The sequence below is a fragment of the Falco biarmicus genome, chromosome 2 (genome assembly GCF_023638135.1).
Source record: "Falco biarmicus isolate bFalBia1 chromosome 2, bFalBia1.pri, whole genome shotgun sequence".
In the NCBI taxonomy this organism is placed as follows: Eukaryota; Metazoa; Chordata; class Aves; order Falconiformes; family Falconidae; genus Falco; species Falco biarmicus.
In genome coordinates this window covers 117,716,087-117,856,268 of record NC_079289.1, presented here as the reverse complement: position 1 = coordinate 117,856,268, position 140,182 = coordinate 117,716,087, and the positions used below count along the sequence as shown (strand labels likewise).

The following is a 140,182-nucleotide window of genomic DNA, read 5'->3' as shown; positions in this document are numbered from 1 at the left end:
CATTTCACGTGTGGAAATTGACTTCCAGTTTGGTAACTGCTTTGTAATTTTGTTTCTCTCTCTAATTTCTCTCTCAGCTGTTATGCAAGTTAATAAACAGTTTGCATCCAAAGGGAAATGAGCCCATTGCAAAGATCTCTGAATCAAAAATGGCTTTCAAGCAGATGGAGCAAATTTCTCAGTTCTTAAAAGCTGCTGAAATCTACGGAGTACGAACAACAGATATTTTCCAGACAGTGGATTTATGGGAAGGTAAAAGTAATAAACTGGAAGACAGCTTGCAGTCTTCATTTTATTTTGCTTTGACGTATTGCAACAGTGCATTTTGTCTAAGGCATATTCCTTAATGTAATCATCTTTTGTTTCTGTTTGCCTTACCTCATTACCATGTTCTTCCGGTGATGCGTTATCTCCTCTGAGGGATTTATACTACCCTGAGGGCAGCCGGAGCCCTTTCCAGGCTCATGTGTTACCCCAAAGCCCATCATTCTGATAGAAATCCACAGACCTAATAAAACAAATGCTAATGATTTCCAAGTAAATGGCTTCTAATAGCAAATATAGAAACCCTTTATTTTCTGATGAGGAGATTTTATTGCTGTTTTCAAATTATAAGCAAAGCTTAAATTAGAGCTATAAAATGCATTCCCAGGAGCATCTATGCCTCTGTGAAGCTTATGAGGACTCATTTATGACTAGCAAGAAGCAAAACTCACTGCTAACACCATGTTAGCTGAGCATCTCTCTCTAAGGATACAGTCTTTTAGGAAAGGTCACTATGGCAACAGCAAAAAAATCCAGAGTACCCCTGGGGTTTTGCACTAAAGCCGGGTGAAGGCCATCTCCATCCCGTGCTCAAAATGGAAACTGAGCGTTCTAGTTCCTGAAGAGCTGAGTCATTTGTGCATTTGAGTGGCTGGTTTTGCCCACTTCTGTGGTGCTGCATCCCTTCCCGGTGCTCTAACCAAAGGCACTGTATACCCTGCGTCTCTCCGGGCAAGGTGATGCAGAATGCTTTGTGTGGAGGCTCAGAGCGGGGACAGCTGGAGGGTGGTGAAAGGGTCAGGATCTGCCGTGAGCATGAAACAGTGGAGAGAAGAGAACAAGCCACTGGGAAAACTGGTCAGCGTAGTTTGTGTGGGACCACACACGGAGCAAAAATAGTGGCGTCTATTCGTCAGGATACGTGGAAGAGCTTACTGCTTTGGAGGACAGCTCGAGGAGGGGGAGACTGGGGAGCTCTTCATGCGTGGGTTAGAAGGGAAGGGTACGCTGACTGCCAGAGTTGCTGGGATCTGTAATGTTCTGAGGGTTTTCAGGATTTGCTTGACAAGTCCTGCCTTTGGGCACAAGGGCAGGATTTTTTCTTCCCATCCAGTCTTTAGTGTTTCATCCGCTCTCCCTTTAAATGTCTTAAATTTAAGGGATTTTTGCTTCCCTGGAGTAACACCCTCCCGCCGGCAGCCTAGCAGATTGTTGAAAGAGAAGCTCCATCTATCTTGTAAGGGATGATAATAGCTCGTTGCAGATGCTGTTCTTTGCAGTCTTTTGCATTTCATAACGGCTTCACACCATGCAAATGCAAGTATGGTACAACGATCCTTACAATGAAAAGGCCTTGCTTTGAAGACAAAAAGCTCCTAATGATGGTGGCTCTCTCCTCATTTCCTTTCACTCATCACCTTCTTTCAACAGATGTAAGGAAAAAAAGCTGGTAACTTCCAGAAGACGGGAACCTAGGAAGGAGACATACAAGACTCTTCTCCGCTGTTATTTTAGGACTTCCCGAAACTAATCTGTGTCTCCTCACTTTCCCACTCCCTTTTCATCCGTCCTGCTGCTCATTTCAGTGCTGAGATGAAACAGTATGTCTCTCCAGCAGTGAGTCACTGCAAGCTTTTTATGTCTAACCATAGCTCTGACCTCTGGCATCCGTGCTGCTTCAGGGCTGAATTGTCTGAACCTGGATGCATTAGCTGGACAGAAAGGACAGTCTCTTTTTCACAGTTTCCTAATTACAGCACTCCTATACCTCACACCGTAACCTCTTTAGAAAGAGATGTCAACGTATGTTTATAGGGAAAGAAAAGTATGTGTGACTGAAAAACAGCTTTTCTCTGGCACTAATTGTTTTCCGAGAGCTTTTGCTTTGTAATTCTTAGTAATGATTAATGAAAATGTTTTAGGATGCAATCTGCTGTTGGCTGTTTCAAACTCACTCAGTCCATCTGGTGCATTTTTCTGCATCTCTGTGACTTCTTGGTCCAGGAGAAGTATCACCTCTCTTTTGGTCCTTTCTTACATAAATGCTGAGCAGCTTTCCCTAATCCATGCCTAAGATACTGTGTTCACTGTGGTTTTTACAAATCTCTCCCCTGTATATTTCCAGGCAGGCAAGACGCAGCTGTACCTCTGGGTACTTGTTCAACCTTTACAGAAAGGCATTTCAGGAATACGACGCAGATCAATTCTCCATCTTTGGGTTTGAACCTTCCCCTTTCTTGACCTGGAGAAGGCAGCCTTCCAGCCAGGTTTCCCCCAAAGAGAAAGGCTTAGCACAAGGAGCGAGCAGAGGTCCCTTCCTCCTTGGTCAGGCAGTGCCAAGATCCTCTACGAGGCTGTGCTATTCAAAGCACGCTGCAGAGGATACTGAAGATGCAGGAGAAGCGCTGTCGGCGTGGGTCCCTGCAGCGTGATTCAGGGAGGCTGAGGCTGGGGGCCGGGCAGGCAGCCCACGTAGCTGTCAATGAAGGAGCTGAGGAGAGGCACTGACCGCAATTTTCTGCAATGCCAGAGTCAAGCCTGGCTTCGGGGAGTGTGTATGATCCCTTCTGTCACCTGGCTGCAGCGTTAGGTGACTTTCTCCCTGGAAATGTAAAATTTTTCCGCTGACCATCGAGCCCCTCGCACCCTTCTCTGGGAGGGGGCAGATGTCATAAGACCACATGGCTTTGGGGTCTTCTCCCACCCGCAGCACCCCTCATACGCAGCGAGGAGGCTGTGTGACACAGGGCCGTAGCCGTGGCTTTGTTTTGTCACGTGGCACTTGGCTCCCACTCGGTCTGTTTTTCCCCTCCAGCGTCTCCCACTCACCACTGACAAATAAAGCAGAGCCGAGTGCAGAGCGGGGGGAGCTGCCAGATGGCTCCGCGAGGCTGATCGTCATAGTTTGCTACCCGTCCTTTGTTTCGTTTTTCTTTTTTTTTTTTTTTTTCTGTGCTTGCCATCATTATTCAGCTCATTCGCTTTTAAATCCTTCTTCACATCCCTCTTCATCCCAGGCAGTCACCGCGCTCCTCGTTATATGGGAGGCATCCCAAGGACGTTGTATGTGGCATCTGTTACAGCATATGGTACATCTGCTGCTTTGGGGAGCTCGGAGTGCTGCTGCCTCGCGCTCTTCCATGTGCCCCTGTGTACGTGCACGTGTGGGATGTCGGGTCTTCAGCTGCCCTCTTAAGCGAGGACCCCATCTAATGCAGTTTGTGTTACCAAATACAGGAAAACGAGGATTCCGGATGGCTGACAATTGGTTTTCGGAGCAAACGGTCCCCTGCAGATAGGGTTGCTAGAAGCTTTAATAGGCTGTATGACAGCTACAGTTGGAAGCTGCTAAATGTTTTCAGTTTTAGGGTGTCTTCCTCACCTCAGCCGGTGCGTTACACGTTTAGGTTTGTATGAACCAAAAGTCCTGAACTGCATCTGCCTGTAATCAGGGTGATGCATAAACATAAACACCGAATGTGCAGTGCTCGCTCCCCTCGACACTCAGCTGGCCTACAGCGATTTTCATTAGTATTGGTCCACTGGAGGTATTTTTGAAATCTGTTATCATCATCATCATGTCTCTAGTATCTCATGTTTTTATGAATTACTTATTTTCCCATGTGAAAAACTTACAGTCGAAATCAGATCTGTTAACTAGAGAAATTATTTTAGGAAAGAGGAGGAACTGGAAGAGAATGAAAAGGAGGGGAGTCATAGAAACACGGAAGGATTTCAGACAAAGGGAGAGGCAAAAAGAGATTTCCAGCAACTTACCACCTTACACAATTGGAAATACGTGCTGCAACTCATTTTTGCTAGAAAGTTTTCCGAAAATTGATATGTCTGGATTGGGTAATGAGTTAGTCTGTCTGACTGTGATGTCTTTATGTTCCCTGCCCTTTTTACACCAGGTGACAAAATGCCAAGGGAAGAACCAAGAAAAAAAGGAGCTACCTTAATTTTTTTAAAATCTCCATGTCTTCCTTGTTTGTTTTTTTGATGGGGTTTTCTTTGTTGGTTTTTTTTGGGGGGTGTGTGTTGCTTGGTTCTTTCTATTTTTTTTTAATTCACTGAAGGAAGCAGCAAAAGATGTTGTCCAAAAAGGAAAATTTATTTATTGTCCTCCTTTCGGAAGGAGGGGATGCCATTTTTTAAATGCAAAGCTGTATAGAAAATGAGCCTTATATTTCGAAGGTGTAAGGTGCGCTCTTGCAAACCTGGTGAGGTTTCAGCGGTGTGGAAGGCGTGTCTCTGAGCAAGTGACAGGCGACCTCACCGAGTGCAGGTGGGATAAATCATCCCCTCAGAAGCTTTTCTCTCACAGTTGTTTATGGAGGGAACCTAAACAATTAGTGATGGCCGAACATGTAACTTTGACTTAGCCAAAGATGAGGTGAGCCCTAACTTTTTGAAACGCGAGATGAAGCGAGGTAGCATAGGGGAGAAGTGGAAGAACATTGGCCTGGATGGCAGGAACCGAAGGTACAAAGCTGCAGAGCATCCATTTTTGGCAGCCTGAGAAAGGAAGCTGGTAGGAAGGATCTGGGAGGTGGTTTGATGGTTAAACTGGGAAGGACTGATACGAGTTACCTGCACAGGAGCTCTCCAGGACTGCTGTGAGCTCTGTTAGCACACGGACTGTCTGGAATTGCCAGGAGTTAAATGATGGGATCATTTTTACCAGTTTACAGCTGAAGAAACTAGAGACACAGCACTGTTATTTAACACACAGTTCTCCTCCAGCCACGTTTTACTGAGTATATTACCCTTCTTTGTACACAAAAATCGTCTCTTCTTAGGAGAGGATTTTGCCAAAAGGATTATCTAGAAGGATTTAAAATAGTACGGGGGAAGGCACTAAAATAGCCAGAGGCCTGGAAACCTGGAAATGTCTGAATTGTTAAGTTTTGATTTGAAGCTGTCCCTTTGATGACTTTTAATAAGATCTTGCATGTCAGTTAACTCCATTTCAGCAACAGTAAAATAGTGTTTATAATGTTATTAATGCACTTTTGCAGAGCAGCTGAGGGAGTTTATTAATACGTTGGATAAGACTGTTTATCAATGTGCCAAGCAATTTGTTGTGCAAGGATTTCTTATATTAATTTCTCTGTCTGGCTTTCTAGGGAAGGACATGGCAGCAGTGCAGAGAACCTTAATGGCTCTAGGCAGTTTGGCAGTCACCAAGGATGACGGCTGCTACAAAGGGGACCCATCCTGGTTTCACAGGTAAAGTCCAAAGCACAGCTGCTCAGAGCTGTCTTCCCGGGAAACTGGTAATATCGTCTGCCTTTTATGCTTTAAGGAAATTTATTGGAAAAGGAAGGGAAGAGTCTTTCCAAAGTTTCCTTGTAATGGAGGGGGTTTCTCTACAGAGTCTAGAGGAGGGAAGCAAAGACCTAATCAGGCAGCAACATTTTCTACCCTTCGCTGGTTCCCAGTTACCAGCATTACTGCTAGGCGCACGTCTTATGATATCTTGTCAGCCTAAAGTTACAGCCCCCGGGCTGCTGGGGAGGAGCCCCGTGGGAGCTGCGCAGCGCAGCCTTTCCTTATGTAGCCCCATCACACCACCCTTACGTGTCCTGCCTGCCCCAGCGCCAGGACGGCACTGCTGGTACCAGGACGAAGGAGCACGTTGCCCCTGGCTCCAGCCCTGACTGCCTCCTGGAGGCATCCCTTTTGAACAAGGCTCTTAGAGGTTCTGTTGGTGTGGACGTCTGTGTGGGGGCACCCTGCTGGGTGGGTGGCTTTCAGCAGAGCACCCAGGGAGGAGTGCAGCGTCCTGCTCCAGGCACCTTTGTGGTATATCCGTCTTGCTGTGTGAGGGGCCCACGCTGATCACTGAAGAAAAGGCGTGATTTTCTTGCCCACTGATGTTATCCCTGACTTTTATTCACTAGAAGGAGAGCAACAATACTTAGGAAATTCAGTTCTGATGACAGTAATCTGTTTAGCAGCTTCGGCTAATCCTCTATATCCATTTACGAAGAAAAGGGAACGAAAATGGCAGCAGCCATGCAGATTTGTGTGTCCTAAGAGTGGCTGGCAGGAGAAGTGTACTTTTGCCTCACGTCAGATAACAGAGAGAAAGACTAATGAAGACAAGCCCGTCGCGGGTGTCTGCAAAACCCCGTACAGTGACCCCTTTACTGAGCAAAGAGGAGGCATGAGCCTCTTTCCATTGTTCATCAAACAAAAAATGATTTCATTTCCTAGTCACCTTTTTTCTTGGGGAGTACCAGTTATCTGTGAAGAATTTTCTGTCTTGGCAAAGCTGTTTATGTGCTCTAAAACTCCATTTATTTTGGCTAGGGAGGCTGAGAAGCAGGGACAGGAAGAAAAGGAAATCCTCCTAAGTTAGCCCTCCTGCCCCTCAGGCATATTATTGACATGAGATTCTGCCATCCATCTGACATGGATTCTGCCATCCATCTGCCAAAATGTCTGAGGCACGTTAACGAAGAGAGTGCTGCTGCTTGTCTTTGCTTTCCTTGAATTGTCTGAGCTCTAGGTGGGGCTCAGCAGAAGTAAAGCCGACTTTGCTTGGTTTGTCTTAAACCTTGAGCTGGTTTAAGCGAGGCTAAGGGAGACTTGAATTTTAGGTGAATAAGTGCAAACTCCTATGCATTCTTTATACAGAATTAGTTTAAATTAACTTAGTATAGTGCACAAATAGATTTGTATTTGCAGAATACAATTGGGTTTAAAGTTGGGTTCAAATCTAGTTACATGCTTTAATCTAAACCAGACATGAAGTCACTATGACCCAGACAGGCTTATTTGTTTTATGTAATGAAAACAAAGGCCTACATGGAAAAATTAATTTTCATCTGGACCCTTAATTGTGGTGGGAACAGTTTTTGTTGGCATAAATGAAGATGTGATCACCTCCTTTCTCGCTGTTTGTCCTGCCCGTACTGCTTGGATAGCCAGTCCATACTATTGCAGCCCCTGAAATACCATTTTATAGCCAACGCCTTAAGGAAAACTGAGGTTATTTCTATAAGGAAATACCATCTTGTGTACCAGGAGCTGTTTTCTCAGTAGCTTACCCATCCCCCTAGGCAGACCAAGCCCTCTCATTGCCACCCAGTGTTAATGAGTCAGGGCTTTCAGGCTGATTCCTGAAAGAAGGCAAAGTTAAAGGGAACAGGGATGTCCATGGAGGGACCTACAGTGCTTGAGATACCCCCACACTCGAGCCAAAATGTTTAACTTTCCATTGCCAGTGTCTCCCATACCCGGTCCCACCAGGCCCGACCCCCTGCTCCTTGCACACCCTGGTGAGGTTCCTGGGGCCACGGCTGTTACCTTGCGGGCTGGCAACCGTGAGCACTGCTGTAAAGTCGGCACAAAAAATTAACAGCTCTGGTGGGCTCGATTTGTGGGCAGGGGGATACCAGGTGGTGGCGGACAGGCCAGACAGAACCTGATGTAGTGAGAATACTGAGAACAGACTTGCCCTCACCTCTTTTTCTGCAGTCTCAGTTAAGGCCATTTCCATCTGTCTAAAAGCAAAACGTAAGTGCGTGCTGCCTGTCTGACCATCATGTACTAAATGTCGTCCTTAGAATGATAAAAATTACACCATGTGATCCAAACTGTATATGTAATCAACTTGTATTAGCATATCCAGGCTTTCCTTTAGTCTCTCTTTTTATTTCTTCTTTGCAGTTCTCTTTTTTCTTTCTTTTTTTTTTTTTCTTTTCCTTTGTTCAGTTACTTTTCAACTTTCTGTGGAATTACTCCACAACGCAGCTGAAAATTCTAGCAGGAAACAGAACAAAATAATAGACCGTGTTCCTGGGATTTTAATTAAAATAAAGGCAGACAGTGAACCTGAGATTCAATTAGGTAATAGGAGTAGTTCTGAAAACATCCTCTGATGGAGATCCTGGCAGTAGTTGGGTGCCTGTGTATGTGTTCTGGAGAAGAAATTAAGCAGCGGTGTGAGGGGGCTGCTGTCTGAGCCCCCGCCGGTTCTGCGTGCCCCCTCCCAACCTCGTGCTTTCTGGCAAGCACTGGGGCACCTCAGAGGCTGCCACGGGCTCCTGTAAGCCCCCGGCTCGTCTATACACTAACCCTGGAGACCCGTCCAGAAAAATGACAGGTCGGTACTGGTTTCCTGCGGATTTTTCTCACTTTTCTGCTTTTCTGGGCTTTCATACCAACATGGGTTCTTCTGTGATGTCCTGGACACCCTGAGCCTAGCGAAGAGTTGAAGTGCTCTTTTGGACTTGAGCCAGGATGCTCAGCACAGTACAGGATCGGACCCTCACCGAGAGGATCGTGTTGATGGTTTTCAATCACAGCAGGCGCCTAATCTAGCATTCTCATCTAGCGGTGGGGTGGGGAGGAAAAGGGGAACTGAAACTGATGCCATATCGCAGGGAAACCTGATCCCAGGACAAACAGATGCAGCAGGGAGAAAGATGGGCACTGGGTGGGAGCTGAGTCCGGTGGACTGAAAGCCTCCCCCAGTAAGGGGCTCCGCCAGCTCTTACAGCTTATTTGGTAGCCACAGGCTGATCCTTCTCCCTTGTAAATTACTTGGGTTTCCCACCTTGTGTAACTGAAGATTAATCCAGGGTGAACAGTTTCTCGCAAGGCAGCAGGGTACAAACTTTTGTGCTGCTTCTTAACCGCCGCTTTGGCCCTCAGTGCTGTTCTCAGGGAAAAGAGGCTCCTTTTAAACTCCAACAAAGGTTCATTGATTCAAAGGGCTTTTGAGACCAGGGACACCGAACAAAAGTGGTCAGTATGTTTTGACAGAAGATAAAGGACTGTCCGACAGTTAAGACACAGGTGCAAAGGGAAAGTCTATTGCTTAGAGGAGAGACATCTAGAAGTGGCAACAGAGCAATTGTTTGCTGCGGGCAACCATCATTCGCCCTGGGAAAATGAGCAAGTCACTTCTCTGACCCGTTGTTCCTCTGGGTACCTTCAGCTCTTATTTACTCCACTGAGTTAAATTATACCAATTTGTACTGTTGCTCTAGATGGGCATCAACTTGCATTACAGCACAGGTAAGCGTCTCATTGATAAGATCCCATGAACTACAGCTATTAAGAGATACAGGGCTTAACACAAATTAACCCTATCATGTGTGTCATATGCAGCACTACATAAATATTTTACCTGTTAGGGCTGCTGGGGAGGTCCCCTGGGGTTCTGGAAGAAGCGGTACGGTGAAAACCTGAAGTGTTGTAGGTTTGACTAGAGCGTGACTTCTAACTAACTGCAGGAAAGAATTACCCCAGCCAGTATTGTCCAGCCCGTGGGATGGTGCAAATGAAATATTCCATTACAGGGGGCACGTCTGTTAACATAAGCCAGTTTCAGATTGCTTTTCATGATCTTCTGGGCGTACGCAGAATGATGGGATGTGTGTACATTGCTTTTTTTGTGTGCATCTGGACAGGAAAGCACAGCAGAATCGACGAGGATTTTCAGAAGAGCAGCTTCGTCAGGGACAGAACGTAATAGGCCTTCAGATGGGCAGCAACAAAGGAGCATCACAGTCGGGTATGACAGGCTATGGGATGCCAAGGCAGATTATCTAAAAGCATCTCTGTCTGTAGAGAAAGCACTCCTTCTGCAGCATGGTCTGTTAAAAAAAGAAAAAATAAGAAAAAGAAAAAAAAAAGCTCATTAGTTCCCTTTCTGCCTGGTTTTTAATAGTTAGCGCTCTCTAAGGTTTTGGGGTATTTTTGGTTTGGTTTGTTTTATTTGCAGCTGCCAGAGTTCATCTAGGAACTTGGGTTTTCGTGGTGGTGTGTGTCAGTTCACAGCACGTGCGCACTGCTGCCTCCTACTTTTCACTTCTGAACTATGCAAAGACAATTATTCTGTATTAATTTATTTGCAGAGTGTTATCTTCTGTATTTGTCTCACGCCGCACTTGTATTTCAACCAGTAACCTCGTTCTTCGATTCAGTGATGATATCGTTTGACCTAAGAATAAAGAGAAATAAAAGACGCCTCTTAGACTCGTTATTTAAAAGAGGTAAAAGCAATTAAAACCAGCGACCACGTGGTACAGTGCCAAGGAGTTAAATGTTTTGAAAGGTCGATCTGTCTCTAGCCCAGAGCCCTCTCCGAGTGGCTCCTTGCTGTGGTGTTTACAGTCTGTGTTACGTGTTCAGTTTAGTGTTTGTCTAAAGGCACGCCCGGTGTATTTTCCCAACAAGAAAAGATACATTATCCGCTGACTGATCCATGGAGTCCCACCCGATTTAGCTCAGATTTCCCTTGGCCTGGTGTGCTGGCTTGATTGCAGCCAGCAAACTTTTGGATCGAGCTAAAATCAGTTTAATAGGGAAAGCAGAACCTGTGTGTGAAAAACAAAGGAAAATAAGGAATTAATTCCCTATTTCCCAGTGGCAGGCAGCCGTTTAGCCACTTCCTAGAAAGCGGGGGCCTCAGCACTGTGGTGGTTACTTGTTGCCCCAGGCATATCCCCTTCCTCCTCCTTTTCTCTGAGCTTTTGTTGTCGCCCGTGACGCCATATGGTCTGGGATATCCTTGGGGTCAGCTGTCCCAGCTGTGGGGGCAGAAGGAGGAAAGGGGAAGAGCCTGACGCTGTGCAGGCACTGTTTGGCAACTGTCAGTCACAAATCCCAAACTCAAGTCTCCGGACCCGGGGAGTGTCTCACCGCAAAAGGACAATCTGTCAGACAGACCTGAGAACAGGCTTTACCTTGTGAGCGTTGATGCTGTATCAAACAAAATGCCAACCAAGGTGTGTTTTAAATGCAAAAGAAGAACTAGAGAAGGGCCAGAATGCTGCTTCTGACCTGAGAAACGCCCACAGTTCAGGTTCAAATAGCGTTATGCTCACCTGTGACGGGCTGTAAATGCGGCTGGTAGTTTTGGGATGCTTCGCTGGAGGGTCGGTGGAAGAGCCGAGCGCAGGTTGCCTTGCAGCTGCATGGCATGTACGCTCGAGGGATTTGTGCCGTTTTCTTTGCAGGGTTTTCATGCCGTTAAGTATCTCTGCCGGCTTCACCCCCAAAGCCCAATCGCTTCTTCCCCACGGGCAAGTGGGAAGAGAAACGCAGCGATTGATCTCGGGGTGGGGGGGTGTCTTCAACTCAGGCCAGGCTCCAGAGAAGACCTGAAAATGTAATATCTGGGCAGGTAAGGGTGACTTCTATCTAGATTGGAGCCCGGTGACACATGGTGGCAGCTAGTTGTCCACTAAGTAGCCCTGGAGACAGCAAAACACTGATGTGGCTTCAGAAGTTTCTAAGTTCCACTAAATAAATGGAAGGAGGGCTGGTTCCCCCAGCTCGGATGAAGCTCCATCCTCCCTGTCAGGGGAAGGATGGGAAGAACACCTCCCTGCCTCTGCTGAAGCACCGTGGAGCACAGCAAGCAAGGAGTGACATCAAGGTCACTTCACATGGTTGGGGCTGAGGGGATCTATAGCAGCTGCCACTGCAAAGGTCCTTCCCCCACTTGTACCTCCTCCTCTACCTGCCAGGGCATCTTGGCTCCTCCACTGGGCTCTTGTCAAGCACTTGTTTTGGTGTTTACTACCTGTTCAGGCCTATTTTTCTATTACTTAGGTGAATTAGCAAAGGATCAGACGACCACCCAGGTGGCGCACGGGGGTAGGAGCTCACCTTTCAGCCGTGGTGGGGTGTTAGCTCAGCGCAAAGTAATGTAACTTCCCCCTAGATATTACACGAGGTGCAATGTGAAGAGAACAGCAGTTTTTCTTACCAAAAGCAAAGAAGCTGATGAAGACAATTAGGGCTGATGAGAAGACAGATGACTGCCAGCAGAAATTTCACCGTGGTGAGTGTGAACAGCAGACGCCTTCCCCAACAGAAATTAGACAGCTCCAGCCCCAGCAGATAGCACGGTGGGCTGAGCGGAGCTGGAGGCGCTGCCTTGCAGGTAAGAGGTCTGAGAGGTCACCCCACACCCCCTGCACGGGGACACAGTCTGCAGGAGCCAGACCTCAGCCTGGCCACCTGGGTCTCCCCATCCTTTTGGCTGCAGAATTCCCATTCTGTATGTCCTTCTCGCTGGAAACACCATTTTGAAGAGCCATCTGCCAATTTTGTTCCCAGGGTATGTTACTTTCTGTATCCCTGATGCCACGTGGTGGCATCACCTGCCCCCCTTCTCTGCCAAATTTTCTCCCTGACCTTGCAGCCAGTGGTGGGGACCAGGGCAAATTCAGGTCCCAGCCATTCGCACGGCGGACGCGGGAGAGCAGGCAGAGCTGCCGGTTGGAGCAGGGCTCCATCCAGCCCAGCACTCAGCCTCCAGCAGCGGCAGAAGAGGCCACTTTACTGAGACCCCTTGAGCCCAGCCGCTTTCTGCAGCCCCTGCCCTTCCTTCTCCATCAGCATCTGTGACTGTGGCAATAGGGTATGTCCCAGCAGAAGAAAGCCCATGCCCCAATGAAGTGTTCTTTCATCGAAGCTACATTCCCTAATTAAATGTGCTTTCATTAGGTTTGGCATTCTCGCAGCCTCACTGAAGTTCTAGAAAACATTGTGTGCTTGCACAGAAAAAAACCCAAACAACCAAAAAAGAAAATAAATGATAATTTTAACAAACTGGATTCACAACAGCTAAGTGCTCCAGGAAAGAAAAATCTATGCCCTGTGGCTGCAGACACAGGACCTGGTTCCACACAGCGTGGGAACAACAGCAAAACAGACCGATTCCCCAGGATCTTGTTCTGGGTAACCTCTTCCAAGCTCACAACATGTTCTTTCATTACCTTAAACCATCAAACTAATCTAACTGTTCATATCTGGCAGTAGATGCTGCAAAGTATGCTTTATTCTGTGGGTTAACCTTACCCTTCCCTGTTCCCGTAGGATTGGTATAGAAATATTAATGTTATTTTTAATTAAACATTAACACTCTGGCCTATTAATGTTCTCTTACAAAAACATCCTTACTACTGAGTTTACAAACATCTTAAGCTAAGAAGTAAATTAATACAGTGCCAGGCTAGTTTAGTAACCAAGTTAGCAGGAAACATTCTTGCTTTCCTTATACTAACCATAAACCATTGTGTTGCTTCCAGTGCATCAAAACCCCTTAGGCGGGTCTCCCAGAAGCCTGATTAATTTATCTGACAACCTTCTGCATTGTTACTGCTAACCCCCTTGATATACATTAGAGTAGAGGCACACAGGAGCCATGAACACGTATAGCTGTGTGCTTGGGAGGGGGTTGTGCGTGTGTTCCCTCTCCTAGCTGTTGGGTCTCTAATGCTGGGGGGGGGGGGGGTCCCTCCGCACATGATGAACAACATCTCACTTCATGCTGTGGGATCGGTTTGACAGCAAGAATGAGCTAAGGTAAGATTCCTCACACGCTGCCTATAATCCTTTTCGAAGCCTGGCTGCAACCTAGTCAGCTATCCCAGCTTAAAAATAAAATATCTTTTGTGAGAAAGCGCTTGAAGTATCCTCCCCCTCAACAGCTGGCCCAGAGGGAGCCCCACCATAGCAGGCTGGACCAGGAACACCTTAAACATTGCCAGCCTTGTGCTTCAGTCTGCGGTACTTGTAGGAATGCAAATGACATCTGCCTTCATGAAGGTTTTGAGACCATGACCTCGTTATGGACAATTGCTTCGTAACTTCTTTTAAACAGTAAGGTGACACCTGATGGGCCCCTGAAAGGATGCTCGATGGGTGTGTGAGCAGGGAAGAACCACACACAGAAGTGCAGGAGCCAAATTTGTTTCCATTTATAATGAGAGCAGAAAGAAAATACAATGAACAGAAAGTCGGTATCAAGTTCATCTAGTTCTATCAAGCTGGAGCTTGAGAACTAGTAGGCTGGCATAACATGATGTGTTTTAAATAAAAACTAATGAGGGTGAAAGGCATGAAGAGGCTTCGCTCTTCAGTAAATCTGCCCACAGCATCACCTGGCAGCCCGCCGCTGCCCAGCAGCATCCCTGGCACTCAGCAGCATCACCTGGCATCCCTGGTTGCCCAGCAGCATCCCTGGTGCTCAGCAGCATCCCTGGCTGCCCAGCAGCATCTCTGGCACTCAGCAGCATCCCTGGCATCCCACTGCTGCCCAGCAGCATCACTGGCACTCAGCAGCATCACCTGGCAGCCCGCTGCTGCCCAGTAGCACCCTGGCATCCCACCGCTGCCCAGCAGCATCCCTGGTGCTCAGCAGCATCCCTGGTGCTCAGCAGCATCACCTGGCATCCCTGGTGCTCAGCAGCATCCCTGGTGCTCAGCAGCACCCCTGGCACTTGCTCAGCAGCAGTGCAGGGAGAAGGTGGCGCTGGCAGCATGGGGCACCGGCAGCCCTTTCCCTGCCACCTGCTGCTGCCGGCGTGGGCTGGTGGCACTCCAGCCTCAAGGCGTTCAGGCCAAGTTGACCTGTTTTACTGGCTGCTTTAGGCCACATTGGAGCCACCGAGGAGGCAGGATAAGGGGTTGGGAGGTCACAGTTTGGTTTCTGTGTCCATAACCAGTTGCTTTTGGCTCTGGCTGCGTTGTTTGGATTCGCAGCCTCCAGTGCTCTCATATGAAAGCAGAGCTAATGCTTAATAGCGGTGATCTGAACAGCTGGGTTATTAACAGGATCAGTGGTGTGGTAATTTCTCCTAAGTAGAAATATGCTTTAAATATGTTAAGAAGGGAAGTGGGCACCTTTAGGGGAAAGAAATTCAGCCATTTAAGCCCATTCTGTGACTGCCACGGTAGCTCCTGAGCCACGGAGCCAGGGACCACCAAGGCTGCAGATGAGCCTGCGCACAGACCTCCCTCCTGCTGTTTTGCCTTCTATAAACTTAAAAAGAAATGTAAAAGCTGATTTATTTATTTTTTTTTTAATGTGTGCATAAACTGCCAAGGCAAACAATCTGCAACACCCTAAATTTAAGGTGATCACGCAACAGAGGGCTAGAGGAACAGACAATTTTGTCAGCCCGTGTTTGGTGCACGGCGTGTTCTTGACTGGAAACATACGCTGTCCCCCTCCGTGGGCTTGCTGTCCTGCAGGGAGGGCGAGTGACGGGGGCAGCAAGGCAGCATGAGCAACTGCAAGGAAAACATGCCCAGGACCTGGCCCTGCTCTGACAAAGTGATGTCCCTATTTTAACTTCACTGAGCTTGTTCTTCTCATCTGCATCTCCAAAATAAAACCACTGTGGTTCTGTGGCTCACCTCGAACAGTAGAAAACCATGAGATAAAATGTCAGAGAGGAGGGGGAGAAAAATATGGTATTAACTATTACTGTAGGAGGAACATCACAGCCTTGGCTGGAAGGAAATTTTCCTGCTCTCTTCTTGCAGTGTTTGTGCGACAGCACAGTGCACGATGCTATGACATTCAAATGAAGCTATGACACCATTTCTCAGACGCAGAAATAAATTTGCCTGTGGTCCTATTAGATTTATGGGGGAAATTAGAGAGGTGACCTTTCTCCCTAATGACATTTCTGTGAAATGGCTCATTTTGGTAGGAATGTTCCTATGTTATTGGGCAGGAGTAAATCCTGTGTTCTGGTGAGTCAGTGCTCTGGAAGGTTGAATGCTGGTGTCCAGGTTTGGAAGAAGCGATGTCCAGAAATGGAGGCGCAGGCAGTGCCCTGCCCTGAGGGGCTGCGGGGCCAGGCTTGCCCGGTGAGGGGGGAGGCAGTGCCGGAGGGCAGGAGCAGGCACCCCCCAGCTCATGGCTTGCGGGGGCTCGAAGCAGCATGCCCCGTCTGAGACAGATTTCTCAGTTTTCCAGATTTTTGCTGCTGATTTCTGCTGCAGATTTCCAAACAGGGTTTTTAGAAAGGGCATGCATTGTCATCTTGTCAATAAGGGTGTGAGGCAGATGACAGCTTTCGTGTTTGCACAGAAAGCAGCTAAATGCTCCGTTTCTCTCATTTCTAGTTACGGCACTGAAAAAGAGAAGGACTCAAATGAGCAGGGATTGTTTTTTGGAGCAGGTTTTGCATCGGTGCCATTGTGAGTCAACACTTCATTCAAAGTTTCTTTGTATTAGCTCCTGCACACGATGCCGATGGAAGGGTAGCTCTGCTGCTTCCAGCTCCTTCCCACACACAACCCAAGAGATGTTGTTTTCATCAGGTTCTTAAGGATGCCAGAGCATCTCCCCCCAGGGATGTGCCTGAACACCCCTGAGCTGCTGAGCACAGAGCTGGTCTTGGTGGGTTTGGTGCTTGGTAAAGGGGACAAAACCGCTTCCTCATCTGCAGGAAAACAGTCACGTAAGGGCAGGTCTGTCTTGAAAGCGGTTGGGTACTGTGGTGACACTGGTTTTCCAAGTGACTAGAGCAGCTTTTCATGAAAGGAGGAAATATCAATACTTGGAACAGTTCGGAAGGTGCAAGGGGGATATCAAGGGAATCTGTGCCTGTGCCAGGAGCGACCATCATCTCCTAACATCCTTCAAAGAGACCTTTCCCCCTCATCTGCCGCAACAGCTCAGACGAATCAAGCACTGTGCCGCAGCTGTGGCAGCGGTGTTAAACCAGAGCAGTGTCTCTTGGATTTGCCCTGCCTCAGAAGGGTATCTTGGAATGTGGGTGATGGTTGAACTTGGTGATCTGAAGAGTCCTTTCCAACCTCAATGATTCTTCGATTCCATGAATATGGGCTGCAGCTGGGTCCCCACACGAGCAGCAGCTGGAGGAGGTTTTGCTACTGAAAAGCAAGAGCCTGAGCTGTGGCCAGGTGGATTTGGTTGCTAGATTGCATGAAGGAACTGCAGAGAAAGGTTGGGGCTTGCCTGAGGAAGGACAAGGTGAGGGAAGCAAAACTCAGGCTCACGTGCACAAGCCAAAGGATGCTCGTTCTGCTTTTCTGCTGTGGGCGCTTTCGCTCCGAGGCAGCATCCCTGAACCAGAACATCAGCAGGAGCTGTGGGAAGGCAGCAAAGCAGCTATTAATCCTTCTTGGCTGTTTGGTACGAAGCGTGTTTTATTGCTGGCTGTTGATGGAGCCGTTATTAAGCAGGGGCAGTGTGGCCGCAGCTGGAAGTGAGCCTGGTGGGAGTGGGGCTGCGCGAAGGCTGCGGGGGGCAGAAGGCAGCTGCCTCCCTCGGGAGCGGCTCCCAGCCAGGATGTCAGATGTTCAGATACCAGAAGGTCAGTGTGGTTTTAAGGAACAGACCTGCAGTTCCTAAATCCTGGGAATTATTTTTCAGGCTCCTATGCATTCAGTTTCATTCTCTACCATTTGTATTAGAGCGCTACTCTTTAAGATTCCTTCATGTAATTAAAAATGTGTTTCTGCTCACTTGTTGAAAAGAGACCCACAGAAATCATAGCTTGTGCTTTATAAGAGATTTCCTTAGCCCTGGAGATCTTGCTTAAAAACAAAAATTACTTTCTTTTCCTGCTGTGAAACATTTAATTATGTCAGTTCTTCCCCCAGAAGCATTACCATAACATGTGCTGGTTTATGAGGTGCCAAATACAATGGCTGGAACAGAGATGATATGTATTTTTTTTTTTCCTTTGGCATGTGTTAGTAAGTCAAGCTATTGCCATAACCTTGCAAGACAGGATACAAAGGGAAGTATTATGCGAAGGTGACTGCTGTGGTAGGTTTCTGTGTTTTCTGGATGTGAAACACCTGTAAGTAGTTGAGTCAAAGGAGAAAAAAAGAGTAGTGCATCTGTAGTAATAGGCTATTTTTCTTTTTTCCTGTTACTTTTTTTTTTCTCTTTCTTTTTTTCTTATATACTTGGTGTAGGACGAGGATCAAAAGCAAAATTATTGTTTACAGCCAGATTCAGCAGTCTCTGTATTCTGTAAAATGAATCCATGAATGATTAAACAGTTTTTATGCTGTTTGCTTTTTGAGTGGGAGTTGTGAAATAAAAGCAAGCCGTGGTACTGCTGTGTCACCGAAGCAGGCTGCGATGGTGAACCTTGCTTTGCCAGAAGATGTTCAGGATTTAAAATGCCTGTCTCGCTGTAATATGAGCAGTCCCTTAAGAACTACCTTCCGCAGTCGCTGCGTGACTTGCGCTCCCACCGGAGTGAAGCACGTCCAGGCAAATTGGATTATTAGCTAGAGATAAATGGGCCCAGGGAGCACTTAACTGAAGGAGCAATGATGCTCGTGCCCTTCAACTAAGTACGAATGCCGCCTCCTACGAAAGCGGGGGGTATGGAGGAAGGGGGGCTCAGTCCTGAACGCCGGCTGCTGTCTCTGAGAGGCTGCGTGCTGGCTGTAATGGGATGAGTCACACACCTTGGCATTCATCTGGAAGGAATATTTGGTCTTAAAGACAATGAATTTCAGAAACCGTTCCCTCCTTCATGGTAATTTTGAAATAAAAGGAGCGATTTAGCTTTGTGTTTAGGACAATCTTCCAACGATACCCTTGGTTTAATCCGTGCTGTGGGTATGACACGCGTGATCGGGGCTAGCTGGGGACGGTTAGCGGGCTGTAAAGGCCAAAACCTTTCCTTGCAGCGATGGTTTTAGGGTATCAGAAAATGGAGGATGGGAACAGCTGGATTTCTTTGTTCACTTGTAGTGCTGGTGGTGAGATGCGAGCCCCCAGCAGAGCACGGTGTGGTCAGCAAAGCCTGCCAGGGACTGAACCGCAGTGGTCGTGGCTGGTGTCACGGGGGGGATGATGCACCCAGCGCCCTGTAGTGGGCAGGTAAAGCAAATTTTTGATTCCTAGACTCCTTATTTAAACCTGAAAAGGTGGTGGTGGTGAATACAGTCTGATAGAAAAGAAAAACTGAAAGCAAACATTTCCTACCTGCTACTGACTTGCCTGCTTTATCCATGTAGTAGGTCTTTGTGGGGGGACATAGCAAATTAGAAAGTAAATGACTTAGAAGAAGAGATCAATTTAAAGTTGTCTTTCCAGTGACCAGGCTTGAAATAACCCACAGAATACGGGGAAAGAGGGACAAAATAAAAGATGTTCTCAGAAAATAAAAACCCAACTAGAGTGGAGGGGATCCCTAGGAGGTGACCCAGCTGCTCTATGAGAAAAAGGAGGATCCTCGCTCATTTAGAAGATGAATGACCTCTACAGATGGAAACATAAACCAGTCAGACTTAATGTCGTCAATACCACTTCTGTCACTGCAGGTCACGAAGGGTCTCAAATTTTAGCTGTCCTACTGGTCAACGCTTGTATATTCTCAGTTAATATTCCTAATTTAAACATGTCTGTAGCCAGTGAGGGTGAAAGTCCTGGCGTCTTGGCTGGGAATGAGAGAAGGCGGATCTTTATTCGCATTAGTGGGAAGTTGTTTGTAGCGGGGACCGGTAATGTACGCTGTTTGAAGAGAACTGGCATCTGCTTGTTTACTTGGCTGTCTAAAAATAAGACCGAACGCCCAGCAAAATGCACACGCTCTCCAGAGCCTCACGTCTGGGCAGGCAAAGCTGCTGTGCTGGGATAAGCTGTTCCCGTGTCCGGTGGGAGCTGCTGAAAGGACGAAGAAACAAAAGACAGTGCTCCTGCTGAAGTGTTTTATTCTGAGATGGATAAGCGTCTGTCCATCAAAGGGAAACCAAGGCCTCCAAAACAATAGGAATTGTTAGTTATTTAAAAAAAAAAACCTGTTTGCTTCTCAGAGTGAGGAAAATTAACTCCAAAAATAGCTCTTTATTAAACATGACTTTTGAGCTGGGCACTTGTAACTACATCTTGTCCTTTGAGCTAAAGGTTGCGGCTATTGCCGTTTGCTTGGTGTTTTACAGAATGAATCATGTTTCCTCCCTTGGGATTCATTACAAATGCAAAGCACCTCTGAGACGTACCGTGGTGTCTGGGAGTCCTTAAAACCCTCAGGAGGAGGGCTGCACTGAAAATGCAACGTGCTATGATTCTGTAACCAATTTAAACCATAGGAATGATGTTGTACCTCCAGTTTTCCCCTCCCCACCCCTTCGAGAAACAGGGAAATTGGAGTCTAAATCTACTCTTAAAAATGTTGCTAGAGAAAAGTCTGAGAAAGGATCAGGTGGAGTCAAGTTCAGAAATCTGATCTCTTGAACAGGATCCCAGTGGTGTGATGGGTTCAGCACAGGGGTGGCAGGGCCCTTGCGGGTGCCTCCCAGTAACGGTTCTGGGGGATGATTTGTCCCTGATGTAGCCCTGCAAGACTGAGAGCCAAGACACTGTGAGGCTGCGCAAGATCCTAAGCCACGGGGGGCGGGGGGGGGGGGGGGGGGTGTCCAGGCTGTCTGTGTAGGCATTTTTCGTCTTGTTTTTACTGCCATGGCCACATAGAAGTACAAGCTCTTAGGAGGGTGGCTCTGCCAGCATCTCAGAGGATCCTAAATTAGCTCTCCCCTCCTTTTGACTTAGCAAAATGCCACAAAGAATCCATCTCATCTGTTAAAATAAATCCACTACAAGTCTGGACAAGCTAAAGGTGGGAAGATGACTGGCCAACGTGGAGGTGGATCTAGGGAGCTCCGTGCGTCTGGAGGTCGAGGCACACAGAGGCTGAGCTCTGCTCTGTTAGGCAGAAGCAGCGTGGGGGCCGGGCAGGTTCTGGCACGGCTGTACGTGAGGGATGTAGTGTGGGGATCTAAGCCCGTGCTTTCCAGACAACAAAGGATACTGAAATTTCGCTGCAGTATGTGACCAGCTGCCTTCACTAGGCACCGTAATGGGACACGTCATCAGCTCCTGTTTGCTGTGGTACCCTCCTGATCCTCAAGCAGTGATCCTGAAATCTCGGGTGGCTTCCCCAGTTTGTCAAACTGCTGATCAGACCAATTTCTCCAATGGTCTTGATCAGCTTTATTATATAGTTTTTTGGGGGTTTTTTTGTAGAGTTTTTGCTTTAACACTGGGAGAGTCGAACTTGCTTGAAAGAATACGGAGTATTTAAATCCCAGATAAAGCTTTTGTCCGCAGAGCTGGTTCAAGCGGTGTTGCTGTGAGATGTTGACTGATGGGGCTGGATAACACAGTGGTGCTGGAGGAAGGCTAACAAGCTCTTTGCGTTGAGGCTGTATGGAGACCCAAGGGCTGGAAAGGGTGCTTCTCTCTGCTGAATGTCCACACAGCAGACACAAAAGGTAAAAAAAACCAAAACAAAACCACAACCAAAAAACCCCACCAAAAATGAAAAAAACAACCAGGGGAAAAAAAAAAAACCAACCCGAAACCTTTTCAGCTGTAGTTCAAACTATGGTAACATTTATGAAACGTTCAAACTATGGTAAGTCAGGGCCTTGTGATGACATTGTAAATGGAGAGGACAGAGCTGTGGCTTCCTCCTGTTAATACTTCTTCAGTTCTTGCAATTTCCTCGCGTGGCGGTGAACGCATGAGGATGCTGCTGGATGCAGATCAGGACCATGTTCAACCCTTTGAAGTCCTGCTGCTCTAACCAACGTACACACGGCAATCTCTGTAATGCAGAACCTAGAAGCAGGCAGGAGAAACAAACACAGCTTATGTGGATCACAGTAACAAGGTCTCTATTTAGACTTTCAATTTGGTTTCCATCAGTCCAGCTGCTCTTATCTCCTGCCTGCTATTGCACTGCACTCAGCCCAAGGGCAAGAGCAGATACTCAAGTGGGTGATCATCCCCTAATGAAGATTAGTGTCCCTGCAGCTGAGACTGAGTACTTGCAGGCAGCTGCTCTGAGATGGCAAGGTCAGAGGGACTGCAATGACCTAGCTACAACATCAGGAGCATCTCTGAAAAAAAAAAAAAAAAAAAGTTTGAACAGAAGACCGTGCAATTTGGTGAAGAGGAGTCAGGGTAATTCTTGGTTGGTTGTGTTCACGGCTAACAGCCCTCACTAGTGGGTCATTTCGACTGGTTTGTCTGCACTTGTGCAGGTTTTTATTCTGAACACCAGATTTTCTTTGTAAGGTGTCTAGCTGCACTGCCCTGCCTCTGCTGGCACTCACAGTTTTGTCTTGGTGTCAATAACGGAGCTATGTATTTCAAACACTAAAAGTAACTTTGTTTAAACTTTTCCTTGTCAAATTAACTGGACTAACTTCCTAGTGGACCCCCCCCCCGTCAAGCATGTTTTTTTCAGTTCTTGAATTAACCTCTGTAGGTGTTTTGGGTACTCTACGTATCAAAATTTTTGGTGGGTGAGGGATGATAACAGCCACTTGGAATGTCAAGCTGCCCCGTAACCCCTACACGAAGAAACTGAAAGCCCCAAATTCACCAGACCAAGGGAAGCAGCTTGTTTAACACTTGGAGGTGCAAATAATCTAACTGTTTAATAGTAGGTTAATTCAAGTGACTTGCTCTGAAACAAAAAAATTTAAAAAGTCTGTTCTTCGCCTTAACAAAGTTGTATGTGCTTGCTGTAGTCCGTCACTGTCTGGATGGTAACATCACAGGACTCCGAGACCTGATGGAGTAGGGATAAAAGTGGCCCAGGTGGCCTGAATGCCCTGCTGAAGTCTTATAAGTGGAAATAATGAAGCCAGAAAAAGCTTCAGATTTGGTTTGCTTTGGTGGTGGTGGTTTTTGTTGTGGGTTTTGTTGTGGTTTTTTTTCCATCCAGGCTTTTTTGTTCTGTTCTCCTACTTAGAAAATGATCAGAGAAGTAGAAATGAGCTGAACAGTCAAGACTGAAAAGAAGGGACATATGGAGGTTTTTGAAACAGGAGGGAAGACAGGGAGTTAAACTTCCAGCACTGGTTTTCTTATAGGGTGTCAAAGATACTCTCTGTTTAACTGCAAGGAAAATGCAACTGTGGAAAGGCAGGACAAGTAGGTTACTTTAAGTGTTTTATCAGGAAACGGATCTGTGGCAAACACTGGGGCTAGGCTGGCAGGAGGCTTGTGGAGGCCTTGGGCGCACTGTTTGTGGGGGAAGAGGCTGCAGTCCCGCGGACACGGGTGACATGTCTTCCCTTCACTTGCACCAAACAGCAGCCTTGTCTCAGCTGGGCACCCGTTAGGGCAACTGACGGCTATGACAGTGTGGGACGAGAGATGCTTTCCTGTTGGCCCTCTCGTGGCACGTAGGGTTTGATGATGCAGAACGAGGTATCCATTAATCATAACAGCTTCTGGGGGTTTTAGCCTCACAGATCAATGTTTTTAGACAGTACTGCTTATAAGCTGAAGCCTTGAGCTTATAAATTTCATCTTTGTTCACTTTGACCAGGGCACCAACTGAATTGTGATCTGCACAGAGACATTCACTGGTAAAAGTGCTTTGGCTTGGCTTGTCAAACTCTGCTCAGGCTTGACCTACATGTGACTGAGCACTCTGGTAGATGGGAGTTCGCACATCAGCACATCTCATCACCTGAAAAGCTACAGACGTCACTTTTGCTTGGCTGAAGTGCTGCCATAACCTGACTTCTGTACACGGTGGTATCGTCAGCTTCAGCACTAGCTCAACTGTGTAAACTTCATTATTGTAGAAACATTATATATATATATTATTTATTATTACATTTTAAAATATATTTTTTATTTGAAATGCAGCAGGTCCCCTAGCACTGTGATTCTCCTAACAAGCCATATTTAAGCTAGTAGTACGATTCATATATGCTATGTGTCAATATTACTTGTCTTGCTCCCTGCCACACATTGCTGTCCAGTTTCATATAACCAAGAGGGAAATTGAGAGTAAAAATTAGCTAGTGGCTCCTAGGCGAGTGGTGCGAGACCATTAACTGATGGAATAGCAGGGCTTGTTTGTCCTTAAAATGCCACAGACTGATAAATGGATGCCATGCCCAAAAGATGTGCTCGCTTAGCCTTTTTGGTTTTGATTTAAATTGATGGGGATACAGATAACTAAGCTGTTCGCAGCCTGCATAGGCGAGGCAGAATAGCTCTATTAGCGCTCAGGGGAGCTGCTATGCAAGGCAGGCAGCTCCTTCATTTCAGATGATATGCTCTGTCAATGGCAGTCATGTGTCGCGTCTGGATCTTTGAAGACAGCTCTATTGCCTGTAATTTCCAAGATGATTTGGTCTGTTGGGAACTGTTTCGTTACGTCACAGGCCTCTAGTGCATAGGCAAGCGTTGTCAGGAATCAGAAATTAAGTAAGAGCTCAAAGTGAAGAAAACCAAGTATGAGCGCTGTGGTTCAAAGCTACATCTCCAGATGACAAAGATCTCAAAAGCAAGCAGTGTGGTATTTGTTCAGTGGAGGAGAAGAAAGAGGTTCAAAGTTGATACTGAAGCATATGTTAGTAGACAGTTAATAATTTAGTAATCAATTGCCACCCACTTCCATACTCTGGTAAAAGCCTTGTTTCAACTTACTCAGAATTTCAGCTGAATTTCAGCTTCCAAATAATTGAAGAAACAGCAGTTGTGTGCTGGTTCTGTCTCCCATGATGGAAGAGATGTATCCAAGATCTTAATGACTGTGTGTATGCACACCTTTGCAGTCTATTAATACCATACCAGTCGTTATCAGTACATACTTATCAGAAGGATAGGTATTTGACCTTCTCTAGGTTCAAAATGAAGCTGAACTAAAATTCAGCTGGGTTATTGGGCAGGACAGCCCAACCCCCTTCTTCTGTTAGGAGTAATCTTGGCTGTAACTTGAAGAAATAATTCAAGGGGCAAAGCATGCAACCATACAGCCTTAGTAGTCTGTGTCAGCCCTGATGAAAATGGATTGATTGTAAGAATCTTTATGAAAGCCTTCTCAAACGTTACTGTAAAGCATCACTTAAACCTTCGCTTCGTTTTTACAGGCATGTAAGGCCTGTGCTTTACCTGAGTTTAGATTAAAGCAAAACAGATACAAGCAATATGCAAGAGAATTCATATAGGTACTAAAATCAGGCTTTAGCAGAATGAACCTTGCATTGTGTACGGACTCTTCTTCCTCCCATGTTTTTGTGCAGCGTGTTAGGTGCTGCTGCTTAGCAAAGGGAGATCCTGAAATACGAGCAAACGCTGTCAGTTTTGATGTTCGGTTTGGAAAAGAAGTCGTGTTGAGGTGAGTAGCTCTCTAGGGTACCCTGGTGTGTTAGCGGGCTGAGGCTGGCCAGCTGGCTCTAGGCTCCTAAGGGAGCAGGTACGACTGCCTCCGGACTGATCATCGAGGCAGCCTGGGTCAGAAGGGAAAGGTGTCTGTTACATGGAAAGGACTTTGTAGATGATAGGTTTGATCAAATAATTGCCTCTTTCTGTCTGTACGCAGCAGTGGCAGTGTGATTCATCTCTGGTTGGAATGTTCCTCTGTTGACACTGTGTATGGACTGAGTCTAGAGCGCACGCCTGGGTTGATGTGCCTAACTTCTAGACAGTCTGAGACGGGTGAGATGACCCCCACCTCTCTCCTAGCGTAGCACTAGGTCTGTGCAGCACGAGACAGACTTTTTCTCCTGAGTCACTGGTATCCTGGTTTCCTCTGTGGTATCTATGTAATATAGGTGGGCATCTCAGCTGTGGCTGGAGGCTGTCACATAGATCTGCTGCAGCCTTTCCTCAGGGACTCAGTGGGCTGGAGGCGGGGGGTGTCACAGATTAGACTAACAAGCTGCCTCTGGTTCTGTGAGGGTCTTGGAGACATGGGAGACAGAAAGTCAGGCTGCCAAATAGGTGTGTATGAGGACGCTATGGCCCTAAGAGAGAATGATGTGAGTAAAACCAAGTGTCACTGTCGTTGTGTGGATAAATTGAGAAGTCCATGATTTGTGACAGTGGGTTTTGTAGTAGTAGGAAGGCATGAGGAGGTGGAACTGGTCCAGAAGCTGTTAAAATGGCAGGAAAATAGGATGTTTCTGAAACAAATCACAGACCGGTTAGGGTTGGAAAGGACCCCTGGAGACCACCCAGTCCAACCCCCAGCTCAAGCAGGGTCTCCCAGAGCAGGTTGCACAGGATCGCGTCCAGGTGGGTTGAATGTCTCCAGAGAAGGAGACCCCACAGCCTCCCCGGGCAGCCTGTCCCAGGGCTCCATCACCCTCAAGGTAAAGAAGTTCTTCCCTCTTCTCGTGTTGCAGTTTGTGCCCGTCGCCCCATGTCCTGTCCCTGGGCACCGCAGAAAGGAGCCCGGCCCCGTCCTCTTGGCACCCGCCCTTAAGGTGTCTGTAGACACTGGAAAGGTCCCCTCCCAGCCTTCTCCTCTCCAGGCTGAGCAGCCCCAGCTCCCTCATCCTGTCCCCGTCAGGGAGATGCTCCAGCCCCTTGTCATCTTCACAGCCTCTGCTGGACCCTCCCCAGTAGTTCCCCATCTCTCTCAAACTGGGGAGCCCAGCACTGGTCTCAGCACTGCAGGGAGGATCCCCTCCCTCGCCCTGCCGGCCACACTCCTCCTCGTGCCCCCCAGGGTCCCACGGGCCCCTTGGCCCCCAGGACACACTGCTGGCCCGCGGGCAGCTGGCACCCCCCCGGCACCCCTTGGGCCACCGGCCGCTCCCCCCAGCCTGTGCCACCAGCCCACGTGCTGGGGGCCCCGTCCCCTCCCCCAGGCCAGCGGTGGATCAGCCGAGCAGGACGGGACCCAGCCGTGCCCCTGGGAACCCCGCGAGCTCCAGCCCCCAGCCAGGCCCTGCGCCGCTGGTGGCAGCCCCTGAGCTCTGCCTGCAGCCAGGCCCCAGCCCCCCGCGCTGTCCCCTCGCCTCGCCCAGCCCCTGCGCTCACTGCCAGCGTGGGACGGGGCAGCGACAGGAGCCTCGCTGGGGTCAGGGCAGGCAGCGTCCGCCGCTCTCCCCTCTACCCAGCCATCGTTCCCTCACAGAAGGCTGTTAGCTGGGTCAGGCGTGGTTTCCCCTTGGTGGATCCATGTTGGCTACTCCTGATGACCTTCTCTTCCTCCACATGCTTCAAGATGATCTCCAGGATGAGCTGTTCCATCACCTTTCCAGGGATGGAGGTGAAGCTGACACCTAATCGACGTAGGTGTTATGTTGATTTGGGTCAGAAGGAGGTAAGAGTCACGTTTTGATATGCGTTACTTGCAGGAGATAAAATCAAGCTGCGTAATACCAGTTCAGGCAGACCGAGAAATGGCTCAAAGCCAATAGCCCTTTCAGGTGGACCTGTGTGAAAGCACATTTCTCCACAGAACTCAGAAATGGAACAATTGGCTCGAATTAACTTTTGACGCTCTTTTGAAGCTGACCTGGAGTCAATGGTGCCTATCAGAGGAACCTGAGAGAGTGAGCCTATGGTTTGCATTGACTTTGAATTTTTTTTAATCTTCAGACTTTTTTTAATATCATGAACATGCAATTAATGAAACAGAAGGAAACAGCAGTGTTTGCTTTCATAAGATGAATTTATTTCAAATGTTTTTCATGTTTTATTAGTTTGCCAACCTCCTTATTTTTAGCTTTACTTGGAAACAGAATGCACTTCTCTTGAAAAAAAACCTAAAAACCCAACAAACCAACAACTCAAACCCTAATTTTGCTTTTTAGAAGGAGGAGAGGGGGAAGTAAGTACCAGGTACTGCAGCTGTTGCAGGTTAGCGGTGGCTATGGGCCAAACTCCCACCCAGCCGCTCAGTCCTTCCCTCCCCTGCTCAGCAGGATTGGGGGAGAAAATGGGAAGAACAGGAAGGAGAGAAAAATGATGTTTTGAGATAAAGACAGGGATATCACTTGCCAGTTACTGTCAAAGGCAAACCAGGCTCACCATGGGGAAAATTGACTTTATTGCCAATTAAAATAAAAATGTAACTACTAATTTGGGTGGTGGGAAACAAAAAGGCGAAAATTGAAAGAACACTGTTCCTCCCCCCTTTCCCAGGCCCAACTTAATTTCCTCACTTGTGACTCCTCTACGTGCCCTCCTCCCTTCACCCTCCCGAGCCCTGAGCAGCGCAGTGGGGATGGGGGGGGTTATGGTCAGTATACAATGGTTTCTCTCTGCTGCTCCTTCTTTCTCACTCTTTTCCTTTGCTCCAGCATGGGCTTTCCATGGACCGCTATCCTTCAGGAATAGCCATCTGCTCCAGCAGGATTTCCTCCACAGGCTGCAGCGTGGGTCTTTGCTCTGGCACCTGGAGAACGTCTTCCTCCTCCTCCATTTTATTTTTTGCTTCATTTATTTTTTTTTATACAAGCAGCTTTATACACGCTGGTATATGAAAGATGCATGATAATGTTATTTATCTCACTGAAGGAATGGAAATAACTTCCACCTCAACCTTTCTGTGTAATCTAGAGAAAATGGCACATAATTTTCTTACCAGGTTTAAAGAACCCATTAAGACTATACCTTTTGATTAACTCTTGTTGCAACTTCAATAACGGGCACCACGGTTATTTTTATCTTATCAGGAGAAAACATGCGAAGGTAAACAGCTGAAGAAAGTGAAATCTGGAGATGATAACTGTGCTTCCTCAGAGTATAAAGAACTCACTGAATAAACATGCAAAAGACTTTGATACTGACAAAGGGAAAGTATTTTTTATGTACAATGCTCTTTCGATCTATGGACCAGCTCGTGAAATACCATTTCTATCACAGTAACTCCCTGTGCGCAGGATAGTGGAAGGCTTTTGGGAATTACACAGACACTTTACAAGATCATGGTAGTCCTCCAAAAAATTAGGTGTAATTAAAAAAAAAAAGTAGGAGTTAGAAACAATTAATACATAGAAATATGAATAAATTAATAGATTTCCTTATGCTGCTAGAGCATTAATAAGTCTCAGAGCTTATGGTGTCCCTTCTTATGGTTAAAATACATTGCAGTTCTACAACAAATAACAAACAATGACTAAGGATATAAATATTGTGCTTCAGGGCATAAGCCAAAGACTGACACACAGAACAGAAATATTTTAGTTTACAAGTACGTTATCTAACTGTAGGATTTTTTTGCCTTGTAGTTGAAGTAATCTGTTGCTGGTTACACAGATGGAGCATAGAATGCGCCTGGAGCTCACTTATTGTGAGGTCTGATACATCTTTTCTATTCTGTACCTTTACACTACTGTGCTGCTAAAATTTTTTATGATTGTTAGTCTAGGTTTTATATCTTCAAAGGTAAAGTAATAGAAGGGTTATTATTTCTTTTTATTTTTAAGTAAAGTTTGGCATTTCTCCAGTGCCAGTTCTGAAGTTGACCCAAGGAAGGCATTGAGATTGATAATCACCTAAAAGTAAAGACAGCTCTATAGTTAGCATCCATTGAGGAAAGTACTGTTTTACATCCTCTATAAATATTTAATCACCAAAGAAAATAGGATGGAACTGTTATGGTACAAGTGACTTCCTGCGTCTGATTACAGAAAGGATTCTCAGTCTGAAGCCTGATCTATTGTAACAATACAAAATATGTTGCCTGGAGTAGTTTATTTCTCAGTTACAATTAAATAACCAAATTTGAGTGTTAAAAGGTACGTTACAAAATTCTAGAAAAAAGTCAAAATGCTCTTCTTGGTTTACAGTTATCTGCTATTTGCAGCACTCTTACTCAAGGTGCTTACATTTATTTTCCTTCTTTTAGTTACATGATTTTGCTCACGTATTTACATTTTATTTGCTACTTTTCTTGTTTGTGGCAGATAATGTTGTGATGTTTTAATGATATATAGATTTTAGCACTGTGATTTTCTGTTTTAACAAGTTGGAGCTTAAAAAGACTGAAAAACCGATTTTATTCAGTCTGATGTCTAAAGTTACATGATAGCATCGTTCCAATATTCACAAAGGAGCAATAGGGCAGATGAGATTACAACTGGAAACTCATCAAAGTAAATTGATGCCTGCTTTGGTCCTGGACACTGCTGTTAGCTGTCTTCAGCTTCAGAGGTAGAAGTAGTGCCTGAGAAAACGTGCAAAGCTCTTTTTCAGCTTGGACAAGCAATAAAATTAATTCTGCTGGAATGGATGAAAAAAATGATCACCCAGCAGCTAAACCTGAAGATGAACTAAGTGTAAGTAGGTGACTTAAGCATTCTTGATTTCATACACCTCTTGATGCTGTTAGATCTCTTCTGATCTAGTTTTCCAAGTATTAAACTTAAAATCACAGTTAGATTTGGTAGAATTTTCTGTTTTATAACTCAATCTGAAAATGCCAACATATGTATATTTGTTTTCAGATTGCTAGTAACATGTATTTTTAGACAAGTGAAGTAATGAGCATGCCAGTGTGACAATATGAAAAGCTTATATTGGTGTCATGGCAGCATGTTTTTCCAAAACCAAATCCGTTTCTAGGCAGGAAAGGCACCATTAAAGTAGGTAAAGTGTTTTGGTTTACCCTGAGAAGATACAGAAGGGGATTACTGCATGAACATTAACTCATGACAAAGAAGTAATTAAATAATTTAGCGTATGGTGATAGTCAAATTGCAGCTTTAGCTGGAAACCAATTCTAGACTACAAGAACTAGGTTGCAGCAGAGAGGAAAGCTGAGTGAAGAACTGTCATCCTTATTGAGGGAACAGCTTAACTTTGGTTTTCTTACTATAAAGTTTTTATGGTAAACTAGTATGGCCTTGGGAAATCTTTAAAATGTAGCACATAGCTTTCAGTATTCTTTTGAATCCCGAGTAACAGAGAACTCTGCCATGCAAGCCATGATATATGAAGTGTGTTTTCTTTAAACAAGGTTATAATTGCAGTAGATGCAATGGAGACGTTGGCTGTTTCAAGTGCATACTTATGGACCTAGTGGTGTCAATCTTGAGCAGTCTTTAATGATCCTTGACGGGATCTAATTTTCAAGAATAAATCTTTCTGCTACAAAAAGGAACAGCATGGGAAATTTTAAATATAAAATATTATTGGGGGAATGTTTGATCAAAGTGGTCCAAATTTCAGATGTCAGGACCGAGCATTCATTGGGCTGTGCCAAGGTGTCCTATTGAACACCTGAGTGTGTAAGGGAACTTCACATGACAGAGCAGAGCTTTAAACAAACAAAGAGGCAATTTGGCTTTCATCCTTAAACAGAAATGTACTCAATAAGGTTTTGAAAAAATACAGAAGATGAGAAAACTGAGTCCTGGGCAAAATGAGAACATGCAAAACAAGTGCAGTTAATTGCCCAGGTAGAAGGTATGAGTCTGAAATCTTCCAGTTCCCACATTTTGTTTGAGGAAATTGTAAAGTGTGCTACTGGGTCTTATTGTTCATTATTACTTATTACTAATTTTCATTCTCATCTTTGAACATTCTCAACTTTGAAGTGAAGGGTTGCTAGCCATTGTATTTGACTACGGGACTGGCAGGATATTTGTGGTGATGTTGCTTGTGCTCCTCTGTGAGGATACAGAGAGCTCTTTTTTTGAAACCATTACCAGGGCACAGTATCAGAGAGTCAGAAACATTTACACTGGTGGGGACTTTTGAAGATTTTCAAATTTAGGAAAAAAACCCCTGGGCTAACAACAAAGTCAGAACAGAATTCTTGGGGCGTTATCCCACTGAGTTTTTAATACCTCCAGGGATGGAGGTTCCCTGGCCGCTGTGGCTGAGGTGCATGGCCATCATGGTGAAATACATTCCCACCCTCTGAGCTGTCTGGCTGGAGTTTCCCCTGCTGCCGTGTGTTACTGTTGTGGCTGTGTCCTCACTGCACGTTGGTGAGAAAAGTGTGGCTGTCTTCTCCCTGACCTACTTTAGACAGGGAAATCTATAATTAGATTTACCCTGCCTTCTTGTCTCCAGATAAACAACCTCAGGGCTCTCAGCTTTTTGCTGTACATCATCTCCTCCAGCACCTTGCCTCTTGGTGGCCCTTCCCCGGAATCACTCCGGTTTACCAACATCTCTGTTATACCAGTGGGCCCCAAACTGGACACAATACTTCAGATGTGGCTCTACTAGTACTGGGCAGAAGGAAACAACCACTTAGTGTAGATCATTTCCCAGCACCACTTTTGCAAATGTCTAGTAGTTATGCTTGTCATTTTCTGGCTGTCAAGCTCCATCAGCACATAGTTTTTGTAGCCACTGTATCCAGCTTAGCATCCTACATGGATAACTTGGAGTGCAGTTCTTAGCTGGGTACTTACCGACTTTCATAGCCTTCTCTTTCCTCAAGTGAAATACAGTTAATAGTGTTGAAAAACGAGCTTTGTGTGCACACTTTTTAGTCTATAACAGGCCACATGTCCTTGCAGTGTACCTTCTGAGAGGCTTCAAAGAATGTGATGATGGTAAATAGCCTGGCAGCTTGTTGCAGCCTTTCTCCTGGCTGCCTACCTCAGCAGAGTGAGGGTGATGTGCTCCAGGTACAGATACAGACCAGTTAGCCTTGGTCTTTGTGAGAGGTTCTTGGCTTGCATTGATGAGGAATGATGTACCTCTGAGCAGTCCTAGCCCACCAATGGCATAAAATCAGCTGTGAGGTGGAGAGACCCACTTTGAAGATGCCCTTAAAATGAATCAAGCTATTCCAAAGACAAGGGAAAAGGTCTTTTTTCACTTTGGTCTTCAACTTTAAAATGATGTAGTTCAGTATCATCTTTGCATATATGAGCTCCTGAGCCAGGTCTTTTCGTCTCAAAGCCTGTTTTGTGCTTCATAGAAGACTTCCCACTGAAACTCTTGCTGCTGATTGCTGCCGTGTGTGTGTGTGTGTTCACACCGTCAGTCACGGAGAGCTCACAGCTTTCTAAGGCAGCCTCTTGACAGCTTCCCTCTCACTAGCATCAACATGTGTTTGGAAATTTTGTTCTGAGTGTTCTTTATTGTTGAGGCAATATTATGGAACTTCTGTTATAGTTGTGATGTAAGGAGGACATTAAAGGGCGTTTTTTTATGGTTCTAATTCTGGTGCAGCTGGGTATCACAGCTGTGTCTGTGTTTGCAGCCAGTGCACTTGGTCATAGTGCCCTGAGTGGTCCAGGAACTCACCAGGTAACTTCTGCATAGATGAGATGATGCGCTGACTTGAGAGAAGGTGACTGAACCTCTCGCTGACCTTGCAACTGAGCGTTTGACTGTCACAAGAGCTCTTAAAGTGGGGATTTTATGAAGTCCCAGGGGTTCCCAGGCAGCTCTTGCCATGCCTGCAGCAACTGATAGACATTATTTGTGTGCTTAAATGTGTTGATTATCTCCTGCAGAGGAAAATGCCTGGGGGAGTGTCTGGTATAAACAGATTTACCAGACCAGACTGTAGACAGATAAGATACTTACAGAATGTAGAAACTGCTCCTTGTAAACGCAAAAATGGTCACGTAGTAACCTTTTGTACCTAGATAAGATGGTCAGGAGATATTTTGATTCTAGTTTTAAAAAATCTGAGACAGTAGTTTAAAATAAACTGGCAAGGGTCTGGATATCCAGGTGATGACTTTGTCCAGGTCCCATCCCAGCAAGATCCATGCTGTGTCCTCTGGTTCACTGGAGGGAGCTTCCCGGGGGAGCTGGACATGTAGGACAAGGACTTCTGTACCACTGCTCCTCATCCTGAAAGGAAGTGCAGAGTTTTTCTGAGAAATGAATGGGTTGAGCCAGCTTGTTTTGGGGTAGTTCTGGTCTGAGAAAAAAAGTAGCTTTTTGTTTTTTGAACAGCAGTGAATTTTTGAACATAGGCTGGGAGGAAAGAATGGCGGTGTGGCATATGCCTGTGTCTTGGTTCTTTAGGAGGGAAATGACAAGCCATAGTATTGGAAAAAGGACTGACTATTTGAACATCACTCCCGCTTCCCACAAAGGGCATGAATGGCTGAAGGTGTATCTGCTTCCACACCAAACCTGCGTAAGCATAGCAATTATTTGGGTCATGAGTCGCTTTGCTAGGTTATGTTACCAAGCTGCTGGTGCTGTTCTGCAGTGCTCATCTGTGTATACATCTCAGATGCAGACAGCACAAGGTAATTCAGCGTTGTCTACCCTTTGGACTAAAGAGGGGTAATTTACACTAATGAAAGGTGCACAAGGATATTAGCATTCATTTGGATGGCTAATGCTGGGTAGCTGTGTCATAGCGAGCTGTCACCCTAGGGTACATTGTGGTTTTACATCCTTATACAATAGGGACTGACTCTGTGTTATATCAGCAAGTGTCTGGAAGAAAAGGACCTTACTTTCTGACCAGGGTTTTAAACTGCTACTAAGTTAACTATAGTTGTGTATATGCAGTAACAAATACGTGTAGGAAACTGTTCTAGTTATTGGCCAGCCAATTGCTGTAGAAATGTTCCACGTTTTTTGTTGTCTTTCACCTTCTTTTAGGTAGCCAACATCTCAGTCCAAATGGTGGCTGCAGAAGATAAGTTGGCAAAAAGGATTCTGGCAATGAAAAAACACGGCAGATTGAAATTGAAGAAAAAAGATAAGTTGCTGTGGAATTTTCAAAACAAAATAATTCTTTTTACCCTCATTCTATTCATTTTAGGAGTTGTAACCTGGACGTTATTGTGGCTCTTCATTGGTGAGTTGCTGACAGCTGATGCCAATTTCATACATCACTGTCCCCAATAACACTTTCAGCTGGGTTTAGGATCTCACTTGTCCTGAAGGCTGTTTCTAAAATAAACATGGAACACTTCTGGGTATCTTTGTCAAAACTTAACAAGTAATTACAAGAGCAGGCATAGCTGCTGCCTTTAGGAAGTGTGACTTTTTCTCAAGTGTTATGCAAAACCTATTTTATGTGCTAGCTAATTGCACAGATCTGAGAGTTCTGATGAGCTTGATTCCTCGGAAATTTTTACTTTGTGGTTTTTTGGCCTTCTGCTTACCTGACAAAGGTCAAGCAAGTCCTTTGTCTCTCATGCAGAACAGACTTAGAGAAATTCAAGGGGAGTAAAATGCAGTTGTATCTAACTGGGCGGTAGAAGCTATGTTCTCCTCTTTAGACCTCTGATGCTAATACTGCTTCAGATTCCATTGGGATGCTCCAGAATCTGGATGTTGCTGGTTCAGCAGGCTGCCAGCTTCATCGTGCTGGTTCATTTATATGGTGGCATCTTGCCTTGTGTGTAGGAAACGGGTGCTCAATTAACTGCATTGTGGTACTCTAGAATGGTTTGGCTGTGAAAACAGAGTTCTTTTGGTAGTCATTTCCACTGTAAGGCTGCATAGGTTCATTTGGTTTAGAATTTAATAAAAAAAAAATCATTGTTATTAAAAAGGTAAAGAAAAAAAAAGGAGGCTAACTGTCTTCTTTTTTTTCTTGCAGTTCAGGCAGCAAACAAAGATGCATTGTATTTTGTTGGACTGTTTCGTGTTGCCAACATAGAATTTCTCCCAGAATATAGGCAGAAGGAGTCAAAAGAATTCCTCTCTGTGGCACAGAACGTGCAGCATGTGGTAAGATGAGTGGGCTGCTTGGCTAACAAAAAGATCAGAGCTGTGAACGAGAGGTGCAACTTTCAGGTGCCATTGAGTCTACCGTGGCGTTCTCTTTTGGTTTTTTTTTTCCTCTTTTTTTTTCTCCTCCCCCCCCCCCCCCCCCCCCCCCCCCCCCCCCCCGCCTCTGGAAGACTATGTACAAAGGGTGGCTATCTGGGGATAGGGGGAGCTGACTGCTTTCAGCTTGTTAACCACAAACTGAGTTTTGCAAAGTTCTGTTTGACTTTTTAGTAAAAGTTGATGCGTTTGCCCCCACGAATCGGGGTCTATGAATAGAACTTTACAAAAGCCCTTCAAAACTTGATTGCCCTTTTTGAGACATTAAACTGGTGAAGTCTTTTGCATTTAAATTGGTATCTTCTGCCAGTCTTGTGTCTTAAAGCATCTGTAATTACCCTAGAGCTCTCAAACGTATTTACATATACATTTCCTTCTGATGCTAGGTATTCTAAAGACCATTATTCTTCCCAAACACCTTGCATCAGTCAGAGCAGAAATAACACTGTTGTAGGCAGTTCAGGCTGCTCCGCAGTGGGAAGAGGGGGTGGGAAGCTTGGTTAAAAGGGAATTTGACTTTCAAGGCATTTGGCGTAGGGAGGAGGACATCAATGCCAGGAAATGCAGCTCTGTCCACATAAGGATTCAAAAGTAGTATGAAAACTGCTAAAAAAAAACAAACAAAAAATTCATGTCAGATGTAACCAAAAGGTATTTTTTTAATATTGGGCAAGTTTTTGTCATCTTATAATATGAACTTATGCTCCTGTTTTCCAGCTTTATCTCCCCCACATACCCCATCCCTCCCAAAGCTGGCTCACAAAAGACTTGAAAGCAGACAGTCTACTTTTCCTAGTCCTGCGTGTTAACGACTTCAGGTGCTTTCATGCAGGGGTAACAGACAACCAGTGCAGGACATGTCCTTCCCCTGCTCTCCATGGAGAACCTCCAACCTGCTGTAAGCCCTGTGTCTTGCTCTTGTCCCAGAGCATCCTGCCTTTGTCACACAGTGAAGCTGACAGACAGCAAGTGTCACTGCCAGTGTTGCCACCTCCTACTTGAACGTAACTTGGAATTTACTTTTTGACTGTAAACCCTGACTGACCTCACCAACAGATTTTGTGCTGCTGCAGCTGTGCTTTATGGTGATGAGACTGTTGACTAGCAAGGATGTGGGGAATTTGGGATTTTGTTTGTTCTTTCTCCTTGAAACTCTGTTGTCAGTGGTTGTTGGCCCAGAAACCCACAGAGTGGTAGTGGAAGAAGCTCTCAGGATAGGCTCCTTTCCCCTTTGGTAGTAACAGTAATATATAAAATCTCTTGTAACCTAATCTGGAAAAAAAGATTGAGCTCCACCCATTTTATTTAGGTCCTTAAAATAATTGTTCAAACTTCCCATGTCTAACACTGAAAATTAGGGACCAATATTCATATGATTTTTACAGCCTTTCCTTCAAAATAGTCCGCTGTAGTCCATTGGGCATTAATTTTAACCATTAAGCAGCAGGATGAGGTCTGAACAGCTTGAAGTACATGCCACCTTGTGGCTTTAGAAGTGTGCCTCCGTGAACAGGAGGAAGAAAGGTTATTGTCACACTGATATTACCCCATACATCCAAAGAACTGGTTGAATGAGGAGCTTCCTTTCTCCAAAGGCAGATCTACAGCATGAAATGGTCAGAATTTTCCCATATCTATGTATTTTAGACTGTGTGTATTGGAAAAAAATACATTATCACTAAGCTGTTAGTGAAGAAAATAGACACAAAGTGAATCAAAATGCAAGAAATTCCACACAAACATTAGGAAAAAACTGTTTAACTGTGAAGGTGATCAAACACTGGAGCGGTTGTCCAGAGAGGCTGTGGAGTCTCCATTCTTGCAGATATCCAACGGGACACAGTCCTGAGGAGCCTGGTGTTTGCTTTGAGCAGAGGGGTTGGGCTAGATGCTCTCCAGAGGGTCCTTCCGATCTCAGTTTTTCTGTGATTCTGTGGATAAAGCTCTGATGTATGCTGTTAACTGCACTTTAGTAGCAACACACAAAATGTTATGGGCACATGCTCTTTTCCTGAAGACTGGCCCTAAGTTTCAGCATCAGGATAGAGAAGCCTTCTGTGTCTGGGATTTGCTGGGCAAAGAATGCACACCCTTTTCAAAACTCATTTGTTTGGAAAAAGCATTGCTGTACACATGAGCTGGCCATGGGCAGAAGATTTGATGTTTCCTGGGAATATTGGACTTGTTACGGGTCTGTTCATGTCTGCTGCTCTGCCTAGCTTGGCTGAGGTATGTCTCAAAGTGTGTGCGTTTTCACAGTCCTGGTGGAAAAGAGGGCGTTCCTAGGAAAGCCTAGGCGTATAACATCTCTAGGTGTGGCTGATTTTCGGAAATGCTAAATCTTAACAATTTCTCTTTCAGATGAACTTGGTCTACACAACCTCCTCTTTCTCCAAATTTTATAAGCAGTCAACAGTTTCAGAAGTCAGGTAAAACTGTGGTTAATGTAATTGCATTTCTGCTGGGTAGTATCTAATGTAATGAGCCCACAAGAGCAGCCTATTTTTGGTGGTTATGACTTAATCTCTTTGCTATCTACTTGTACTATAGCAAAATACATTTAAAACCTATACCAATTAATTTCACAAAAGTAAGGGCAAACTAAACTCATATAAGCAGTTTCTTGTCCTGCCAGTATTATAATCTATGGTAAACAGAAATCATGTCCCTAAAGAGGTTTGGTGGGACTTTGGATAAGAAGGTCATACAGAAGTTTAACCACTTAAACATGCTGCTAGAGCGCAACTCTATTATTGACTAAGTCACACACATTTTGTAAGTAATATTATTGGTCTAAAACTGTTTTCTCCTGACAGAAGAAGGAGAAAATATACTGCAATAAAGTACATGTACTCTAGTATTATGTACGCAATTTATGTTAGAGATTGGCTATTCCAATCCTGTTGAACAAAATACAGTTTTGATTCAGGAACAGGAGTTTCTGGGGTACTTTTGATTTAAAGGTCTTTCTTCCCACTGGGAGGTGTTGGGGTGACCACATACAGCTTCTAATGTAGTATCTAAATAGTTTAGAAATTGTTTCTTACATACTGCAGTGCACAGTTCAAGGTGAGATGCATAGTGATGCAGAGTTCTGCACTTCTGGAGGTGATAATTCTGTTTCTGTTTTGACCTTCAGGAGATAATCCAGCTCTAATTCGAGTATATATTATGATTTCCATAGGTCTCAAAAGTCAGGAGCCCTCAGGAAATCAGCCCAGTGAAGGTCCCTAACTGGGTGTGAAGAGAGCATGTTTTGGGCTGCTTTATTTTTTTATGCTATTCTTTATTTAAAGAAAAAACCACGCCTTGTTACTTTGACACACTAAATGCAAGGTGGAAATGAGTCATACACTTTTAAATTTGTACTTCAGAAGCTTGTGTTAAGAGTCTGGTCTTCAGAAATCTTTCAACGTGATAATAATCTATAGGACCTTTTATTATTATTTTATTACTGTTTATTTCAGTAACAACAACAATGGAGGCCTTCTTATTCATTTCTGGATCGTATTTGTGGTACCCGCAGGCCAAGGGCCAAGTGCTGTGCGAGGACTGTGTGGCTGCCATTTTAAAGGATTCCATTCAGACAAGCATCATTAACCGGACCTCGGTGGGAAGTCTGCAGGGCCTTGCGGTTGACATGGACTCTATTGTACTAAGTGGTTGGTACTAGTACATACCCATATTCTTGACGAAACACTTGGTTAAGCAAACATTTTTATCTTGGAGTAGCAAATTCTATAAATATACCAAAATCTTTAGCTTCTAAATACTGAAATTATTATAAGGAAGGAAAAAAAAACGGGGGGAAAAGGAAAATCAAAACCAGATTTGAGGTCAAATCAAGGTACAAAATGTCCTTGTGAACACTGATTGCAAAACTTCCAGTACTTGGAGTGCTTATGTTCATGTTCAGAAGCTAAGCCTGACACCTTGTAGGCAGCTCAGGTTTGGGTTAGTCTGTGACTTCAAAAGTATAAAAGGTTAAGAAGGGTTAAGAATATTTCCACATGGATCAAACTTTAGCCCCTCCATTGAAAATGAGATTCTTGTTACCCCTTTCTTGAAGAATAAAAAATGGATTCTAAAGCTGCCCATTCATTAAAAAGCTCCTCTGTCATTCCTGTTCGGGGAAGAAATTAGCAATGTAGGATTCAAGTATCTGTTTGATGTAGTTAGCTACAAAATGTATGATTTTCAGCTCTATGAACAAAGGACAGAACAAGCTTCATTTGACCAGCTATGCCCAACTGAAAGCTGAGAAAGACTTTGTGGCCAAGGGTGAGAAAATGACCTCCCGGGTACCTCTGTCTCAGTCTGTCAATTGAATGTGGCTGCTTAATTGACATGCAGTCTCTTGTCTCGGGCGCTGAGATGTCTGGGGACATGATACCTCCAGAGCTGCTTGCAGAATTTGCAGAAATGAAAGGCACTGGGGCAGCCTCCCCCACTGAGATAACTGTTTTGTCCTGTGTGTTCAGTGTTAAGATTAAAGTGTGATTGAATTAAACCCTGCATTCTGGATTTTAGGCAAATGAGAAGACTCACAACAACTCTTTTTCTATGCAGCAGGTCTTCGGTCAGATTATTGGTCAACAACAGGAACAGGTAATTCACCATTTTGGCAGCTTCCTGACAGATGAGGTGGAGAGCAAAGCTTTTTGTTCATGTCTTGGACTCAAAGATATTGTTTAGTGTTAATTTAAGAGAGTTAAATTCAGCCTTGACATTTATGTCCTGACTTGCTAGAAGCGTGACCAAGAGTCTTGCATGTGACACATGCAGAAATGATCTGACTTCCACCTGGTTGGTGAATTTTTTAGATGTACCTGGTGGCATGGTAGAAAATACACTCAGTCAATTGTTTGCTATTTGTTGTGTTGAAGAGAAAATTAACCTTTTCTAAACTGGGCAGTATTGAATTTAAGTCTATCAGCTTTAAGGCTGAACAATAGCAATGTTTTTATCTATCCTTTATCCCCCTTTATTCCCTCTTCTCCAAGGTCAATGATGAGTTTTTCTTGTGCATGAATTCCCTAACAGAAATTAGTTTAAGCAGTTCAATTTTGCCAGCATTATAAGAGACACTACTTATATACCTGCTTGGTTTTATATTGTAAACCTCCCAGCAGGGTTCTTTGGCAGTGTGCAGAGACTTTATAAGCAGTTTAAAAGTACAGTGCATCTATGTTCACTAGTATGTGGAGTAGGTACCTAGAAAAAATGTGCTACGTAGGCTAAGCAATGGTATGCTCATCAACTTTGATGCAGATACCCGCTAAGTCTCTGGGCCAGTAGTAGTCAATCAGCTGGGGATGTGTTGGCCTCCCTCACTCCTTGACACAGGCTTACTCTTCATCTTGTGAAGTTGTACTCTTTCAGGTTTTTTAAGGGCTTTATACCTTTCCATGTCTGCATTTTGCTTTACTAAGATGTAAACATGTTACGCTTCTATCTGTGATTTCCCCTTCTGTTATCTTGCAAGGCTTTAGCTTGTATGCTTTCTCAGAATTCAGTAACTACTTTTGGCAGAGCAGCCAAGTCAAGATCCCCTAGCTCTGTGGGCCACAGGTGGACTTTGGGTCACACACCCTGGGCCATACTTAGCAATGCTGAGATTGATATCAGCCCATAATTTCTCAAAATTCAAGTCAAGTTTGCTACAGCATTCATTTGCTCAAAACTTCTGACTTAAATTGCAAAGCATACCAATATTGGCCTTTGTCACATCTCCTTGCATGTATTTTAATTGTGTAAAAGATTTTTGTGCATTGTGGCTTACTTGCTTAGCAATTTCATCTCCCATTTCAGTGTTCCAGGGCAGAGGAATTAGTACAGTCAGATCTCGCGTTTCAATGTATTCCAGAGAGCAGTCCCTAAAAGAGGAGATAGAAAGGAGAACAGTGCAGCACAAATATTGATGCTAAGGCTTTTTTAGAACTTATATGGTATCTTTCACGCAAAGGGAGAAGAATAACCTGCCATATTCTAGATGTCCAGAGACTTGCCATGTAGTCAGGCACAGGTGGCAACTGATATCTATAAGAAGCATAGTGCTGGTATGCAACGAAGTTGCAGGGGAGAAACAACAACATGGATTGCCACAAAAAGCTTAGAAAGCCTTATACTGGCGCAGTTTCGTTTGTTGGGGTCCTTGGAGTGTGTCTGCTTAAGGACTACAGCATGTGCTGCAGAGGTTAAAGTGTTAATGCAGCAGTATACAAGGAAGGTGCATCACCTGGTTGTATATTGAGGGCAATGGAGTTACTCTGGTGTGAAGGTGCACCTAGTTATTAGTTCAGGCACGGCACTGGCATGCAGATTTATCAAAGAATAGGTTGGAGACAGGACTTAGGGAGGTTCAGCTGATGTGACTTGCATTGCCTTGGTATCTGGCTATCAAGGGTTTGTTTGGGTAAGGCCAGGTTGAATGAAGCTTGGAGCAACCTGGGCTATTGGAAGGTGTCCCTGCCCACGGCAGGGGGTGGAAACTAGATGATCTTTCAGGTCCCTTCCAACCCAAACCATTCTATGATTCTATAAAGACTGTTTCCAGCTTTGGGTTCAGGCTGGTATGCCTGCATTACTTCTGTTTCCAGACTAGTTCTGAGTTTGCCTGCGCTGTGCTCCATACGAGCAGTGAGCTTGTCACATTATGAACTACTTTGTAGAAATAATGGTGGTCACATAACTCTAAAGATTAAGGTCAAAGCTGGCTTTGTTAAGGGTGAGTAAATAAGCACAAATAAGAATGTTATTGGGGAGAGATAAGAAAAGGAAGAAGGAAGAACAATGGCCCAACCAAAGCTTTAAATAGCTATAACTGTAACTCAGCTGAGCAGTGTGTGACCCTTACAGATTGCTCGTAAATATTCATAGTGTTAGTTTCAAGATTGTTAGTTTAGAAGTGGAAGTCAGGCAAAACCTGCCACTTCCTGTCTTGATTAACTACAGCTTATAAAGCCAACATTTAATTTGACTCAGCAGTTGGTAACAAACTTTCACAATGCTCTAATTGGTGTTCCACGATAGTAACTATTTCAGAAACTTGTTTTTTTAAAAGGCAGAAATTAATGCAAATATTTACTTTGGAACTTAATCTCCCTAATTTACATTTTTACCCTTCTCATCTTTCAAAGAGCTATGTTAAGAGTTTTAGATATGACCAAACAAAAAAATCCCTAAGCTTTTTGCTGTGAGCTGCAATATTGAATTAAAATAAAGACCTCAATATTTTTAACTTGAAAGTCACAATTGTTTCAGCTTAATTGGAAAATTGGATGCAAGTAGGGTAATTTTCTGGTTATTTTTTCTCTAAATTCTGACATAACCTTTTTGTTTTTTACTTTAGAGATATATATATAAAGTATTGTGTAGGCTGGGCTTTGTCATTTGTATTTCACAGTACTTCCATTTCTAACTGACTTCTAATGCTGCAAAAGTTTTCCAAACATAACAGGACAATGTCCTGGTCTGAATTCATTTTAGTCCTGCTTTGAGCAGGATGTTGAACAAGGAAAGTCCTAATATCCCTTCCAATCTAAAGGAATTGGTGAATCTGAAATTAGTGTTTTATTAACACTAATGTAATAGTGTATTAGTTAATCTGAATTTAGAATTTTATTTCACAATAAAACATCGAGAACCCTGACATTTGAATAACAATTTTAAAAACCCAAAGTAACACAGATATCTAGCTGGACTTTTTTTTGTTTTTATTTATTATAAATATCCTAATATCTGTAGGGGTGAGCAGCAATTATTTATGCCTTGACAGCAGGTGAACATTTTCCAGCAATTATTTAAGTAATTTATCCTCTGGGGACCACACAGAGCTTTGTTAACTGCAAATACCTCTTGTACAAACTGGCGGTGCCTTAGTGCCAATGCGCTGCAAGGACTTGTTTACAGCATTATTTTCCATGCTCTGTATATTTATGAATAGACTTTTCCTTGACCACCGACTTGTAACTAAGATGAAAACCATGAGTGGCACAGGTTACTTTTTTGTTTTCAGATTTAGATATGCTTTCATCTGTTGCTTTAGTTTAACATAACTTTTAGAATTTTTTATATATATATTTTTTTAATGCTACATGGATTTAACGGTTTTGGAGAGAGTGTCCACTGTTGAAAATGTGATATTTCCCCAGGAACAAATTGTATGTATGATCTGTATGCTGATCGCCTGCATGAGCACTTTCCTCTGGATATCCACGCTACTTCGGGGGGAACGATCTGCTATTTTAAGCTGATTGCATCAGTGGGTCATCTTCTTCGTCTTTCGATAGTATCCCTCCAGATTGAAGCAGATAACTGCATCACTGACTCGCTAACCATTTATGACTCTCTGATGCCAATCAAACATAAGATACTGTACCGGTGAGTATAAATTTTCATTGAGAAGTCATTTATAATAATCTAGTTGTTTCTTTTCTGAAGACTTGTCATCTGCATGTTTGGTGGGTTTTGTTTTCTTAAAAATACTTTGATTTTCATGTATTATGCACAAGTTAACACCTGGCCTTGCTTTTTTTTTTTTCTTACAAAAGTGGAAACGTTGATCTTGCTGATAAAAGAAACAGTAAAATATTCTTCAAACTATTCTTTATTCTTTGACTGGAGTGCATCTTCACTTAGCTACCGAACTATAATAAGTTCACACATTACTGGGCAGAATTGTCAGTTTCTTCTAAGGAAACAGATGCTAACTAAAAGAAAATGTCAAAATTTTGTCCCCTAAGCAAACTCTTCATCCACATGAAGATTAGTGGTCTTCATATGAAGACTGATGTTCTAAAACAAAGCCTTGTGATTCTTTGGATACTTAATGCCGCTCACCAGTTCAACTCTCTTTTTCTGCTCGATTTGAGTAGCTTAGAGGGTTATTAAAATCTAGAGTTGAAACTGTGATGGGTTGAGGGGTGTGGACCATTATTACTCCCCCTGCCCTATTAATAATGATCCAGTATGCTTGTTTGGGGATTTTTTTTGTTTGAAATTCCTGGTAACTAATTCCATCGGGCTCTGTCAGACTGAAAGGTGAAGATGGCATGTCCATCAAGTAGATGAAGAGCTCAGTGGTTTGACCCCTGAAACCCTTTTCTCTGGCCTGCCAGTCTGTGTATAAGCCTCAAGAAAGAGCATTGGCTTTTCAGCCCTCTTCAAGATCGGTCCTCTACTAATCTGAATCACTCGCTGACTTGACTATAAAACAACAGATGGTGTTCGCTTACTTGTTAGTATCTGTAGAGGACTGAGGATGTCTGTTAGGTGTAATGCATATGGAAAGTATTTTTTTTTTTTAATTAAGACTAGTTGATTGGCTCAGGTTCTTCATTTCTGTCTTGAAGATTAACTTGCTTGTCTTTCCCGCTCCCCAAATCCAAGCTAAATCTGTTGGTCTAATAAAATATATTTTTTTTTCTACAAGCCTTTCTTTACTATTGGCTTCATTCATTTTTATTTCGAGCGAAGGCTGAAAGTCAGTATTATCTCCTAGAGCTAAAACATTCCATCTTTGTTTTCATGTTCATAATTTCTTTCTTTTTTGCAAGAAGTAACTTTTCAATATTGGGTTTCTAACTGGCCTTGTAACAGGTACTTTTGTGTTCAAGAGCATGGAGTTTTTACTAAGCTTTAAGTAGGTAAGCTCTGCACCAGTGGAAAATTTAAGCACAGAATGAGAGCAGCGTGTTTTATTTTTGGTTTTGGTTTGGTTGCTTTTTACCTATTGCTTATGTATGTACTCTCTTCCCCCTCAGAGCCTGTGAACCAGCCGATTCATTGGTGTCACTTGTGTCCACAAACAATCTCATGCTGGTAATGTTTAAGGCAGCACAAATAAAGGAACAGAAGGAATTCCATGGCTATTTTGAGGTCATTACGCAAGAAAGTAGGTTTGTTCTGTGTTTGGAAATGTGTTTACTGTATTGCTCTTAAGATCCCAAAGAGGCTGTCATGTTCCTGACTATGGATAAACGACGCCTGTATCTCAGGGTTTTTTTCTACATGCCAGTCTCCCTCCTTCATCTCTGCGTTACTCAGTGTCTGCTTTCCTCTTGAGTAATTCAATCCATGCAGATTAGCTGTTCTTCAGTGAAACATGAAGGTAGAAGGCTGAAACCAGCCGGTTGCATTCAGTTGGTCAGGACTGTGATGTGCCAGTAGATGGAGTTGTTATTCCAGGTGTAGCACAGCTCTGGCCTCTGCTGGTTTGGGACTCGGGGATGATGCTCAGAACTAAAAACCACTTTCAGAAAAAAAAACTTCAGTAGCTTCCTCTGCACTTCCCAGCGGTGCCTGTCTCCTCATTAACGCAAAGGAGTCAGTCCTGTTTGTGTGTCAAGCCCTTCATCTGCTTTATATTGCTTCTTTAGGAAGTGGTTAGATCATAATCACAAATAGTACAACGAACATCAGGCTAATAGCACAAGGAGAAAAATCTAACACAATCTGATGCAAGGAAATTCCAGTTGCTCAAAAAGATGCTGCATACGTTCCATGTTGACAGTAATAAAGCATTAAAATACCATCACAAAAGCATGTGATAAATTCTCTATCATGCATAATTTTAAATTTAGGCCTGTTATTGTTGGTTGGTTGGTTGGTTTAAATTCAGGGCTGGGTTTTCTTTGTTGGTTTCTGTATGTGTGGGTTTTGTGAATTTTCTAAATTTTTTGTGAATTCTCTAAATCCATCGAGTGGCCATAAAAAGAAGTTTTGGCTTCCAGGACGCTGGTTAGATTAGCACAATAACCATTTTTTTTTTTAAGTGGCTGCATTTTAAAACTAGGGATCATCACATACTACTGCAGAGTGGATGCATTGATGTGCAACACCGTTCAGTAAGACTTGTTTGCAGAACTGCCTTCAGTGAAATAAAAGACATAAAACTGCACAATGTTTTATCCTGGCCCTTCAGAGCCCAGCAAGCATTCCTAGATTTTGACACCTTTTGTCTGTCTGTGTGCATCATTGGGAAGAGTATCTTTTTACAGCTTGAACCCAGATAACTATAATTCCTAAGCTGCCCTGTTTAGCAGTGGAAGATTTCTGATAAATTTGGATGCTTAGCCCACTGAAAAGCTTTTCTGGAAGTATGTTAAAGTTTGCCAACCTTTGCATCCTTTTTTTCCCTAGGGTGTGGAAAAGCAATTGTGACAAAAGAGAAAACTGGCTACGAAGGGAGAATCACAAGTCCCTATTACCCAAGCTATTACGCTCCAAAATGTCTTTGTGCATGGAACTTCCAGGTATCATGAATCTCTTTCTCTCTTAGGCACTGTTGCGTGTTTTGGGCACACAGAGCCTGTAAGTACAGCAGAAACAATTATGTAGGGAATAACTGGCATCCTTACAGATGTGGTAGTTTATAGAAATGGTATAACAGAATAGATGGCTGTGCTCAGGTTTTTTTGTTGGGATGTGGGGGTTTTTGTTGGTTGTTTTTTTTTTTTCTGTGCACTTATTCTTAATAAAGTGAAAATAGTTCCTAAGCGGTCCTTTTATAAATGTGAAAAACTGAGACTAGTTTTGATGTTTAGCTTGCAGAATTACTTCATGGCTGAGATTGTAATACTTCACTGTTTTTAATTCCCCTCTTCCCACCCGCAAAAATTTGGAAAAAAAGGATGTACAAAAGAACCATCTAACCTTGTTATTACTGCTGCTTCTCTGATATCTCTTTGCAGTCCATTTTGTCATGCTTGATAAATTCAATTTGTCTTCTAAGGTGGTCTGTCCTATCAGCACAATCCCACAGACTGTTTTTTTTGGGGGGGTTGTACTTTTTTTTTTCTTGGTATTCTTTTTCTGCATATTCTCAGGCACTTCCCTGAAAGCAAATGACTGATAGTTTACATCATTTAAAAGTAGTTTTGTCATGCCTTTTCTGATGTCATCACATTAGTGTTTCCCTATTGATGCTGCAAAATATGATCTCTGACTTATGGTTTGCCCTTCTGTGCTTTCCTCTCTAAAGAATACAGCAATGGATATGATGCAGTCCACTCTTTACCCCTCTTTTTGCTTATCTACTGCTCATGTCTGGTTAAAGTCAGTGGTTGCCCAGGTTGAATCACACCAGTACGAATGGAGTACAGCTAACCGTGACCTACAGCCTCTCCCTCTTCTGGGAAGCTTACGGCAATTACTCTTTTGCTAAACTTCAGGTCTTTACTCACCCTGGATTTCTGAGGGAAAAGTTTCTGAACACTTAAGATGGGCAGACCCCAAGACTTATTTCTAAAAACAGTTTAATTTCCAGTAATTCAATGCTGAAACTTCCCTTATTTCTAAATCATGTTTTCTGTAAGAGAGAAGGAGAAAAATCTCCATTTCTGTCGTCTTGTCCTGAATCAGCCCTTGCTTTTAAAGGAACATTGCAAAAAGCTACTGTTCATTTTAATAAAGGAAATAAATAATTATGAACCCTCATGATGCTGGTGGGCTTAAAAATCTTTGGTAAAATGCTAAAGAGTGCTTGGCTGAGCAGGTGCTCGTAGAAGACTACAATATTTTGGTAGAAATAACTCCTAGCATTGCAGAGGTGACACAGGTATTCAGTGCAGTGTCTTAGGTAACAATCCGCTGCGGCTGTGTCCCCCTACACAAGTAAATTTGGATGTATTTGAGCACTTTGATCTTGATACAAAAGCTGCTTTCTATGGCCAGTGGCTTTTTGAAGATGAAAGGACTGTTGGCTAGAGGGGGAGAAAGCCCGCAGCTGTGGTGGGGCTTTGCCAACCTTTGCTTTTACCCAAGACTGAATAGCTGGCAGGCGTCTCGAGTGCTGGCTGTTGAGCTGGCGATATCAGCACAGCTCCCAGAGCATGACATTGCCAAGCACCGTCATTGCTGAGATAACTCTAAAGACCTTCATGGGCTACGTTCACGAAAGGAAAAAGACAACTGCTTGTACTATCTTTCTTGCCCACCACAGACTCCTCAGAAGAGCCTCGGTATAGCTCTGAAGTTTCATAACTATACCATCAGTGAGAAGAATATTAAAGGCTGTGAGCGAGGATGGTGGAAAATCAATGAACACATGTAAGTACTTCTGCATGGGTTTATTAAAGTAACATTGCCAAAATAAACATTCATATCACTAGCGCAGCTCACTTGGAGAGTTTCCACAGAGCTACCTCACTGGTGTCTCTTACTACTCTTTTGCTGATGATGTAACTGAATATACCTACATATATAAAAAAAAATGTATTGAAAAGTACCAGAAAGATGAAACAAAAGCCTTTGGTACTCTCTGGAGAGAAAGAAATGGGAACAGGTGGGTGAAGACAGATGTCCTGTGAACCCTAAAATAATCCTGAGTTTTATGGGATCATTGAACAAGGTCTGTTAAAACCCTTTTAAGTGTAACTTAATTCTGTGATTGCTTATGAGGACACTGAACCTAATTAACTTCTCAGTGAAAGCTATTACAATGAGATTATTGGGAATAGAAGAGTAACTGCTTCCTCATTCCAACCACTGGCTCTTGAAAGAGAAACCTCACAGACTGGCTGCCAAGGTACCACTGTATTTCTTAAGTGGTTTTTTTTATTAAATTTTTTATGTTAACTTTTTTTTAAATTAATTAAAATACTGCTGCTTTTCCGTGCACATTGTCCACACATTTTTTCCTCGTTTTTTTAAGTTATCTTTCAATCACTGGATGATGAGGTAAGATTAGATTCAGGATGTTGGATTTAATTTTTTAACTTTGTTCAAATGGAAACACCAGTAAGATCAGACTTGAAACAGAATCTCTGAACTCACTACTGAAACAAAACAAAATCAGTTAAGCCCCTAAGAGTGTAATTGAAAGAATTACTGAGAGGAGTAAAAACTTTCTCTAATCTTTGATATCTTTGATAACATATTGTACTTGGAGAAAATTCACTTTCTCTGAAGCTCCTAATATTGTGCCTTGATGGGAATTGGTTGCTGGACTAGATAGGCACATAAAAACACCAGTCAAAACAGACGTTTGGTGGGGGTTTTGGTGTTCTTTTTATGACACAATTGGAAAGATTTGACATAGTAGGGATAGCTGAACTATGAATCAAATAAAGGCAAAATCTGGAGGGAAAAACCTGATCAGTTCATATTGTAAGGATTTTCTGTTTGAAAGAGCAGCTCTTAAATAAGCCTACCAATTATACATTCCACGGAATCAAATGTCAGACTGTGACCCTTAGAAATGTACTGAGGGTTACTTTTGAAGTACTGCACAGGAGCATGTGCTTCTGATTTCCATTGCAAGCTGCTGATGGTAGACCAAATAGACCAACACAAGTTCTCCTTTTGAAAGTGTTTTTTTGACTGAAAGTAAGGCTTTTGAACCTCCCTGATTTTTCTGTTCTATGTCTACTCTTTATGGAAAAAAAATGATTTACAGCATGAAACATTTTTATATTTTGTTCCACCTCCAAATTTTGATGGTTAATGAAAAGAGGGGGACACCCCACTTTTTCAGCTTCCTGCAGTTGCAGCTTATAGCATGCACATTCTGCTGTCCTAGGTAAAAAAGATTAAGAAGCTTCAGGAGGCTCTTCTCGGTAAATAAAGATTGCTACGGTGAAGGTGGTGCAGATAAGGCTCTTTTAAACCTCTAGGGACAACTTTACCTAAACAGAGACGCCCAACACAGCCACGAAGTTCTTCCTCGTAGTCCCTCCAGTGGGCACAAAAGTTCCTCTACCTAGTCAGAAGAGCTACAGCTGATGAACTGCTTTTGCTGAAATTCTCATAGGCAGAAATATCAATGAGCCTCTGTGAGCAGACTTACAGGTTTATGTGAACAAAAAGGCTGCCAGTGTTTCGTTTTTCTTAAAGCTGTTGGTGCAACATCCCATTGTTTCTGCTACAGGATGCCCGTATTTACTCATCCCCTGAAAAGTTAACCCCGGATTCCTGCTTCAACATACAGGACAGGATCCCCTTGATTAGTTTCTCTCTGTAGCAATGGGACAGAGTTACAGATGATGCCTTGCAGCCTCCCTTTGCCCTGGACCCGGAGAAATGGCTAGTGAAACACCAGCAGAAGGCTCCCAAGGATCTGTAGCACTGTCTTACAAATCCCAGAAGCATATGGCATTTCTCACTGTGTGCAGGAGGTAGCTTCCTTAATGTAGCTGTCTCGGCATTTCCACAGATGGGCAGGAGCTTCCTGTACTTTGGGTGAGATGAAGTTGTTTTATATGGCTGACAAGTGGTCAGTGCAGCCTGTGTTGTGTTTTTTGGTTGGTTTTGGTTTGGTTTGTTGTTTGGTTGTTTGTTTGTTTGTTTGTTTTTAAAATGGTGCTAAGGTTTGTGGGAGGGAAGTTGTCAAGTCATTGACAGAAGGAGAAATGCGTAAAATGTCTGTGGGCTAATTGAGGGGACTCAGATGGCTAGGTGGCATTTTGCTGTCCACTTTAGCAGTCTGTTTTAGGTTGGGAACATTGATGACAGACACACTAAAATGAGTGAGAATAAAAGTTCCTGTAGCAGGAAGTCTTCACTCAGCCCTGACAGATCTTTTTTTAAACTTTATTCTAGTAGAAAGCTGTAAAATTAATTAATTAATTGTTTTTTTAAAAAAAGATCTGTTTTCAGGGTGTCTAAGAAAAGTCTATTTTTGAATTGTTTTCTTCATTTATTTTTCACTTTGCTGGAATAGAGTCTCCTAGATCTGTTAAAAGGATGTTTCATTTTCATCGGGCACATATGGAAACGTATGAATGAGCACGGCCATTCCCTATGGCAAGCTTCAGTGGGGTGCACAGGACACCCAGGCAACATCTATCCACATGGAAATCACTGATTAATTCTTCATTGATATGAAGAGTTGTCCTGGCGCAATGCCTGGTGTTGCCAATTAAAAAAGGGAAATATTTACCTCTGGATAATAGTCCATTAGTCCATTTAACAATACAATAATCCATTTTCATGTTCTGTGGGTACATTTTAACTGTAGCCTGTGACCTTGCACTGCTGTCAAGTAAGTGTGTGTGCCAAGTGTGCTAAGAATCAATACAGCTGCTCCTGCTTTTAAATCTGTGTAGACTGACAAGTATTTTTCTTGACAGGAAAACATCTTAAAACAGGTGTTTTTCTTAGAAGTGCTGCATTTCTTGGGTGTTTTACTGGAACAGAGGAGAGAGTCCTTACTTCTGCTTCTAGAACAACCTGTACTGTTAGTGTTCACGGGTTTACTACAGTTAAAACTGTCTTCAATTTTTAAAGCATGATCTAGCAGCTTTTCCCTGTTAAAGAAATATCTTATGTTTTGGGGGTTTTGTTGTTGTTGTTTTTTGGTTTTTTTTTTTGAGGGGGGGAGGGGGCGTGCCAGCTAAAGTAACATCTAAATACCAGCCTCAATATCTTTGGCACCTTTAATGGAAGGGGCAATAGAAAACCATTAGCAATGGTTGGATTAAATGTTAACTGGCATCAGGGAGCGTTTACGTTTTTCTGAGTTATGTGGTGCCTAGGCAGAAGTCCAAGGAAGCTCTTTGCCAAAATGGCAGCTTAAAGTAGATGCACACCCAAGGGATTTTTTTTTTTTTTTAATCTAGACTAGTTATTTACAGATGTGACTTTCAAAGGTAAAATTCCGCGATGTTAATAGTGCATGAAGGCTGTGTGACTAGAAATATTTTCAGTTTCCCTAGATCTGTTCCCCTCTGTCTCCAAAGTAGTTGGACCAATTTTACCCAGTGCCTTTGTGCATTCTTTAGGGGCAATCCTCAAAGTCAGAGCAACCAAATTTGCTCTCCACTGTGCTGACGTCGCCCCTCCCAGCAAACTTAAGTTTTCCCCAAAATCAAAGTCTTTTGAAAACAGATATCAGAAATAGTGACAAATGTACCAATGTTTGTCTTGATAAAAGTCTTCATATCTCCATTCATCTAGACTTTCTGGCAAAACATTCTGCTTCCATGTGTGTGGTCATGAAGGATTATGACCGGTGTTTTGGGGTACGGTTTCAGATTTTGGTTCTTAATTGAAGTATGGCAGCTGACTGTATTGCTGGATTTCAGTGATGTTGACATTTAAATTGCATGTAAGGTAATTTTGATGTGAAGGCTGCTCTAGAACTCCACTGAACCCTTTTAGGTACTGCGGTTACTATGTTGATCACCAAACAGTCTTCCACATTGCGAGTTCTACTGTCAACATTGAGCTTCAGTGCAGTTCGAAGGTCTCAGAGAAGCCACTTCTGGTGGAGTACGGCAGCTATAACATCAGCCAGCGTAAGATGGATTTTATCTTTTTCAACCCATCTTTGCATTTCAGACCTGTGAAGCAACGTTTTTCAGATCTAGTAGCACTTAATTAGGTTTATGCAGGAAATTGTCTGTTGGGTTTTAATTTTTTTCTCTAATCTTACTACATCAGGTGACTAGCAAACAAAAAGCCTTTTGTAGCTCATCAAGGCGATGCAGCTAAGGTCTGTGGGGGTGTGCAGCATGCTTCGGTTTCTTCTACACACAAAGTCTGCTCTCTTCTGCACAGTCCTTAAAGCTTCCTGTGTGGCTATGGCTATGGTCAATTGAAGTCTGCCGTTCCTGTTTGTTTTAGTCTCCAAGGTTTTGTTTGCAATCTTTCTGTTGCTACAAAGACTTCTAGGTAATGAACAGAGGACCAAATAAACAACTGTTTATTCCAGTGTTTTCATCCATTTAAATACTTTGTGTGCAAGTAGAAATCTGAGCTGAAGAAAATCTCAAAAAGTTGTTAAAAACCTGCCAACTGAGTTTTTTCAAGTCCTGAAACAGACAACTGTTTACTGATACTTTTCAATATACCTGTGTTATTCATATATATTCATGTTGTTAAAGTAGCAGAGAGGCAATGATTTCTAGGCTTAGTTAACTTGTCACATTAGAGCAATTTTATGCATTGCATATATGTGGAGTATGTAAAAAGATGGTAACTTCGTTATTTTATTTTAGAAGGCAAACATTTATCCAATTCATAAGTCACCTCAATACAGGCTACTAACTGAAGTTGCAAAGTGCTGCAAATTTTGGTTATTGAAAGTGAGACTGTCCTTTTAAAAGAAGATGGCATTCTAAGGTCTCTTGTGTTCCACCATAAAACACTGGTTGATTTGGTTCAGTCCTAACGTAGACCATGCAGCACCTATTGCACTAACAGCTGCACCGAAACTTTAGGGATCTTTTCACTTTTTTTTTTTTTTTTAATCCCAGTTTTCAACATCTGAACTCAATTTAAGTGCTGGCAATGTATACAGACTATTAAGTTTAGATCAACTGTATAATTCCTTAGAACAGCTTAGTGACTACAAATTTTAATGAGCTGGTAATATTTGGGAAAAGAAAACTGAAGTTAGTGTATTTGGTTGGTTTTTTTTGCTTTGTTTTCCTCCAGCATGTCCACCTGGACATTTCAAGTGTTCTACTGGCTTATGCATCCAGCCGATGCAGCGCTGTGATGGGATCAACAACTGCTTTGATGAAAGCGATGAACTCTTTTGTGGTTTGTATTCACTAACTGGAAATCTTGGCTGGGAAACCCAATGAATGTTTTGTCTAGCCTTAGAAGACAGTTGAAATGAAGTGGGGTTTTTTGTGGGGTTTTTTTGAGTGGAGGGGAACAGATGTTTCCAGCTTCCTTTGTATATCCAGGTACTCGGTGAGTCTCTTGAGTGCTTAATTCATAATTAGCAAGGGACAAAATTAAGAATTAAAAAGTTGTGGTGCTGGAAACACAAAGAAGAAAGTTAGACGTGCAAAAATAGCTGTAATAGGCTATATTTTCATTTTTTCTCATGTGTTAAATGCTGGTAATTATAACGTTCTGTTCTATTTTGAGTGATTTATTTTCACAGGAGAATGACAAATCGGGGTGCAGAGAATAGATGAGAGTGATAATAAATAGCTGTGGTAAAAAATAGTTAGAACTTGGGCCACTCTGCCACTCCACTTGGGGCAATGGGTGAACTGGGATAGGCCGCTGAACTCCGTTGTGCTTTATTTTCTCCTTGCACAATGTGGCACTCATCCTCATCCTCATACAATGCAGTGAAGGTATGAAAGTGGCCCCCAGGCACAGTCAGAAGAGGGTAGTGTTAGCATTACAGCCACTGTTTCAAAGAACGTCTTCAGAATTTCTTAGTGATTAAGTATTCTTTATTGTCGGCGCCGGGTGTATGGGGGATCCTTCCACCAATCGTACACACCCAGAGGGGCAGTTTATCTTATATTTATATAATGAAACAATGAATATTCCATTAATGCCTATACATATTCATTACCTGAACCCGCCTACCCTCGCTTTGTATGCTAATTAGCTTATCAGTCTTTCACGCTTGCGCAGATTCTTCCAAAAATTGTGGGCCGGGGTCTTTAGAATGTGGGCAGTGGTCTATGGGAGGAAGGCCGTAGGTCTTCCTCATGGTGTGCTTTTCACCTTAGGTCTCAAAAGTGATGAGTTGGCAGACTTGTAGAAATCTTTCCCGGGGTTTTTACAATACTCCTTGTTAATTTGACTCAAGGCCATCCTGCTGTCCCGTTATCTCCTTGGTAGGGCAGCTTGCTTTGCAGATAGGGAGGACAGCTCCCCTTTCAGAGATCTGCAACTTTCTTGCCAGAACAGTCTATATGATCTTTCAGACATTTTAACCCCTTTGTTGCTATACAATTACAAGCTTATTTATGCATTAAAATGAATATTGGTTTATGAGTACAAACTTGACCATATTATTTACAACTTATTCACATCACCACGCTTCTGTACCTGATTTGACTTCTGTTTTTAAAGTTGTCCCTGAGTGGAACTGTAACTCCAGCTTCGCAATACAGGATAACCTGCTTGCCTGCAACGGAGTAAGTGATTGTGAGGATGGAAAAGATGAGCAGAACTGCACCCACAGTAAGGCTAATATCTTGATTTTTATTTTTTTTTTTCTGTCTTCTGCCATCTATCTAATTCTGGCTGTAATACCAGATGCTATATTAGAAGAGTTAGGAGGCACTATCAAGTCTAACTCAGGCTATGTAATTCTGTTCACTTTTCCGATATACTTATAAACAATTCTTTATTGATTTTAAACTGTTTCTTTTTAATGAGCTCATGAACATCTGTTTCAGCAAAATACTGGCAGAAGAATTAAGTACTCTGGATGCAGGATAGGGATCTAGGGATTTAAAGCCTGAATCCCAGATTTTATCTCTTTAAAGCATGATCTGTGCAAATTATTTCCTGGATCTGATTTACCATCTGTAAAAGAACTATAAAAATGATAGTTTCTCTGGAGCAATTTTCAGGGTTGTAAGGTTAATGTGTTTAAAATGCTATGGAAGCTATAAATTTAGCATTAGGCACATGAAAGTTTTCAGTCAGCCATTTCTTTAACTTTGTAGAATAAATGGTCACCATTACATATGAAAGCGAGCACAACTGGGAAGTGCTGCAAGTAACTTCTTTAAAAAGAAGTAATGGTTTCTGACCTGTTTGACTAGGTAGTGTGTGTGTAAATGGGATGTAAAGGGGAAAAAAATAGATTGGGTCTGAGTGGCCTCATTTATTACAGGCTATAGGGAAACAGGAAAATACCAGGGTTGGGAGTTGCAGTTTAACTGAATACAATTAGTAAGACTGCTTTTGCTATGATCTTTCATTTCATATTTAATACTGAAATATAAAAGAGGGCTTCTTTCCAACGTACTGCATGTTTTCCTCTTCTAGCCCAACACTTGCTCTACAGCTAAGTTTTTCGCTACTATATCCATGCTCATTAGTGCTATGGGAAAGGATGGGAGGAAATCTCTGTTCAGACTCAGCCAGCTTGATGCAATCCTTAGTACAGGTGCAGTTCTACTTGAATAGTTTATTCTACTTAGAGATTTAAGTCATCCCAGCTGAAGTGCTCCCTTGCTATGTTCCCTCCTATATGTTGATATATGTATGAATCTTTTATCTGCGCAGACATGTCTCCACATGTTAAGCTGAGCCAACAGTCTTTTATTTTTTTTCCCCCACAACTATTTCAGGTATTCCTTGCACCAACCACACTTTTAAGTGCAGGAATAACATTTGTATTAGGAAAAAAACCGCAAAGTGTGATGGGACTGTGGACTGTATTGATGGAAGTGATGAAAGCAGCTGCAGTAAGTTCCTCTCAGATGTTCATCTTTTTGAACTTTGAACTTTTTACACAATAAGGACCTTTATTTCTTCCTGGTTTGGAGGGGATACAACTCATGCAGCAGGTATTGAGTTTTTACTGCACACTCTCAGTGACAGTGGGGTAATGAACAGCCATGGGTTTAATTTAGGTCTGGTTGCAGAATTGCCTAAGTTCTTGTGGGAGGGTGAGCTCACTGTTAGGGGAGTCTTAGTCAGCTGTAATGCTTATTGTAGCTATGTTAAGGAGCAGGGAAGCACGGTTAATTGCAGAGTGAGCTTGGCTAGCTGGTAAGGCAGCATTTTTGTTGCCTCCAGCAGTGTTGGGTACTTCTGTTGGAGTCAGACTGTATTTGGTCTTCAGAGTGACATAGATGCAATGAGATCAAAAACACAAGCTTTTCACTTCTGTGTCTCTTCTGGGTGGTGAAGACCTCGATATTTCATAGTATCAAGCTAAGTTCTAGCCTCAAATCTTCCTGAGGTAGCCTCTGTAAAGCTTTTCAGTTTGTTTTGCTGTAAAGTGAACAGGTGGTTGTGACTGCAGTAGCAATAAAAGTGGGGTTAGGATTAGCTGCCTAAACTGAATATTCTCTAAATATTCAGGTATTTTGTCTGGCTCTCAGCCGTTTCTGGCATGCTACCTGTATGTCAAATCTGCCAGCACCTGCCTGGCATCCAGTAGGGTATCTTAAAAGACTAGCTATATGCCTACTTTGTTTGGAAACATTATACAGCTTTTGACTATGTGGCTGAATGCCGGAAAGTGCCCAGAAGCATGAACACCTGTGTGTGGAACTGAAACTCCTGAGCAGAGGCTTTATGTGCATGCACTGGGGATGGGCACAAGGCCCTCCAGAGGGGTCTTTCTTCCTTGCTCTTCAAAATACAGTGTGCAGCTTTTTGTGCTGAGACATTCTTCATCTGTGAGTTAGTAATATACAAAGCGTTCAGACTTTCAATTGCTTCCATGCAAATTAATGATTGGACCACCTGGTTTCTGAAAAAACAAATGACCAAGCTCCATGTATGTGGCTGCTACTATAAACATTTTTCTTGTATCGTTCACACTATTTTGGCAAGAAATAACTGTCCTGACGATGCTGGGCTTCCTTCCTGATGGATTCCTTTCAGTTCAGGACTGACTATTAAAAAAGAGATGAGGGATTGTCTGTTTTTATATATTCATTTTTACGCTGATTAAATCAATTGATCTTTTGACAATTCTGTAACTGAGCTAAAAAACAAACATTAAATTTCCTAGGCCAGTGCCTTTTTTTAATAGTCATGTCTTGTTTCAGGGATCGAGTAGCCAAATAGAAAAGTTTTCTGATTAGAGCAGGGCAAAGAAATGGATTTCAAAGCATTTCAAAGTGCAAGATTGTTTCGTGCCCTATGTGGGAAGCACTCTCGTTAAAGGAAAGCACTGGGGATGGGGATTATAACCTGAAATATCCTTCGCAGGTTGTGGCAGCAGCAAGAGCAGCAATCTCATCTCTCGGATTGTAGGTGGTACAAACACTGAGGAAGGTGAATGGCCCTGGCAGGTCAGCCTCCATTTTGTGGGAGCTGCTTACTGTGGGGCATCAGTGATATCAAAGGAATGGCTTGTGTCTGCAGCTCACTGTTTCCAAGGGAGCAAGTAAGCAGTCTTCTCCATAACTCTGTCCCAAACATCACCAGCATCCCCAAATGCCTTTAGCTACCAGAGTTTGAACTGTACTGAGGTGGGCTGTGCCCTCCTCTTCTACCTGGCTCACTATTAGCTGGTGTTTTGGGGTATTTTTTTAAGAAACGGGTTGCTTGTTTGCTCCCATCCAGGCTGGCTGACCCCAGAGCGTGGAGCGCTCACCTGGGGATGCAAATGCAAGGCCACGCGAAGTTTGTATCTGCAGTGAGACGGATTGTAGTCCATGAATACTACAACAGTAGGAACTATGACTACGACATTGCGCTGCTGCAGCTGAGCAAGCCATGGCCAGACACGATGAGCCATGTCATCCAGCCGATCTGCGTGCCTCCCTTTTCACACAAAGTCCGCAGCGGTGACAAGTGCTGGATAACAGGCTGGGGCCAAAAGCAGGAAGCAGGTGAGTTTTTAACTAATTTTGTTCCTAGGTGAGCGGCAGCCTTCACAGCTGTGGGGGTGTGTGCAGGACACCCGCTTTTGTTGCATGGCTGAGGCGTGCAGAAAAACATAATGTTTTGAATTTACTGTCCTATGGAAGTAGGTTCCTGTGTGAACATGACTTCGTATGCTCAGGAAAATTGGCTGCTGATCGTGTGGATCTGGAAGTCCTGCGTGCTCGTGTTGTTAGCTAAGACTTACAGGGAGCTACACTTACTGCAAAATTAACGGTATTGTTTTTTCCCTTTGTAACTCTTGGAAGTGTGTTAACACACCTAAATGGACTTTTTGCTGCTTGCCACAGGGTGATGAAACTGTCCACTTACCCATGCCTTCAGCCTCTGCAGCCGAGCAGCCCTGTAGCGCTGACGCTGGCTGCCGGCCCCCCTCAGAGTGCAGCTGGACAAAATGGCCGCACCCATAATGGCGGGTAGGCCCAGCCTTCCCACCAGCTTGTCCTGAGCCGCCTCTCCCTTGGTACCTTCTGCCCCTCTTGTGGCAGCTTTCCTAGAGCCCTTCCAGTGTAACCAGAGGCTTCCCTTGGTGTAAATGGTGTAACCGCCACCGTGCCAAGGCCTGGGCTGCCCAGGGCCTCACTGGCCCTCTCAGGGCTGCCGCCTTGTAGGGGGGGTAAATGCATGGTGCAAGGCAGCAGCAGGTCAAGTTAACTCCAGCATTTTGACTTGGTGTTCACAGCCAGAATTACCACCTGCTAAATTAGGTTCTTTATAAATAGCTGTGAGAGGATATGTGGTGATGAAACAAGCCTTGCCAGGCAAGGGCAGTGGCACAGACGTGTGGTGCGCTGGCTTTCATTGGCCTACTGGTTAGTCATCGGTGGAATTTAAAAGCTGATGATTTGAAAGATAAATGTGATGCCTCAAAAACAAATATGGGGTTTCACTTTTCCTGTTGCCCTCTTTTCCCCTTCATCAGCTTATACACTTCAATTACCAAATCAATCTTTTAAGTATTTTTTTGCAGTATATTTTGTTACGTACCAGCTGTATCAAATCCTGAAACAAAGTTTCATGATCTGAATCAGCACTTGCCTATCTCAATATGTCAGTGAGGTTTCTTTGGTTATATCCAGATTTTGGAAGGATCACCCAGTGATGTTATTAGAGCTGTTGTATTGAAAGAAGGGGAAAATTCACCTTAATTCTGATTCTTTGGAAGTATCTACCTTATAGAAAAGAGGTGTTCTGCCAAAATTTTCAGACAGAGAGGACCAAATTTCGAGATATGCTGCCAAAAAATCAAATTCCATTCTGTAGCTCTGACTCATAATCTTACTCTGAGGGTAGAGCTACTGCCCTCATTGCAAATCTGTCTTGTGATGATCCAAATAGTTTTGTAAAATCCTATTTTCTTTTAAAAATAAAAAAAGAACAAATTAAGAAGTCTTGAGACACTTTGCAGAAGGAATTAGCAAAAAGCTTTTTGGCCAGCCCTAGTGACTATGTCATTGTATCTGGTGCGGCCAAAGGATCAAGACCACATTGCACAAATGCCTGATACTTAGAAGATACTTTCTGCACTATTGCAGTTAGTTGTTTGGAATCTAGAACAACTTGGATGTCAAAAGTATCTGTGGATATTTTCTGAAGACTTCTTGTTTTTGTGTTTCAATAGATGAGTAAAATACTAAGCTTTATTGAATTATTCTTTCAATTTGTTTTCCAGATGATGAAGGTTCAGCAATTCTTCAGAAAGCAGAGGTAGAAATTATTGACCAAACATTATGTTATTCCACATATGGGATTATCACAGCTAGGATGTTTTGTGCTGGACTAATGTCTGGGAAAACAGATGGGTGCAAAGTATGTATCTTAGCACACTTTGCATAGAGTTTATCTTGTCTTTCTTTGATGAGGTGTAAGAATTGACAGAAGACCACAAAGTGGTCTGTACTTTTCAGTTCTGAAAAGCAGCAATGTAAGAGTTCTACCAGCAAATCCGTCATCTGGGTGTTTTCAGAGTTTTGCTACTTTGTGTGCCTGAGTAGCATCACTAAATCTCAGTTGTGGGCCAAGGGCCAGTCAATTTGAAAGTCCCAATAGCAAGTGGAAGTCTGGCAATTTTTGGCACGAGTCTTTCAGCTGAAGAAAAAACTGAGAAAGTAGCTTGTCTCTTTTCAGGATCCCTCCCTCCTGACTTGGAACTACAGGGCTATTTGATGAGATGCAGACAGCTGGGCATAAAGTTTCAAATGTATGATGTTTCTGATCTGGAAATGCTGGAAGATAATAAACATGAAGTTCTGAATTTATTTCTAGTGATCAGTAGTAGGGCTACATATATACATACACTAAATATACACATCTATGTAATAGATCCTATTTTATATATTATATGTCATATAATATATTATAATATAGATAACTTGTATAAACCGTATCTGTTTACTACTAAAATAGTAGTAAACTTACTGCAAAAATAATAGTAGTTTCACTAAAATTTTTTTACATATTTTTTTTTTTTTGTGATAGAGGTCTGGAATCTTCAAGATGTCCTAACTTTCACTGGCCTGCGTAAAAGTTAGAGAGATCAGAATAACTTTCAGGGCAAGCAATGTCTGGGGGCTTTCTGATGGAGTATAATTCAACAGCTGCTTTTTAGAGGTTAGCAAGACCATTGATATTAAGCATAATTTTCACTAACTGGAGAATTTGTTTCTGCAGTTATCTGTATGGCCGCTCAAGACATAGCCAAGGAAAGGACAATTTATGAGTCTTTTAGCTGCATTTCTGTGAGGGTAAATGAATTGTGACTGTGCCAGTTGTTAGAGCTGATCAAAGTTTGGGATTTCTGTTTTGTGAAAAATGCTGATGTTCCACTTTTGTCCCCAAAATTAAAGAAAAAACTTGAAAATTTCACTCTGTACATGCAAAATCTTAATTGTCAAGGAAGGAAAAAAGTATCTTCTAAGTTAAATCCTTAACAATTTTGTAAATCAATTCCAGATAATCCTACTCTGAGCAGCAGGGGCTTTACGAGATTATCTCCTGATGTCCCTTCCAACCTGCATATCCTAAGATCCTATAAAATTAAAGCAAAATAGTTTGCTAGCTCTAACAAAACATATGTCTAGAAGGAAGGTGCTTCTCTTGCAAAAATTTTACCAAGTCACCTTTCGCTTTGGAAGTCCTTTATTGCATCCAATGTTTTGGTCAACTTTAATTTGCTGCTAGCTATCTTTTTCAGAGATACTGTGTGTACAGCAGTGTCTTACAGGAAAGTATCCAAGAAATTTTCCCAACAAGTGGCACATTTTTTTTGCCTGAGCCTCTGCTAATGTGTTTCTACAAGAATACCCTATAAAGAAAGAGTACTCTTTGCTTTGTCCTGTGTTATGGAATTATGCCATCCTGTATAAAAATGAAATCTATAACAGACTTAATTTTAGTTGCTTTATTTACAAAGACATGATGTGCCCCTAAACATTACATGCTGGCTTGTATCTACTAGAGGACAACACAGGGTTGTTTTTTTTCCCCCTTCTTTAAAAAAACAAACAAACCACCAAATCAATTGAGGGATTCAATCTGTTTCTATTTTAATTTGAAAGAAATTATATAATTGTTAAATATTTAATTTTAATTTATTTATTGTCATTCTTTTATTCTTTATTTTTTTAAAAAAAAAGCTTTTTGGACTCTTTAGTGTCTAACCTATAAATGAACATACATGTTAAGTAGCAGATGTTTAGCTGTAAATTTGAAGCCAGGAAACAAAATGTGAATTTCAAATCCAGCCCATGAAAAGTAATAACTTCATTAGTTTCTTTAAAGAGTGAGAACTAGCCCTCTCTCCTGTGAAAAAGCAAACTTTGGTACCACTGTGCAATTCCATCTACTTCAAGAAAAAAAAAAACCCTGTTGACTATCTGATGGTTTGAACCATGTGAGTGGGAAATTATAATCACTGTTGGAATTACTCAGGCAAAATAACTCCTGTGGAATTTTGTCTCAGTTTTAATAATCCATATTGCAAACATTTATAACTTGATATATTCTTTTTAGGGTGATTCTGGTGGACCATTGTCATGTCAAAGCAGTGGAGATGGAAAATGGTTTTTGACTGGCATTGTTAGCTGGGGTTATGGATGTGGAAGACCAAATTTCCCAGGTGTCTATACAAGAGTGTCAAATTTTGCACCATGGATTCACAAATATGTGCCTTCAGTCTTGTAACTTGAAAACTGTTATCCTGGAATAAAACATGTCCTGCATATGCTAATTAAAAATTATATTTGGTAAAACTGTTCAGTGGTGGAATTTCTTTTCATGTCTCCCTGCTGGTTCTGGAGTAGCCATGTGGAAGTGACAGATACCCTTTGTTCAAACCTTGGTGAAAGAGGAGACTTCCTTGTGATGGTTGTTCTATGCAGGTGTCTGCAGACACAGGGGGTGCAGTAACAAACTTCTGGCACCTTGTGTTCGTTTTCCAGGCACTGACTAAGTGCATGGGCAATCATCTATGAGGAACTGAAGATACAACTGATCGCCTAGAGACAGAGCTTAAACCTTAGTCATTTCTCTGAGATATGTATGGCCCAACACAGCAGTAGTAACTGTGAAGTAGCAATCACTGTTAGCACTCTTGCAAATACTACTTCTCCTACCTCCTCCATCAAGAACAGCTGACAGACAGAGGGAGAGGAAGGATTGCAGAAAGTGAACTCAATCCTCTCAAATCCATTGGGACCTTCATTTTTGGAGATCAGAAGTTCTGCTGTTAAGCACGGGACAAAGAATTAGGCTTATTCCTTCTCCAATTTTCATTTTAATTAACTGCATGATTTAGAGCTACTAACTATTTTCTTTCCTGACTGCATTTCCTCACGTACAAGCCCATCCGCCCGAGAATTTGAATTCTTTATCTTCAGGCAACTTTAACAAGAAGAGTAAACATGGTTGTGTGTGTTATTGCAATGATCTTGTCCTTGCCCAAATAAAAGGGATGCTTCTACCCTCTGAGAGGCATTGCTATGGGATTGGGTTCTCTGGATATATATTTAACTTTTAAAAGGTCCTGGTACAATTTTTAGAGATGATGCAAGAGAGGTTTTGGTTTCTTCTAGGCTTTTTCTGTGGGTTTCTTTTCCAGGAAGGAAGGGGCAAAGTATCAGTCCGTCAGCAGGCTGTGTGGGTAGCAGAGAGAGGTTGTTGAAAAAAAATAGAACAAAGCAGCCTGTCTACAGTTGTAGTCTGCATTCCTGAGCTGTGAGGATTGCCTTCCAGTTAATCCCTTTTGTATTCTCAGTGAGGTCTGTGTTGGGGTTGGGTTGTTCCCTTTTTATTTTCTGGGGCTGAGGTTTCTTGGGCCTGTTTTGTTTTTCTAGGTTTTGTTTTTGTGCTTTCTCTTTCCCTCAACATGTATAAAAGATGTTATTTTCCCACACACATCCTTGATTTTCCTCTTTTACGTGCAGAATACCCTGAACTTGTTGGTTTGCTCACTTAGAACTGTTTCTGATTTCAAATAGGAAACGTCAACATGACTTGCTTTGCAATTACATTTATTCTGTGGTACCAGGGCTTGAAGCTGGAAAACTCAGGTGGTCTGTGGAGCTGCACATTTTTCTCAGAAATATTTCTGTGGATTCCACCAGGTGTTCATTAGAAGTTGCCTCATTTACCTTGCTCTGAGACTTTTTACCTGTAAATTGCTTGCACGTCCTTTGCATTGTATTGTAAATTATTTCCTACTCTTGTATTTCTGAAAGAAGTAACTGATCTGTTCTCAAATGATGAGATCCATATCCTACTTAGCCAGTTAGGAAAACAAAGAGTTACAGTGATGGTAACTTTTCCTCCCCACCTTCTTTGATTGCAGATCAGCTGGCTCCAGCTTCAAGCAGTATGGCAAAGGCGACAGGAGAGAAGCCTGGTGTGCATGGCAGGGAGAGCAGCACGCTCTTCTGGGTTATGTTTAAAAAAATAAGTGAATTTAGGAATTTGTTATTAGGTTTGTCAAAAGGCATTTGTCAAGGCGTCATGAAACAGGCTTTCCCCTCCAGCCGGGTTTCTGTGTACAGCATACCAGCTCCGTACGACTCTGAGCAGACTGCAGGGCAGGTAAGAGACGCCAGCTAAGCTTTACAGTAGGAACACAGTAAATGATCTCTCTGCCCACTTTGGTGTGTATTGACCTCTGTTCTTTGTAAACAAACTGCTCTTAACCAAAGCGATAACAATTTTTCCCCCCACTTACACAGTTTGAAATTCAGGCCACAAACAGGCAGACAAGAAACGTGGGGTTTGTGTGTGACACAATTGGTAGCACGGAAGATATTATCTCCGTTTAAACCTCTTTAAAAACTGAAAGGCTAAAAATACTAAAGTACAGTACAATAGTTCTTCTCTTGTTGTTTTACTAATTGATGCTTTCTCATGTCTTTCTCTAGGAAAGTCCAAATATTGACTACTGCCCATCCTACCAAGAAGGCTTGTGTCAGAAGTACTGTTTCTTCAAATGGATGAGGTTGTGTTTCTGGAGAAGATGGCTTCTAGGAGTATTACCTATAGTTTCTTTAGCAGTTACAGTAACCGTGCTAGTCCTGCACTATTCATTCTGTAAGTGTTCCTCCCCAGTATGGTCTGGGTGGGATGGGTATTTTGCACTGTGAATGTTTAGTACAAAAAGCTCTGCACTAGGCAGCTAAGCACGTAATGCGTGTCTAAACTACTGACCTTCCCTTCTCCTTAATGTCTTCGTTAAAGCAACAAAGTGCACAATAATTAGCAGTTGGTAGTTGCACAAGAATAATGAAGGCATATATTTTATCTCTAAATTTTTTTGTCTCTGCTTGTGAATATCATCATCGTTATAACTGTCATCTCTACCAAGAGCGTATAGGATTTAGCTGTCTATATTCTGTTCGCTTTTTCAAAACAGAATGTGTATCCAACCTATGCATGCATCTACCCAGACCTCAACACATAGCTGTTAAAACCGTACCTCTTCAGGAGGATAGCGCTACAAAAAAAGGGAAGTTTAACAATTAAAGCTTCCTAGTAGAAATGCCTGTCTGAACCGGTAGCTCAGTCCTTCCCTTCTGGGCATTGCTCTGTCAATGGGACTGACTCAGCGCGCTGTCGCTTCCTGCATGTTTCTTTTAACAACTAATACCTATAGATGCCAAGAACAATACATGCTTCTGCAAGCTTCTCGTTCCAGAAGCTTTTCTGTAATGTTATTAGGTGTGCTAATTTTTTTTTTATCCTTCCCCCTCCCCCAGCTCCAGCTTTCTGTTTTATTTATATTGGAGGAAGTGTAGAAATTCCTAATTTGACTTATACAAATGACTTCAATGATCCCAGGTCACAGAAATTCCTCCTGCAAGCAGAAGCAATCGAAAATTACGTAAGTACCCACCTAAGTATAGCAATAATTTAAGAATTGTTACATAGTCAGACTCAGAATGAGGAGAAGATTCCAGTTAGTTACAATCTTTTTTTCCTTCAAAACAGTAAGTTTAAAGCTAGCAGGTGCCTTGGCAGTGTACAGCTTTAGGAATATAGCTAGACAGGTGGGGCTGTGTGTCTCATAGTAAGGTCAGCATTTTCTAGGTAATGAATCTGGGGGTTTCAAGGTTATGGACAAATTATTTTTCTTAAAGGAATTTGAAGTGTGTTTTGTTTCATTTTACTCAAACACTCTTCCTTGCTACATCTTTCTCTTTGATTTTTTTTTTAATTATAGTTCCAATTCAATGCTTAACTTTTTGTTTTGACTTGTTTTCCCTTATCCCCCACAACAATGCTTGCTTTCTTGCACTTCTTATGTGAATTCTCATTTGTGAGATCAGTACTGTTTCCTGGGTGCATGTGAACAGCACTCTTAAACACAAAGCAGTTCTCTGTTAGCCTGTATTTCCCAAAAGAGCTAATCTGGTGTCTCAAAGCTGCTTTGTGCACAGCCAACACAAGTTGCTCATGTCCTGATTATATGCCAGAAATATAAAGATTGGAACAAAAATATAACAGTATTCATAAAGGCTTCTGTTTCATGGCTAATTACCGAGAGTTATCTCAATGGTCTTGAAATGTGATGTGACTTAGAAGTAATTTTGTGTGTGCGTGTGAGTGGAAATGAATGCACATTTATGATCCCTATTTGATGTATTTTGTGAAAATATGGATGGATAGTGCTTGTAATATGAGTGGGTGGTGAAGAAGAAAGGAAGAAAAAGGTAAATACTTCATAGTATAAGAGATGGTATTGATGCTAAAATGTAACACTTTATATTTTCTTTTATCATTATTTCACTGTCAGTTTGCAGAAACATATCAGTCTTCGTCCTTGGGAAAGTACTACCTGAAGTCTGTAGTGGCTGCTTTCAGGTAGGTACTGTTCCGGCATATAATACAAATTTGAGATATTCAGTTGTATTTGTCTTACCTTTTTTAGTTAATTTTATGTTAGCCACCTGGAAGAACATGCAGCTCTCTATAACAGAGCATGAAGAACACAGAAATGCACTTAAGTATGTAAGCTAATAGTGTATCATCTGTCTTGCCCTGTAGAACCAGTGAGAGAAATGAAGTCTGATTAATTGTTCCTTGGTTCATGGATTGTTTTGTAGTCTATTCATCTACTTTTGATTTTTGAAATCACAGTTCAGCACGTTTTACCTCTACCGCTTGCAGAATCTTATTTTGGTTTTGTCTATATAAGTGAAGTTCCTTTTTAACGGCTCAAAACAAAAATTAAAGGTATAATTTTGGGCAGGGCACTCTACTTGAGCTCCTGGTGAGAAATATAAATACATTGAGCAGATGGCTACTACTGTCCTGGTAGTCTCTGAAAACTTCTGAAAGGTCACTCCTTAGGCCATTTTGAACAGAGGAGCGTGATAGGCGGTCTCTTTGAATCACTTAATAGTTTGTAAATGTGCATATACATATTGCTTGTTTCAACAAGAATTCTGTGAAACGTCATATCAAATTGTGGGCATAAAATTATATTGTCATATGGCCCTAGTCTCAGTTAAAAACTATTGAGGAAAATGTGTCTGGAGCTGTAATATGATCTTAAAAGTGTATAATTATACAGCAGGGATGGAAACATCCAATTCCCTAAAAATTATGGCAAGGATTTTCTGAGAGGTATAATTTTTAGTCTCAATGTGTAACTGTTTAAGGAAGGTATTTTCAAGGTTTTTCTACTGTATAGAGAAAACAATCATTAAACAGGAGAGCTTTTTGCCACCACGTTCAGCTGCAACTCTTCATGCAGCCGTTCAACTGGCTATGAAAGTGTGCAAGCCGAAACTGCAGACCAGTGGAAATTCTGTCCAAAATACTAATTCAGGTGTATTTATGATGTATATTTTTTTTCCCTTCACAGTGAAGGAGAGTCTGGACTTCGAGCTTACTACTGGAATACATTCTGGGCACCACAAGATATGGTTGCTTCTCTTAAAAAATTAACCTCAGTGGAACAGAAAGGAATCAGTAGTAAACAAGCAGCTCATATGTTCAGTTCTTCTGGGGAGGAAAATTTTGATCTTGTTGCAATAGAGCTTTTTGGTAACGATGTACCTGTCATTTAATAGCTATTCTGTCTATTTTTCTGTCTCCAGTTTGTGTCTTTAGCTTGTGTGGCTGACATTATTAAATTTCAGTTTCAGATTCAACAGAATATGATGTGATGCTAAAATCAGGTGATTATGCTTCAATCTCAATATCACTTTTTTGGGGGGAGGGGAAATCATGTAACAGGAAAAGGGCAGTTTCCCTGTTGTTCTTACATCTGTAGGGCCTAGGAACCAAACCAGACTAGGGATTTCCCTGGCCTGTGTTCCAAATAAAGTCTGGAATGAAAATACTTCACAGCTTTTATTTTGATGTTCTAACTAGAACGGTTGAAATCTAATAGTTCCCACTGAATTGCAATGTGGGTCCTTTTCTTGGCATCCTTTAAAAAGCTACTATACAAAATTATACACAATTTATTTGCCTTGTGACTAGATAATCTTGGTTATTCATAGTTGGTGATCAAAGACTGCAGAGCTTTAATTTGCTTTGCTTTGTTTCTTCATATCAAGGACGCCTTGAGACTGACTTCATGTACTTAGTGTTGTAACTGTGTGGAGAGGGGGGAAGAGAAAAAGGCAAAGGAAGCAGTGGGTTTCAAGCAGAGATGGTAGCAGTTGCAGCCGAGTTCCCCACTGCTTGCTGAGCGTGCCATGAGCTGGTGGTAGTGAGGCATTGTCCTTCCTTGGCCAGAGAAGAAGGTGATGCAGCCTGGTAGGGAAAAGGGTTGTAAAGGTAAGGGGGGAAAAAGTGAGTAGAGTAGTCAAGAAGTGCAGGTAGGCAATTGTTACCACCTCTTTGGAAATTTTACCCAACAATTTATCTTTCAGCTTAACAGTCTTTCAGTCACTGATCTAGCTTCTTTTGTATAGCGGTATCCTTTGACCTGTATGCCAAGCCAGGTGACAACAGGACTTTAACTCTGATGAATCCCAAAAAGACTTTTTATCAATGGAGGCTGCGAGTTCCTTCTAACTATGTGGTGAGACTGGTAGTTATCACTGTGCATGGTGTCACCCCAGAAAGCTGTGCATCACACCACCTGTCAGCATATGATTTCCTTCTTCCTCTGCAGAACAAGATCATTACAAGGTATGACAGTACAGAGCAAAGATGTTTTGTTGAGCTGGAAACTCTCTGAAACTGTAGCAATATCAAATTGATATTAAACAGGTTCCAAAAATACAAGACTCCAAATTAAACTTAATTAAAAATCTTGTGTAAGGCAATAAAAGGATCTTCCATATTATCTGCCTCTGCAATGAATTAGAGTCATAGAATATCTGGAGTTGGAAGGGACCCATAAGGATCATTGAGTCCAGCTCGCTGCTCCTCACAGGCTACCTAAAACTAAACCGTGTGACTAAGAGCATTGTCCAGATGGTTCTTGAATTCTGACAGGCTTGGTGCCACTTGGTGGACCACTTCCCTGGGAAGCCCGTTATAAATTCCTGTGGGTTTTGCTCTACATCATGACTATTTTTTAATGGTTTTGATTTCATACAATTACTGTCACAACTCAAAAAGATACAGACTTAATTATTTTTTTAGAGTATTGTATTCTATTATTTTTAGAAAAAAACCATGTTTTAGAGCAGGGGTTCTCTCTCCTGAATATGTTCATAACAGGGGTGTTGTGTTTATGGAAGGCTCTGTCCTCAGAGCCCCTGTGTAGTCCGTTTGCATAAGTGAGATCAGATGATATTTAACCTTCAGTGGCCACACTGCTCCCACGCTCCAGAGTCAAATTTCACGTTTGGACATGTTATCTACCATGAACCTGTCTTCATTAACAAAATAAACAAACAGGTTTTAGAATCTGAGGATGGATTATTTCAAGGGGGGATTTTTATTTTATTATTTTTTATTTTAAAGAAATTTCAGGAGTAAGCTAGCTTGAGCATGCAGATTCAGTAGGGGTTTAACCTGTGAAGGGGTGGTCCTCTTCAGCTCTATTAACAGACTTATTTCTCTCCTTATGCAACACGACACAAAAGAATTTGCCATTGTGAGACTGTCAGAAGGCCAGGCACGGAGCGAACGCAGGGTTTTTGTAAGGAATTAGTCTCAGACTGTAGCATAGCATGAAGAATCCCCTTCATGCATCTGCTCTGCTGTTGATTATGGGTTATTGCTGGGCCTGTTACTCCACTGTGTATTTTTAGCAATGGTTCAGATTTTTAGGAACCAGAAATGTAGAGTAGGCATGAAAGCACCTGGAAGCTAGTAAAACCAACACAGGTGTATGATATAACAGATTCAGAGAACACTGATGCAATAAGCTGTAAGACGGAAACTTCAAAAATATGCATTGATGTCTATCTGTCGAAGAGCCAGAACAGAATTTGGTGACTGAAATTACATTAAAAGCCTGATGGTACCTCCAGAATAGTTGACTTTTTGGGGTTACTTTTATTGCCACCCTCTCAAATGTGTGGTTTTGAATAATGCTTATTAGTTTTCTACTTAAGCTAGAACCAGCTCTTTACATACTTGGGACACATGCAGTAGAACTAATAATAATATCTCCAATATCCATGACAGCCCGGAATTACTGCATTATAGCCATGATTCCCTGATGTTCAGGTCTAGGATCACACGTAGTGACTGAAATGATTCTCATCAGTTTCTGTAAACTGCAGTAATACAGGTGTTCAGTGACAAATATTAAGAGTGAGCTGAGATTGTGAGGTTTACTGCAAAAGTAGGTGTCTCATGAACAGCTCTTCTCGTATGTGCTTGCCTTGCTGTTCTGATGGTGCTGGGACAAAAGGTACAGCTAGAAGATAAGCCAGGATATCAACTGGGTCAGAGATCAAGATGCTAAAACATTTCCACATGACAGTGCAGAGGGGACTCAGATTGTTCATTTTATAAGGGATTTGGTAAGTATTATGAAAAAAAAGGAATTAATAATGTCTGCAAAAGGGAGGTACATTGCAGATCCACCCTAGAGTCTCATACAAAATGGGAGCAGGAAATACCCTGCTAAAACAGAAGACTACTTTTGGTTTAAGGTTCAAAAATTTGATTTTAATGCTGCCATTCTGGATTTCACTGACATCTAAGAACTTGATGTAGGGCTGTGATGGAAATAGTCTGTTACTGTGAGGTCTAATCTCTATTGCTTTCATTTGCTATGCATAGAAAAAAAAACCTGTTAGAAATTTTTCACATGCAGATTTGTAAATTAATGAAAAGAAATCCAAAATATGCTGTGGATTTCAAAATGGAATAAATATAAAAGTGAATTTACAGATGCAAGTATGAGTATGTGCAAGATGCATGAAAGAAGACTTTTCAAAATAAAAGTGGAGTAAGTTTGCAAGCTCGGGATATAAATTAACTCATCATTATTTAAACAAAAGAACAATAAGAAGAAGTAGTTGCCATGCATGGGGCTTCACATCTTGTGTGACAGTTTTTGTGACATGAAACCAAGCTGAATGTTAACAGATAAGAAATGCTTTGGGCTTGTTATCTGTTGCATAGACGCTGCTCAACACTGCTGCACTGGCATTCATTGCCTTTTCAGTGCTGCCCATTATTTCTCAGTGCTGCCCATTACTTCTCAGTGCCACTATCATTACTGAAGTAGCATAATCTGTTACTGATGCTTCTACAGGTCTGAAAACTCCAGGGCACCTGGCAGGCAAGAACACCTGTGATGGTCCCCCTGAGTGACTGAGCCGCAAGGCTGGGAAACTCTAGTGCCTTCTCTAGCATCCATTGGGGGGAAGAATGAAAGGGAAGTGGTAGCCAGGGGAATACTCCTGACTCACAGATGATCAGATCAGTGGTACTTCTGCCCAGTTTCTCGGCAAAAATGACTGGAACGTGGGAAACGTTTTAGGTTTCTTTATGCAATTTTGGTAATATTTCAGGTGGTGTGGACCTGGGGCCTGGATTCCTCCTGTGGTACGTTTAACTTCATCAAGTAATGTGATGTTGCTTACCTTCTCACTGGACCGAAGAGAAGAAAGCAGCATATTAAAAGCTCATTTTCAAGCCATTCCTAAAATCAGTAAGTAATTAATAGAAACAAGCATCTGATGTAAGCACACTTATTCCTGTTGTTGCCTCTAAAAAACCAGTTGATATTGCCTGAATGAATCTGGGGAGAGGGAATGCCGGCATGTAAGTCAGGGAATTGTCATTCCAATCCACTTAAATAAAAAGTCTGAGAACTGAACACAGAATAAAGAATGGTCTGGGAGACTTTTTGTCTTCTTGACTGCTACCCAAGCCATACTTCCCAGACATTACTCTTACTACATAGGTAATGCTGAGGAATGGTAGCAGAGCAGCCAGCCAGGTAGCACTACAGGCACTGTACGGCTGGGCAAAGCTAGACAGCCCCAGTAACAGAGCAGTTTTGGCCATCTATCCCCAGCCTGAGGAATCTGTGTTTAATGAAAATGGAAAACAAGAGCAAACACTTCTAATAAGTCTTTGATCCTTTTCTGAAAACACTGTTCAGTGTAGTTAACTGTGTAAGAAAAAGTGTAAACCCAAGAAGTATATTCCAAACCTATGGACTACTATGAATTTTGCAGTTCTGGGTGATTAGTGAAATATTCTTGATAACAATAAACTGTAGTATTTTACAGAAGATATAGGGGCTTCACAAGTGAAAGTTTAGCCACGTTTGGTAAGGTCTAAGTGAAAGAATTTTGACAATTAAGTGAGTAACTATTTTTTAGCTTGTGGAACAAATAGGGAATAAACTTCTCCAAAGCTTACACATTTTGGCTTATGTCTCTGTGGGTGCTGCTTAGGCAAATGCTCATCCTGCGCACATTACAAATTGGAATTGCTTCATTGTTCTGAAGATGGGCACTCCAAATGATGTATAGCCCACTTTCTGCCACAAAATTTTACTATTTTAATATTTTTTTTTATTTCTAGTATACACAATTTGCATTTACTATGTTACCAAAAGGGAACCAAAAGATTAAGGACTGTATATCTAGCAGAGTTCTTGGTAGAAAATAAAACCTCAAAGGTACTGTTCAAATGTGGCATGAATTTTCAGACTGAGAACTGATACACAAACTTCCTGCTTTACATGACATTAGAGGTTTCAGTTCATTGAGCTGATTGCTTTTTAATGTTTGAAAATGTTTACAGAAAAGTCAGAAGTAAATTGGAAGGGCGAGGTTTGTTGTGTCCACATTTAATTGCTTCTTCCACTTACCACAAAAGAACGTTTGGTTTTTTTTTTTTAAAAAAAAACACCTTCAGTTAGAGGTGCTTTGTATTTATCCTTAATTGTAATTTGGTCCAAAAATAAGAGAAATTCAATCTGATGGGGAAGTGGAAGTTGCATGATTTTTCTGTTAATACGGGCAAAACATGAGCTTAATACTGTTACAACCCATTCTTCTAACTGTACATGGGGAAGGGTTCTAGCAAGTGGAGTAGCTATGCACTTTAGCCCAGCTGAGATAACTGTGTTCCTTGCTGATATATTTCTCTCCCAGTGTGTGGTGGTCATTTTATCTCCTGGAACGGGACACTGAGTTCCCCTTATTACCCAAGTTACTACCCACCAAACATTGACTGCAGCTGGATCATCAGAGTAAGTGCTGGGAACTCTTCTGAGCAGTGGTGACTTTGCTTTATGTGATATAGATGTTGGGAGAAATGGCTTTTGATGTGGGCAAAATGGAAGGAAACACTAAGACCACTGCACCTGATGACTTCTCAGGCACCCATTTCTTTTCTGTCCTATGTACAAGTGCCAGTTATGGGATGGAAACATTGCCAGCATCCAAAAGTTTATTATCCATGAAAGAAACAAAGTGATGAGTAAGATGACAACTCCTAGCAGCGAGAGAAAATTGCTAATAGTCAGGGCTTTGTTTCTATGTCAAAAAGAAAAAAGTCATGTAAATCTTGCCTCATATGATGTACCACACTGTATTTCCATGAATTCTGTAGAAACAGGACCCTCTCCGGCTCCAAATCCTTTGGCAGGATTAATCTGCTTATGATTTTCACAGACTTCCCGATGTGTTTATCTGTTGCTCCATTAAGCATTTAACCACCTTTTTTGACTTTCCCTTGAAAAGGATGCTCTTCATATCTATGAGTTGGTAACAATCTCCACCTTTCACCTGCTCAATGAAAATTATTAGCAGCTTGTAGCACAAAACTCTCATCTATGTGCAGGAAAGGGAAGAAAAAGGCTTCCTAAAACACAGAGATCATAGCTAGTGCAGTTGAGTGACCAGCTGCCATAGATACCTTAAATCTCTTATCTGACCAGCTGAAACACGTGGCAGTACAAACATAGCGTGAACCTCAGGTACAGGGCTTTGTGCTGGCTCCAGGCAGGCTTACACTCCTTTATCTGGCACAGCCTAGTCAAAGTCTTTTAGTTCTTCAAGGTGCCGATTTGCATAATAAAACATGCAGTGGTTTTAGCCTGATAATAAGTAAAACAAGATTAGCATCTTAGAAGCACAGGCCAATTCCTTCTGTAGATATGTGTGTCAGGATATTTATCCTTTGATTTTTAGGCACCATTGCCTGGTTACAAGCTCTCATTAAAAATCCTTATAATACAAATCCAAGAGAAGTCTCCAGGGTCCAGTAAATGTGATAAAGACTGGTTAGAAATCGATGGGGTTAGGTGAGTAAATACACTATTTTCAGGCATGTTAATTTGCATTTCAGTGTTCTGCACAACATACTGTACTTAAGAAAAAATGTCTTGCCACTTCCAGTGCAGAAAGATACATTTCAACAAAAATTGGCATGCTTCCACTGAATTTCAGTAGGGTAATGTTTTTAATCCTGCCCTGAACATTTGTCATTACATTAATTAAAGCATCCTGGTTTTCCTACCCTGTTAGGCACTTACTTTGTTGTTCTCCTTAAGAGCAATGACATAGTAAACTGCAGGACTTTATGCAGCTGCAGCTGAACTGTAAATTCCTGGCAATGGTCTTGACATGGGGGAAGAGCTCATGTCATGTGAAGTTTCATTTTCTATACTACTTAATTTTCAGTGATTTAATTGTTTTCTGTAAATAAGAAAAATTGCAATGTATGTGCTTAAAACAAACACCACTGCCCACCCCCCAAAAAACCCCAACAACAAAACAACCAAAAAACCCCAACAACCAAAACCCTAACCAACCAACCAAATCAATCAAACCTCCCAAAAAACAGCACTCAGAATAATTTGTCTCTTGGAAGGACTGTACTGAAACAAGAAACAACTGTTGGATTTGGCTGTATGATTCCATTGGTGGGCTTGGGATTTGCAGGTTTAAATGGGAAATCTGAAATCAAGCATGCTTAGAAGCTGGCTGTATTTATGAGGTAGAATCTGCCATCCATTATCTTGCTGTATTTTGTTTCAAAGTCTGCTATTCCCAGAAAAGTTGTGGAGTAGAAGGCCTTTAGAAATAGGCTAACATTTCTGTTGGGCTGTTATTAACCCTAAAAAAAAAAAATAAATCCTGATCTTTATTGTACTGTTTTAAAGATTTTTGGCATTGGTACCTCTCAGTAGAAGGAGAGGTAGCTGGATGGTAATTATCAGTTTGGTTAGAAATTAATTATTCTCACTTTTGCCTTGCTAGATACTGTAAAGCTCTTTCAGAAAACAACAGAAACAGAGAATATGGCTATTCTGTTGCCATCAGCTTCCATTCTGATGAACTGGTCACCCACAGAGGCTTTTATATTGAATACAAAGCCTTCAGTCACACAGACCGTAAGTGCATAAGTACATACTTTAATTTCTTAGGAGAAATCTTCAATAAGCCATGCTTGACAGACCAACCACGTACTTTTTTAATTAACCTAAGGACAAGAGACTAATGTTTAAAATGTTATTATGTATTTAATTGAACAAATAGATGTACAAAATTAGATAAAAGATACTTTTAGAAGCTAGTACTTATTTGCTAACTTCTAACAACACTTCTGTAAATAAAAGTAAAATTTCCCAATTTCTGCAGATCTAATTATTTGACATTTTGCTAACATCTTAAAATAGCCAAGCTGCAACATGAAAGTAGTATGGCAGAGAGCCTCTAGGCATAACACTTTTGCCAACAGGACTTAACCATGAATAATCAGTCGTCTTTTTAAAATCACAACTCAGCGTGCTCTGGATCAGCTTCCAGGTTTAGACACACCATTGAAGTTTTCACTAGGAGTCAGTAAGGACCCCTTGCTCGCAAGTGTTGCAGAAATATGGCTGGGTTTCTTAGAGCCCCTTTCCTGACTTCCCATTCTATGCACTTCTGGATCAGTGTTAGATTTTGGGAGGGCTTCCAAAGGGTGGAACACAGATTACTGGTGATAATCCTTAAAAAAGATACATCTGCGATACATGGTTTGTAAATGCCTCCCCTTGCCTTTACCCAGTGAATATCTAGGTAGCTAAAATTCTGTGTGATTTCAAGAGATTAGTTCAGTTGTGAAACCTCTTCGGATCCTCACCGTGCTTGACTGAGTGTAGTACTGTTCCTTGCTGACTTAAAGTGTTTATGAGATCTCTGGCACAGGTTCTTGCTTCATGCCTTTCATGAGAAGTAAGTGGCAGACTTTGTGGTCAGCCATTCTATACGACTCAGACATCTTCAGGAATTTCTTCTTCCACCCACATGTGTCTCTTTCTACCGAAAAAAGTCACACACTCTGCTGTGTTCTATGGTTACTCTGGTTACTGCCTCAAAACCAGTTCAGAGACAAGCCAAAGCCCCAAAATACTTTTTAACAGAAAAAATCCCCAGTCTTTATCACGTGCACAAGTCTTCACTTTCTGCGTGCTCTGCTCTGTTTCTAGCACTGAGGCAGCAAGCAGATGGCTCAAAGTCACGTAATCAATCCTTAGTCTCAATTTTAAGGAATCTTATTAAGACTCACCAGGAGGGGTAGATTAACTGTGATGTCAGTATCAAGTCGATGCAGTAAAGACATTTGTGGAGGCTATCTGAGAGAGCAGCACGGATTGAGAGCACTGGTCTTCCACTACAGCCTTGCCTGTAGCAATAGTAAGAGGGAGGGGGAAAAAACTTAATAAATTTAATTTTCTCTGTACCTGCAGTCACCTACCTTCTTGGTGGGCTTCTTGTCATTGTTGGGAGCCTATGAAAGCATGCTTATTAAAAATCACAGGTGCTGCTCTGATCTGACCTGGAAAGCATGACCTGAATAACTTCAGGGAATGGTGAATAGAACACAGGGAGACTCCTGCTCCAAGCTAGGCTGGCTGCATAGCATGTGCCTCCCCCTGGCATCACATGCAAGGCAGTGAAGAGGACTAAATGACTTTAGATTGGAAGTGATTAAAGAAATGTGGGACAAATGTGCTTGCTCCTTCAATCTGATTTAACTGTTAATTTGCATGTGCTGCTAGAGGGGAAAAAGTTTAAGTTGGCTTGACCTGGACAGAAAGAGGAGCTTTTAGCTTCTTATTCTTCCATACATTACCTTTTTTTGGGTTTTTTTGTTTGGTTGATATTGGTTTGTTTTTTTTGCTGGCACATCTGAAAAAGTAGAGGAGAACAAACATTTTTTATATGTTGCAAAGAAACACCTTAGCATCAATACTAGTTGTTAGCTAAAGTGAAAGAAATACTTGGTGACAGGCTGTTTCATAATTAGTTTGCTAAATTTGAAAAGTGTTTGATAAAGCACTTATTCACATCAGACATGAAGTTGGACTGTAGTAGTACAGAGGCGAATTTCTGCAACATTTTAATGTCAGGAAATTTGTATTTCTAGTACTAAAGAGAACTAGTTTTAACATTTTTTCATTCCACCTCCCCCACCCCCCAGCCCTTCTTAGATGCTCCTGTGTAAAATACATTACCTTAACAAACTGAAGAGGTGTTCACTATCGGTAGTAATTATGTATCTGTGCTAAATCACTTTCTACCCTGAGAGCGAGGCAGTGAATGTGAATTTAATTTTCACAGTCCATTTAGGTGAATATTGATCCATGTAATTCAGACAGTTTGATAAAAATCTTGCATTGATTATGCCAAGTAAAATAACATTTCCTTTTTTAACATTCAGTTTAGTTTTTAAATGACACCAGCTTTGGGGTTTAATAGCATTTTACTGTTCCTTCATGGTGCAGTCCTATGTTAATGCATTTAGACTGTAACAACATTCCTGGTGCCATTAATTTCCTATTTTTCTAGCTTGTCCTTAGATGTGCAGGTAGAAAACGCGTTCCTTCAAGCAATCAGTCTGAAGGCTGCAAAGCTGCTCAGGTGGTGGGGATGAATTAGGTTGTGGTAGGGCAATTATTTCGCATTTGTGTTCTTCTGTAAACAGCTTGTTCCAGGAAGTTTAAAGGCTGGCTGAGATTACCTCTAAAATATTGGTAGCTATTTTTAAGATCACATGAAGGATGTGGGTGAAGATCTGAAAGTCTGGAGGAGAAGCTGTGTAATGTATCTCTTTAATGAGTGGGAGAACAGAAAACCTAGAATTTTACACCAATTTTACAAGTTAAGCTTCCAAAAATAAAATAAAATTAAGCAACAAGTAGTCAAAGTAAACTCTTTGTGAACAGTGAAAAGGTATTTAAAAATGGCATGGAGTTTGTTGGGGTTTTTTTTGTTTGTTTATTTATTTTGTTCTTTGCTGTGAGAGGGTAAATACAGGGGAAGTTGTACTTCGACACTGCCTTGTGTGACAAACTTATCAGTAAGTAAAGGAAACATGGTGAGAACAAAAACAGAGAAAACTGTTTCAGGGAATGATTGCCAATGACTCATTACAAAAAGGAAAGGATAATTTTGTTATTGTTCTGCCACTACCTGTTATGGAATATGTCATGATTTTTTGTGTATGTATGATTTAAATGATGGTTTAGAGAAGATGTTTATGGAATAGGGAAAGTGCTATACAATAGAAAGAGGGCTGTATTTTAGAGGGATGTGTTTATAAATGATCCTGACAAGCTGGAGAATGTATATGGAGAAAATGATATTTTATTTAATAAGAGTGAAATCTGAATATAGGTAATCAAATAGGCATGTGGATTGTGTAAGTTGCCTTTCTGCTGAAAAATGGCCTGGGGGTGATAGTGACTCAAAGCTGACCTGAGGGCCAAACAAGTCATAAAATTTTCTGTGTGTGTTTGGTTCATTGTTTTTTAAAGTGTCATGCTAGGATGTAAGACAGGAGTTTGAAAAGATCTTCCCAGTCACTAGTGGGAAGGGTTCAGCTAGAGTACTGTATCCAAACTGGGCACTGCCCACCAAAGATAGGGAACAATGAAGGGATGCCAAAAGGAGTGACCCAGAAGGTACTCCAAGGTCAGAGTGCAGCACAAGTTAGGTAATGCAACAAGCCTCTCTGTCACTGGAGGCTATCAAAGCCAAGGTAGACTAATATCGGGCAGAGATTTCACAGTAACATCAAGGTGACCTCTGGCAGGGGGTGTAGCACATGGCGGCTAGCCAGCTCGTGGGACTGTAAAGCATTTACAGGCCTTTCTTCTTCAGGCTGTAATCCAGAACAGCTGAACTGTGGTGATGGGAAGTGTAAGCAGCAGCATAAGGCTTGCAAAGATGATGACAGCTGTGGGGAAGACAGTGATGAGAATGACTGCTGTAAGTACATATTCCTAGCTATTTTCCAAAAGACGATGGAAGGCAGAAGCAGAAATATGCTTATTTTAATGGATAAATGCAGTATTTCTAAGTATTTTTTCATAGCATGAAGTACAACTTTCATAATAGTGAAAACAAAACATGTAGAATATAACTAGCTCTTGGGAGAGTCTAGACAAGAAATTAATGAAGCAAAATCCAAGATAAGAGTCATTTTATTTAGATGACCTAACCATAGCTTGCAGGTGATCCTGTCAGAAAGCACTTCTTCCCAACTGCTGCTAGGTCAGTACCAAATAATATAAAGGAGAGAGACATAACAGCCTTGGGACTTTTGCCCTTTGCCACATGCATGGTCTTTTGGTGATGGACTTTACTGGTACTGCTAATGTCTCCCCAGTGACTTGCTGCATTTTGGCTTTATAATTTTTGCCTTGCTTTGAATCTTAGGTCCTTGAGGTAGCCAGAAGTATGTCCTTGTTTGTTGAAAAAAAATACCCCTCATGCTGTTTAGAGGTCATTGTAAGCAACTGATAATAAGAATGAAAGTGGTGGAAGCCCATTGTGGAGATCTCTCTCAGGACTGCCACGTAGTAAACTATGATAGTCCTTAGCCAAAAATTTCTTGGAGGGGAGGTATAAAGCTCTTCATCAATTTTTTTCAGCTTTCACTTAAAAAGGTTGACTTCCAGACTTTGAAGATTTATAATTTGTAATGCCAATAGTCCTGGTGAAGGTGAAAACAGATCTCACGAGCCTAGCTTGCTCAGTTGAGTTAAATAAGATGGTAGTGAGGATATCTGAAGGCTCTTCTGTCTTTTTCCTCATGGACTGTGGAGTCTGAAATGAATGTGATCATTAATGAGAGTGGAACTCTCATTCCCTCTGTCCCCTCTCCAAAGAGGGACCAGTTTGCACCAGTACAGACTATGACTTCTAGCAGAATGGAATGTGTAGCTTTGAACAACTTTCACAGACTAGGTGGAATGTGCAAGTATTTTTTAATAATTTGAAACCGTGGCTCCAAACATGTGATGCTATTTTCTCTCTCAGCCTACAGAAGCTGCTCCCCTTATGCGTACAAATGCCTCAATGGAAAATGCTTGCTGAAACCAAATCCTGAGTGTGATGGGAAAAGAGACTGTGCAGATGGATCTGATGAAATGAACTGCGGTGTGGTAACATTTATTTAAAAATTAGTGAGTCTTGAGAAACTGAGTCAGAAATTTGTGTTATGGTCAAGCATTATTGGATTGAGAATTTATTAAACCAGATGTGAATTAAAAAAAAAATAATGAAACTCTTGGTAGCATCTGTATGAAAATGTTTGCCTTGAATTTTGCTTTGATTCATTTTAAGTCCACTGATCCTATTCTGTCTATGATGACTTATTTCAAGCAATGCACGCTTCCAAGCTAAGCTGGTAGATCTTAGTGCTTGAGCTGAAAGAAATGCAGTCAAAGAGCTCTGTATGTAAGGAGGGAAAAGATATGAGATTTTATTCAAGCGAACTTTTGGAAATGCCCCAGCATAGTATTGTGCTTAAATGTCTGTTTGAGTTACTAACCCTTTAGAAAGCTATAAGGGAGGATAGGCAATGATTGCTTTATTCCTGACCTACCCATTAAGTGAAAATGGGCAAGTACCCTTACCTTTTTACCAATTGCACAGTAAGAAAATAGGTTTTTTCCCCAACATCTTTGAGGTCCATGGATAAAAGTTTATGTATTAAGCATAGCAAAATGAAATGACCTTGTGGTTTTTGTTACTATTTTATTCAATTTTTTCTATTAGCTTGTGGAAGACACCAGCTTAAGAAAAATAGAATTGTTGGAGGTGAAGATGCAAGATCTGGAAAGTGGCCTTGGCAAGCAAGTTTACAGATGGGAGCACATGGCCACGTATGTGGCGCATCCGTTATTTCCAATAGGTGGCTTGTATCCGCTGCCCATTGCTTCCTGGATTCTGGTTCGGTGAGGTAAGAAGACGTTATACTGTTGTAGAGTATCTGCAGTTTAATAACCTTACAGTGGTGCTTTCAAAATTCTGCAGCAGCTATTCCTTGTCTAGGTAGGCTGACTCTGCAACATGATAGCACTACATGAACCCTCAATATTGTGTTCTGCTGGCTTCAAGAGTCCTAAGTATCTGAAGCAATTATTTTGCCAGTGAATCCTGCATGGTAAAACACACTTTTTTGTTAGATTTAGGGTAAATACTATTTTTTTAGACAGTTTTTTAGAATTTTAGAATCACTTTTAGAAGGGATTTTCCAAGTAGAAGCTATGACATTTTCTCTCAAGAAAAGGACTCTTTGCTGATAAGTGGAGAGTAAAACTCACCAATGTTCAGTTTAGGTAGTGTAAATTGAGAAGACATGCCTCCTGCGTGTGGCAAGGAGGAAAAAGAGTTTAATGATACACTTCTGACTTCCAAAGCATGGTGCATTGCAAGGAATTGGTCTTGCAGCCCCAGGAAATTATTATTTTCAAAACAGTAAATAAAAACATTACTTAACTTTTTAGCAGATTATAGTGAATCTGTCTTCTGAAGTGCTATTCTACTCCATTTGCTTCGGTTTTGATGAATCTCATCACTGAAAAGCAGATAAAATGGAGTGAACTGCTGCTGCATCATTTTCCAATGGGACAGTCTAAAAACATTTTCTTTACAGATACTCCGTTCCTTCGGGATGGAGAGCATATATGGGCTTACATACTATTAATGAAAGGAGCAATCGTGTAATTATGAGATCAATCAAAAGGATTATCGTCCACCCGCAGTATGACCAATCTATCTCAGACTATGACATTGCCCTGCTGGAAATGGAAATGCCTGTGTTCTTCAGTGAGCTGGTACAGCCCATTTGTTTACCCAGCACCTCTAGAGTATTTGTTTATGGAACTGTCTGCTATGTAACTGGCTGGGGAGCCATAAAAGAAAATAGTATGTTAATTTCCTGGATATACTTCTTGCAAGTTTGGCTTAGTTTTAAACTCTATCAATGAAATACTTGTAATTTTGAGAAAAAAATACCTGTGGTTTAATTAATAGGTGTGTAAAAATCTAGAAAATGTCCCCTTAGCTACAGCCTGTGAATTCTGAAGGTTTGCTTGGGTGGCAGGTGATAAGTGACAGTATGCGTACTCAGGTGTCATAGACTATTGGAAAGCAAACGACTATAGATTTACAAAAGCATACCCATTTTCATGCTCATGGCTCATCTTTACAGGTAAAGAAAACAGCAACTTGCAACTATTGCAGAGAAAGAATTTGCCTCTAAGGCTGTGTTTGGCAACAGGGCACCATGAACATCAATATTTGCAGAACTGCTGTGGAGGAATTTTTTTGTGTTGTCTGTCTTAAAGGCAATTTCATGTATGTCCCATGAAGAGTTCTGCTTCTGCGCAGCTGGAAGCAACATGCTGCGGTGGGGAGGCAGGAACAAAGCAGATTTGGAGAGGGGTGGGGGGGAGCCCGCGAGATATTGACCCTGGCTCAGCATCATACAGGAGCCAGCTCTGAAACCTGGGCTTAGGCAGCTCCTCAGCATCACAGTGGTCCCCACAGTTGTGCTGAGACCTAGTTCCTCATGTTTGATCAGAAGCCATATGCTATGGTAATTTATGTGCCTTTTTAAAAAAAGATTTAAATCTAGATAATAATGCAGTAGCCTACTGAAGCATAAATGGCTTTACAACTGATGCCTTCTTACAATGTCTTGCTTTTTGCAAAATTATGTAGGTAATATTTAAAAGTTAACATCACGGCATGTGAAAAAAACCATATTTTTCTATCTTACCTGTTACATTCCCAGCCAACCCTCAGAGCCGAATGAGCAAACAAGCCAAAACCCAATACTTCCTCTAATCATCCAGGTATTGAAAAGGTTCTGTTCACTGTTGGGCCAAAACATGATGAGGATACTTAGTTCACAATGACACTTTATGCCAATACTATAGTACAGAATTAAGTTCTTTGTACCACTTGTGATTTACAGGTTTGACTTTTAAAAATTATTTATTTTTCCCCTCTCAGCTTATTTCCTCAGCTCCTTTCCTAGAAGTGAGAGGATGGAAAAGAACGTCAAAATTTCATTTAGTAGCACTTGGACAATGTTTGGAGCACAACCATAGTGTAAATAACAATGAAAATCTTTGATCATAATTTGAAATATTGTTCGAAATTGGCCATGCTGTGTGGAATCCTATATTAGAGTCATAATTTGCATGGCTTTTTTACTACTTTCTGGCAGAATGTAAAGATAAAGACTAAGGAAATGGAAAGGTGGTGCATAGGGTTCTCTGTGTCTAGGTGGTAGTGTAGACAACAGCTTCCAAAAGCTGAGGGCAGGCAGCAATTAAAGAGAAGGGAATTACTCTCCCATCATCAGCTGGCTACATTTTGAATTTGGTGAAATTCTCTCTTGTTTTGAGAAGCAGTATCTCTGTTAGAAATCTCTGCCGCCATAACCTCTGCAATATTCTCATAATTTTTTCTAGGTCATCTTGCCAAAACATTGCAGGAAGCTCGAGTGAGAATCATTAACCAAAGTGTTTGCAACAAGCTGTATGACGATCTTATCACATCGCGAATGCTGTGTGCTGGAAATCTTAACGGTGGTGTTGATGCATGCCAGGTAATGTGTAACTTGTTGAAAAAACTATAGAGGAATATTTGCTTTCATTGGAAAACTGTTCAGAGTTGTGGTATGTTTGTGGTTTGGTTGTGTTTAGGTGTTTGGGTTTTTTTTCTTTAGTAATAGCGAGGTGTCACGAGTGTATGCTTAATTTAACATAGCAGTTAAAGGCTCTCCAAAACAAGGAAGTAAATTTGGCATATATAATCTCTGAATCTCTTGAGAAATGCTGCTTTGCAAAGACAAGGAGTAAAATGTATCAAAAAGAATTCTCTTTCCTCTTCAACAATTACATTTCCCGTAAAAGAACAGAGATGTAAGGATAAAAAGAAAAAAGTTAGGCCCATCTCTGATTTTTGCTAGTCATGTTGATTTTTTTTTTTTTCCTTTTTTTGATGTCTGGGTGTGAGATTAATAAAAAAGTCAAAAGTGTGATGAGTAATGTATTGTTACAGGGAAATACAGAGGGCAAAGGTAAGCTAGGTTTGGTAACTGCGACATTGCCTTTTAGTTTGAAATGTATGTAATAACAAGTTTTGATTACATCATGGTATCGTAAGCTGTACAACCTAGTTTATTTGCACACATGATCAAAAACTGTTTGGATGTACTTCAGCTGTCTTGACTCTGCCCTCTTTCTCTTTCCCTGTTATTAGACTAGCTGTCTACTTTATCGGTATTCAAACTTATTATGATGAATATTCACTTTCAAAATTCCCAACATGGTTATTATACCAGTTACTGTGTAAAGGGAGATAATTTTGTTACTGGTGTTAGACTGTGGTAATTCGACAGAATTTTTGTGTAATTATATAGATTTTACTATTTTAATGGAATAGGGTAATTTTTTAAGATCATAGCTCATAATAGGTCAAAACTCTTTATACACAATAGACTGTCTTCAGGATCTTCCTGCGGTCTCAAAGTTCTAATTCAGTGACTTATTGTTTTTGTTAATTTTGTGTGCAGATTGTCTATAACCTTAGACCTTGGAATTGTTTTGCTAAAACATGTTGGCTTAGAGGCTTGCTGTTCCTCCAAAAACTGTGTTGCTTAAGAAATGCCCTTGAATCTTTAAATGGACATTTTAACCAATTTGGCTATATACCATACTGGTCAATCCAGTTTCCCAATATAATATGCTGTGTTTGAGTCCTCTGGGCTTTTAAGTTCTTAGTCTGGGTGGCATCTTTGTCACGATTTTCTGTCACTAGTAGATTTCCTGTGCAGTGCTTGAGAAGAATGATGTTGGCAGTTCAGGAAATCCCCATAACACCCTGAAACTACTTTTACTACAGATCCAGACTTGTGGGCGCCCCGATTTGTTTCTTCATGGACACATAAGCTGTGTGTGCACTGCACAAGTTACGTGAAGTTTCCAGACTCTTTTCATCTTTAGAGGATGTGATACTTGCAGTGAGATAAAAAGCATTTAGTCGTTTAGACTCTGTTTTCTTATCGCTCTAGAATGTTTTTTGATCTTGGTTCCTCTTTTTAGGATCTGTCCTCTCTCCACCAGCGTAGAGTTCCTTTGGTCTTTCAGAACTTGTCGTGTAATTGGCTGGACTACGTAGCCTCCTTTCTCAAGCCACTTTGACATCAGCCTCTCGGATTATCAAAATTGCCACTATAACAACAGCCTGAGAGACAGGAAGAACTGTTCTGGCTTCTTTTCTTATTTCTTGATAGTTTCGCTTGGTTGGGTGATGAAGGCTTTCTATTGTTATGCTTTTCTCAGTCCGTGGCTTTCTTCTGACCTCTTCCACGTTTCAGCTCTAACTGGGGGCAGCAAACGAACCCCAGAGTCCACTTGGAGGCTGCCGACTGCCTTGTAGACATAAGGCAGAGCTGCAGAGATGAGCTGCTTCCAGAACTGCTCAGGCTTCCGTGGTTTGTTCGCAGAAGGCACACAAGGATGAAACAATGAAGGACACAAAGCATCTGTGAGCCCAAATGCATCCTGATCCTGTACACTGAGCTAAATGGGAGGTTTATTTTTCTACATTGCTGTGCAGAGCTGCCTGTTCCCTTTGAGAACCCAGTTCTCATGTGCACATTCTTTAATCTTTGTTTCTTCCTCTCCCTCTGTGAATGTAGACACCATCTTGGTTATGAAACTGCTGATAATATTTAACTGTGCTTGTTTGGTTTTTTGGTTTTGGGTTATTTTTTGTTTGGGGACGTATGGTATCTTTCTGTTCCTGCTTATAACACAGTGTAAGAGTTCTACCTTCAACCTGTGAACAATTTATGATCAAATGATAGCAGAATTCCCACTTTTCATCCCTGTTTTCTCTCCTCAATCAGCCTGTGATCAGTTGCTTTATGAATCCTGTAATGGGACATTAGCAATGAGTAATTTTTTAAGCTTCTTGCCATCGCTTTATGTTGATTGGTATGCTGCTTCGTAAGTTAAAATAAATTGAATAAATTTGACAGCTAGCTGGGTATGTTCTATCCAGAAATAAGATTCTAATATTAAATTGTAATTTGAGAAAGAGGGAGGCAGGTATTTATTTAATAACCTAACCTTGGTTACAGTGCTGTGTGTGGGAGGGTGCATACACTAATGGCTGAACTCCCTTTCATTTTAGGGAGATTCTGGAGGTCCCTTGGCCTGCACAGGAAAGGGAAACAGATGGTACCTTGCTGGCATTGTAAGCTGGGGTGAAGGATGTGCCCGGCGCAATCGTCCTGGTGTTTACACGAAGGTGATGGCACTTTATGACTGGATTCGTCAGAACACAAACTGATGTGCCAAGCAGAAAACACAGATCATCTCACTTGTGAAAGCTGTTTCCTACAGTAGTCTATCATCTTCATCTCTGCTGATATAACATGAAAATGCCATTGCCTGTTTCTTTGTGAAGGAATGCACCTTCTTAGTGAAGAAACTATCACTGGATTCATCTTCCTTATCCCCAGCAGCAGAAACAGCACTGTCTTAAAACTAAATCAAATGGATTAGGCAAAAACCCAGCCAAACCTCTCTTCTGCAAATCTTCTCCCTTCCTTCCATCTCCCTTGCTATCTGTATATCTATATACATTTTCACATACGCATATCTGGCTATTCATGGCCATTATACTCTGTTCATAATACTACCTTAGTGATGTTACAGGATTCTAAACATAAATAACTATTTCATGTTTCTCGAATATACAAATAGTATAAGCGGTATAGACTAAAAAGCTGAGATTAATTCCCTCTCTGATTATGTTGCCACTGAACAACTGTTCCTTTGTGGACTGTAACTTTCGGGCTGTCTCCTGTGTTTTCCTAAAAACACTAGTTACACAACTTGCAGATGTTAGGGTGCAAGAAATTTTCATTAAATAACTGGAAGCGCATCATTTAGGTTCTTTGGGATTATGTTTAAATAAGAGGGAAGAAATACTCAGTTTTAAGGAATTAAAAGGAAACTGTAGTGCTTTCTTACATTCTCTTTACAGTTTGAGCATAATGTAGGGTTTGGAGTATGTTACAAGTATATTTCTGCAGCTCTGGCTCTGGCACACTTTGTGAATTTTTAACATGCTCCTGGTTTTGCACTGGTTTTCCTTATGTCTTTGGTCTGCAGCAAGCAGAGTTTCAGGGTCAGGATTTATTTTTTTTTTATCTGTCCATGGGTCATGCTACACTGAAAGGAACATAAAAGGAAAAGGGACTTATGTGGTGGGATGTGTCCTTGGACTCAAAGAAAGTAGAAGATGAAATGACAGCCATACTACTTTAACCCTAGCAGTAAGTCTAGCTTTGATAATTAGAATCTCCTGATGAGATAGTCAGCCCAAATCTAGATGATTTAAGGTTTCCAGAGCTGTTTATGGGACTTAAGAATGCTGGTATTCAGTTTAATAAAAGATCTGTCTAGATGGTCTTAAAATTGTGCTCAGTATTTGTAAGTGTTTAGCTTTCACTTTTAGTTTACATTAAAAAAATAACACAAAAACCCATAACCAACCAAAACCAAAACTGGCAATTTGAATACTAGTCATTGCTGTCCACACAGCACACGTTTTTGTTCTACAGTACAGAAATATGTGATTTGTGTGGGGAAAACACTGGAATGAGCTAGCGCTGTAATCTGCATGCAGTGAGATTCCTGTGTCTAACACTGATTTTCCTTCCTTTCTTGCACTGGTGTTGGGCATTTCCCTCCCCACGATGCTTGTGTCAAACGCTACATAAGCTATACTCAAAGCCTGTATTTTAGGGGGTTTAGTATCTTTAATGGCTAGTCAGTCATTCACATCTTCCTTTTTAATAAACACGTACTAAAAATGCAAGTGGCTATGTTTTATTCATTTGATTGTGCTTCTGAAACCTCTAATCCCCAGGTGCAATGGTAACTACATTTATACCTTAGAGTTTCCTCTTTTTGTAAAGCCGAGCTTAACTTTCCCACTTTACTAAAGTGTGCATTTAAGGGCAGAAGTTTTTTTTCCTTACATTGAAACCAGAGATGTTTTCACTACAGAAGAAAAGTTATCCTGCTGTTCTGTTTTAAATAAAAGCCTAGGCCAGAAAGGTCAGATCAGCTCTCGACTTCCCGTTTTCTCCGAGTTTCTCAGCTCCATGCGTCAGAAGGGTCAGTTACTTCACATGTGAGAAAGGCACCAAGTGTGGAAGTTAAATCACCCAGAGGAAAGCAGCCTAAGACTTTGTAAGTCAGAGCTCCTTCACAGATGTAAATAAAAGGACTTTGGCTTTTGCAGGGTGAGAGGAGCAACTTCACTGGTGTAAATCAAAGGACTTCGGCTTTTGCAGGGTGAGATCCATAATCATTAACTTGTTTGGCTTAGAAAACCTGCTTTGGTTTCAGACAATTCAGTAGGAAGGTAAGAACTTTTCCTGTGCGTGGAAATGAAATAAATGAAGCTCTTCTCCAGCAGGAGTACTGAGAACCAGCAGGTAAATCCTTTTCTAGCAAACATGTCCCAGGTAAAACCTTGTGGATTCAGACTCATGTTTTGATCTTGATGACTGCTCAGCTTCATCCTCAGCCCTCCAGAGTTTCAAGGATTCTCCAGAACCAAAAAGTAAGGTATGCAAGTTGTATTTCTCTTTATTTGCTTAATGAAATCAGGCCTTGTGCTCAGCATCATCCCTTGCCTGGATGGCTGTGACATGAGGTCAGGAATCTGAATCCCTGGGAATGCTCCAGGCGTCAATAGCCAGATGAGTTGCACAAACAGAAAATCTGTGGGTGGGGGGGACAAGCATCCTCAGCATTTGGCAAGAAAAAGGAGCAGTGCTGTGAGAGGATACTCAGCCAGCAGGGGAGGGAGCTAGAGAGAGAGGCTTTGTTTTCCCTCTTAATGCATGATCCTCTGTACTGGGACAAGAGAGTGAGCAGGAGCAGTTACCGGCTGCCTGCCCAACCCTTTTGATCCAGAGGAGACAGAGGTGCTCTGTGGGAAGCAAGGAGAAACATAAGGATGGAGTCAGAACAGGAGAGATGAGAGGAGGTAGGATGAAGGATACGGGGGAGATGGGGGAGGAATCAGCCTCCGGCTGCAGTAAGTTGTTATGAGTGACTAAGTGGCACGGGAGAGTCCATGTGGGAAGCTAGTGCAGACCAGATCTCAACTCACACCGTGATTTGCTTCATAAAAGCATGCCTTGTAGAGCGCAGGCTGAAATTGAAGGCCACCTTCCTCTTCAGGTTTGTCCTTTTGGTTTTTTTACATTGAAGCAGCTTCTCAGGTTTAGGCTGGATAGTATGTGAATAGACATAGATGGTTCTTTAACCACATATTTTAAGCTGCTTAACAGCTCGAGAGAGGACAGTTCTGGCACAAAGGGCAGTAGCGCTCATTTCTTTATTGACTATAAAGGGCGACTAAAATTAGCCGTGTTGATGGGTAAGTTCCCTTTGCAGCCTAACCAAACCACAAGCTATGTGATCCCTTACTCGCCCTGTGCTGTTCAGAACCACGTCTCTTTGCCTGGCTGCGCAGATAACAGCAACGGTATTTTACTGTTTCAGCAGACAGCAGCAGGGAAAGCAATCCAGCTCCTTTCAAAAGTGCCTCAGCAAATGACAGCGTTGCTGAAGGTTTAGTCACCTGCGTGTCAAGGGCTGATCCAGTAAGGTAGCCAAACTGGAAAACCTGGTATTGCACAGCAGAGAGCTGTAGATCTGACAACCAGGCAAATCGATACTTCCTCCACCTCCCATTTCTCTGCAACCAGTGCAGATGACGTTGCTTGCCCTTCCAAGGAATTCCCCTTATTTATCAGTGTTTTGAGAGCACTCCTGTGAAAACTATTCCAATTCTCCCTCCTACCAGGACTGCTACCGACCCTAAGCGCAGCTGAAACCAGAAGGAAATGAGTTGCCTCTACGCTTGCTTCAGAGACAAAGGTCCTCGCACAGAGACAGAAGCTATGAAAAGGCAAAGCTCTGGTCAGGAGCACGAGATTATGGAATTGCAAGAAGCTAACGTGGAGGAAAGTGAGGCTGATCATGACAAGCCTCTAAATGCTCAAACAAGAAAGGTAGGAATTTCACTTGCTCGTTTGATGCTTGCTGTGGGGGAAAATACCGTGTGGCAAGAGAAATGACATTTTCCAGGAGCATCTTGTAGGGGCAGTTTAGTTTGCTGTTTGAGAGAGAAGGAAAGGCTGAAAACCTGTTAAACATACTGCTTTTCTTCTTCTCAATAATGCATTATAATATTGGAGTGGGATTTTAAGCCTTTATAGTTTTTGTGCTTGGCTGCTTGTGAATTTTAACTTGGGAAATGAAGTCCTAACTGTTTTGCCTTCTCTTTTTGTGTGCTGTCAGAGGGACTGACCTCGAAACCAGGAGAGAGAAATGTTGAAACCCGTATTAAAAACAGACTTTCTTTCAGAACAAATTAATCAGAAAACAGCACTGCCAAAACCAAGTATAGGATATCCTGACACAGACCATGCTGGACTCTTTCTCTTTTTATCTTTGAGTAATTTGTAATTGCTAACAATTATAAATTTATATGAACAGAGTGCCTCAAAGCCTCAGTTAAGACCAGCATATGAGTCCTGAGGGAAATAGCTCCCAGCATTTAGCTTAGAGCTATGGAACAGCCTAATGCGGGCAGAGTAGTGATATATACTCACAGGTGACCGTTGTACAATGGTTTTCATTTCACACTCGGGAGCAGAGGGAACACCTGTGGCAGAGCTAGGAAGCTTCCCACTTTTCTACGCGGATGGCTGAGCCATCCTGAGAGCTGGTCAGCATTAGTCACGGCACCCTCCCTTGGCAGGCAACAGCGACCGCTTCCTTGTGCGAGCCCTGCCCATCGCCTCCCGCTGCGGGCTCGTTTGGCCCACCAGCTAGGCAAAAACCCCATTTACCTTACTATACTGGGAGACAGTTTCCTCTGGTGTGGTAAGCTCAATCAGCCTGCTGCAGGGCCAGAGAAATTCTCGGGAGGTGCAAAGAGGAACAGGAGAGGGTGGAGGAGATGCAGGGGTGAATCAGAGTGCTTGGCCAGCTGGAGAAACTTTGCCCTTAAGTTTCTGTTTAGCCTTCCTCTTCCCAGAACTGAGTTTTTGTTTGGGCTCGGTTTCTGCTGATTCTGGCAACTGGCTCCCTATCATATAGGGACTGCTGGAAAACTGTCGTGCTCTGCTTCCTGCTTAGGTGACAGATTAATCACAACTGTCCTGCCTACTGGGGAGGGATTTTTCTCTGCTGCTGCTCCCTCCCGGCAGTTTTGCCAGGTATATGGGCAATGTTCAGAGGATGTGGGGATAGTTGGAGAGCTGAAGGTTTGCTTGAGATCAAGCCAGTTTGCTGTGTGTGATTAAAAATTACACTTTTGTGATGGTCTAAACATGTGGCTCAATTGAAACCGGGGCTTGAGAGCTGTCCGTTTCAACTGACGCTGCTATGACTGATGACATAGTTGTACTCTAGGCAGTAGTTACTGCCTTCTTTTTAATTTTTCAGATACAAAATGATGTGCTAGTGTCAAGAATAAATTGAAGCTTCATTCTTCTAATACATGTTCTAATACATCTATTACATCATGTAGACATGATCCCACCCAAAAGCATGCTGTAAGCGAAACCATATTCAGCCTTTGCCCTTTGTTCTGCACCAAAGCAAAATTCTGTGTGCAGGGGAAGCGCTTTCCCTTTCTCTGCTCCTGCTCCTGGAGAAATGACTTCTGCCAGATCTTTCTGTGGGTGTCTGTTTTCTCTCCCTGTTCATCTGCCATCCACAAAGAAGCTTTAAGCCAGCTGGTAGTTGTCAGTTAAATTCAGGGAACAGCTTTCTATTATGCTGGGTTCTTAGAAAGTTCAAAAAGTAAAGGAAGGGAACCTGGGTTAGTGCCACCAGCCAGCAGCTGGCTCCTGCCCAGCTGCATGTGTGTGGCCCAGGCAGCCAGGGTGTGCTTTTCCTTGCCTGGTACTGCTGTCAGCAAGGACATGGAGGTTGCTGGTGGATTTACTGTGGATGGGGAGCAGGAGGAGGAATTTAAAAGGCAGCGTGGTCTACTTATGAATTCATGTCCTTCCTTCAGTCCTCTGGCTGTGGATCAAAACGGTTGGAGTTTCTTGTTTTGCTATGTCACCTAAGCTTTTTTATTTTTGTTGGGGTAACTATTTACAAATGTAATTTCTTCCATGGTCTTAAATCCTATTAAAAATTAAATGAAAGGCAAGTATTGCCCTTTCTCTTCTATGCAAATGTACATGCAAGCACAATTGCTTTGTAGAGCATTTCCTTGTGATCTCCTAGAACAAGTGAGATTTGTAATAAATGTTGTGTCAGACACTCTTAATAGCCTTCAAGTTTCCAGTCTTGTGAAGAAAAAGGGAGCCAGCTGTAAAAGTCTCAATTATTTTACGGTATCTTTTAATGCAGTAGTATCTAATGAATAGCAGTCCACTTGCTTTGGGTGCTGGCACCCAGGAGCTAGGCAGATTGATATCATCAATGTTGCAGAGGTGAATGATTCCAAAAATTCCTCCATAGACACCTTTTACGTCGGGAGAGATGGCAAACATTAAAAGGACAGTTTGTAGAACATGCAAATCAAACTGATGGTGTTTTAAAAAGAAAATTGGAAGTCATGAAAACACCTTTGTGTAGCACCTTAGCTTTATGGGCAATTCAGGAGTCAGAAATTCTGCACAAATGGGGAATGGTATGGCTGTTCTTCAAGGAACAGCCTGCCTGTGGTTGTCCTTTGCCTTCTGCAGGTCTACGTTCCCACCCGCAGCAGCAGTTAAGGGTGGGAATGCCTGGGATGGAGCATTGCTTACCAATGAGCCTCTCCCATCTACATGGGGTCTTTTGTTTCTAAATGTGACAGTAGCGACATGCTTCAGTATTTTTTCCCACCTTATTTCTTTAATCAATATGCCCTTTCCTTTTATAACTAGGAGAGAAATCCCTGGAAATCATGCAGGAATGTAGTTTTCTGGAAGTGTAAACTATGGATGGTTATAACTGCAATTTTTCTAGTATTCTTCCTGGTCATTTTCATCAGCCTAGTTCTTTACTCTAGTAAGTATCTCACTCTTGGTTCATCCCCTAATACAAATGTGTAATATGTACAGTCTAATATAACAGAAATTGAAGCATCTTTTAAACTCCCCCTGAAAACTGCTGAAGGTACTGGGGTGCTGACTGCAGAGGGTGGTGAGCTGAGTTGTGGATGTGAACGCTTTTAATTTTAGCAAGCAACTTTTAGCCTGATCAGATGGCAATTCCAGTTTCTAGCTGAGTGAGAAAATATTACAAGAACAGAGTCATGGATAAGCATGGAGACGATGCTTGTGACATTGCAACGAGTGCAATGGATCACTTGCATCCCCTCGTGTGGTGTCAGTGCCTGTTAGGGGTCCCAAGGCAGCTGACTTTTGGTAATGGAGGTGAGTGACCGACCTCCACGTGCTGTCACTTTTCTTCAGGTGACTTGCACCTTCTTTCTGTTTCTTCCAGTCATTCCTTACCCAGGAAATTTGTGAAAGTCACCCTGGAGAAAGCCAAGAGGGTTTTTTTTCAATACTTCTGCTAACTGGAACTTTTTCCTCCCCTTTCTGTCTCCTTTGAATATTAGATGTTTACATAGATGAGGATGACTACTGGGATGCCGATGCACTACTAAATAGTGGAAATTGCCGCAATTTTTCAGGAACATTGGAGTTAATGTGTGGTCTACCACACCTTTTCTCTGAAGACATTACTAAGAGGGTATGTGTTGATGTGGCTCTTGGCAAAGCTGATTCTGCTTGTAACATTGATTCAGTATTTTCCCTTTCAAGAAGTTTCTGTTTCTCTGTGTAGCAAGTCAGTCATTCGCAAGTCCACAAAAAATTCCAAGCTGTATTTTTTCTAGTGTAATTTTACGTCCTGATGCAGAGGAAAGAATTATCTGCACAGAAATATTTACACTTATTTTAAAAACAAACAAACGGATTGTTTTCCCAAATTTGGGTAATGGTTGAGACGTAGTCCTCACCTTTTTCATCGAATCATTGACTAATTTAGCGCCTGTGAAGGTCATCTAAACCCAGTGCTGGCTAAAAGTCCTGCGTGTTGCATTCTTCCGTGAGCACACGATAAGAGCCTGGGTTTATGGCTGCCGTTCCCACTGAGCCATCCCAGCTCTGGGTTATGGCTGAGCTGGGCTCAGCAGGTAGGGCAGTGCTCGTGTAACCTTGCTGTGGAAAGGGAGTCTCAGCAGAGACCCTTCCTTCCCGCTACCGAGTAAGAGCAGAATGGCTTTTTGGTGTTAATAAAAATGCAAACGTGGCAACATGGGCACATACTTTTTGTTCACCCTGAATGCCTCCATTGTGTTAAGGTAATATAGTAATCACTCAAGCACACAAATTAACTTGTCTGTCAGGCTTAAAGGGATTGTGTACCTTTTCCAGGGCAGATATTTGCTGATATTTGACCTCCAGCGCTTGTATTTATGCCCATTAAAACACCTTGTCAGAATGATTTGTTGTACTTTCTTATATGGAGAGAAGAGAGTGTGAATGGAAGAAATTTTTTTTTCTCTTTTTCATTTTTCTCTCCAAGTTAACAGATGTCTACAGTTCATCTCCAGCTCTAGGACGCTACTTCAGGTCAGCTCAGGTGGTTTATTTCAGGTAAGCAATTTCTGCCACCAAAAATTATCTGAAAATTCCAGGCTTTTGATGAGACCTACATGTGCCTATGCAAATATGCACAATATTTAAATCTGTGGAACAATAAGTTGTTTGGGGGAAAGTTATATACATATATAGGCAGTGAAAACTGGTCAAAGTATCATGTGGTGTAAACGGCAAGTGTTGCTCATAATACACAATAGTAACATTTTGTTGTTGTTAAGTGTGATCTCTGTTGTCCTTGGTTCCTAGTGCAGCCCTTAATAAATGTATTCAAAAATATATATTAAAAGGAGAATGAGCTGCTGAAACCTCTTGAAACTGACATGGCTTAGATAGCCTTCAATACATAAAACAGGGATCATGGGGAGGGGAGATCTGTTTCGTTCCCCGAAAGACCTGAAGGCAACAGCGACCAGCATGCCATGAGAGTAAGAATAGTGCGTTGCTAGTTTGCTTGGATTGCTTTTCCCCCTCACTTTATTTCGGCCAACAGGAGCAAATCTCAGCGCAGCAGCACGTTGGAAAGGCTGGCAGAGCAGGTGGCAGAGTGGAGCCTAGGCTAGCCTGGGTGGGAGATGCTTACACATGAATGAGAAGCTCAGCCACCAAAGGCTCGTGGAGCCAGAGGAGTAGCAGTGATGGGAGGAAGGGGAAAAGCATCCAGGCCTGCCTTGCAGAGGCAACAGAAAGCTTCAAGCTGGAGCAGAGGGAGGATCTTACTGTCAGCAGACACTGTCACTGGAGAAAGGCTAAGAAGTTTATTCTGTTCAAGACTGTAAAGTATTAATCTATGGAGATACCACAGCTTTACAGTAAGAGGGAGGCTCAGCAGAGGGGGACAAGTGGGGCTCAAAAGGTCAGCTGCAGCGTGGTCCTGCCACGGAGCGAGAGCAGAGGGGCGAGGGAAGGCAGTCCGAGAGCTTCCTCAAGGCCTTCTGAAAAAGCAGTTACAAAAGGGATTAGAAAGACAAGAGAAAATCAAGGGAAGTAGATCAGCGAAGTGCCGAGGCCCTTGAGAGAGCAAGGACAGGGGAAAAGCACCCTTGGGCGGCAGCCAGGGGCGGCGCTTCGGGGACCGTGCTCCCCAGCAGTGCCAGCCCTGGCTATGCCCGCTCTGCTCAGCGAGTGGGCTCTACGACGGGTACAAACTGTGACCATGCAAGCACAAAGCTCTAGCCCTGCATACACGGCTAGCTGATCTCTCTCTGTCCCCACCCCCTGTGCCTCTGCGTGGGTGCCCCTGCCTCTTTGTCGCTCTGTCTCCTTTTCTTCACTCCTATCCAACTGCTTTTTTTTAATGTTTTAAATTCTGTGAGTACAAAACGTAACTGTGGAACTGTAGTCAGTGCATTTGGTAGACCACAAACAACCAAATCTCCAGAGGTGGACTCCAGTCCTGTAGTTTGCGTAACGCCCTTGAGAGCTGAGCTGGGAGCAGGTTCTTAGCTAAACTACGCGTGAGAGAGTGCAGCACCTCTTATCGTTATGTACTTGTAAAGCACAAGTGCTGGAAACCTCACCTCGTTAGGACACACGTCCAATTGCCCTTTGCGCATTGGAAAACGTGTCTCAGGTTGGCTTCAGGTACGTGACCAGCTTAACGTCAAGAACTGTTCTGAGAAGGGGGGAGGAAACTGGGAATTTTGATGGCAGTTTTCTTTTATAACGCCTTTGTTTGGAACAAGTGGGTTTTTTTTTTAAAAAAAAAAAATCCATGCCAACACTGATATGAAAAATTAGTCTTCTCAAAAAAACAAAAGATCCAGTGGGGACTTGAAGGCATTCATACTTGACTTTGTTTTTCAGTAATGAAAGCTCCACTGTATTTTATCAGCTAGAGTTTTCTGTGCCACCATCAACAGAGGGGTTTATGGAAAACACAATGAACCCAGATTTTATAAGGAATGTCTTGCGTCAAAATATTTATGATGAAGATGATACCTCTAATCCTGGGACAGCTGAATGTAACAGGTTAAAGCTTGACCCGACTTCTCTCACGTTAACATGTAAGTTCTGTACATCAGAGACTGTTCCTTTACAACGAGCAGAAGTATTTACTTGAAAGAAGGGAAATCTTGCTGTAAAGATGTTGAGTTTTCTTAGTAAATATATTTATTTTATTTATATTTATCTATTTTAATAAAAGAGTATTTTTTTTAGAAAAAGTAAAAAGAAAGTTTTTAAGAAATTTTTTCTATGCTTTGCTTATAACCTAGGATTCACTGTTTGGTCCTCTGATGAGAAAGGGAATAGCAGTGAGACTGGTTAGCTACGGACTCCAACTAAACTTTTCAGATCTCCTCTTGCATTTTCTGCACACAAAGAAAAACTCCTGATATATATGTGTACCATAACAGGGAGCCAAATAATTAAAAAACTTCCTCCTGATTGCGTATTCATAATCGAATCCTTATAAATTTGAAACCAAGTAGAACAGAGTAAGTAATTTGGGAGTGAACTTCTGATGTTTTTTCCCCGTCAAGGATGAAAAGCCTCCAGATTTTTGTCTTTTCAGAGTTTTTGGGGAAAATGTATTATGCGCAGAGATACTTTTTAAGGGAACCAAACATTCATTTTTCCAGATTTTCTAGGTAGTGGTTCCAATGACTGCCAGTGACAAGGCAGTGATTCCAATGCATTTAGATTTGCCTTGATTGAAATGTCCCGGTAAAAGTCCGATGAACTTTGCCGTTTCACTTAAAACAATGCATGGAGCTGCTTCCCCACACACCCACTTTACTGAGCCGCACCTGCGTGGTTTTGGAGTAATTCTAGGCATCACCATACAACGTATGTAAATAAGATTTGCACTAACTCATGTTGACTTTTCTCAGTACTCTTATCAAGGGACAGGAGAGTAACAAGTCATGAGTTCCAGTTCTCAGTATCGTTTTGTTCCTTGTATACTGATTGATTTCAGAAAAAAATGCAGTGTAAAAGGGACAGGAAAGAATATGCTGAAATAACTATCTAAAATTTCATTTCAATGTTAATATTGTACTGTTTTAACTTTCAGAGAAATGACGGAAAGACTCCTCATCTTCCTCACCGCCTAGAAGAGATGGGCTTCTCCTACCTGTTAGTAATCACAGGATAGGGAGCTATTCATTAGGCAGAAACACCGCTAAAGATGTCCTGTAAATACCATCTGTGATGCAATATTGTAAATAGAGAATGTGGTACATTTATAACAGTGTTGTACTCCTATAACACCACTACCTCCTCCTGTATTGTTGTTCTGATATCTCAATAACCCATTTCACCCCTGTGAAAACAAAATATCTTGTCTGATGCATGCTCTGTTGACTTTGAAACCTCTGCTTTGTCTTGCCTTACAATTAAATCTTGATTCCCCCCACCAGCTTTAAAAGCAGACTTGCACGTGGCTCCTTTCTTCTTCTCTTGGCTTATCCAAAATTATCTGCACAGGTTCATGCTTAATGCTCACTTTCACCCATGCTCATGTCTGTTACTTTTTCTCTTCTAACTTCATATGCCACATTTCCCTGTTGTTCTTTCCTCCTAAAACAGCCTGAAAACTTAAATACTCTATTTTCTTTAATTACATGCAAGTCCTTTGCACTAACTACTAAAGTGAGCTTCAACTCTGATCGTTCCCTTGCTCATGGTATCTGCTCTATTTTTCTCATCTTTAATATGAAATAGAAATGCAGCAAGAAATGTTGGGAAGACACATGTCTTGTTCACTAGTGCACCTGAATGCTACATGGATCTTTCGAGGGTCACATTAGCTGCGTGCTTTAATAATTAGCTACTAGTACTAGTGAATAGACAGCTCTTTGACCTGCATTTGTAAATTCAAAGAGAAACTAGTCTACAGCCTTAATTATAGTCCCTGTGCCAGCAGTGGGGATGAAAATGAACAGATGCAAGATATTTGCCTTAATAAGGCAGCAAACAGTTGTTCTTGTTGACAAGAGATGGGGTGAGATGGCCCAGTGCCAAGAGGAAGGTGCTGAAGCAGAACGTGTAGGCCAGTGTGGAGTGACAGTTATAGCCAATAACTGGATATAACATGACAATTAAAAATTAAGCATGAACTTTATGCAGAATGGAATGGATTCACTACCATGCTAGTGAAGTATAGTTTCTTATTGTTTTTTTATAATATGTTAGTCCTGTTGGATAGACAAACGTATTTTACAAAACCTTTTGTATTGTGAGAAATGTCTTATGGGAAATTGTGTTTCTCTTTTTCTAATACTACTGGTTTATTTAAGGAGTAATCTGACAATTTTACTGTGTATTAAATTATTTATTTTTACTTTTAAAGTGATTGTTTTCATTCTTCAGCAGCTCCAGTCTTTCAGCTGTTTGGGTTGGAAAATAACCGTCAGAACTGTAACTGCCAAGAGCTGTATGAAGTGTCTCTGACAGAGCAGTACACTCAAACCTGTGTTTGTTTTGCTTGACTTTTAACTGAGCTTGGGAAATAGCCGGGACCGAATCAGTAGTTGACATGGCACTCTCATTTGTGGCTAATTCTGACCCCATCTTGATTTGTAAGATATAGCGTTGGCTGTAAGAACCGTAATTTCTCTTGATGCAATGTTCTATGCAGCATACGACTAGAAGAGATATTCCTTCTGATTCTTACACTGGGGAAGGATAAAATCCATGGTCTGTATGGTTTTGTCCCAAAAGTAGCAAGCTATGAAAATAGCAGCAGCAAAGAAATAATTTGTCTTTGGGATGCTGCTTGATCTTATGGCTCTAAGACGACAGAACCTGCCCTTGTACCCTTCTTTATCTTGATTCTAAGAACTGAAAAATAATATAATGATTATGCTTCTTTATGGTGACACCCCAACGTGCCTCAAGAGTTGGCAGAAAAAAGGAACCGAGCATTTGTTTTTATTCTATTTTTTTCCCAGTTGTCCTCCTCTGCCCCAGTTCCTTTACCCCAGCAATTCACAGGAAAGGAAGAGGTGGAGCTGTAGCAAGATGTTGTGATATTCAACAGAAAATGTCCAACTTCACGGTCTGCCTCCAGTCAAGCTTTGAACTCTCATTGAAGGAAATGTCAAGAAATGACAAAAGGTGGTTTATGGTTTTATATCTTTGAGGTAAATTGATCATGTAAAGGAAAATAACCAAGTGAATTAATAATGACCTCATCCATTAGGGATGGAGCAGTGTGAAAACACCTCATTTCATCAAGTTAAGATAGTAGTTTGTGTGACTACTTAATGTTAATTTTAATAGAAGGAGTGTGAGTAGTACTTTAATGACTGAAAGATTTTTAAATGAAGAGAAAAGATAGTCCTGGAGTTTGTCGAGTGTACAAGCAGCCCTTTAAAACCCCGTGGCAGGCAAGCATCTGTATGGCCGCAGCAGCCAGGACACATTTTGGGCAGGTTCAGCTGCCCGTCGCTGCAGCGGTACCCGCAGGGCAATGCCTGCAGCATGCTGGCAGCATCCCTCTACTGCCAAACACAACCCTCCACCCGCGGGACAGCCCCGGCACCAAGACGGCAGGTGGGAATTGCAAAGGCTCTACACCACAAAGCCAGGGCTGCAGCCAGCGATTGCATACAGACGAAGATTTTAAAATCAGGAAATCTGTTCAATGTTTTATTCCCCCCCTTTTTTTTTTTAATTGCAAAAATGGTGGGAGCAAAAAAACCACAACCCCATACTTAAGCAACAGCACATAATCATTTTATAGCTCTGGTGAACAGTTGACTAACTGGTTTCAGTCCTATGCGTGTGCCCAGAAGTGCAGCCTGTGGCGGGCGACGGGCTACGAGGAGGTTGTGTTCTGGCCTTGCAGAGCCAGACCTGCGGCTCCAGCAGGAGGGAGCTGGAAGAGTCGTGCCACGGAGCAAACACCCGGGAATCTTCTGGAAGCTGTGCTGTTCCCACCTGCGCAGCATCAGCTTTCATAGTCTTCTAAGCAGGTGGAATTTTTCTTTTGTGGGCAGTTTGTTGCTTTTCTTCATTTAATTCTAACTTTGCTAAGACTTCACTCTAAGATAAGTAGTATTACGTTAAAGGGGGGCAATTTGAGAAATGAGTTATTTATCAGAGTTGTTCATTGTATAACAGTATATATCAAGCAGGCCAGAGGAACTTTGGAAGAGTAAATGCATCTAACAGGCTTTAATTAAAACACACACACACCCACGAACCAAACAAAAACCCCAACAACAATGGGTGTTATTAGACTTTTGAGGTTTCTATCAGTAGTTTTGTAAGACGACTTTAAAAAAAAAAAAAAGTACTGCAAAAACCCCCAAAAATGTGGAGCCTCAGTTGCTTCTAGTAATGAAGCACCTGATTTCCTATAAACATTTCTTACAATGGCATTTGCTACTGATTCCTCCTGTTTAATTGTCAAGTCCTGTACCCTGCCTGCGTCTCTTTCTCTCATCACCTTTTCACAGATGGATTTGTCTCGCTGGAAATGGCTGGCAAATGTGTTCTGATGAGCAGGCTTGGTAATGAGAGAGATGTTGAAGACCCGACAGCAGAGGTGGGATGGCTAGCAAGGCTGCAGAGGTTCAAGTGAAAGAGCTGGGGGGGCAGAAAGGGCCCTTCCTAAGTGATCAGCACATAATCATATTCACTGTGCTCCTCAGTGGTATTTTCCTTCCTCTTGGGCACGTTGACCAGTGCATAATCTGTCTCATTATTTCTCCTAATCACAGAGGTGTCATGTTTGACATTGTGGCTGACAGTAGAGTACCACAGTCTGCTGGAATCTCTTTCGGCAAAATGTTCCTGGGGAGGAGGGGGGAGCAGGGGGAGAGAGAGACAGACATAAGCATCGACACGATTATACCCTGAAGAAGTCTGCAACGTAAACAAGACTGGTATAGCCCATGCACTCACGCAGTGGTGGTGATCTATCGATACACGTAGTAGCGAGACTGGTTTGTAAAGGTGCAGCCACGTCCCTGCCGTGGCTGGGCCCCAGGATCACCCCTGGTGCGGGTGGCACGGGGACCCTGGTCCCGAGGCTGCCACCGCTTTGTGGTGGGGTACATCATAAAAAGCTCATCACCGCACATGTGAGGGGAGCACGGGAGTACAATTGCGGGGGGGGGGGGGGCCGTCACCCCCTGCCCTGGCTCCCCCCAGGGCTGTCCCAGGAGAGAGCATCCCAGAGAGCCTGGGTGGCATCCACCCAACAGCTGGGAGCAGGTGGGGGCGGAGGGGGAGTTACTAAAGGTGTGGGGCACGTTATGGATGCGTGTGAGGGGAGAGCATTGGCACCAGGCTTAACTTGGGACGTTTAAGGGAGCAGCCATAGGGAGGGGGCAGGGGGATTTGCGCAGTAAAAAGCATAGGGAACCAGAGGGGCAAAGGGAGGGCCGGGGGCGTCGTGGCCAGCTGCCACAGGGTCTGGGAGTCAACCAAGAGCCCAAGTGTGTACGTGTGCCAGTTGAGGAGACACGCAGCCCTGGAAGGGGCCCTGGCCTCACGGGAGATGCAGCAATGGCTAACCCCCAACCCGGCAGCCCTCACCTAACCTCTCCTTGAAAACAAACAGGAGAAGGAAGAGCCATTCGTGCAGGAGGTAAGGTTGTGTGGGTGAACGCCTTCCCAACTCCGCTTAGACTTCTCCTTCCTCTTGCCTCTTGAAGGTGTTTGCTAACGGGTTGTGAGTGATTGTGCATCTACCCAGCTAGCAGGGTGACTCACTAAATCTAAAGGGGCGATGTGAACTGGTTAAGTACTTGGAGCCAGAAGTTCAAAATCTGTTTGCCCTGATGCTCTTGATTTGAAGTCACTGGGCAATAAACCCAGTAAGTACAGGTTTTGTAGCGGTAACCTCTATTGCCTGCAGCAGTAGTAGCAGTATTTTAATTCGGTATTGTTTAGTTCATGCTGATGTTTGTCACTCTCTTTCATACTTTGTAAGTGGAACAGAGGTCTCTGCTCTATGGGTCAATAAACCAAAGCATTTGCTTTTATTTTTTCAAACCTAGAAGTGAGAAAGAGTTTGTAGCACATAATTCCTGCAGAATCTGCCTCAGATTTTCCCAGCTTCGATAAATCATTCTTGCCTGTTTAGATTCTGCTTGGTGTGAAAGATCTCCCGACCTTGAGGACAGTTCACTGAAAATGATTCCTGAGATTTCATTTAAGGCTTTCTAAAATTTTGAGACTTAGAAAATCCACAAGTTTTAAAATCAGGGTGGACTTGCTTAAGAAAAGAAATTCTCTACCTATCTGCAGGGGCATGGCCCCCTCCTCCTCTAGTCACTGTTGCAAAGAACTAGGAGGCAGCAGTACTCCTACTGTGACATAAGAACAGGTAGGCTCTGAATTGTCATGAGTGATCAGCTCCAAATCGCTGGGTGAAGTCTGGAGCGCCTCTCATCCCTTCCAACATATAGGCCTACCCAAGACTGGCTCATAACTACATTTTCCAGGATCCTTCCAGTCTACAAATTTTGGAAGGCTGTTATCATCGATCTCTTCTCAGTGGGGAGCCTGAAGTGCAGAGGTGGCTTGTCCCACACGCTGGTGGTGCAGGAGGAGTGAGCGTGAAGGCTGGTGATATCTCATCTGGCTCTTGTTATTCACAGGCCAAGTTTAGTACTCGGAAGGGGCATCTCTCCTATTGCACTAACAACCCTCGCAGGACTGTCTTCAGACTACGCTCTGGGGCTTTTATTTGGGGCACCAAGAACTCACAAAACCAGACAGCTACTTGGCAGGTTCCCCATCACAGTTCCACACCCTCCTCTTCTCTTCCCCCACATCCACCCCACGCTCACATGTACAAACGATGAGCTCATTTAATCACACCCTTTTCTGTCACCTTGCCCACTTTCTTCAAAATTTTCTGCTGAACACCCACATATCTGCCCGGCACTAACTTTTGTTTTACTGATGTTATCTTTATAAAAAAAAAAACAAAACACCCCAAAAAACCCCACCCAAAACCCCAACCAGGTTAGGCTGCTAAATGGCAGTGCTTTTTTCTGCCAGTGCATAGGGCCTCCAGTGATTTTTCATCATCGGTGACTCAAGAAGCAACTTTGCTTACTCCCTGCTAAAATTAACACTTTACAAAGAGGAAGCAAACCACAGATACTCAGCTGCTGCCTCTCAGAGCACAGACAAACAACTGCACCAGACTGAAGCGCATCAGTTGAGATGTGGCTGCTCCCCCACCCCTGCCTCCAGGACGATGCTTTTGGGCAAGGGAGCAGCGCGCACACCAAGTTATGGGGTTACCTCAGATGACCTCGGCGTGCATTGCCAGAGCTCCTGACTCTAACCCCAAAACAGGGAAGATGGGGTGGGCAATGCGTTTATCGTGCCAGTCTTCCTGGCGTGTCCTCCCCTGCAGCGCAGCCATTCGGGTTTATAAGAAACTAAATGTTCAACCTGAGAGTGCATGCTTTTGGGTGTTGGGTTTTTGGTTTTTTGTTGGTTTTTTTTTTTCTTTTCTTCCTTCTAGAAGCAGTGGGACATTGGAAAGGGAAACCTTACTCTGTTCCAACATTAGCCATTTGCTGAGGCATCCACTTTTCTTTTTTTTCTTTTCTTTACAACGGAAAGATTAACTAAACCCTTTTAAGCCTCCAAGTATTAAATCTCCCTTTGTCTTTCAGCTGAAGACTTCTTTTGTTACTGAAGCTGGTTGGCAATAGTCCAGTTAAATAGCTTTTAATTAGAAGATGTCACGCTGAAACTGAAACTTTTTGTGGAAACACCAGTTTTGATGAAACTGTAGGCTAGAGAGGTTACACTAGCTGCCAGAAAGCTGAGGGGAGAAGGGAAGGAAGAGGAGGAGAGCAGACAAGTAACCCCACAGCCATAAGTTCCCAGTGCCTGGGGACACTCATCTAGGACACGATCACAAGGTTTGGCCTCCTGAATTATCTGATTCGGGCCAGGCAGCATCACAGTCAGCCTCTGGGACGGTGAGCGAGTGCGTGCTGCTGCCTGTGGCCACGGGCTGCCCAGGTACGGGGCTGCTGACCGTTCTTATAGCTTACGTATCTAGAACACATACATGTATTTCACACATAGGCTTCAACTGATGTTTTCCTGCATTGCAAACAAATACCCTTAAGACAGGCTTTCCTCTCGCCTGTGGGGTGTGACGGGCACCTTGCCTTTCTGACACATGGATGTTTCAGACTCGATTGCCCCACAGAGCAGCAAAACCATTCACTTCCAGTCCTTACCTCGGCGGTACCTGGTGAGCAGCTGTAGGTCTGTGCTGAGGAAAGAGGAAGAAAACACATGTGGCTGTCAGCGTTTGGTGCAGCGATGGACACGGGCTTTCTGCAGCACAGGGCTTACTCAGACTTAGCTACAGACTGAGCACAGGCAGTGCAAAAGCACGAGGTAGAGTGGTGTGAGTTGGGGAAAGGCTTGAATCTCTCGGTGCTAAATAAATCTGATGGCTTTTCAAGATGTATTTTTTTTTTTTCTGGTTTGACACGCACTTACGCCAGCAGTACTGCTCATTGATGACATAGATGTGCAGCTTTACTGGGGTTTGGTTTGGTTTTTTGTTTGATTGGAGGTTTTTTTGGTCTTTTTGGTTTTGTAACTTAACTGAAATCAGTTTTACATGTCTCTCTTCAAACTGGCTGCCCTTTCTTGCTTGCTCTCTGACTGTATTTCAGCTTTATGGCCACTGCAGCCTTAACTCCGGGCTGGCTGGGCACTGGGCTACAGAGGCAGACGTGCCGCACACCCAAGGGTGCGCCGGGTGCCTGTGCACAGGGTTTCAGTGGGCTTGAGCTTTCCTGGAAATTTGTCTCTCTGTCCCGTAAGCATCTAAACGGCAGAGGGCTGGTTTTTGCATCATCCTTTCTCACAGCTTTATTTTTATCTGCCCCGCTCGTTCTTGTTATGAGGTTGATTAGACTGTTGGCTGCTCCTGTAAAATTTCAGAGATGAGATTTTGCTTTTGCTTGAGATAGAAGGTTTTTTAAGCATACGTGACTGACTGAAGGAAGGACATCAGTCTCAATATTGCGTTAAAGCTGCCACCTTAGAGAACTCGCAGCGTTCTCCAACATTGGTGTGCCGCCTTGACACTGCCGTGAAATTGCCGATGTACACAGCCAACAAGAAGCTGTCCCTCCCCAAGGGAATGCTGCGACTTGTGGAAGCGGTAAAAGTATTATATCGTTCCTACATGAATGGCTGATGGAAAGCGATTCGTCCCCGCTGCTGGAAAAGGTAGCAGTCTGAATCGAAACCATGACTCATCTGAACACACGCGATCCTGACTGCTGCGTGAGCCTTCCTTATTTGCCTAGTTTCTGTGTTTAAAATCTTTTATTAGAGAATACCTCACACTGATGGCTGTTTAGGAAAAGTCCTAAACTGTGCTTGTGTACGGAGAATGGGGGGTGGTGTGTGACCACCCACCTGCTGTGCTGGCAGCCCTGGCTGGGATGAAGCAGCGACGAAGCCGGGGTGTAGCAGAGCTGCCCCGTGGGGTGGGTGCTCCCCTGCTGCAGTTCGGGTGCTTGCAAGCCTGCGGGCCTGGCAGTGACGTGTGAAGGCCAAGTTCACCGTCACAGGAGGCGATGGCCGAGGCACGTCTGGTTTAGGAGGCTGGAGGGGACAACCGTCCCCTCACATTGCCTTCTTCAGGAACCAAAATAACCAAAGAGGCCCCAAATAAACCAGTGCAGTGGGGCAGCAAGAGGGCAGGTACCCACCACTGGGTGCAAGGAGGTTTCCCATGGCTGGTGGGCAAAATGCCTTCTGCAGCTGCTGCCCACCGGCTGTCCCACAGCAATGCCGGGTGATGGTGGAGGGGTCCCCCATGCCCGGACCCATGCCATGCCACACCACCCCGGGGTGCTCGAGCAGCCTCTTTACTTACTTTCCTTGTCGGAGTATCTTTTTCTTCTGAAGGGGATGCACACTTTCCACCTAGGGCACGGGAACAAGGGTGGGCGGGTTAGGTCTGGCACTGGTTAGTCCTCACTCCCCACTGCCATCCCCAAGCACCCGTGGTCACGCAGGGAGACCCCTCCACCAGCTTTTTGGATAAGTCACTTGATGCAGCTTCTCCGCCCTCTCAGCCCTTCTCCTGCCCTCCCCGGGAGGCACCGAGCCTGGAGCTGGGAGCTGCAGGAGCAGGGGCTGCCCCAGGGGAGGAGAGGCACAAATCACAGGTCCACGGGCGGAGGGACGGCAGGGACAAGCCAGCAGCTGATGGCACGTGTTAGGGCATTGAGCTGTTCCTGCCAAGTACAGCCTCTGCCCCTCCTGGGGAGCCTGGCAGCAACGCTTGTGGGCTTTTCTTGTCCCTATTAAATACCTCCAGGTGGGTGAGGGAGCAGGGAATACTGGGATGAGATAGGAGAGATTATTCCATCAATTTACCCTCCAGAGTGTCTCAGTGAAAATCAAAAGGAAGAGAAACAGGGCGGCTGTGTAACACGCACCCCAGACCCGCGGGTGGGTGCAAGGCTAATGGGCCCGCCAGGTCCTGACACGTCGGGTCTGCAGCCGTGGAAATAATCTTTGCAGTTTCAAGCAGGAACCTACACTTCCAGGTTTAAGAACTGAAATTTTCTGATAAATTTAAGATCCTTTAAATTACATCTGAGTTGCTGTTTCCAAGCTTTTTGGTAAGAAGAGCCAGGCTCACTGGAGCGTGCGCTATTGCTTGTAATTTCAATTTTTTTGCCTGTAAAACACCTGTAGATGTAATTCACAAACATTTCACAATGTGGTACTGATATTTATATGTTAGATTTACATCTATAATAAAAACACCAAGGAACTGTAAAGCTACCAACTCGTATGAAGTTAGGAAGTGAGCCCAACTTGCCGGTGGAGGTGCGTTATGAATCGGTCTCTAATTGCATATTTGCATATGTTTTTCTTTCCCAGGACTGGAGGTAAGTAGGTAATGCCACCGTTCTTTGTTGCTCTTGATACTTTCCTTTCTAAACGCGTGCTCCTAGGTCTTATTTCTTTTGTTTGCTACCTAAGTTCGGCTATTGGTGTGAAATAATTTCTTTCTGCACATGCCCTGGTGTTCTTATCAGAGTGGCAGAAAGTCTGCAAATATTAGTCAACTGCCCGAACCCTGTTCATTTATCAGATTTAGAGATTTTAGATTGCTTTTATCACAGCTGAGTATAAGGACAACGCTAATCCAACCTCAGTCCAGGTGGCCTACCTGCTTTTCTGTGAATTGCATATAATATTTTGCCTATATTGACTCCTCTAGCTTAGCTGGAGATGCCAGTGTGAATATTTCTCACAATTTGATCCTAGAAGTCCTATGAGATACATTTAAAATAAAATATGTATGTATCTGATGTATATTTATAGCGCACGTAATTCACATTAGGAGTGTATGTACCTGTCAGGCATCATGATATAAGTATTTCTGGAATTTAATCACCTATTTATTTCACTTTTTCTTGTTTATAGTCAGCTGGCTTCTGATTTTTCAGTCCCTCGCTCAGAGGGAAAAGCCGTTGGGCTTGGATAGCTCTTCCCCTAGACTGTCAGAAGAGAAACAGCACACGTTCCTGTGAGCGGCTGCACAGCCCTTAGGTAAATTCTTCCTGCTTAGTCAATAATGTGTAATCTTGTGGGAAAATATGTTGTGCGGTCTGAGAATTGAAAGCAGTTCTCAGCGTCTGCATCCGTAGGACCGACGCGCTGGCTCCTTCCAGGCAGGTACACAGCAGCTGGGGGGAGCCCGGCTTGTCTGTGGCTGGGGGCGTCTGGCGGGGGGTGGGGGGGGGGGGTGTCGGACCTTGTTGGGGTTTTTTTGGAGGCAATTATAAGTACAGCTTTAGCAGCGCAAATGCCGGGAAATGGTTCTGACTAGCGGTCTCAAAAGAGGAGAAATGTGACTCAACTATTAAAATAAAAACAAGGTCAGAACTGATTTGCTTTGCTTCTCTGCTTTCGCTTTGCTGCTGGCAGAGCAGCCGTGCGGGATGCTGGGCAGGCTCCAGAGATGTCGTGCCTGGGAAGAGGTCAAGCCAAATGCAGAAGAGCCACTCCGAAGTAAGCTCTCCAAACAGAAGGGCTGAGTGGCAGACTTGGGGATGTAGAGGAAGGAGAAAAGAGGGTCAAGAAGTTAAATACAGAGGAGACGCCAGGATCTATGGATGAGTGGTGGGGTCTGACACGGTTCAGCTCCTGGTTGCGACATTTTCTCCCAGCAGCTGCAGCATGAAGCCACCTGCTGTTAAGAGCCTGGCTCTGTGTTAGATCTGCTTTGCACACCTGCATCTAAGGCTGCCTCCAGTCCGATTTTACTTCAGACCCATCCGCCGAAGGGCCAAGACACAAGGCGGTGGGTGCCCTTTCTGCCCCCCAGGGGGGCTTCCTGGGCAGAGGTAGTGGGATGCTGCTGGTCAGGTCACACACATCCACCGAGCCACCTTTTCAAGGGGGCTGCCAGCCTTGCCTGCTGTCAGAATTACAGCGCTCCCCTGACCCGCTGTGGGACACGACAGCACTTCAGGTGGCAGGACTTCAGTGGGGAGCAGCTGCAGCTGTTGCCTCTGTCTCACTTGGTCTCCCTCAACAAGAGGTGACTGCTCCAGAAACAGCTGGACCTCCCAAACCAGCCAGTTCTGACCTGGGTCCTGAAACCCACCACCTCTGACACAAAACTGCCAAACCCTCAAAAAAAATAAATAAATACAATTTTAAAAATCCATCTGACAAAGCAAAAAAGTGACATCCTTGCTCTGCTGCTGGCTGCTTGGCAAAGCAAGCCCAATGCCCCATTGCTTCGGTGTGCTGGAATTTCTGCTACACCTGTACTCGCCCCTGGGACCCCACCAGCCCTGGCTGACCCTCACCTGCACACAGCCCGATTCCCCTCAAGCTGATGAGCTTTGCCTGCCAGTCTCACCGGCGTGAGAATTCGGGGTTACTTCCTCCACCTGGCTGCCAGTTTTCCCTACCCTTGTAGCCACTGCCCCATCTGCAGGTGCCCATCTACTCTGATTTTTTTTTTCCCCAGACGTAGTTCAAGCTACCCAGGACAGATGCTGACAGCTGGACAGCGTGACCGCGTGAGCCTCGTTCCTTAGGAATTTGGGTTTAGAACAATACAAGCGGTGAATGCAGAACAAAATGCTCTGGGGAGGATTTTTGGAGGTGGGTAGTGCCTGGTCTCTAAACCCCAGGGGTGCTTTGGGGAACCGTAGCACGCTTGCTATGGATTTGATCCTGCCGCAGTACTAAGCACCTTCAGGAAGGCAGGATCGGGTTGGAGTGGATGGGCTGACTGCTGTGAGATATGTATAAACTTCTATGGCATAACCTGAGCTTTTCCTTCAGCCTGTCTGTCAGGCTGCCCTGTGCCGTGGGGCAGAGGACCCCTTCCCAGCCAGCCCTCCGTCTCTGTCTCTCACTCTGCTGAGCAGCAGCAGCTGGGGCTGGACCTCCACAGTACCATAGCTTTGCAAGGATGCTGAATCACTGCACAGGAATGACAGTTTTTCTGGGAAAAGGAGCCCAAACCATGTCATTTCCCCATCCCTCTGAACTTTTGCAAGGTCTATGGTTTTTCAGAAAGACCCAGCTTTATCAGCAATTGGGTGGCTGTGGCTAAGGCACGAGATACTACACAAAACTCACGGCGAGCTGGCATTGCTGATCAACAGGAGCTGGAGCGAGGTGGGTTGCAGTTGCTCTCTGCCCTGCAAGGGCAGCTAGTCAAGGCTCTCCCCGTGTTACCTCTCCTGGCAATGGTTTGTTTGATTTTTTAAAACCAAGGAGAACAGGAGTGTGGAGCTGCACAAGCACGGACTGCAACATGGCACCGTGTTGCTGCCGTCTTTTATGGCAGTGGACCCTCCCCTCTGATGGGGGATACAGGCTTCGGGTCCCCACAACAGCTAGCAGGGAAAATCTGCTTTATGAAAACCTTGCTTGCAGGTTCCTGCTCCTCAAAAGCAGTCGGGAATGTTTTTAAAAGCAGAAGTCCCCTCTATGAGTGTGACACAGGCACTGGAAGCAGTGAGGGCTTGGTGAGCTTGGAGCCAAGAGCCTGGGGCTGAGAGCTGCCGGCACGTGAGCTCGCGGTGGCTCCTGGCTGCCGCAGGTGAGCACCCACCAGTTCCACATGGATTTTGTTGGCCTTGGCTCACACTGCTTCAGGCTCCGGGGACTTTTGCCCTTTCCCTAAAGCGGCCATGCCTTTGAGATTCGGCCACAGACCTGCAGGCAGGTGAGGGATGCACTCTGCAGAAACAAGCAGAACATTTAATTTTGGTGACCAACGCCTCATCTGAGCTCCTTAAGGCCAAGTAAGCCGTCAGGGTACAGTACTCAGAGGCTGCACGACTTTTTTCTTTCATCTACCAAGAAGACAACAGGAAAGAGAGGGAATTCCCCTCCCAAGTAAATCACCTGTCCACGCAGTGGTTTTTTGGTTGTTTTTCCTAGGAGAGGTGTTACTGAAAAGCCCTGATGCCTCTCCCTTGGAAGTACAAAGGCACAGATGGAGAGCCAGGGCAGTATTTAGCAGAAGCAAGGCTGTGATGCCAATACCCGGCAAAGCAACGGCGAGAGGGGCTGGGTGCCTGGGTGGGAGAGCCGTCCACCACCCGCTGCTGCTCTCGACCTGCGTTGCCTTTCCAGGGGTCTTTTTCTTTGCCAGGCCAGGCAAAACCCCACTGCGTACCCAAACAGGGCAAGGCTGGAGGGTGAGAGAGCGACCAGCAGCTGCAGCACCATGGCGGGGTCCCCCAGCCCCAGACGCCCCCGCAGCGGTGCCAGCTGTGGTGCCAGCTCTCACCTGCTTCTGTCTGGGGATTTGCTGCTCCCCTGTCCCGCTCTCGTAACATCTGGGCATGCGGAGTTAGGTGTCCTCCTTGAAAATCCCGCGTTTCTGTAAGACAGCACAAGTTGCTGCTTTCCCAGAGCAAACCTTCTGTTCGCGTTAGTGAAAGAAGTCATTGCTTAAGCCAGCCAGTTTTGTTGGGGGGGGTTATTCATTACTACAACTTAAAATTTTCCAGCTACGTGACTTTATTTCTTTGCATTGTAATGTGCTGCTTCAAGAGTCCAAGCTCTCCTGCACGTCCTGCTCGGATAGGATAAACTCAGAAATATCCAAGTGCTTTACTATATCTGGGTGACAAGGAAATTTCTAATCTAATTCCAGGTAAAAGTGAAATTTCTAATATAATTTCTATGTGTGACATTAAGGAGTACTGTATGGAACAACGGTGAATCCTGCTGGAAACCCTGCCCCGGGGGAGGGCAGCGATGGCAGCCTGTTGGCCGCAGCAGAGGGGCAGCCTGGCCAGTGCTGGGGGTCCCTGCACTGAGCATCTCCGGCACAGACGGCGCCGAGGGCAACCTGTTTGTCCTCGGTGGCTCCTGCCGAGCATCCTCTGTCTTCACAGCTCCTTAGGAGACAAGCTATTCCTAAGCACTGTTCCATGTGGCTATAGTAGACTTATAAATCCCCTATAGAGCACTTTAATATACTGTATAATTTAATCTATTTCTATATAGCATATATAAAAGCTTGCCTTTATGAAACACAGTGAAAACCAGTAAGAGGTAGCAAGGTGAATCTCTAAGTGTAGTTTTCCTGCCTGGAAACTCAGAGCCCGTGACAAGTCCTCGCTGCTCCTTGTGTTCCTCACCTGTAACACCCTCCCTCCCTGCAGCAGGATCTCACTGCTGGAAGCCTACAGATGAAGTCACCGCCCTAAAAAGTATCCTGAGGCAATACTCTTTGATCCACTAAGAACTATATTGTTCGTCTTCATTTGCTTGCTAAATTACCTTTGTTTAATCAGGAGGCTCCTCATGGTGCTTTACATGGTGTCTTAAGGCTGATGAATTGCAGGTATCATTTGTTCCTGTTTCTAATGAAATCACTCTCTCAGCCTGCTGGTTTAGTAATTAAATATATAATGTTATTGAACCTACCTTATTTTTGGGATGCTGTTTCCCATCCTTCCACTGGACCTCTGCACCGCTGGGTAGCCAATTTTGGCGTGGTTTTCCTTCTGGCTGAATCGTTGTCTGCACCGGCTGTGTTACAGAATGTAGCTCAGGGACCAAAGAGGCTCGTTATCTCTCGCACACTGTAAGCGTATGCAGCACCCAGATATTGTGCATCTCAAAAAAAACCCCAACCCCAAAGCCTGCCCCTTAGACAAGCACTGACAAGTGGGGGTGGGAGAGGAAGAGGGGAGGAATGGATGAGTAACGTGGCTTCCTGAGGCGCCAGGGCTGGCAAGGATGTGCGGGTGCTGGTGGCCTCCACAAAGTGGCTAGTGGGCTGCAGCGTGGACTGCCTCTAAGATCCCTTGATGGAAATATCAACTCAGGGTGTTAGCAGCAAGAGGAAACCACACGCCTGGCTATCACGCTCTTCTGAGAAATGGTGTGACATACTCAGAGGTAAAACTCAAACGTTTCAAACCATGACAAAGCCTTTCCTACTGAAGCTTTCCATGCAATCTGGTTTTGCTTCCTTCTCTCCTTTTTTGCCTTTTTTGTTTATCCCTTTTTCTTCTTTGTGAGCTACAAGGAAGAAGAAAAATAGAAGAACCAGAAATGCAATTTGCAGGGCTGATAGTTCAGGGAGTAAGTATGTTTTGATTCACACATTGTCATTACAGTACATTGCTGGAAAAGAAGGAAAAAAATAAAAGTCTCTATAAGATTTCAGGTGTCTGCAGCAATTTCAGCAAAACACAGAGGTAAGAAGCGCCGGGTGGGTAACCAGACAGTTTCACAACGTGCTGCCTCCCGCTCCCATATGCTCTGGCAGAGAGATGTACACCTCGCAAGTGGTGGGTCCCAGCTAAGCAGCCCCACTCCAACACTTCTCTTTGGCACTCTGCTAGGCAATCCCGCACCAGATTTCAGTGCCAGCAGTTGTAGTTTGCAGTCCTTTACTGCAGCCTGCGGCAGTGGAGGGAAGGAGCCCCCTTTGGGAACAGATCAAGCATCTCCAAGTCAAACGCGACCAAGGATAAACAGCTGCAGACACGTGCAAACTGCACTTGTGCCATCTGATCTAAAACTTGTGCACAAACGGGATGCTTTGCCTGTAGCCCTGCCCAAATGAGCATCACCTAATCCTGCAGCATCCCTTGGCTGCTGGTTGCTGCTCCTGCCACAGCCCACCCCGATGCAGCCACACAGGCTGAAGCGTACATCATCGGTGCAGCTACTGTCTTTATGCCAGTGTACTGCAGCTCTCCAAATCCAGCCAAAATGTATAGGGCTTTGCCATACACAGAAATATTGATGAACACGCCATGAAGTGTCAGGCCTGTTCGATTGTATTTCATAATCTGCTTCCCAGCAGTGGTACCCACTACTAGTACTGATAGACCTCTGAAAGCCACTACAGTTCTGCAGTGGATGAAACCATCTCCTTCTGTTTCATGTTCTCTTTGCAGGAGATGCCTTGAGAGGTGGCACTGACTGCTGCTGACAAGGTAGGCAGCTACCCAGCTGGGAGCCTAGGTCTGGATGGTTGAAACCCCAATGTTTTAGTCTGATGGTTGACAAAACAATGTTTTAGACATTTAGACATCTAAAACCATGTTTTAGACATAGACTCAGACAATTGCGCCTGAGTGGCTCCCACCAACAACCTTTTTCAGAAGTTCAGCTATGTGATTTATCAGTATCATTAGTTACTTGGGCTGTGTTGAAACGTTGCTATTTAGTGACTGTGCAATTAATGCTTGCATTGCTGGGAAACAGAGAGACTATTCTAGTGCAGCAGAAAAGACAGGAAGAATGTGACTCACCAGATTTTTCAAGCAGAACTGTCTTCTGCCAGATTTATACCCAGGTTTTCACTGGCTTTGGAAAGCGCCTGAAGCTCAGGCATGGTGTGCAGTTCTCAGAAATGAAGCTGCTGTGCAAGTGAAGCAGGAGAGCGTGGGATCGGACTGGCAAGCAAGGAGGAATCCTTGTAATCCTAAAAAAACCCAGAACACTGTGCAAAGATGAACAGATCAGGAACTGCCTGAATAGATGCATTTCAAGACGCACTCGCAAAACTGAAATAAGGAGCGAGGTTCATGAGCAGACCTCCCTTCCTGCCTGCCTTGTGTTGAAAGTAATGAATCACCTGCTGATGCTGGCTGGTCCCTGGAGGAAGGGGGGGTCAGAAAGAGATGCTGCAGCAGTTGGATGTGTATGCAGACACCCCCACACGAAGGCTGGGCTGGAGGTGCCTGCATGCCTGGGAGCCCTGTGGCATCAGGAGCCATCAGGGGAGAGGCTCCTGGAAGGAGCAGCCAGCATCCGTGGCTTGTAGCACCAGGTAGGGGATGCTGTAAAGAAAGTCACCACATTTCCCCACCTGCAATAGCCATCTCTATCCTCTGCCTGGGTGCTGCTGAGAGAGGAGGTTTGCTCTTTATTGGAAGGTGTTTGCAGTAACAGCACCCAGGTTTTCAGGTTTGTTTTGGGGTTTTTTTGTGGTTGGTGTTTTTTTGGGTTTTTTTTTTTTTTTTTGAAGATTAGAGTGATTCTGGCAGAAAACAAAATGGTTAAAACTGACAAGAAGAACTCCTATGAGCAGAAAAAGACATCAGCTGGGCTTGCTGTTCCTTTTTAAGTCAAGTGCAGTTCCTTTTGTGGTCACTAAGTGGTGAAGTTCAGCTACGAGGACTTCAACTGCGTCAGTAAGCTTAGGGAAAGTTCTGCTCATCTTTTGTTTCAAAATTGTGGCAGAGCTAAGGTGAGGGCACCAGCAAAGCCTGGAATGAATCTTTGCATAGGCCACTCGTGCCCTGCTAGGAGGCTTTGGTGCAAAAAGATGTAGTTTCAAGAAATCTTCAACACTTTTTTTCAGTTTGGGAAGTTCTGGGAGGCTGATAACAAGAAATTAAATATCTGCTTATGAATCTCCATTTCGAGGCTGGTAGTTTTCCCTCTGACTTGGTCCAGAGCCTGTCAGAGCTATTTACATTGCTTAATAGCTGTCAAATGGTCTAGCAAACCCCACAAGAATGGGTTTTCACTGATTTCTCATTTTGATGGGGCCAGAATGCCCTTCCAGAAACCTTGTAGGAAAATGCGACCATGAAAATAACTCAAAGAAAGGAAAATGAGATGTGCTACCTCAAAGGAAAAAGAGAGTAGTATGAAGCAATTGCCATTTGCAGAGTGATGGGAACAAATTATTGAACCTACTCAAAACCACATTGGAAATGTTTCTTTAGAGGAATAATGATACTTGAGATGTATCTATTTTCAGATAATTAATTACAGCTCGGGAAGAGAGAAGGCACTGTGTATGTGAAGCACGTCTGAGAAATTCTGTTGGCGCACTGTGCCTTGGGCCCGTCGGCTTGCCTCAACCTATTTGCATGATTCAAGGTTAATCTGCACAGCAATTCAACTCAAAGCAAAAACATTTTTCAATGCCATCATAGTCATGGGGAGTCGTAAGAACTTTCAGAACTGTCAGCCACCTAATCAGAAAGCAGAAACACGAAAGGCAAGTTCACCAGTACAAGTTTGATTAGCAAATGAGGTCTGGCTGGCTGGGGCTCCTGCTGCGCGGTGCGTGACCGACCCATGGGCTGGGGGTTTGCTTGGTTTCGGCTGTGAGATCCTAGCCAGCAGAAAGAAACACAGGTGTACTAGTGACAGAGCAAAAAAGGCACCAAAACAATGACTCAAACCAGCTGTGAGAGCTATTTTGATGTGGTGGCAGGTGAGAGTGGAGAAGAAGGGGTGCAGCTGTGGGGTGGCAGCGCTGGCTTTCCAAGGGACAGGGCTGGGGAAGGAGCATGGACACGTGGAGATGGGGGAACCTCACCGGAGGAGAGGGGAGACCAAGGCTGTGTTTTATCCCTGTGGCAACATATGACCCAACCCCTGGGTTGGGCGCTTGGCTTGCTCTGGTCTCTGTACCTGGAAATGGAGTTGCATTACAGCGGCAGCAGCACCTCCTGGGTCTGCACGGATTTGCACGTGGGGTGCAGACCCCTAACTGGGCCCTCTGGGTTACATTCTGGGGACATTTGTACTACTCATTGCAGCATGACTATTGACCGGAGTTCCTTTCCCTGAGCCCAGGGTGGCCTCTCCTTCTGTCCCCTGCAGATGCCGGGTGCTCAGCCAGCTTAGAAATCTGGGCTTGTATTTAGGCACTTGCAAAAGCTTAACCTTATGGGAAAGGCACCCGTGAAAAACCCAGCCTTGTAAGCCGTTACCCCTGTCCGTGCAGCAGCCCGGCTGGGAAACCTTCGGTTTCTGGCTCTGACATTTGTTGTCATGTCTCCCGAAATTTCTATTATTCAGCTGGGTGCTGGAGGGGCAGGAGGTTTTTATGAGGTGCCTCTTACCGTACGTGCAGGCAGGGGGAATGTCCCTAGAGCAGGAGCGAAGCGTATAAAAAAGGGGAAGCCGCGCTCAATGGATCAGTCGCTCGCTTGTCTCGCTGTGCGCACAGCTAAGATGATGGTCGCTTGTCTGCTCCTCTTCAGCATCTGGACCAGTGCATCAGGTAAGTCCCTTGTTTGTCTGTAACAGCCTTAGGGACCTGGGTGGCCCTGCCAGCTGCTGGGCGCTGCTGGGTGCTGCTGGGCGCTGCTGGGTGCTGCGCTCCCCGCCTCACACCCCCCCAGGGCAAGCCCAGCAGTGACAGGGGACTTGTGGCACCGCACTTGATAGTGAGGGGCTTCAGGCGTGTCACTGCCAGTTGCCTTGATGGCATCATCACCTTAATTTACCACCAGTGTATTTACACGCTGCAGACAGATGTGTGGATTTACTACAGTTTGCGAATCATGAGCCAGGCAAACGTCCAAACAGTCCGAATGACCTGCGTGACTGAAGTTTGATTTAATCTGCTCTTGTGGCTGGGATTTGGGTCAGAGTATGGCACTGATTTGCTTAATCAGGACAGAATTATCTGTAGTGCTGGACATGGTGCTCAGAGGTACTCAGGGCACTAAAAGCATGGGGGTGTTACGTTGGGTTTTGTAATTAAGGAACATGTAGAAAAGCCTGAATTTGTTCCAAATTAGCTTCTGCGGGCTTGCTTTGTGTTCTGCTTATGGCACTACCGAGCTCTGAAAAGCAAAATGACTGGCACAGCTTCATGGCTGGCTTCTTGGTGACCAGCCTGGCCGTGGCCATGGCCGTGGCGGGGGCAGCACCCCAGAGCGCTCTGTCGGGTGGGCTAGCCGAGTGTCCCTGGGCACTGCAGACAGCCTCATGCCTCTTTAAAGCCTGCAAAGAGATTTCCCTTGCTTGTAAATTGAATCATGTTTTCAGTGTGTAACTGTCCCTGCTGGTATTTCCCTTCTGCCAAAGTACAAAAATAAACTTTGAAAATTGCTATTGTGAGAGGACTGTGCAGCCGCGCCGTCACACCTGGGAGCATCCACTTTGCTTGCCTGTTCCCTTAATAGTTTTTCCACACGTGTCTGCGAATTGGAAGAGGAGACTGATTGTGATTGGTTTTTTTCTTTCCCCCAGAGACCTTTAATATCATGGCATCTGCGCTATGAAATTTTCTGTCTGTGAGCCTTCAGAAGGGTCTCAGCTGCTTCCCAGCTGCATGGCCTCAAGCCTGAGCTGGCAGAGCAGCTGTGGTTTGCTTCTGGTCCTCCCTACTCTGCTTTTTCCTTCTGGTTTTCTGTTCTGTTGTCAGTCTCTGATAACCGTGGGCACAAAACGTGTAGTGATACAAGTAATAATTTTTATCAGCTTTACTGGTTCGCTTCTCCCTGTGCTGCAGGAGGGCTCAGAGAGAGGTAATACACCGATCGGCGTGGGGGTGATGGCACGGCTGAATATTTAGGGAACCTCTCCATAGGTGCCCCTGTGAGATAAGTCTTAGCAGACAGAAATCACCTGCTGCAGACACCAGAGCCACCTGTCTCGGCAGCTCGCTCTGCAGCACAGGTATCAAGCTGGTGAGATTCTTTGCGTGAGAGGTGTCAGGGCCAGCAAAACTCTCTTTCAAGCTGTGTTTTAATTTTTTCCCTGGATGGAAGAGCAGAGAGACCCTCCAGAGCTGTTCTGCTCAGGAGCGAGGGCGAGGGGTTGCGGGGGGTTCTGCTGTGGGTGGGCTGCAGAAGGGTGGTGAGAAACGCTGAGTACAACAACTGCTTCTCCCCCAGGCTCCGTGCAGGTGATGCACAAAAAGGTCCAGGCGGTCCAGGCAGGTGGAAATGTTACTTTTGCATGCCGGTCGGTCACAGAAGAAGATGTGCTACAGGTGACCTGGCAGAAGGAGGTGGATGGGGCTGAAGACAACATAGCAACTTACAGTACCATGAACGGCCAAAAGATAGCAAAGGGCTATGTTGGCCACGTGAGCTTTGCCCGCAGTGAGCTACAAACCTCGGCCATCTCTCTTCATGGAGTCACCCTCCAAGATGAAGGATGCTACAAGTGCATCTTCAACATGTTCCCCTCAGGGCCTGCTACCGGCAGGATGTGTCTCAAGGTTTATGGTAAGGCATCATGACTGCGTATGGGCTGTCGTCTGGGGACCAAGTCATTTTCCCTGCAAAAATCCTTCCCTGACCACTGGTCATTGCTAAATTGCTGCGGGAAAAGTGGTTCCGTTTCCTTTCTGGCTCTCCCTCCCCCTCTGCTTTGACCTCTGATGGGAAACCAGCGTTCAACAGCTCTTTCATTTTCTTCTTCTTCTTCAAGTCAGCAGCGAGATCCCAAAGCTGCTGCGTAACTCACGACTTCCTCCAAGTTTCCCTGGCCACGTGCTGTGCTGCCAGCTGGCCACCATGGCCCCTGCACCCCTCTGCTGCCTTCCGCTGCTGCTCCCCCCTCCCAGGCCTGGAAATCAGGCACTTTTCTTCTTACTCTGCCTTCAGTCTTAAGAAAAATCTAAAGTATTCCAAAGGCAGAGAGGCATATGCGTGACCAGAGTATCCAGTATCAAAATGAGCTAGAGTAAAAATGACGGTAGCTGGGCTGGGCTCAGAAAAGAGATGAAAAAACCAGAAAGTTGAAACAGGGCGCAGCTTGTGGCTTTGCCACGTGAATACCTGGGGCACGTCGGTCTCACTTCAAGAAGTGAGTTAAAGCAAATCATGAGTCAAGACGGTAATACCTGACACCCCCACGTGAAATCATCAAACGGCAAGTATAGGCCGAAAGAGAGAAACAGATGACCTCAAAAGGAACCAGACAGAAAAGCTACTTGTCTTTTGAGGAAGGGTCTTGTTTTCTGCCTGTGAGAAAGTTATACGTGCCCCGAGGACACCTGGCTCGCGACTTTCTCATCGGTGACTCTGCTGTGGGGACACTGGCCAAAGATCAGGTCCCACGTGGGAAATATCGGTGCCTGGGACCTGCCACTGGTGGTATGACCCCTGCGGGGTTTTTTATTTATCCCTAGCACCTTCTGCTGGCAAAGACACAGACACAGATTTCCACACGTATATCCATGTGCCAGGAGTACTCTGCGTGGAAAAAAAGATGAGGGAATGATGACTTGGCAACAGGGGAAAGGGGAGGGGGGCTGATGGGCAACGTGAGGGAAAACCAATCCTGGAACAAAAGTTGTTTTTCCTCTTTCTTGGGAAAGCTCCTAGAGCAGAAAAGAGAAATTAGGAGAAATTCACTCAATATTTCAGATGCGAAGAGGAAGGTGTTCCTAAAGAGACCCAGCCCTGAGTCATTCAGTGGGTAAACACTGGAAAATACGGAAATGCCTTGCAGAGGGATCCCATTCTTGTTTATCATATAAATCTAAACACAAACTTAGATTTGCTTGGTTGTTGTTTTTTTTAATTGGAGTGGGAGAAATATTTCCCAAATCCTCCAGCCTTGTGGCTATGATTCATCCTTCAGCAGAGCACTTCAACAGAAAACCTTCTCAGATGGAAACACATGAACTGAGAAGATTTTCACTTCTCGTCAGCCCACTGCTGCTGCCAGGGGCTGGCTCAGGGGGGTCGTTGTGGTCTCCCCAAAACGTGCTTTATCGAACATGTCCTGGAGGGTCACCATGAATAGCTAAGCGTTCGGCACTGTGCCAGAAGATTTTGGTTCACATATGGTGTATTTTATCAGAGCTAATTTATTGTGGTGCTACTTAAAAGCTGCAGTCTACTCCCTTATTCCCCCACTCATAGCAATGGGAACCACTTGTGTGAACAAGCGCAGAGGACCCCCCAGGATGGTGTGTGAAGCCAGCAGGAATCTCCCAAGACTCAGGGATTCAGGGCAAGGTGAGCAAGCCGGAGTCACCAGATGAAAATGAAAGGCTGCCACATCTCTGCCCTCACAAGGGGACTGCCAGGGAGTTTACAGGCTGGTAATTGCCGGATTACCCCAGCCGTCACAAGGGGGGCTCTTCCAGGATGGGCACCGTCACGCCATGGTGAGGGGAAGTGAAGCCCTGTAAGAACTGGATCCAACACTGTGATGAAAGAGACGGGTATGACTGCAGGAATCTCAGACCTGCCTGGCTGAAAGCAGCAAACTCAAGAAGCAGCAGAAATTTCCTACCCTGTAGCAAAACCCATTTTGAAACAGAATAGCTTCAAGCGTGCTTGGCGGGTCTCTTTTGAACAGCCTGCTCCCCTTCCCCCTCTGTTTTGCTTTGGAAACGTTTTGCTGACCTTCATTGCCAAAGAGGACGAGAATGAAACCCAGGAAGGGGCTTGAGTGAGCACGTACGGAGGCAGGGGGATGCGCCTCTTGAGAATGGGCAAGATTTGCTGGGTCACAAAATTCCCCAGGGATTTGCTGGGCTGTCTTCAGAGACCTTCTGCCTTCACTGTAGACAGCTCCATTCACCTGGAAGTCTCGAGCACAGCGGAGAAATGCCATCATTGTTTCTCAGACAGGGAAACCTAGGCACGGCGTTGCTGGTTAACAGCCATACGGTTGCAAAAGGCTTTCTGCCATCACAAGCCACATTGTAATTCCTGAAATTTTTTATCCATGTCTCTGAGACGACTGTCAAGCTTTTAAACATAAAAAGCTCATCGTGACCTGAAAACCCCCCTTTGATTACAGAAGGCCGTTAGAGATAATTAAAGCTGACGTACTTCACTAGGAAGTCCCTTTTTTGATTACTTGGGAACAATGCTTGGGAACAGCTCGAATTTGGGAACGTTTGCAGCACTGCTCTGCAAGAGCTACTAAAGCAAGTACTTGTGCACAGTATCTCTTGTGGGTACTTTTTCACTGGGAACAAATATTTTGATGAAAGGAGGAGCAGCAGCTAATTTCAATGTATGCATCAGGTATCAACGGTGGGCACACACTAACGAACAGTGTAGCAGGACTTCACTGCAAGAGCAAGCGCTTACAGGTTTTGACTGTGCCATCTGTTATAGACATTTGCTAAGGGGAAGCTCATCCCTGCAGGATTTTTTTCACAAAAATCATTCCTTGGTGTCCAACGTGAGAAGAGAGAGAACTGCTTAGTCAGAAGAAGAGCAGATGAGGAGCGCATGTGTTCCTGCCAAGGCACTAAGCAATTTTGCTCATCCCCTCTGGAAACATCTGTGATAGCTTTCCTTTACTGCTTTTGAATGTTGCAATCTAATATCTGAAGTTAATGCTGTAGGTGGAGATGTTATTTTTATGCATCCCGTGAGCAAAAGAAGAAGTTCATATATCAATCAAAACATAAACTGTTCGTGACACTTGTATTTTCATACATGGGAGATTTTGAGAAGTTCCAGCTGAAATCCCCCTACACACTTTTCTTGTTGCTCTCAGAGCAACACTAGTGGGTTTCGTCAGTTCTGTGGGGTTTGAATTTCTGTCTACAGGTGATGCACAAAATGAGAAATACCCACTTTTTTTTTTTTTTTTTTTAGGCAGGCACAACCATAGTAAATAAATGAGGTCTAGCCATTTAAAAAAAAAAAAACCAAACCAAAACACACACACATGCACACAGGAAGATGGTATACAATGTTTTCCTTCCACCCTCTGGCAGTTATGGCTTGGAGGATCCAGACAACCTCATGAGATGCATCTGGAATTGTATCAGGAGGTTGTAGGCACCATTATGCATCTGGCACAAGCCTTTTCCCCGTTTCACAGGATCATTTGGTGTCTGCTACATCTCGTTCATATGCATATCTTTGTTTACCTCCCAAAAGGAAAAAGAATCGTTTTTTCTTAAGAAGAATAAACAGATATTTTTGGTTTTTTAAAGGTAAGATCACTAAATGACAGTGATATGTTTGGTAGTGTTGAGACAAAAATTAATTTCTGCATAAATATTGCACTGATCGTTGTTATTTTTGCTACGTAAATAGAAAAATACACATGGAATACTACTAAATATAGCAAGAATACTTTTTTAATCAGAGGGCATTTGTATTAACTCAGAGTTGAATTAAACTAGAATTGCTACCGCACTGAAGTGGTTAAAAATGTAATATTCTCAGAAATGAGGACCTAGAAGTAGAGTGTGGTTTGGACCCCTGCGCCGCCAGCACATGCAGTGAGGCAGAAGGCAGGCTGCAGAGCTGCCACACGGAAACCTGTGGACCGCACGCCCACGCGGAGCTATGCGCCTGTGTAGATCTTAGCCTGAGCAAACGGAGGCTGTTAGACCGGCTTTGAGCAGGGGCTTGGACCAGGTGACCTCCAGAGGTCCTTCCTGACATGAATTATGGTACGATGTTACGGCCCAGGAATAAACAGGTGATTTTCCACAGGGGATAGATGTGTCCTTACGCCTTCAGATCTCCCCTGTAGTTCTACCCAGGTTGAAAGCAGCCTCCTGCACTCCTCCCCTCCCTGTATTCCTTGCAAATACGGTTTCTATCAGCAGGAATCAACAAGCAAGGCTTCACGTGAGTGAGTAAGCGTGAATGGTGCCTGTAGTTCATCGTTCTTGCTGACTAAGACTAGGCGTGACAGCATCCGTAAATCTCTAGGGTGAGAGAGAGTTCAGAAGAAATGACCTTTACTGAAGGTTTTGAGGGATACCATGATGCCCCCAAAACACAACACCAGAGGGAAGAAAGTTGAACAAGCACAAAACCTCCACAGGTGAAATCTTGTGGCATAACCACATACAAATTCACTGTTACTGTGTTGCATAAATAGATGCATTAAGTCCTTTGGTCCACAAGTCAAAGAGCAATCAAGCTAATGCTGCAGAGGCATTTAAAGGAAAAGAACAAGAATTTTGGCTCACTGAAGCAGTTCAGCCCTTTCAGAGGGAGGACAACATGTGGTTTCACGGTTTCAGTACCTGTTGCTTTTTACTTGCCCATAGTCACCACTTCTCAACACCGCTGCCATTAATAACAGAATTGAAATATGGATGCTTCTACCCTCTTACCCTTTGTTTTTGCTAAGCTCTTCATTTCCAGACCACTGCCTGAACACTTCCATGTTTATTTGTCACTGCCAGGGCTTTGGGGGAGGGGGAGGCAAGATTAGATATCAAGGTTGTCCTCTGAGATAATGGCAAACGCTCTTTGCTCAAACATGAGCAGAAAGTAACAGATTTTGTCAATTTGTGTTTTACAGTCATCTCAGACCCCAAAGTGGAGGCGAAGCTTATATCCAGTCCAGACAAAGCTGAGGGCTCTGAGAAAGTGGTGAGGATGAGCTGCTCAGCAACAGGGAAACCAGCTCCAAAAATCACCTGGCGCCTTCCCAGCATCCTGCAGCAGAAACCAAGGGAATACCACGTCAGGCTCAGCAACCAGACCGTGACTGTCATCAGCAATTTCACTCATGCCCACTCCAAAATCCTCCAGGAGTACCCCATCGCCTGCATGATCCAACACCCTGGTTTAAACGTGACCCTGGTCCTGCCCACGGAGAGCCTGATGCAGGGTCAGTATGTAGCTCTGCTCCTGCCCTGGAGTGGGGAGGAGACAATGAAACACCTCCTGGGGTAGATCAGGAAACCCCTCAGAGGGTTGGGAGCAGGTGGGGAAGGCACCTGGAAGAGCAAAGAGCAGCCGAGGCTGGGCTTGGGAGAGATGGAGGAGGTGCTGGGGAGCATCCAAGACACCCTGGGATATGGCACACAATGCCTTACCGCTCATCGGGTCTCCCACACACCACCATGTGCCCCAGCCTCCCTGCCTCTGCCAAGGACTCGCAGGGTGTCTGTGTCACACAGCCTGACACACCCCAAGACGCGCCGGCTTTGGGTGTCCCAGAGGAGCTGGGTGCCACATGCCTACCTGTGGAATCAGGCCCCAAGCACAGGTCTGCTGGCGGTGCCACTGGTGGCCATGCTGGTATGGGCTCCCAGTAGCCCCTCTCCACCCTGTCTCACCCCAGTGACTGGCGAAGGGATGTCTGGAATGGGTTGGGGATTGGTGTATTTTCTTTGTGCACAAACTGAGTACCCGTTGCTTTGCCCACAGGTCCGGACACCAGTGTGGCACTGGCCGTTGCCATTGTGGTGGGGCTGTTGGTCTCCCTGACTTCCCTCTTCATTCTCAGCTGCCTCCTCCACCGCTGCTTCAAGCACCTGTGTGACCCGGAGAGAAACCCAGACCAGCCGTGCTGGGTAGGTCTGCCTCTCCCTGGGGTGCTGCAGGGCTCGCCCCCACCGGTCACGGGGCTCGACACTGGGACCCGGCTCTGCCCTGCCACCCCAGGGCTGGCTGCAGGCTACCCAGCGCGGGCTGCGGCGGGGCTGGAGAAGGACGAAGGGATTAGCCCCCAGCCAGATGGCTGGGAAGGAGAAACCTGAACATAATTAGCCAGGTTCATAGGCGCCCAACATTGACGACAGCTAGAAAACGTTCACTTTCTCAATGGCAAGGCACGCTGCGGGAGAAGCGTTGCTCTGTTCCTATATTTATGCACAAAATAGCTGTGCAAGAAGTGGCCATGCCCTTGCACTTTTCTTCTGCAGCTTCCTAAAATAACTTCCCCCTGGCATGGCCAGCGCAGCTTGTGGAGGAAGCAGCTACAAGGACGCGTCTCAACCAAAAGGGGTTTTAGAGGAAGAGCGTGCCTCTGGAGGAAAGCCCAGGGTGCCGTGCTGTGCCAGGGGCTGAGATGCTGCTGGCGGTTCGCCGAGGGCATCCTGATGCAGGGGGTGCAGGACGCAAGCTCAGGGAGAGGGCAACCCCGTTGAGGTGGCATTGTTTCAGGAAAATCACAGCCCAGCGCTGAAGGCACCTCAGCCTTCTCGCAAGATACACCTAGAGCATGCACCCTGACTTTTGATGAGTGTTTTGGAGAAAAAGAAGCAGGGGGAGGAAACGCGATACACGTCTCCCCTGGGCGCCATGCCTCTAGGTCCAAGCTGGAGCCTGCTGGGGGGTTTGCAAAGTGAAAACTTTAGTCACCCCTCACACAGAAAGATGCAAGGACCCATTTGCTAACATGGATAGCCCGGATCTTCACCCCTGCACTTCAAACATCCACATATTTTGAAGAAGGAAAAAAAAATCAACAACCTCTCTCCTGTTAGGTCCTTCCTGCCTGTACCAAGGCCAAGAAGTGTGGGCAGTACAGAGCTGCGGGCGGGCAGGCTCCCGCGGTGCCCCCCGGCCCCAGGACACCACTGAACACCTGAGCAGCTGCCCGCCTTTCACGTGTGAGAGAAAAACTCCTTCCAACAGCACCTCGGGCTTCCAAGCAAACCTGCTGTGACCTACTCGAAGATATATATGGAAAAGGACAATTTATATATAAAATATCTATTTATTTATTTATACTATATTATTGCTTTTTATAGAAAAAAGCTGTATTTATTTGATACTCAAGCTGGCTGCATAATGAAACCCCTGTTTTGTGTTTTCTGGGGTTTTGAACATTATATTTATTCCTTTCTGGTATTTTAATGTTGCAAATTCAAAACTGGGTGAGGGACTGTCTGAAACAGGGCAGTGTTTTGTTGGGGTGCTGGGCTGGGAGTTGTGGCTGACGGTGCCACAAGGGAGCCCTGCCAAGGAGCTGGGGTGCAGGAAACCCATGGAGCAGCCTAGCACCCTGCTCTGAGCTCCAGGTGTCAAACCTGTGCCCCAAAGGCCACGAGAGATCAGGCCAAGACCGCAGCCAGCCTGAACTTGTAACCCAGATGCCAGGAGCAACAGGCTTCAAGCCAGGAGTCATCAGGCATGAGGAAGTTGCTAACTCCAGCTTCCATCAGCTTTTCCTAGAAAGTAACACAAAAGCCAAGAGTAGGTACATGTTTCCTTCTCCCCTCTTCTACTGCAGTTTCCACAGCCTCCTTCTTAATTTCCCTGATCCATCACAGCTGCCTTGTGTCTCCAGGAATCCCACCTGCCTGCAGGAGGCAGTGGGGAAATAAAAGGGCAGTTGGAGGGGCAGCAGGCTGTCTGCTGGGTTTTGTGTATGTTGTGGTTTAGTGGCAGGTGAGTGCAGTGGGAAACAGGAGGCTGGAAAGAATGAGGGAGGTGGACACTCTCTATGGGCAGATACACCTGACCACAGGGTAACAAGTGTTACCTATTGTTAAAATTCATTGCTGATAACCTGTCAGTTCTCCTGTAATGCCCTGAATCCTGACCTACACCTGTGAAATCTTTCCTTGTAGACCTAGGGAAGCAGAAATGAGCCCACCCAGCTGGTGTGGTCGTGTGGGTAGCAGGAGGACAGCCAGTGCAGGCTGTTTACTCTTCTCTTGCCTTCCTGGAGCAAGTGCATGTCATCTGTTTTTTCCTCACTCCTCTATTTCAAATGTGCATCCCAGATGAAGCAGGCTTCAGGTTGCATTCAAAAAGCCAAGTAACCTGAAATGAAAGCAAGTGGGAGAGCTGAGAATTAATAAAGCCAGTCCTTGTCATAAAAGGCTTTTTTTAGGCTCCCTAATGCTTAGTAATAGCACAGCTGGTGAGTGCAGGGAAAGGGGAACTGGCTGCAACTGTCACAATAGGGAATTTTTCCCCTGAGCCCCATAATTATCAAAGAAGGAAACCACGTTTTCTTCAAGCTTTCCTGTCATTGCAGCTTGATTTCCCCCTCTTCTGTGAAGGAAGGGGCTGGGGGAGAAGTAGGTTTTCCCCTGGGACAGTGTGGGGCAGGATGCAGGCAGGGCTCAGCCCCTGGCACTCAGCATCAGCCCTTGCTGCTCAGAGGGGCCACACTTGTACTTCAGGGGGTTTTGGAGAGCGGTGGTTCTTTCTGAGTTTCAAAAATGCTTTCCACTACTGTTTAAACTGATGGCTCTTTTTATATGTATAAAAAAACAAAAAAAAACCAACAAAAAAAAAACACCAAAAAAACCACCAAACAAAAAACAACAACAAAAAAAGAGAAATTAGCCTCTTGCAGAAACAGGGAGCCTGGGCATGGGTAATGAAAAGAACTTCCAGAGAGAAGAGAGAAAGGCACCAGTTGGCAAGAAACCTCTATCAATCAGGAAGGTTGCAGAGCTTACGTATTATTATTTTCTACAAACTGACCACCGGGAGTGAGGGAAAGCACGGGTTGGAGTCAGGCAAGTATCCGTTCACATGTGGGATTGTAATTTCTTTTACTGTTCAGCTGTATGTTGAAGTGTGACAAGCTCTCCAAGGTTTCTGCTTACGAGGACGTAGGGACTAGAGGCTGAGCGAAAGGGGAGGTGTGGCAGCTTACAAGCAAAATGCTGGAAGGACAGGAAGATGTTTTCCAATTGTCTTTGACAGATGGCAACGAGAACAGCAAATGACATCCGAAGGCAGAGCACCTGAAAGCAGCACATGTCTTTGCCTGCGTGTCATGCAAAGCCACCCACGACATGTGACGCCGTGAAACGCTCCACCATGGTGCTGCGGAGTTTGGCTTCATGTAGCTACGCACCGAGCGTAAGCTACAGAGTGTGTGTAACTCGCTGCCTGTTGGCTGGAGCGCAAAGAGTAAGAAATCCATAGAAAGCACCTTTCAGGGAACAAAAGAGCACGTGACTGAGGGGATCAGGAGTTTTTACTGTGGGTGAATAACACCCTAACTGCTGTTCAGGGTCTCTGGGTGTGTGTGATTGTCTTGTGCTTCTCTGCCCAGTTACCTCTGTGAACAATTTAGCAGCAACTCTTTGGAGGTTTTGTTTCCAAGGGCTTTATGCAGTTATTCAGTATTGATTTTAAAAACCAGTATCTAAGCTCTGAAGTGTAGCAAATTTTGACAAGGTCCTGAGAAATAAAACTAAAGCCAGAAAGCAATTAGGGCTGAATGGACTGTTCCCTTTTCCTGTTCCAGGATGAGTGATACCAAGCAGGGTAACTTTGTAAGTAAACGGAAGCGGAGGATATTTTCAAAGCTTTGAAAGCATCATTCATCATCTTTCTGTTGCATAACCCTAGGGTAATGATTCATCTACCAGATACCACACCAGTAAATTTTCTTATGGACTCAGTCATGGAAGAAAATACAACCTTTTGGGTTTTGTTCAGTTTTCAGTACTGAGCACCTGCAAAACAGATGAAATATGAGAATCGCACTAATTGAGTTAATTTTGCGCTTTCATAAATGAGGCTACCAAACAAGGCCAATAAAAACCAAGGATATTTTTCTTTTGACTCTTAGTATACCAGAAATTACTCACATTTTGGAAGCCATACAAAGGGCCTCGTCATTTCTGCACTGCTTTTACTTTTGCTCATATAAAGCTGAGTGTGAAAGGAGCACTAAATTCTTTTCCAAGCTGTTTTGATCTGCTCGGCCTTGAAAGAAGCTACCTGAAATTTCTGGGAAGCCTCTGGGAATCCTCAGTCTAAGACCCATACACAATATAAACAGAGTTTTGACTTCCCTAATTCGTCAGAAGGTGCAGACCTTAGCCACTCTAAGAAAAAGGGCAGAAAAAGCAGCTTGTCTACCAAAAGAGCATTTGAAATCGTACATGAAAGACTAAAATGTGTTAAAAAGCTTGCAGGAAAAAAACCCTACACTTCTAGATTAAAAATTAGATTTTTATTTCAATGAGAATATCTTATTTAACATTATCCTTCACATAAACGACAGAATATACAGCATTGCTTTATAAACACCCAAGGTTCCTTTTTAGGCTTCAAGAAACTAACTTCCCTTGAACTTTCCTTGTCTACAGAAATGTAGCTATTCTCATAAGTGAGATTGTGGTGGGTTTTAGCTGCCCATCAGCTAAATAAAAGAAATAGCTTGCTTTGCCCCTCCTTTCTTCCCTCTCTGGCAGCCACCACCCGCACTTATGAGGAAGATCCCACAATTTACACCTTCTGAGGTGCAACTCCTTCTGATGGCACCCGCAGCAGAGCTCAGTAGCAGGGGGCTAACGAGGAGCAACACCAGGCTTTGCTGCTGATGGGGGCAGGGGGCGGAATAAAAGGCTGTGCTGTTTATTTCTAGTTCTGCCAGCTGGTGCGGTTGGTAGGGAACAAAGCTGTGCCGTTAACCTGCTCCTGTTAATGATTGACAAGGAAGTGCAAGCGGGGCTCCTGGCTGGTGCTCCCGGGCACCACTGCCCTGCTGATTGGCCTCCAAGGAGTTTTTAAAAACTGGGCGCCAAATCTTTAGCCTTTGTCCTGGACATGCCAGCCAGCCTAGAGAGATCCAGGGGCAAAAAGGGAACAAGCTTCCCTGAGCAATTGCTCTGTCCTGTGATGCTTTTTCCCCTGCTTTGCTGGGCTGAAATCTACCTGCTGCTGCTCTGTGAGGGCTGCCAGCTGGACAAGCCTGCGATGGGTGAGTGGAGCATCCTTTCCCTGCACAAGGTTAACTCTGGAGCAGCACCAGCCTTTCTAGGCAAGAAGAGAGAGACCCAGATGCCACCCTGACTGAAAAATACTAATTGGTAACTGGAACAGGAGCCAGTAACCTGGGGGTTGGTCAGCAGTGAAATGGGGAGATGCAGGTCAGAGAGGGTGCAGGGCAGTTTCCCTTTGCACTCCAGCTCTTTATTCAGCCTGATATTCCCCTCCTTTGCAAGTGTTGCTAAGCTTCTCAGCACAAGGGATGGAGCAGGTCTGCACTTCCAGCGCACGTGTCTGGGCGGTGCACGCTTCTGTTGGGAGAGGCTGGGGCAGGGGGACATTCCTCCACAGCCGTTTGTGCTGCCTCCCAGCTGCGGGGTGCCCTGGGCTGCAGGTGCGGTGAGGGGGAAAGCAGGGATGCTCTCAGGAGCCAAGAGGTGCTTTTGCTGGGTGGGTGCTGCCTGTCAGGTCCGTAGCGGACACCTCTGAGCTCTTGCAGACAAAGGCGAGCTAAGAGGCACTGGGAAGAAGCAGGCAGAGGGGCCACGGGCTTGAGTTTGCTGTGCTTGCTAAGAAGCCTGCCGGCCCTTTGTTCCACTGCTGCCTTCCTCTTCGTCGATGTGTACCATAGGCTAATGATGTGATGGCCACCCACGAGATCAGGGTGTCGGAGGTCTCCCAGTGTGCCACACGACCTCATGGTAACATTCCTTGCGCCAGTGTTCTGCAAGATGGGGACACTGTGACTGGATGCTTCAGGGCACCGTAGCCTTCCTTGAGTGAATCGCTTTTCATCTTGCTCTGATTTGGGGGTTTGCTTTGTTCTTAGGATTGATGGAACCTGTGAAATCTGATGGCATTATTGAAGCAGCCCTTGGTGGAGAGGCAAATTTCTCTTGCAACTTCTTACTCTCAATGGAAGTGTTACAAGTCACCTGGCAGAAGAGAATGGGGTCTTCCTTCCAGAACATAGCCACCTACAGCCCAAAGCACGGGCTGAGGCTGACAGAGCCATTTCAGAAGAAGGCACGTTTCATTACAGCAGCTGTGAAGGCCTCTGCTATCACACTCCAAAATCTCACATTTGAGGATGAGTCCTATTACAGATGCATTTTCAGTGTGTTCCCTCATGGCTCCTTCAGCAAAGAGATATGCCTCAACATCCAAAGTAAGTTTTCCACCAACACCTTCTCACTTTCTGGCACTCCGCACAGGCCTGATGTAGTCAGGAGGTAGGTGAGGCATTATCCCCTCCACCATGGTGAGACTTTTGATGCAGCAGCATCTCCTTGGTGGAGGGTCTCCAGAATTGCCACACTTTCCCTCAGAGGCGGTCAAGGTAAATAAGCCAGGAGATGCTTTTAGATAAGAACCTGCGTACAGAGAGGTGACTTGTCCAGCTTTGACCGTAAACTCAGCATGGAGTGTGATAAAAGTACTTTCTCTTTTTGCTCTCAGCAATTTCTGAGCTAACAGTGGAATATGATTTACACCTGCCCACCGAGGGTCTCTCCACTGCAGTCTGCTCAGCGACAGGAAAGCCTGCCCCCAGCATCACCTGGCTGAATGAGAGAGACCTGGATGGGTCCCCTGAAATACACCATGTCCAAAACTCAAACGGAACAGTAACGGTGGCAAACAGACTCACCTTCTCTTCCAACCACCTCCGTGCCTTGGCCTGCCTCCTTGAGCACCCACAGGGAAGGAAAATGAAGGCAGTTTACCTGGAAAAAAGAAGGGAAGGTAGGCTGAGTTTGTATGGAGAGGTGCAGCATGTAGTAGCAGGTGCTTAGGAAAAGATGTATAATTGTGGGAGTGCAGCTTGTACTTCACATAGGTCTCGCTAGACATTTTTCTGGGTGTTCAGACCTCATGCTAGATGAAGATTTCATAATCTGAAACCGTCCAGAAGATTCCTCCCTGTGGTACCTTTGTGTCTGTGCGGTGAGTGTGTGCATATATAAATATCTAATACATAGGTAGATTTGTGTGTACATATGTAGATATGTCTTTGTGTGTAGAAATATATTTCTACATGATCACTGATATAGAGCAGACACTATCAGCTCTCCAGCGGTATTCACAGCTGGAGGCTACCAACGGAGCAAGTCCCTGACTGTCGAATGCTGGGGAACAACATTTCCCATGGAAGATGTTGCAGGAAGTTGTCTCAGGAAGGATGGGTGACTTTCCTCACGATAAAATTTGTTCATACAGAAACACAAACAGATTAGGAGTAAAAATGCTGGGGTTTTGTTCCCCCAAAACCAGGGAAACGTGAGACATTGTCAGTATTGATTTCAAAAATAAAATAATTCCTCACCCACTGCAGTGTTAAATTGTTACACTGTTCCTTTCTCTCCTGCAAAGAATAAATGAGCACAAACTGATGAATGTTTCACTTCAGTCCAGCCTCTGGAAAACGACGCAAGAAACGTGTTGACAACGCTCTAGATTCTGTGTGAACTACAGTGCTTTCTTTTTGTAGGTGCTGAGACGAGCACAATCGTCATGGCAGTCTTAATAGCTGTGCTGTTCTTGGCAATCTTGATATATGGTGTCATGAGACTAATCAAGACTGAAAGGAAAAAGTAAGAATAATTTCCATTTTCTTGCAAATGACGTGGTTTGACTGTGTTCAGCTTGCAATTTGTCTTTCTGTTTCCTGATGCTGTTTTTATGTACCTGCCGCCGGGAATTATCCAGGTAGGAACAGCATCTTTAAAATAGCCAGATTCACTCTGAATGCCAGGAGGTTTCTAAGCATTATGTGACTAGTTAATGGCTGTTTATTTGTTTGTTTTTCAGACTGAACGTACGTAGTGTTTCCAGAACACCAAAAAATGAGAAGGGCTTACACCAAGACCTAAGCAATCAAGCAATGAGCCTGCGCACACTGAAGGACCAGAATGTTGCTTATCAAAGTGAGGTAATGCAGACTCCCAAGGCTTCCAGTAATTATTCACATCCTTCAAAAGCCTCAGCAACACTTTCCAGGAACATGAGAAAACCCTTCCATCGAGAGCTGGGGTCCACTCCTGCTGCCATGTCTTTGCTTCATGGGACAGCCACAGTGGAGAGATGACACCACCCATGCCCCACCTAACCTCTAGCAGTGCAGGGGGAGGCTGAAGGAGAAAAGTTAAGTCAATGGTTAGGTGGAAAGGCATGGAAAAGGTACTGGAAATTCCCAGGAGGGCAGATGGGATGTCCCTTCTGGTCAAAGACGAGGGAGCACTGCAGAGCTTAGGCACTGTAATCAGCAGCCTCACACAGATGTTTCCTAAGAAAAGTCTGCCCTGCCCTGCCCTGCCCTGCCAGTCACACAGGCATGAAGGAGCTCTGGGGGGTTGCTGCCATCCACAGACAAAACCAGTAAGTGACCACAGCTGGGACTCACCCCCACTTTCCTCTGACCTCCCACAGGTTTTCCTTGCAAGCTCTTGCTAGTCCTTTACTAGCCCTCTTGCCTTCTCGTCACTTCTCTCTGCCAGATAAGGTAGAGCTTTGTCACAGTTACCACACTGCTGTGCTGGGTCTTTTGCAGGAGCAGGCGCCAGGCTCCTCAGTTCACAAAATGCTGCAAGGTCTGAGGAGAAACCCGAGAGAGAAAAAAAGTTGCAGACGCTTGTTTTCAGAGGAAGCAGAGAACCTGAACACCAGCATCCACGTCATGGTTGGGAGCGGACTCATTGAGGACGTCAAGGAGCCCGGCTACATGCCTGTGAAGGTGGACAGAGAGGCAACAGCATGTGGGGCAGTCCAAAGAACACCCCGTGCCAGCTGCTCCTCAGCCCAGCGCAGGAAGGAGTGACATTAGCCTGTTAAAAGCCCACTTCCATGAGCCCAGAGGGGCCCAAGGGCAGGTGGGCACCCCACACTAAGGACTGGAAGGAAGGTGCACCTTGCCCCAGCCCCTTCCAGGGATGATCCAGGAGATCCTCAGCCCCAGAGCTGGGTGTGAAATCCATCCAGAGGAGCCAACACTGGAGTCCCTTTCAAACTGCGGGGGGTCACTGCCTAAAAGGGCACCGACACATGATGGGATGTAAGGGAAAAGCTTCTTTGGGTTGTGCAGGACTTATTACAGGATGCTTAGGAGAGGAACCAAAGGTGAGAAGGGGAGGAACTGAGGGGATCTAGGGATGCAAAAGCCTGGGAACATGGAGGGATAAAGGGCTTAAAGGGTCTGGTTGCACGCCCAGCACCTTGTCACCACTGTCTCTCCTGTCTTCTCATTAAACTCCATTTCTAACTCTGTTCCTGTGTGAGGCGCTTCCTAGCCAGTGTGCCTGTATGTATGGGGGCCCGGGGCCAGCAGCCAGCACCACGGGCTAGCGGGCACGCGTGCTTGGGTGCCAGCACCTAGGGAGGCCTGAGTGAGAGAAACCGAGTGCCAGCCACCAGCACGGAGCAGGGTCAGAGCCTGTGTGTCCCTGGTGCAGCACCTGAAGCGAGCGCGGTGAGCACCAGCAAGGATCAATCCAGACAAGCCGGTGAGTAGGTGACACCTCTAGGGATGCCTTTTGATGTTTTACAAGTAATAAGGCAGGAAGATCTGTGCTGAGGCTGCAGCAAGACCCATGGAATTGTATCGACAGCAGTATTTCAAAAGAAGCTATGTTTTTAAGGGCTCGAGCTGGAAAGCTTCCCCTCCAGCTCTGTATCGTTACACAAGGTGTATTAGAAATGTCCTTTCGATTATTTGCAAAGGTTCTTCTCACAGCCTGTGTCAGTGCAGCCTCAGCGCAGAGTGCCTTCTTGTGTAATGGCAGAGCAGCCTCTAGTGGGAGCCTGGGCATGGGTAATGAAAAGAACTTCCAGAGAGAAGAGAGAAAGGCACCAGTTGGCAAGAAACCTCTATCAATCCAGGAAGGTTGCAGAGCTTACCTATTATTATTTTCTACAAACTGATCACCGGGAGTGAGGGAAAGCACGGGTTGGAGTCAGGCAAGTATCCGTTCACATGTGGGATTGTAATTTCTTTTACTGTTCAGCTGTATGTTGAAGTGTGACAAGCTCTCCAAGGTTTCTGCTTACGAGGACGTAGGGACTAGAGGCTGAGCGAAAGGGGAGGTGTGGCAGCTTACAAGCAAAATGCTGGGAGGACAGGAAGATGTTTTCCAATTGTCTTTGACAGATGGCAACGAGAACAGCAAATGACATCCGAAGGCAGAGCACCTGAAAGCAGCACATGTCTTTGCCTGCGTGTCATGCAAAGCCACCCACGACATGTGACGCCGTGAAACGCTCCACCATGGTGCTGCGGAGTTTGGCTTCATGTAGCTACGCACCGAGCGTAAGCTACAGAGTGTGTGTAACTCGCTGCCTGTTGGCTGGAGCGCAAAGAGTAAGAAATCCATAGAAAGCACCTTTCAGGGAACAAAAGAGCACGTGACTGAGGGGATCAGGAGTTTTTACTGTGGGTGAATAACACCCTAACTGCTGTTCAGGGTCTCTGGGTGTGTGTGATTGTCTTGTGCTTCTCTGCCCAGTTACCTCTGTGAACAATTTAGCAGCAACTCTTTGGAGGTTTTGTTTCCAAGGGCTTTATGCAGTTATTCAGTATCGATTTTAAAAACCAGTATCTAAGCTCTGAAGTGTAGCAAATTTTGACAAGGTCCTGAGAAATAAAACTAAAGCCAGAAAGCAATTAGGGCTGAATGGAGTGCTCCCTTTTCCTGTTCCAGGATGAGTGATACCAAGCAGGGTAACTTTGTAAGTAAACGGAAGCGGAGCATATTTTCAGAGCTGACTCTGCAGGAATGTTTTGAGCTACTATTGCCACCACCAAAAAACCCAACCAAACAAACCCCCCAAAACCAAACCCAAACTGCAAAAAGCCTAGTTTTTTGCCTGTCTATGGCTGGGCAGTTTTCGCTCTGACCCAGCCCTGCTTTCAGTCACCTCCTGTCACAGCAGCTTTTCCAGTCCAGGGCAACAGTGGTGGTGTTGATGCTGGGCATAACTTTTCCTAACAGATGGAAAGAGGGCAAGTGGGAATGCCACCCTCCTGCTCGCCCCTTCCTTGGGTAAAACTGGCTCTGGGTAACACGTTTCTCTCTGCAAAGCAAATGGCATTATTTAGCCTGCACCTCTCAGGTTTGGGATCCTTTTATCTGGGCCTCAGGACAGTGTCCTTTTAAACTATGTGTTTTATAGTTATATCTATTGGTATATAATAGAGGATGTTCAGGCTGTATAAACCGTTCACGTTCCTGTTTTGGCATGCCAGGCCGTTTCTGAGGTGCCCCGTGTTGGTATTTTTCCTCTGCCTGGGTACCAGGTTCCTGGTTCTAAGAGAGCAGCGAGATGTAAAGGAATCTCCCCAGCAGCTCTGGCTGAAGATGTCACTTTGAAATGTAGCTGAAAGGCCATCTTTTAGATGTTTTATATATAAGATGCTGAGATAGGAAGAATATTTTTTTTCTGAAACCACTGCTGGCAGAGGCATGGGACTAAATTCACACAGTAAAAAGAAACTTTGATTTGGTGGTAGAAGATTGGGAGCATCATTCATCATTTTTTTGTTGCATGCCTCTGGGTGAAGGAGTTGTCTACTAGATATCACACCAGTACATTTTCTTACGAACTCCATCATCAAAGAACATAAAACCTCTTGGGTTTTTTTTTCATTTTTCGGCACTGAGCCCCTGCAAAACAGCTGAAACAAGAGACTTGCATTGAGTTCATTTTTCTCTTTTATAAATGAGACTATCAAACAAGACTAACAAAAACCAAGCAAGAAACCCCCACACACACACTTCTAGACTAAAACTTAGATATTTTTTTTCAATAAGAATATTTTATTTGATATTCTCTTTCACATAAATTACAGAATATACAGGTTTGAATCGTAAACACCCAAGGTTCCTTTTTAGGCTTCAAGAAACCAACTTGCCTTGAACTCTCCTTGTCTACAGAAACGTAGCTATTCTCATAAGTGAGGTTGTGGTGGGTTTTAGCTGCCCATCAACAGAGTAAAAAGAAACAGCTTTGTTTGCTGCAGGTTTACCTCTTAATACTAGAACGTATACACTATGAGGAGAAAAGGGGGAATGTCCTAGTGTGGTTTTCTAAAAGTTTTTTGCGTATCTACTTCAGAAGAGTTTCAGAATAATTTTAAGGGTATTAAATGTAGGTTGCCTCCTATCTAGAAAGGATTTATTAACAAAAGCAAGGTGTCAGTTCTCTACTCCATGCTTCAGAAGGGCAGTGAAGCTGGCCAAGGCTCTGGAGCACAAACTTTATGAGGAGCAGCTGGGGGAGCTGGGTTCATTACTCTGGAGAAAAGGAGGCTCAGGGGGACCTTATCGCTCTCTACAACTGCCTGAAAGAGTGTGGTAGGCAGGTGGGTGTCTGTCTCTTCTCCCAGAAAACAAGTGGTAAGACAAGAAGAAACAGCCTCATATTACGCCAGGGGAGGTTTAGATTGGATATCAGGGGAAAAAATTTCACTGAAAGGCTGATCAAGCACTGGAACAGGCTGCCTAGGGAGGTGGTGGCTTTACCATCCCTGGAGGTGGTCAAAAAATGTCTAGATGCAGTGCTTAGGGACACAGCTTAGCAAAGGACTTGGCAGTCCTCGGTTAACAGTTGATGATCTCAAAGGTCTTCTCCAACCCAAATGTATTCTGTGATCTATCTATGTGTAGAACTTCAACATTTCTTTCTGAAAATCAGTATTGTAAAACTGTCTGACCACATCAAGATGATGAATCAGAAACCGTTCCTTGGAGTCTAGTTTAGGATGCATGGGGAAACCAAGATGTTGCTGCATCACCAACAGAAGTGCTGAGCTTCCAGCAGGCTCCCCTGGGTTGGAAACCTTCTGACGAGATGCAAGAGAAGGGGGCCGAACCCTGGTCACAGGTAATAATGCCCCAGCCCAAAGGGGCATGATGCACCAGGCTCTCCAGCGGGCTGTGGCCCAGCAGAAGGAGCCTGCAGCCACTGTGCAGTTTTAATGGCTCTAGTGTCCGGTTTGTGACTCTGTACCATTCTGCTGTGGAACTGGCAGACACGGATTTGGAGGCCAATTTGGAAAAACTGAAGCCAGCAGCTGCTGGGAAACAGTACCAGGCATTGCTAGTGGGACATGTTTTTTCTGAAAGGTGAATGAGAGAGTCTGGGGACCCTCTGCTTGATTCTCTCCAGCTTCCTGCACTCTTTTAGCACTTTTCTTCTTCTTCTGCTCTTTTTCTAATTCACAGGATCCAGACCTGATGTTGTACTATCAACCAATGCGATACCCCTGATACAAACAACAGAAAGTTTGTCCTTTGCTTTGCTGGTACTTGACCCAGCCACATAGTTTGTCTCTTCTAGCCTGTTCGAGGTTGTTTCCTCTCCCTGATGTTATTCCATCTCATCAAACCCTTGAAAATGCTGTCCTCTTGCCTCCATCACCCCTTCCTTGCTGGGCACCCATACAAAAATATGATTAAATGCACACCAGGTACTCAGAAAACAAGTAGGCAGAAAAAGTCTCAATTGTTCCAGAATGTCTCACTTGAGAGCTTTTTTAAAAACAGTTCAGTACTGGATTTCTACAGGGCAGATGACCTGTTTTTCACTGCTTTTCAGGTAGGAGTTTGAAAGTGCTCTTTGATTCTTCCTGACGAAATGGAATTAATTGTTTCTTTCAGTCGTAGTAATTGTGTTGTTTCCTTTCAGAAGGAAAAACTTCCAGGTTTAGAAGCAAAACAAAACAAAAATCTGAGACCAAAGCTGCCCCCAGGCCAGCCTCACTCACAAGACCCAGATAATAGGCCCAGGTTTGCTTTTAAGTGTGCCTGTCCCAAGAGCTGAAAGAGGCTTTCTATGATGGCAGAAATGAATATAAAAATTTGTAATGACTGTCTTACTTTTATGAAATATCCTTCTTTTCTGACTATCAACCTGATTTTTCTCCCAGTTAGTTATTCCTAGGAAACTAGAATTTGCACTGTCTGGGATGTGAATA

At 43.9% G+C, this 140,182-nt stretch overlaps 6 protein-coding genes and 1 long non-coding RNA gene across 16 annotated transcripts in view; 6 read left to right on the top strand and 1 right to left on the bottom strand.

The window, feature by feature from the left end:
* TAGLN3 (transgelin 3) overlaps nucleotides 1-10,250 on the top strand; it is a 12,011-nt gene extending 1,761 nt beyond the window's left edge. The window contains exons 3-5 of the mRNA XM_056329614.1: nucleotides 78-252; nucleotides 5,394-5,496; nucleotides 9,693-10,250. Coding sequence (XP_056185589.1) covers nucleotides 78-252; nucleotides 5,394-5,496; nucleotides 9,693-9,834 — 420 coding nt within the window. The 3' untranslated portion in view covers nucleotides 9,835-10,250. The remainder of the gene's footprint in view (nucleotides 1-77; nucleotides 253-5,393; nucleotides 5,497-9,692) is intronic.
* Nucleotides 10,251-30,006: 19,756 nt separating this feature from the next.
* On the top strand, nucleotides 30,007-64,038 carry TMPRSS7 (transmembrane serine protease 7). Its single transcript, XM_056327946.1, is given in 20 exon segments — nucleotides 30,007-30,072; nucleotides 34,331-34,529; nucleotides 35,280-35,410; nucleotides 37,871-37,938; nucleotides 38,977-39,028; nucleotides 39,030-39,171; nucleotides 40,079-40,117; nucleotides 43,663-43,887; nucleotides 44,529-44,589; nucleotides 45,274-45,404; nucleotides 46,652-46,764; nucleotides 48,453-48,559; nucleotides 52,610-52,746; nucleotides 53,888-53,995; nucleotides 55,280-55,390; nucleotides 56,512-56,628; nucleotides 58,109-58,286; nucleotides 58,466-58,734; nucleotides 60,459-60,595; nucleotides 62,798-64,038. Coding segments are annotated over 20 exon segments (2,547 nt in total). The 5' UTR covers nucleotides 30,007-30,021; the 3' UTR covers nucleotides 62,969-64,038.
* Nucleotides 64,039-64,183: 145 nt separating this feature from the next.
* LOC130144371 (suppressor of tumorigenicity 14 protein-like) lies at nucleotides 64,184-88,858 on the top strand. 2 transcript variants are annotated; one of them, XR_008820100.1, is made up of 17 exons: nucleotides 64,184-64,855; nucleotides 65,185-65,353; nucleotides 66,019-66,143; nucleotides 67,056-67,123; nucleotides 68,130-68,311; nucleotides 68,407-68,445; nucleotides 69,190-69,409; nucleotides 72,202-72,341; nucleotides 73,801-73,898; nucleotides 74,842-74,954; nucleotides 75,913-76,046; nucleotides 79,804-79,911; nucleotides 80,965-81,084; nucleotides 81,706-81,889; nucleotides 82,586-82,766; nucleotides 84,414-84,550; nucleotides 87,145-87,277. XR_008820100.1 is itself a non-coding variant. In XM_056327932.1 (17 exons), the coding sequence occupies exons 1-17, from the start codon at nucleotides 64,640-64,642 to the stop codon at nucleotides 87,301-87,303; spliced, it is 2,484 nt and encodes an 827-aa protein (XP_056183907.1). In that variant the 5' UTR covers nucleotides 64,184-64,639; the 3' UTR covers nucleotides 87,304-88,858. The 2 variants fall into 2 exon arrangements, 1 of the variants encoding a protein (XP_056183907.1); XM_056327932.1 differs by having other exon boundaries at nucleotides 82,586-82,857; nucleotides 87,145-88,858.
* A 445-nt stretch (nucleotides 88,859-89,303) lies between these two features.
* Nucleotides 89,304-99,947, top strand: C2H3orf52 (chromosome 2 C3orf52 homolog). 6 transcript variants are annotated; one of them, XM_056327942.1, is made up of 7 exons: nucleotides 89,304-89,464; nucleotides 89,545-89,597; nucleotides 90,847-91,054; nucleotides 93,938-94,061; nucleotides 94,618-94,751; nucleotides 95,589-95,659; nucleotides 97,469-99,947. In XM_056327942.1, the coding sequence occupies exons 3-7, from the start codon at nucleotides 90,887-90,889 to the stop codon at nucleotides 97,722-97,724; spliced, it is 753 nt and encodes a 250-aa protein (XP_056183917.1). In that variant the 5' UTR covers nucleotides 89,304-89,464; nucleotides 89,545-89,597; nucleotides 90,847-90,886; the 3' UTR covers nucleotides 97,725-99,947. The 6 variants fall into 6 exon arrangements, with proteins under 6 accessions (XP_056183917.1, XP_056183919.1, XP_056183914.1 ...); XM_056327944.1 differs by having other exon boundaries at nucleotides 89,323-89,597; nucleotides 97,469-97,668; nucleotides 98,679-99,947; XM_056327939.1 differs by having other exon boundaries at nucleotides 89,323-89,592.
* Nucleotides 99,948-116,604: 16,657 nt separating this feature from the next.
* Nucleotides 116,605-127,380, top strand: LOC130144374 (OX-2 membrane glycoprotein-like). Of its 3 annotated transcripts, none has more exons than XM_056327937.1 (5): nucleotides 116,606-116,980; nucleotides 117,966-118,115; nucleotides 119,740-120,075; nucleotides 125,099-125,410; nucleotides 125,953-127,380. In XM_056327937.1, exons 1-5 carry the CDS (start codon nucleotides 116,971-116,973, stop codon nucleotides 126,282-126,284), a joined length of 1,140 nt encoding a protein of 379 aa, XP_056183912.1. In that variant the 5' UTR covers nucleotides 116,606-116,970; the 3' UTR covers nucleotides 126,285-127,380. The 3 variants fall into 3 exon arrangements, with proteins under 3 accessions (XP_056183910.1, XP_056183912.1, XP_056183913.1); XM_056327938.1 differs by having other exon boundaries at nucleotides 116,607-118,115; nucleotides 125,953-126,098; nucleotides 127,014-127,380; XM_056327935.1 differs by having other exon boundaries at nucleotides 116,605-118,115.
* An 852-nt stretch (nucleotides 127,381-128,232) lies between these two features.
* On the bottom strand, nucleotides 128,233-136,147 carry LOC130144377 (uncharacterized). The gene is made up of 2 exons (XR_008820101.1): nucleotides 136,076-136,147; nucleotides 128,233-128,914 (listed from the first exon to the last, which is right to left on the bottom strand). It is a non-coding gene; the product is annotated as an uncharacterized LOC130144377 (long non-coding RNA).
* On the top strand, nucleotides 130,197-135,434 carry LOC130144373 (uncharacterized). 2 transcript variants are annotated; one of them, XM_056327933.1, is made up of 6 exons: nucleotides 130,197-131,209; nucleotides 132,047-132,385; nucleotides 132,676-132,960; nucleotides 133,706-133,808; nucleotides 134,026-134,146; nucleotides 134,765-135,434. In XM_056327933.1, exons 1-6 carry the CDS (start codon nucleotides 131,056-131,058, stop codon nucleotides 135,029-135,031), a joined length of 1,269 nt encoding a protein of 422 aa, XP_056183908.1. In that variant the 5' UTR covers nucleotides 130,197-131,055; the 3' UTR covers nucleotides 135,032-135,434. The 2 variants fall into 2 exon arrangements, with proteins under 2 accessions (XP_056183908.1, XP_056183909.1); XM_056327934.1 differs by lacking the exon at nucleotides 132,676-132,960.
* Nucleotides 136,148-140,182: the final 4,035 nt, after the last annotated feature.

Bases quoted from the DNA above. Each gene is read 5' to 3' on its own strand.
- C2H3orf52 (XM_056327942.1), top strand. From the start codon at position 90,887: ATGAGTTGCCTCTACGCTTGCTTCAGAGACAAAGGTCCTCGCACAGAG. The intron at 91,055-93,937 runs GTAGGAATTTCA...TTTTATAACTAG, and splicing joins TAAATGCTCAAACAAGAAAG to GAGAGAAATCCCTGGAAATC. The intron at 94,752-95,588 runs GTATGTGTTGAT...TTTCTCTCCAAG, and splicing joins CTGAAGACATTACTAAGAGG to TTAACAGATGTCTACAGTTC.
- LOC130144374 (XM_056327935.1), top strand. From the start codon at position 117,884: ATGTCTCCCGAAATTTCTATTATTCAGCTGGGTGCTGGAGGGGCAGGA. The intron at 120,076-125,098 runs GTAAGGCATCAT...TGTGTTTTACAG, and splicing joins GATGTGTCTCAAGGTTTATG to TCATCTCAGACCCCAAAGTG. The intron at 125,411-125,952 runs GTCAGTATGTAG...CTTTGCCCACAG, and splicing joins CACGGAGAGCCTGATGCAGG to GTCCGGACACCAGTGTGGCA.
- LOC130144371 (XM_056327932.1), top strand. From the start codon at position 64,640: ATGGCAAAGGCGACAGGAGAGAAGCCTGGTGTGCATGGCAGGGAGAGC. The intron at 79,912-80,964 runs GTAAGTACATAT...TTTCTCTCTCAG, and splicing joins CAGTGATGAGAATGACTGCT to CCTACAGAAGCTGCTCCCCT. The intron at 81,890-82,585 runs GTAAGAAGACGT...TTTTCTTTACAG, and splicing joins CTGGATTCTGGTTCGGTGAG to ATACTCCGTTCCTTCGGGAT.
- LOC130144373 (XM_056327933.1), top strand. From the start codon at position 131,056: ATGCCAGCCAGCCTAGAGAGATCCAGGGGCAAAAAGGGAACAAGCTTC. The intron at 132,961-133,705 runs GTAGGCTGAGTT...TTCTTTTTGTAG, and splicing joins CCTGGAAAAAAGAAGGGAAG to GTGCTGAGACGAGCACAATC. The intron at 134,147-134,764 runs GTAATGCAGACT...GGTCTTTTGCAG, and splicing joins ATGTTGCTTATCAAAGTGAG to GAGCAGGCGCCAGGCTCCTC.